The sequence below is a fragment of the Halichoeres trimaculatus genome, unplaced genomic scaffold (genome assembly GCF_033239565.1).
Source record: "Halichoeres trimaculatus isolate MK-OKI-2021-1 unplaced genomic scaffold, fHalTri1.1 fHalTri1_scaffold_8, whole genome shotgun sequence".
Taxonomy (NCBI): Eukaryota; Metazoa; Chordata; class Actinopteri; order Labriformes; family Labridae; genus Halichoeres; species Halichoeres trimaculatus.
This window is the reverse complement of record NW_027437186.1, coordinates 22,346,722-22,490,900: the sequence shown is the minus strand read 5'-3', so window position 1 is coordinate 22,490,900 and position 144,179 is coordinate 22,346,722. Positions and strand designations below refer to the sequence as shown.

At 40.0% G+C, this 144,179-nt stretch overlaps 4 protein-coding genes across 14 annotated transcripts in view; all 4 read right to left on the bottom strand.

Annotated features, from left to right (window-relative positions):
- grid1a (glutamate receptor, ionotropic, delta 1a) overlaps nucleotides 1-42,042 on the bottom strand; it is a 343,051-nt gene extending 301,009 nt beyond the window's left edge. For all 3 annotated transcript variants that reach the window (XM_074675675.1, XM_074675677.1, XM_074675678.1), the window contains exons 1-2: nucleotides 41,872-42,042; nucleotides 40,373-40,661 (exon numbers count right to left, since the gene is read on the bottom strand). The gene's annotated coding sequence lies outside the window, so the exon portion shown is untranslated. The remainder of the gene's footprint in view (nucleotides 1-40,372; nucleotides 40,662-41,871) is intronic.
- A 27,131-nt stretch (nucleotides 42,043-69,173) lies between these two features.
- Nucleotides 69,174-87,196, bottom strand: wapla (WAPL cohesin release factor a). The gene is made up of 20 exons (XM_074675936.1): nucleotides 86,898-87,196; nucleotides 85,806-86,213; nucleotides 84,935-85,631; nucleotides 82,145-82,452; nucleotides 81,858-81,988; nucleotides 80,468-80,563; nucleotides 79,734-79,895; nucleotides 78,951-79,087; nucleotides 77,981-78,092; nucleotides 76,500-76,730; nucleotides 76,006-76,117; nucleotides 75,734-75,831; nucleotides 75,399-75,475; nucleotides 74,719-74,894; nucleotides 74,451-74,566; nucleotides 74,112-74,348; nucleotides 72,920-73,136; nucleotides 71,954-72,042; nucleotides 71,772-71,867; nucleotides 69,174-70,880 (listed from the first exon to the last, which is right to left on the bottom strand). Exons 2-20 carry the CDS (start codon nucleotides 86,185-86,187, stop codon nucleotides 70,815-70,817), a joined length of 3,540 nt encoding a protein of 1,179 aa, XP_074532037.1. The 5' UTR covers nucleotides 86,188-86,213; nucleotides 86,898-87,196; the 3' UTR covers nucleotides 69,174-70,814.
- A 2,836-nt stretch (nucleotides 87,197-90,032) lies between these two features.
- On the bottom strand, nucleotides 90,033-120,878 carry LOC141794640 (serine protease HTRA1A-like). Of its 2 annotated transcripts, XM_074675020.1 has the most exons (9): nucleotides 120,199-120,872; nucleotides 110,960-111,059; nucleotides 110,200-110,404; nucleotides 96,963-97,157; nucleotides 96,846-96,878; nucleotides 96,643-96,757; nucleotides 96,060-96,117; nucleotides 94,222-94,317; nucleotides 90,035-91,234 (listed from the first exon to the last, which is right to left on the bottom strand). In XM_074675020.1, the coding sequence occupies exons 1-9, from the start codon at nucleotides 120,653-120,655 to the stop codon at nucleotides 91,066-91,068; spliced, it is 1,428 nt and encodes a 475-aa protein (XP_074531121.1). In that variant the 5' UTR covers nucleotides 120,656-120,872; the 3' UTR covers nucleotides 90,035-91,065. The 2 variants fall into 2 exon arrangements, with proteins under 2 accessions (XP_074531120.1, XP_074531121.1); XM_074675019.1 differs by having other exon boundaries at nucleotides 90,033-91,234; nucleotides 96,846-97,157; nucleotides 120,199-120,878.
- A 1,946-nt stretch (nucleotides 120,879-122,824) lies between these two features.
- LOC141794991 (pleckstrin homology domain-containing family A member 1-like) lies at nucleotides 122,825-143,605 on the bottom strand. Of its 8 annotated transcripts, none has more exons than XM_074675690.1 (14): nucleotides 143,481-143,605; nucleotides 138,434-138,653; nucleotides 137,497-137,553; nucleotides 137,326-137,371; nucleotides 134,466-134,563; nucleotides 132,987-133,118; nucleotides 132,055-132,195; nucleotides 131,432-131,500; nucleotides 130,797-130,861; nucleotides 130,615-130,678; nucleotides 130,411-130,500; nucleotides 128,436-128,509; nucleotides 127,574-127,648; nucleotides 124,771-125,136 (listed from the first exon to the last, which is right to left on the bottom strand). In XM_074675690.1, exons 2-14 carry the CDS (start codon nucleotides 138,572-138,574, stop codon nucleotides 124,905-124,907), a joined length of 1,284 nt encoding a protein of 427 aa, XP_074531791.1. In that variant the 5' UTR covers nucleotides 138,575-138,653; nucleotides 143,481-143,605; the 3' UTR covers nucleotides 124,771-124,904. The 8 variants fall into 8 exon arrangements, with proteins under 8 accessions (XP_074531793.1, XP_074531791.1, XP_074531792.1 ...); XM_074675691.1 differs by lacking the exon at nucleotides 143,481-143,605 and adding an exon at nucleotides 138,978-139,042; XM_074675695.1 differs by lacking the exon at nucleotides 124,771-125,136 and adding an exon at nucleotides 125,261-125,542.
- Between the last annotated feature and the right edge of the window lie 574 nt (nucleotides 143,606-144,179).

The window sequence follows — 144,179 nt, the reverse complement described above, 5'->3', positions numbered from 1 at the left end:
ACTGACTGAGTTTTGGACATCAAAATTTTACACATTAACCAAAATTTCTGTTTTTTTCATCAAGCCAAAGCCCCCTGCTGTCCTGGACTTGTCTTCAACGATAGCCTGCCTAAGAATACCAGGCAAATTATTTCCTTTTCTACTGAGTTGGCTTCTGAAATGGACCCATTTACATCCTCCAACTCACAATAAATGGATACAAGAGTTGCTACGGTGCATCTCATTAGAAAAGATTAGGTTCTCCCGGAAAGGCTGCACAGGAGAGTTCTAAAAAAACCTGGCAACCCTTTTTAGAATATGTAAAAACTTTAACTATCACCACTGAAACTGATGAGTAGCCCTCCCCTGTTTGTGTGTGTGTGTGTGTGTGTGTGTGTGTGTGTGTGTGTGTGTGTGTGTGTGTGTGTGTGTGTGTGTGTGTGTGTGTGTGTGTGGGGGGGGGGGGGGGGGGGGGGGGCTGTGCTTTACTTTTTTCTCAGTTACTGAGATTGTTATATTGCATTGTAATTGTTCATTATTATCTGTTCCAATTTATGTTATTGCTGTAAGTATAACTTGTAATCTTATTTATTTCATTGTAACTTTCTAGCAATAATTTGTTATCTATTGATTGGATCTATCTTTAGGTTTTTTCTCTTTTTTTCGTATTATTATTATTTATTTATTTATTTATTTAATTATTTATTTTTTTATTTTTTTTATTTTTCTACAAGAATGAAGTGGGTGGGTTGTAGTATATAATACAACACATCGATTTATTGGAATGTAACCTCTTCAAATTTTGCGCCAAATTGCTATAAAAAGATGATAGAGAAAAAAAAAAGATGCCACATGTAACAAATATTTTCAAAAAGGCAGCCATTACACATCACAGCCCTTTTGAAAAACAGATTAATGGGAAATCAATAAGAAGAAGAAGAAATTGTGGAGGTCTTTGACAGACCTGCGATTACTCCCTCGCTATTCCACTCTCACTTCTAGCAACACACAACTACCATCATCATTCCCAGACCTTGCAGAGGAGAGGGACAAGCTGGTTGGTCTTGCACTGCTGTCTTTGTGAGTTTGGTGTCTAGTGGTCTTAGCTTTCTTGTGAGCATGTCGGTTTGCGTGCGTGTCTGCGGGAGAGTTTCATTATCTCACTGCTGATCCCCTACAGTAGCCAGATAGCCTGATCTCAGCATCAGTCTCCCAAAGCGTTTAGGGGCACAGCACAGAGATTCCATATGGTATAAAGGCGCTGAGCTCAGGCAATCAGAGGAGAGAAATCCATCAAAGATGTGGCCATGCAGCCGTGTGCGGCTCACTGAGCCGATTTTTAGCCTCATAATGCTTTCTGAATCATCCTTCCATTAGTCCGCAGAGGTAAACACGGACAGAAGTACAAGGATGTAGAGTTGAGGGTTGGGAGGAGGGAGAAAAGTGACAAATGAAAAAGAAATCATTGATTTCTCCCTTTGAAGTGATCATTCAGTGTAGCAGAGCGTGTGTGGTGTTTTTAGAGCTTTTAAATGGTGTGACAACAAAAGAAAGACCCCTGGGGCGAGAGTCAAACAGTCAACGGCAAAGTCAATTATGTTGTGAATATTTCCTGTGCGAAGAAAAGAACCAAAACCTCATAAGATGTCTCTAAAATGTGTCTTTTTTTCCAAGCAGCAACCCTAATTAAACACAAGCATGACTTAGTGACAACACCAAGATGCCAAGTAGGGACACATTAACAGAGGCAGATACTTTCACAAGCCCCCATGCTGGCCTGTTACCATTTACAAGCTAGTTCAGCATTTTATGGTTCTATTTATTTAGATACTTTAGATCATTACATGCAATATTCTATACCTAATAAACTCAGGGCATAGCAGAGTCCTGGAGGCCATTCTACCGCTTTAGACATTAACCCTGAAAGCATTCATGATGGTTTTCTCATCATTTTTATTTTGAGTCAAGATGCATGTCATACATTTCTGTAAAGCTTTACAGGCCTTTAAAAATTAACTATTTGAGCTTTCACTGGAGATATAAAATGTCATGTGCAGCCCAATCAGCAAAAGTAGGTAGATTTGTGTTTTTTGCGATTTTCCAGATGGAGATTTTTATCTGTGTCTAGTTATGGAAAAACAACTCTTTAGAGATGATGAAATAAGTGCTGTCAGACCAAAAGATTAACTCTACATCCATTTAAAATTCCTTTTCCTCTTGTCAAGGCCATCCTGGCAGTAACAAATTGGGTACCAGGTGTCTTGTGGGCAGCAGACAGAACATGGAGGAGATAAGCACGGCCTCGCTTCCCTGCCAAAGGACACGGCAGATTATAAAAGAACTCATGCATATTCTGTAAGACCCAACGCTGCCTCTATCCTGAGAGACACGGTGGATGTATACAGATTTTTTTTTTTTTTCAGGTTAGGAGAAATCCAGACCACAACACACCACCAGCAGCACCACAATCACTGCTGCCAATTCCCACAGCCCTCGGCACGCTGTCATAATTTTAGATCTCATGGCTTTAAGGGCTGCGCAGTGAGAGCTGGTAATTGTTTTGCTGTTATAGAGCTATCATGCAAATAGATGAACAAACACACAAATAATTGTATGGAGTTTTCATGTAGTAATTAGCACGCCTGTCTACACATTTCACAGCGCGAACTCAAACCGTTCCTTCAAATACAGAAAAGACACAACTACATGCCATTGCCAGATGCTGCTAATTACAACTCTTATAGAGTCTCCTATGGGAACTATGAAACTTAAACACTTTATAAATAAGATATATATTACCATGTAACCAATTATTTTTCATGGTGGTGTTTTCTTACTGTAATATATTTTCTGCAGTTTTGCAGTTTATAATCTATTTTCTTCCTGTATCAAAATCCCCTCTTTGATGATTGCACTATATACTTTATACTGCAGGTATTGATTGTGGCAATATACTGTTAAGTAACCACTCCAAAAAAGCAGAATATGTTGCGAGTTGTACATGAGGCTGATTTTACATTATCTATTTTAGAACGACAAGCAAACAGTTTCTAAAAGAAACAAAGGGGAAAATATACTTAAGGCTGATTAAAATATAATATACATGATTATTGGAGGAGAAAATATTTAGGCTCTAAGCCTGCTCGCTCAACTGTGATTATGATTACAATGCATCCTGAGGGCAACACAAATTTGCACACTAAATTATAAAGCAATCCAGTTCAAAGTAGTCCAGAGCTTTAATTAAATGTACAAGTTTTACCCATTAAAGCTCAAGAAGAAACATTAGGAAAAAATCAAAGACACTGGAATACATCTGGAAATCATGAGTGTCTGTTCAAAGTTTCAAGGCTATCCATCCAAGACTTTTAGAGACACTTCATTTAGTGTCAATTCAGTTTGTTAAATGATTCAAAATCATAAGAGATGAAACTAAAAAAAAAGGAATGTTTCAATAAAACACAAATACCTGGTCAGCTTACCACACAACTGTGACAACTCAATCCTACAGCTACTGATCTAGATGCACACATACTGATGTGCACAATCCCCATATGATATGATTTGTTTTGAGTAATTTGATATTTCTGTGGTTAACTGTCTTATCTTAAGTGGGTTAGAAACGCTCAAATAGGCAACACGCTCTTACCGTTTGAGTAACTGCTGCGTCATGACCCCTCTAATAGAGCAGACCATCTGCTATGCACACTCCCAATCATCCAACAGCAATCACTTTTAATGTTAGTGAAGCGAAACAATCGATACACGTGAATCCATTTAGTATTGACTTCCACGACCAACTCATTGATCAATTCCTCAAAGGATATTGAACATGCATGCAGAAAATATGAAAAGTTTACTTGAACATACCTCCTCATCAGCACAGCTGTAGGTAACTAGTTATAAAGTAATATACTGGAGTACATAGATAACCTTTTGCTGTAACAAGTGATGTGACTCCTGCGATTGAAGTGATCTGGTTAACTTATAAATCAATTACAGAAAAAAATACTGAATTTTTTCTTTTTCCCTCCCACTTCATAGTTTTCCCTCTTCTAACCCAAGCCCACAACAAAAAATTGTTAAATTTTTAACAGATGTTATAAATATTGGCAATCCCACACAAGGAGAATTTCATCCCTTTTGTGTGAAGTACAACAAAGCCAACATAACACATGATACACCAGCAGATTGTATTCACCCACAGGCAGTCCCCACTCTCAAACTGGAAGTTTCTCTTAATCTTTAACATCTACAATAAACAAAGATGGTGGATGACGGGATTGTTCCAGGCTAACGCCTGTCCTCGTCAGTTTGATCAGGGTGCATTTTACAGTACATGTTGTATGGAAACTTGTGTTGTTGAACAATAATAAATTATCACGTTTGTCCTCCATTTTTGATGTCCACTTAACTTAATGCTATATGTTTAGCATTGTTTCTATGTGTGCCTTTGTGGTGCATACGTTCTCGGTTTGTCTGTTTCTTGACTGGATGTCATTTCTTTCTACTGCTCAGATTTTCTTGACACCTCAGATTATCTATCGAGGTAATCCTTCAAAGCACCGAAAAAATAAAGCTCATAGAAACAGCTGTTTTTGGTTTTTTATCTTAAAGGGAGTTCCAGGCCCAAAATCGGACAAATTTTTCTCAAACCATGAAGACATGAAGTCAAATAGTAATTACTGAGGTTTTGCTCTCTGCCACACGTACACACACTCCCATTTTTTAGGATATGTGTCTTACCTGAAATTACATTTGGGTTTACCTATGCTCTGCAGTACCACAGTTGAATGTATGCCATTAAAGAAAGAAGGATTGTTATCAGTACAGGAAGAGGACTGACATTCCCAAGTGCATAATATTAATCTATTTAAACCTGACCTGCTTTATCAGACCCAGTTGTACAATTAGAATGTAATGAAGTAACAGGAGGTGGCAAAGAAGGTGTGCAGGGCTCAACTAACATAAAAACTAAAAACTCTTTCTGGATATATCGAGATGCTATATCTGAGATTTTAAACCACTTTAGAAGTAGAGTCATAAAAAAAGATAGTTCAAAGTTGGATTAAAATCGATTTCTAAAACAGGACAGAAAGAGAGGGAGGAAAATCAACTCTTAAAACTCGGTTAACATGGTCTCATGGTGCTCTTTTAAGTCCAAAGATGAATGCTGAGATTTAGAACGAGGGGGTTTGGACTCTGACTGCACACAATTCAGCGTACAGCAACACAACCAGCAAAGTATCTCGATTACAGAGGGCAACAGAAGAGGAGGTCAGTGGATTTTACAGATGCAGTGAGAGGAGAGGTCAAGCAAGAGTGAATACATTCCCTCATGGTGACAGTATGAGAGAAAAACAACTCCTTAGGACTTACATAACCCGCTCTGAATTCTGACACCCTGCTGATAAAAGCTGTTTCTACGAGCTAAAATGATGGAAAACAACCTTTGAACATGCTGGAAATCCTGTACATACTTCACGCTGGGAAAACAGAGGCAGCAGAGGATGCACTGGCTGACAAGCTAGTCTCCCCAGAGCCTCCATGTTTTTCAGAATGTCTCTGCAGAGAACAGGGATTCAACTGATCCTCAGCAGTTCATGACATGCTTGCTTGAATGTCAGACGTGCGAAGCACAGTCAGTGGACGAAATATGTGGCGTTTTCCCCACCATTTCACTTCAACCATGTGTGGACTGATGTGCAGCTTGGGAGTTGAGATTTAAGATCAGGAGCCAAAGATCGGACTTATCACTACATATTTAAATTTATACATTCTTGATATATAAAAGCAATAAAATGGAACCCTTGCAGGATAGACATCAGTACTGTGACATACTATCAGAGCATATTTAACTATGCCACATCATACTGTGAATTATAGTACAGATCTACTCTCAAAGCATCTTGAAGTGACTGACTCTATAGACAGTACTTAAGATCAAAGGAGCCAGTGCTTTATGATACAGCTCTTAAAACATAGAATATGCTTTATTGGTTACATTTATAATTAATTTCTTGATTACAAATTAATTAGTAAACACTCTCTTGAAATTTTGACTTTGATAACTGAGAGGTAGATAACCGCTGGCTGAAATAGAAAATGTTGCCAGGGAGAGGAACGCTTGAGTAGACATTAAGCCTGCTGCCAATGCAACCCTGGATAGGCAAAGATGGACTGATGGACAAATGGATAAATAAGTATTGGACAACTGGGTGGATGGAGAAATGGGTACTTGAAAAATGATGGATGGATGGATGGATGGATGGATGGATGGATGGATGGATGGATGGATGGATGGATGGATGGATGGATGGATAAATGGGTATAGAAGAAATTGATGGACAGATAGAAGCATACTGGAATAAAGATTGATGGATGATTGGTTGAATGGATAAATGAATACTGGAGAAATGGATGATGAATGAATAAGTGGATTGATGGATGTATTAATGTATAATGGAGAAATGGATAACCAGAGAAATAGGTATTTTAAAAGTGAATAGATGGAGAAATGGGTAATGGAAAAATGAAGGGTGGACAGATCGATGGGAAAATCAATGTATGGATTGTCAAATGGGTGTTGAAGAAATGGATGGATAAAAGGGTACTGGAGAAATGAATTGGCAGATTGGGAAAGAGGTATCGGCAAGAATGATGGATGAATTGATGAATGGGTACTGGATTTGTGGTAATGAATCTTGAACCAACTCAATGAATGAAATAAGGGAAAAATCTGAGGACCCCCATTAGAGTCTCTATTTTGATACTATTATGACAACACATGCCTCTGGGAGTGATGGCTGACTTTTCAGGCCTTTTGGTCGACATTCTGTTTTTTTGAGCCTTGTTTTGTTAATGGTTCCACTTGCACCCAAAAATGGAGGCAGTGTAGAGAGATTTCATCTTAAAACTAGTGCCTCAGAAAGAATTTTGTTTAAAAACAGGAACTAAAGCTTATACGATGACCTTCAGTGAATTGTGATCTTTCCCAGTTGACAGTTTTCCTACAAACAGCCAAAAGTGCTAGATCATTGCTGATACCAAATTCTACTCCATTCATTGCTGATAATTTATAAAAGTGAGGTTTATCTCCAACGCAAAGAGTAATATTAATGAGAGAAGTTTTGTGGCTACAAAAGTTAGTCATTAAAGACACTCAGAGTATTGAAGCCAGAAATAAATTCTTCAGGGGACCCCTCTGTCACAAACACAATTACAGATTGTTCTGTGAGAACTTGTATCACTAGCTAAGAATAAGAAATCTGTCACTACAAGTGACTAAAGTAGAGAAAGACTCTTTGATGTAGAGTATAATTTATACATATGGTTTCCCAGTAGTGTTTAATTCTCTTAAGACGGGTCAGAGACACAGCTGAGGTCAACCATGCTCTGTAAACTGCAAACATGAATGCGTGTGTGTGTGGGTGTTTGAGCGTGTGCCTAGCTATCTCTGCCATGCAGCCCTGCACCCTCAACTGGCTGAGTTGACACACTTACTCTGCCACCTGCATAAGTAACAGACAACTTATTCCGGCTTTATGGTCATTTAACTGCATAGAAGACATTTTTGTGTTTAAGAAAAAAAAAAGAACACATCTTGTCACTTGTTGTTAATCAGAGTCAGATAGATTCCCTGTTGGGAATGCAAGATTCTTTTCAACCCTGCTTGGAGCCCCATGGTTCTGAAGAAAAAGAAGAGCCTCATGGTCTCAGAGGACTTAAACCCGAGACAGACAACCATTCATTCTCATTCACACCTTCAGGCAATTCTTGGTTCTGTAGATGGAAACTGGAATAGAAGCCCACGCAGCGAGAAAGAGAGTTGACACAAAAGCCCCATACAACCGCCATGTGCAAACTTACAACCTATTGATACAAGGCAAGGCAGCTAACCAGCTCAGGACGAAAATCCTGACATAGCAAAGAGATCCTTCAACAGCCAGTGTCGGCCAATGAACACAAGGCATCTTTTCTTCTTTGCCCTTGTCAAGCTGTTAAGCTCTCAAGATGGACAAGGATCTTTGGGGTGGAGATGCTTCAAAGGGGGTTGTTTTAGCGAAACATTTTTTTTTTTCCAATGAACTGACTATTTATAGAAAATGATTCCAAGGTAAGCAGTGGAAAACAGCTCTGCTCTTTGAAGCAGCCATCAAAGTACCAGAGCAGAAATGAGGCTGTCACTGGAAGAATTAATCCAGCCTTAAAGAGAACGGCCCTGAGTTAGTATTATACTGCTGTATCTCTACCAGATTCAAAATGAATGTTTTTCAAACAATGTTAACCTGAGTCCACCTAGAGTTTCCATCCTTTATTTCATACATTCTTTTTCATTATCAAAGGCCTGGGCATTATATTATCCACAATGCACCCCTGCTGTCAACAATTTAGTCAAAGATTTGATTGTGTTAATTGAAAAAAATGAGATTGTGCATATGTGTTAGTAATGAGATTATAACAGAAGCTGGGTGCTAGTCAAGTGCTATAGTAAGCCATGACAGTATGCCAGCATACAGAATAGCATGGCACTGAAAGTAATTCAGCTAAATGGAACCCAGCCACCGTTCATTTGATTATTCTTAACTTTAGCTTTTCCTCCTGTGACATGTGAAAACGTGTTCTTTGAAAGAGCAAGTAGTAAAGATGAAGAGAGCAGTCAGTGCTAATGAAGTGATGCAAGCGTGACTTCAGAGCTCAGAACAGAGCAGTGGATTTTCTGGTCAGTAGCAATTAAGTGGGTAGTTTGCGCTTCATGGGGTGGGGGGTATGTGGTAAGTATGTGGCTCACAAACTGTCATCTTGCCTTGGCCTGCCTTTTGCTAAGATAACAGGTAAATGGAAGGTCACACATAGCCAGCATTGTAGTGGCAGGCTTCAAACAACTATCAAACAAAAAGAAAAATAACACAGGCTTAGTGTTGTGCTACAGTGTGGAGGTCATTCATGACGCTATCAAGCTACCATTGTCCTTTGAAGTTAGCTTAACAAACTTATAAAAGCATTTTTTAGTTCTCTGAATTAAAATGCTTTCTTGTGACAAACCTATTTGAAAAAAAATTAGTTATTCAAGTTTTTTGGGGAAGGTTGACCAAGCAAAGGGGTAAGCACAAACCATCTGGTAAAAGTAAAAGGGGCTCTCCCTTTAAAGGTATAATTGGTAGTTTGATTGAGATACACTTTTTTTTATACTGGTTAAAATGATCCATATGTCCCGATGGAAAGCAATACATGATGTGTTCTTAAATGAGAGCGAATAATACCAGCTATGTACAGCAGGAGAAAACCCAGGAAAACATCAGCCAATCACATCAATTAGGATCCAATCTGTTAGACCAATCAAATCCACCCTGCTGTTTTGCCCTCAGTAGAAAAATGGCAGATAAACTACCCATACCCCGATTACTGGTAACCACTCCTCCGGCTAATCATAGCAAGAAAAGAAAGATGAAGGCTTTCTTTCTTTTTCTGTTCCCCTGCCTCTAACTACTGCCCCTCTCGCTCCACCTCGGGCCTGTCCCCTCTGACCCGGTGAGGTACTTGGCTCTGGGCTGTAGTCTGGATCAGAGTCTAATAAACTCTCACCACAGGGGCTCTGACAAGCAAAACAAAATGTGATATTTAGTAAGTCCTAAAGAAAATGTACATGCACTATTTGTATTATAGCTTTACTCCTGATATCGTGTCACAGGTAAAAGTAGATAATGCAAGCATTACAGTTGTGAGTACTAACAAAAGTCACGTTTGTTTTGTTTTTTTTAGCTTTATTTTTTAATGTTTTGGTGTTTCCTTACCTCTAGATGAGACATGACTAGACATAGTGCAAAACATAAAATGATGTGCTGAGTCCATTTTTCAGTCATTCACAATCATAGTACCCAATCAGCAGCACTTGTGCATGTGAGTGGGGGCGTTGCTTTGGAGGAGCTCCAAGAAGGGGGGGGGGGGGGGGGGGGGCTAGGCAGAGCCCTGATGAGATGCTACATTCAAATGTGTTAGTTTTTCAGGACTGCCAACCCTGCCTTTAAGTCTGCAGAGGGCCAGCAGAGATGGCTTGCCTTACTCAGGTCCTGACAGGGAAACAGTTACCATCTGAGGACCATTATAGATGATTAAGATAGAAGAATAATGGCAAATACTGCAAACAATTAAAAAATATCAACCCAGCCACCAAACCATCCAGTCAATGGGATGGGTTTTACAACCAACAACCTCAATGACAGGTGAGGTACAGGGGTTAAAAAAGCACCATTTCTACTAGGCAGTACAGTTTAGATCAGTACAGTTTGCTATGGGTTGGCTTGGATAAGACTGGTCCTGTTTGCATTTCGACAAACAACTGTGCCCCCAGTGGTAGGCAGTGTGTAAGGCAGATGCTGCATCAGTTAAACGATAGCATGACACCATAGCAGCACAACATAATGTAATTAATCCAACAAAGAAGTAGAATGCAACACAATAAACAAAAAGCATCTATGGAAGACAGCAATTTGCCTTCTTTGTGACTGGCATGTTGCTCATGGTTACTAAGCACAATCAAGTGTTGTTTCAGAGAACAATGTGTGCCACTGAGAGAAATGCAGCGACTGTCACACGGTAAGTGACTATTCTTTAAACCAGTCAACAGTCTGCAGTGTAGTAGCTCCACCTCTTCGGATAGGATCACAACGGTCAAGTCTGGCACCCCAAAATGTGGAACCGCTTGTTTCGGTTTTTGGGGATCCGTCCCAGGATTAGTCAGTGGAAACGCCATACAATGCATGCCATGCCAAGACAAACCGAACCGTTAGGTGGAAATGTGGCTAAAGACTTTTTCAGTCAAGACAAGGGCTCTACTGACTTTCTTCAATAAAAGCAATGCTTTCTTTATTTAGTATTATGATATATTAAATATTAGTAAAGGGACATTCACCCGAGAAAAGATATACCATTAACAGGGTAAAAAATCTTGTTTGGTAATTGTACTAAAGAAATGGTCTACAGTTGTGAAATAAATATAAGGAAATTATTGGATAAGACTGCAGGCTGTTTAAACATCTTGTTAACACAGTTACATAAGATTTCAGTGAGGTCACTCTGAGGTTTGCCTAAACCGTGACATCACCAGTTGGTGACCTTTCTTTAAACAGCAATTTTAGAAAATGACATAAAGATTTGATGCATAGCAGCAGTGGAGGAGTCCTGAAGAATGCCAGCTGGAAGCTGATTGAAGCACTTAAGGGTGCATTCACACAAGCAGCCCCACTTTTCTGAGAAATAATTATCCTTCCTCTCCGGTCCCATGCTGGTCTTCATACACAACTCTCCGGACCCAACTGCGCAAGGGCATGAGTGTCCTTACTCTGTAATAAAACACTGGCATGGCTTTAATTATGACAATGAGAGTCATCAAATTAAATTTAAATGTGTAAATTAACCGTTTAAATTGTTCATATGATTGTAAACAAAGAAACCATATTAGTGCCATGAGAGAAAGAAGAAGATAGACGCTCGCCAGTGTTGCATCATCAGGTCTTTCAGTGCATCCTTGTGAGAGTGTGCTGGAATGAAGAAATTAAAATCTATATATTTTTAAGCGGAGCAACATGGTTATTATCAAACATGTTTTCTATTGATTTTCAAAGCCACCATTCATGTAAAACTACCGCAAAGCAGGGGGAGGATATAAAGCCGGAAAAAATGAACACCCTCTATCTAATTGGTATTGAAAACTTTTTTTTTGTACTAAATAAGGTAGATGATCATCTTTTACCATTTTGAAAGCATTCAATCAAAATAAATGTTGATATCCGGTTATGCTCCTTTCATTTTATGGTCTCTGTACCTGCAGTTTACTGTATATATAAAGACTCATATATGTGCATGTGGATGCTGATGTACCTTGGCATGTCCCTCAGAGGCAAAGAAGGAAGGTGCTGGCCTTCTATCACATTTTTTATTATCCTTGAAAAAAGGACTCAGAGGCATTCACTAATGCCTTTACTGTTAGCAAATGCATAATGGCTCCCCTATGGGCAAGTTCTATACAGTTCCAATAATTGAATATACTATATGGCTGCACATGAATTACCAACAGGTTGCATTCATTTATAATGTCTGTAAAGTGTGAAATTCCTACCCCCACCCACAGTCAGGATTTTTCACACCCCTCTCCTTTTTATCAGTTAATGTTGGCTGCTATTCAGAGCCGTGACGAGACATCCTCGCCGGTGAATTTACAACGCTTAATTACACACAAAAACATGTGGTGTCCGTTAGGTTTGTGTCACCCTGGCAATCTAAAGTGCCAAAGCTACCAGATTGAAAGGCTTGAGCATGCTTATTGCATGACTCTCTGGAAGAGAGGTCATTACTGTAGAGAGAACAAATATCCTGTCCGTGTGAGAGGTTGTTTATCTGATCATGTGCTCACATGCCATTTTAACGACCCATATGTGTCACCAAGGATTGATGATTCAAAAATCAAACAATCTCGGACTCGCTGGTATTGCCAGGAGGTACTAATGTATGTAACAAGTGAATAGAAACCACATTTTTTATCAAACCGTAGTAAAAATAATGTGTTGGCGAAGTCTGTGTTAAAAAGAAGATGTAGTAAACTTATTTTTGGTCTCCTGCTGTGAGGTTGAGGGCTAAAAGTTGTGCAGTCAAAATACATGAAGTGAAAAATTATGTGTTCCTTCATCTCGTTTTCATGAGGCGGATCAAAATGCGATCAAACATTGAGCAATAAAGTTGGAACCTTTGAAGGAAGGTCCTTCATAGGAGATAAAAATATACATATAGATGTGCGTGTGTGTGTGTGTGTGTGTGTGTGTGTGTGTGTGTGTGTGTGTGTGTGTGTGTGTGTGTGTGTGTGTGTGTGTGTGTATGTGCAAGAGAGAGAGAGAGAGAGAGAGAGAGAGAGAGAGGGGGACAGATATAGAAAGAGGGAGAGCAAGAGAACTGTTCTTCTTAAAAGCATTGCCTGAGGCTTTTCACACTACAAAGTCCATCCTCAGATCAAATACGATGGGTTAGGTCTTTGGCAGTCAGGGAAATTGTGCACACAACTCTCCTACACAAGATGTTGTGCCATGTAGCTGCTCTAAATATACAGTTAGTAATTGTACTTCAAACAGTTAAAGACGTTCAAGAAATAAGACACAACCCTCCTGATAAATTACATTAACATCTATTGAGTTTCAGCTGTTAACTTCAAAGAAAGTCTCAAAATGTGGATTTCAGTCTTACTTTCAATAACAAGCACCCGAAACAGGAGAAAGTAAGCCATTTAGCGTTACCATAGCCTGTTTAGGAGCCTCTGCAGACCTATTCAGTTAAAGGATGTGGACAAGCTCAGGCTCACACAAAGAACATCAAAGGGCCCTACAATACTGCTACAATACTGATATTAAAAAAATGGTTCACGGTTTTTCTAAAGAATATCTTTAACATCAAAAAAGAGCACTTTTAGGGCTCAGATGAAATTACAATAAAAGGAGGAAGCGTTGAGAAGCCAGAAGAAAGAGAACCAAGAGAGAGAAAATGCAGAGGAACTGTAGAGAATTAGAAAGATTAGCAGAACGAGGGAGTTTGGGAATGGGCGCTTTTCCCATGTTCCATGGGACATGGGATAAAGAGAACACATGTCGAGGATGCATCTACAGTATTCAAAGGATACGACTGGTAATGTTCTCCTTTGGTTTCACTGTCAGTGTAGCTCATGAAAATGATTTAAATTCACTTTCCGGTAACCTTCTGTTGGCATTTTCACCCAGCCCAGTCCTGTAACACCGCCAAAGCTCATACTGTTGCTATTTGTGGGTGCTTTACTCTTCTTCGATGGGTATGTCTCTTTGACTCTGCCTCTTGTTTTAACTTCTCTCTTTAATTTCTGATATGTTTTTCCACTGCTTGTCTCCCACGTTTTGATGGCACCTGGTCAGCCTTTAACCACCTACCTTGAGATTTTTACTCAATGAGAAGTTAGAGTAATGCTTGAAATATCTGGGGATAGAAGAAATAAACGCTAGTATTACTGAATTTACATCAGGTTATTACTGGTTATACAACAAGGACAAGGGCTGTGCAAAAATAAGGTTTTTGATAATAAAGTCATAATCCTAAGAGAGTTAAATATAATATCAAGGGATATAAGTCTTTGACTAAAGGCTATGGCTAATTATATAAATGCTGAAACATGGTATAGGAGGATATCAGAACATCAGCCAGCTTCCTGGACTTCACAAGTTCACATTGTTAGCCTGTGTGTGCTGTTTTAAAGGGACAGTGGGAAAAGCAGCCTGCAGCTGCACAGATCTAAATAAGGAATGTGAAGCATCTTGGGACATGGTATCAGATACCAGTGTTGGATAAGGGAGGTTGTAGAGTTCAGGAAGCAGGACTGCAGAACGGTAAACCAGGATGTGGGGGACTTACATGCTGGTCATCCTGCTACTTCAGGTAAGACAAACAAATGTTTTTAAACTTAACTGATAAACAAGACACAACAATGACAAGTGACTTTTCAGAGGAAAGTTGCAGGAAGTGTCAAGGTAAAAAAGAAAAAAAGATTAATAGTGTAGTTTCAAGAACATTTTATATACTTTAATATGAATTGCATCTAAATGAATTGTTCAAAAATACAATTCAGTCATGATGACAGCCAAGCTGACAGAGTGCAACTGCTGTTCAACCTCAGCCATTAAATTTCAATTCAGGAGGTGATCTTCTCCCTCAATTTAGGGTAGGAGGCAGGCAGATGTTTACATATTTAGACAGAATTATGACATTTGAAATTTCATATAAATTATCTGTAGCCTGTAATTAAAACTTTAAAACTAAAATGTTATTAAGTAGGATCTTATTCTCTTAACATGACAACTTTTTCTTGGCTTTAATTCTGTAAAATTACAAATTTCTTTTGTCTTTTAATCTCATTACATTGTTAATTTTGACTCATGTCATACGTTAAAACTTTTTTCTCAAAAGTTATTTTTCTTTATCGTGGCCCTGATCCTCTGACATAACGTGAAAACATCCCAATGTAGTGATTTCAACCTGCTACAAAACTTTGTAAACTAATCCAAGTTGATTTCATGAATATTGAATAAATCTTTCTGATAAGCAGGGCTGAAAAAAACTGCTTCTACCAATGTGATACTTATTATGAACCTTTAATATATCTACTCTACAGCAAACCATGCCTCTGACCCATTGTGTTGTCCAGTTATTATGCTGACATTTGTCGTCATGTTCTTCTAATTCCTAGAAATGAGATGTGTTTTTCCCTTTCAGAATACGGGACTGCTGCACTGAGGCATCAGCTGAATTGACTTATTAAAAACACATGATGAAAATGTTCATGAATTAAGTTTCTCAATTTAACACAGTAATATCTCTGCCTTGTGCAGGTACGCAGAGCCTTGGTTGTTCTGACCTTTGATTGTTTCTCTCTAATGGGGGTCTATTGAATGGATTGAACTCTCTTAAGCAGCCTCCACAACAACCTCCGCAGTGATGTAGGAAAAAAGGAGTGCACTAAATTACTGACGCATGCATTCAAAAAGGCTAGTATAATCTGAGAACATTGGAATTAATTACTGCCACAAAGCTTGCTGCTGCTCACTGGACCTAATTTACATCCAGACCAGATGGACGCAGTGTGTTTTTAATGTGTGTGTGTTTTCATGGTAACCTGATGAATGTTGTATTATGGGAAAAAGAAAAGTCATTACGAGAGCTTCATCCATATGGGTTTAATGGCCTATTGTAAGCTTAGCTGCAGGTCAGCATTCTAAAAATTATACTGAGAGAGCCTCTTTCTAAATCCATGATGTGTTCTGCAGACTGTCACACAACAGTTTAAATGCACAGATAAATATTTTAGATTATTACCCCGCTGGACCACGTGAGGACTAATATCTTATTGACTTTCTGTTTGGGCTGATATGTAGCCGCCAATAAACAACATTTGATGAGATGGTGAATTCTCGTGTATGTAATCTAACGGTCTTTTTATCAGTGACACAAGCACATTTTTTCAAATATAAAGCATGCACAAATTAAGTTTTCTTAGAGGCAAAAAAATAAAATAATCGAACACCATTTATGTGTTGGACTCAAGCACGTGAGTTTGATAAGTTAACTCATTTCAGCATAATGAGTCTTGAAGAGACATATCACAAGTGAAGTACGGAGGATGTAGTAGTTATCTGTGTGTGTGTGTGTGTGTGTGTGTGTGTGTGTGTGTGTGTGTGTGTGTGTGTGTGTGTGTGTGTGTGTGTGTGTGTGTGTGTGTTTGTGTGTGTTTGTGTGAATGTGTGTGTGTGTGTGTGTGTGTGTGTGTGTGTGTGTGTGTGTGTCTCAAAGGATAAAAAAAAAACCTCTTTTTTGATCCAGATCTATTTCAGTCTGAACTTGCACATATCTGAAGTCATCCACGTATCATCTCTGCTCCACTTTCTGTTTAAAAACATGTTAAAAATAGCTCTGCCAACAACTGACTGCCACAGTAATCAAGGCGCTATAAATAGCTAATCAAGAATCATCTATAAATATACCCTGGCACGCAAACTGTTTAACTTGGCGCAGGTCATTTGTGAAGGAAAATTAAAAGTAACAGCTACATGACAGACTTCATGTTTCAGATTACTATTTTAATGTGAGCTAGGAAGAAAATAAACAACAGGAATGGTTTGCTACATGACGCTGTTTCCTGGTAGTGAGCTTTGTAACATGTCTGTGACAATTACATCAAAGAAGGAGCTTGCTCCAAAGGTGTAAGTTTTAATTCACCTGACCCATGTAAAGACAAAGATTTTTCTAAATCATTTTCAGAAGAGCTTCAAATTGAACACTAAGCACCGAATGTTTTTTGCAGAAACAACTTAGAGACCAATACAGGACAAGAAGTAATGTGAGGAACAATATGATTACTGATGGTCATGCTTTTTCACCAAGAGAAATATAACTAAAAACTACAAAAAAAAAAAAAAATCATAATAATTTTTGGTGTGTTATTAGGTATCTGGCATCATCAGTAGAATTATTTTTGGAACTTAACCAGATCTGGATTGCTTGCAAATGACATCTAAGAAACATTTTTTGAACTAACCCTGTTTTTAAGTCATACTGTACCAGAGGTATTTTGGAGAACAGGGTGCAGACCCTGAGTGTGTGCAGTACAGCTCTGGAACCCAAAGGAAAATTATTATTTAATGCAACTTTCTTGCAAACAGTTGCCATCTCATGGTGTTCACCAGCTGGCTGCCAACTGTGTCTGTTTGCCATTTGGTGCTGAGGGGGAATTTTGCTGCCTGCTGCAGTCAAAAATGATATTATGAGAGTGGCAAGACTGAAAATGAGCATAAAAATGACTTAGCTGCACAGCTAAGCACCTGCTGTGAAGCTATATCCCATGAGAAGCGCTTATGTCTTTACACTGTTATTCTATACAGTTATAGAATAAGTTGTGTCTTTTACACCGTTATTTTATACATAATTATTATGAATACATTAATTTTAATCACTCTAAATGCAGAGAATGTTAATAGTTGTTAACTGTCTCAGTGCAACATTTTGCACAAGTTCCTCTTTCAATGTCCACATACTGAGGTGGCCAAAATTATTAAACAACTGGAAGATCCTAAAAATTTGAACTTTTAGAGCATGACCGTAATCATGCAGATAGTTGCTCTGGGAAAAATAAATATCCAATGATTTGAGTCCTACTGTTATCTACTTTTGACTTTGATATTTGTTTTGTCCACTTTTTGCAGCAGTAACAGCAGCATGTCTCTAGCATGGTGTCAATGTGTTTTCTGAAAACTTTAACAGTGATGTCACTTGTCTGTTTCTGTAACGGAAAATGAAGACACAAAAAAAATAAGCACATCAGCTATCGCAGCCATATTGGAAGTGGCAAGGGCTTTGCGTACAGCTATAGGGAGCCTGTTGGTCACGTGACCCTGAGCTGTGCCTCTGATTGGACAAGCTTGCTATCCTAATATCCTCTGAACAGCCAAGTTAGAAAAACAATTCCCCCCTACAGTGTGTGCCGATAGTTAAGTTGCCACTTGGTAAGTACACCACTGTGAAACTGAAGTTTAAGAAAAAGAAAAAACTCAAACAAGAGCTTTCAAAGTATATGCATGAGTTTGCAGATTTTCATCCCTGTAGGCATGAAATAACCGTCATATATTGTGTCTGAGCTATGTGTTTCTTACACCCACCATTACACAAGGCTGCAGCTCTGGTTAAATGCTACTGCTATGATGCTACAATGCATTCAACACCCTGATGTAAACTGATACAGATGACAGTATCTTACTGTGCAATGCAGTTTTGATTGAGTATGTTGATAGAAAAAATGGAGCGTTAAGTTGGATGTAGGGCTGTGTCTGGTTAAAAATATATACAACTACTTCACTGAAGCAATGTGCAGACACAACTGCAAGGAGGGCTGAAGCCTGGTTGTGCCAGCTTGGCTAATGACAACCTTATTCAGCAAACCATTTTGACATCATTTACCTGCAGACTGTTATCCTGTGTTAAATTAATCATGCTCATTTTTCACTGTTTGAGTGTTTTCTTAGTTATTTCTAGTTATTTCTAGTTATATCTGTTTATTGTTAGAGTATATAGCTTATGTACGTGTGCTTTGCTAATAATATACAAATGTGCTTATTCTAGTAGTATATAGTGTTGGACACTCAATGGAAGGTTAAAAGCTCCTGGGAGGCTATAGATCAGTGTTTCCCAAACTTTTTTCAGGTGACCCGCTTTTTGGGGGGGAACAAGCCGCGGCTACCCAATCCAAAATGTGTCCAATCTGTAAACCAATTGACAAAATAACTGTGCAAAGAATTTTAAAAAAAGGGTTCTTTAAGTTTTTGAATACTAACTCGGTGAGTTAGTAACAAGCCGCGGCTACCCAATCCAAAATGTGTCCAATCTGTAAACCAATTGACAAAATAACTGTGGGGGAACAAGCCGCGGCTACCCAATCCAAAATGTGTCCAATCTGTAAACCAATTGACAAAATAACTGTGCAAAGAATTTAAAAAAAAGGGTTCTTTAAGTTTTTGAATACTAACTCGGTGACCTATAAAAAAATCTCTGGGTTAGGAACCAGACTTTGGGAATGACTGCTACAGATCACTCAGTATAAGATTAAGAGGTGACCTCAATTGAAGGTAATGCTTTTGTCAAATAATAAAAAGAAGTAATTGTGTTTAATTCTAAAAACTTAACTCAGGAATTTGCTTTTCTAGAGTTTAGATATATGTTTCTTTTGAAAGAGTTAGGATAAATGAATAGAGGACGGGGAGACTTGGCTTTAACAGTTTCTCTGCAGATGGTAACACGTGGAGGGAGCTGGATAAACTGGCAAGGAATTCGGGTCTTGGACTGCCTGGACAACCAATAACGAAGAGCAGCCACCCAAAGAGACTCATACCACCCTTGGCCAACCATTGTACCCCAGATAAACATCGGGTTCGAGGGACATGTAGGGGTGTCAGGCTTTGTGAACCGACCCAGCACATGATGTTGTGTGGGACACGCAACAGAACTCAGAGACTCTGTAACTGCACATTATTGACTTATTGTTAGTAAATTTAAATTTATCTGTGAACCAGGATGCTTCCTGCTCATCCTAAATTTTAAGGTATTGTCATTTCCATCATTCAGGACTTATACTTCCATTTACATGCAGCCTTCAGAAAAGCAGACACTCTTGTTCTTTTGCTTACTTTTTGTGAAAGATGATTCTTAAAAAATATATTTCTAATTTGCCAGGACTTATGAATTTTTTATCAAAATTCAACGTTGATTGGAGTTATCAATCTTATATTACAAAGAGTCCTCTCCATCTCTTCAAGACCCTCACTGCCACAGTCAGAGCAATGTTGTGAAGTGTAATGACGGCTGCCAGGCTATGCATATGTTCCCCTTTTGTATCCCCTTTGCATGATAAAAAGCCTGACGGAAGACCTGGCTTAGACCGAACCTCCCCAGAGGACAACCAGCTTATTGAGCCCCTCCCGCTCATGTAATATATCTGCTTAGGTGATATTTATTACAGCTATAACTAAAGAAAGAAGCCACAGCCAATAACCTTCATCCCCCCCCTTTGTCCAACAAAGAGGACCCATTAGCTATTCTCCTCTGTTCTGTGCTTACAGTATATCCTCCTGAACTGGGCTACATTGTTTAACTGCCAGTTATTTCATTTGGTCGCATTACTGAGAACAGCAGTCTCACAGTAATATAAATTGCCACTCTGTGCCTGTTAGTCTTATTGGACAAAATGCAGAAGGTTATTAGGAAGTATGACTTACAGCGTAGAAATAATTGATCTTTGTAGCCTCTGTGCCAAGGGACATTTCTTTAAATTGTCAACGCCTCCGTGCAGGATTGCAAGTTTTGAAGGTAACTGTGTGCTGGTATTCAAAAACAAGCATCAGCTGACTGTTTTTGCTTCCTAAATGTGATTTATTGAAAGGAAATTAGAACATATTAAGTCATCTATAATGCAACAAATAAAAAAAGGCCAGCAGCTTGTTTAACCCCCCTGTGGTAGTATAGGAAACACTGTATGAGACCCCCCCCCACCAAATCAAAGTAGCAGCTGCAGCCACTTGCAGTCTCTGCATCCAGCTTTAGCACAAGCATTCAGGGAGGAAAAATATTGCATTCAGTCCATGGCTAAGATGAACATGATTACATCACTATGGTTTGTTTAGTGAAGTCTCCAGGCCAGGACCCAGCTGTACATCCACTGTAAATCTCAAGTTCAAAGGGACACTCCTTTGAGGACAGCAAGGTTCAGATTTTGTTGGTTTGAAAGAGGAGCCATCTAAAGTTAAACAACATTCCCTTAAAGGTGGTGGTCTAAGACACTGATCTCCGACAAGTTTAATGCAGTTTCAAGTAGCTGTGGCAACACTCACACAGAGGATCGTGTAACCTCAATGAACCACGGACAGCTGAAGACTGCAATGACTTTTAATAATTAAGTCAACACATTTGCCAAGAACCTCATGTGACTCAGTGGCTTTCTGACGACCCTTAGAGCCTCAGATTTTGTCTCAGCTCTGTCTACTGGTCTGTTTAAAACTAAAGAAGCTGTTTGAAGGAGAGGTAAAATATTGTAGCAAAAGACATTATCCAGGTTGACGTTATAGACCTTGTCGGGGTATTGAACACTGATCACTGTTGGCCGTAACCACACAAAAACAACAATCCTGGCTCTGTGGATCTCCCAGACGAATGCGTCCAACAACTCAGAGTAAAGAAAAACAAACAACACAAGTTTCAATCCCTCTACCCAACATAACACAAGTTACCCCCTTCCAATTAGAAAACTCCAACCCTGCACAGCCCACAAATATTGGCTGCTGAACTGTCCATCACAACTTGTGTCTTGTAAATCTCGAGCACACAGTAGCTCATCTTAACAGCAACACAACCCATTATCTAACATTAACAACCCATCCAGTCCGGTACATCATCTTTATGAGTTTTACTGAGACCAGCTAACATTTTGGATCAAGCTTTGCATTGCATGTTAAAATTATCTTATAGCATCCTGAAATTTAACCTATAAATGTTGCAAGAAGGTGAAATCCTATGTCACATATTAACACAAGAGCCACAAAGTTAGTGGGCACATTTATTTGAAGCTAAAACACTAAAGTTTTGGAAAAGTCAGTCTGTTGGTTGGACAGTGACTTAACTTGTCAAACAGATCTCAATATGTGCAAGCTAATGGCTTTTCCACTGGATATCTTCATGTACAAAGCGGAGTACCACAGGGCTCAGTCTTGGGACCATAGGCCCAAATCCCGGGGGGGACGCAGGGGTCATGTCCCCCCCTTCCATAAAGTTGTCCCCCCTAAAAAATCCGGTTGTAATTAATTTTCTAATAGTAACGTTTTCTTTTTCAATGGTGTAATACAAGGCATGCTACTTAAAACACAAAGATTGACAAGTTTAACTATTGAAAGATCACACACACACCCCTCCCCGCGCAATCCTCGCAGTGGTTTGATCCAATCTATTTCTCCCGGCACGGATACTGCAGCCGCGCACACACGCACACAAATAAACGCATACAGACAGAGCGGAGGGTCGCGGTCAAGTAAGTAGCTTTCACTGAAAGACTTATCAATCATATCTTCACTTGTTAAACAGACACACAGAGAAAATGAAAAGCAAATGTCAACTTCTTTGTCCGAAGTCTGACAGTATGCTTTAAAAAAAAAAAAGACACTGATTAAGCTTTCCATCCGATGTGGTGCGCGCACACAGACACAGACTACAGAGCGCCAAGGATCGCGATTAAGTGCATTAAAACACTTAATCGCTACTGATGATGCAAAGATGGCTGTGACAGATAAGACAGACAGGTGACATGCTGACATCCTCATCCTCTCATTTATGACACAAATATTAAAACTATTTAGGATGAGATAGAGGCATCTCTAGTGAGATTTATGAATTCATAGATGAAGCCATTATTTATTAAAGTCTTATTATGTTCTATTCTAGATTTATTGATTTAAAAATAAAGTAGTTATGACTTTGACTTAGATCTTGAATGGATCCAGTTTCTAATTCCATTCTGACTGTTAATTTTCACCCCTTATTGTCCTCCAATTAAAATCAACACTTTTTTCATTAATTTGGATATAAAATACTAATTATTGAGTTCATAGTGTCGCTGCCACATTCATGCCAAAACATTTTTTCATGAACTAAAGGAAAATTAAATCTAGGCTGATTATCCATATTTGGGACTAGTCACTGTTTAATATCACAATATAAAACAACACAGCAAAAATTATAGCATTTATTTTTATGTCCCCCCCCTAGGAATCAGTCTCTGAAATTTTACTGTTTATTGTCCCCCCCAACAATGAAATGGGATTTTCGCCCCTGCTTGGGACCGCTTTTATTTTCCCTGTACATTAACAGTTTCTGTTACAATGTTCCCACTTCTAATTTTCATTTATATGCATATGATATTGTTCTGTATTGCTCAGCCCCTACGCAGAATCAAGCCCTTTGCCTTCTGCAGGAGGCCTTTGATATTGTACAAGACAACCTGAGGGAGCTAAAGCTGGTTTTGAATTCAGACAAAACTAAGCTGATGATGTTCACAAACTCAAAAAAAAGCGGTTGCAGAACCTCCCATCTATCGTCACAGCTCAGGGTCATGTGATTGAGTCTGTCTTCCTATAAATACCTCGGTTTTGTGATTGATGACTGTCTTTTAAGCTTCATATTGAGCAGCTTGTAATGAAGCTAAGACTATGGCTGGATTTTTACTTCAGAAATAAGTCTTGTTTTTCTTTTGAGGCAAAAAAAAGTGTCTTGTTGCTGCTACTTTCTTGCCACTGATTGATTATGGTGATGTTCTATATCTGCAAGCCTCTTCTCAGTGCCTTAAATCATTGGATATTGTGAATCATGGAGTTTTAAGGTTCATAACAAATCTTAAAGCTCTAACTCACCATTGTACTCTGTATGAGCGAGTTGGATGGTCCTCTTTGACCATTCGGAGATTGAATCATTGGCACATCCTGATTTATAAGGCTATACTTGGACTACTGCCGTCATACTTGAATAACTCTATTCATGTAAGAACTTCAGGTTGTTACAGCCTTCGTTCTGTGACTCAGTCACAAAATCTGCTTTTACTCTCTGTACCCAAAGTTTGTCTTAAAATGGGTAAAAGAGGTTTCCGATGCGCTGCACCTGTAGACTGGAATCTGCTTCAAGAAAAACTGTGCCTTGGAGAGCTGGTCTCTTTAAATCTTTTTGAATTCAGATTAAAGGCTTTAGAAGAGGATGAAACAGGTTGTAGATGCTTTGACTGATAAACTTGCTGCTCTGTGACTTTGAATTAACTGCTTGGAATGTCTGTATCTATATCTGTGTCTGTTTTTATGTTTGCACCCTTGTAAAGGGATGGTTTAAATGATGGCCTATACAGTCATAAAATGGCCAAATCCTAAAATCACGAGAGCTGGACAGGGGGATGCTGATTTTAGTACCAAAGGTACTGTCTTCTTGCAGATTGTACCAGTATTTCTCAAATATAATGAGGTGCTAATAACAAATACATTTTCTTTTTTTATTTTGTGTGAAATAGCTTTCATGGCACTTTGTTCATAGTTTTTTTGTTCATTTTTTACCGTGATGATTAGGTGAGGAAAAACTTCTCCATTTACGGTGATCTTAAAAATTACAAACTGGCTGTTGAGTTGTTTCATTGTCATGCATCAGCTGACCTGACAAAGACACAGTGCAAAAGCAGTGGATTATTTTCTCAGATGTCTGCAGCCATGACTCAAATCTTGGCATCTGAAGACCCTTTAAGAAGTAATCCAAAAAACAAGAAAATGATCCTGCAATTAGATTAAGAAAGTCAAAACTTTCAATGAGGATATGATTTGGTTCTCAGTTGGAAAGAAATTTCAGAAACCCACCTGAGACCTGTGGGCAGACAGAGACTGAATGAGAATTTCTTAAGACTAATCCCTGAAGGTCTGCGTGCTCTTTCCCACACCTCTTTTTTCAGCTTTTAAATAAACATTACTGGAAAAAGATCCTGTATTGAAGCTGGTTATTTTTAGATTAGACAAAAGTGTGTTCAGAAGTGCAGGTAAATGAAAGTGTGAGTGGAATAAGCATACAGCTGGACAGCCATGCTTCTCCCCGTCAAACCCCACTGCACACACTGCCCTTGGCCTTTTAAGCAGATGCTTTAAATCCAGAGTAATACTGCTATAGCTTATCTCCTATTCAATATGTGTGTTGTCTACACAAACATATATATGATATGTGTTTCTGTGCATACAGGGAACTGTGTACATATGTTTGTGATTGAATGCACATAATACAATGTGTGTGTGGGTGCTGTACATCTGTCTGTACACATGTGAATAACTGATGCATTTACCTGATGTACTGAGGCATTATTTATTCATATTTATTCATGCATAAACTTGTGAGTGCATCACCTTCTTCGATGTGTTCCTGTATATCTCCTGTGAGCTTATGTTTCTTCTGCTATAGGTGCTGAAAGTATCTCTCACAGGACAAAGTTAATTGTAATAAGTCATTCAGTCTTATAACCCATTCTAACCCTTCGCTTCATTCTCGGCACAGGTGAGATGGAGAGAAATGGTCATAATTGCCTGTTTTTATGTTTGTACATTGGACCATTTCCGATAGTAGCCCAATGGTAGAAAGCTGCTGCATTTGCATGAGGACTTGATTACATGTATATGTCATCTACATATCCCAAATGGGATGGCAGGTATGAAAGCAACACCCAATAACGTAGATTTACATTGACGTGTAACGTGGGTATGTATGCACAGATGTGTATCTGGAAAGGCCTCCAGGTTGTGTACTTTAAGTCCTAACTATGTTTGTGAGGACCAGACGTTAAAACAAAGGTAAATCAGAGCCTTCAAAGTGAGGACAGTTTCATTTTGATCTGCTGTTAATCAAAATATTTTTTGTCATTATTAACAGATCTGTACTTTTAGATGTACTTCAGCCTCAATCCCATTTTAGATAGGTTGATATATTGTGTAAAATGCTACAAAATATTTTTACTGTTTGCAGGTTACTTAAAACCTTATATTTGACTGAAAATAAAACAATCACAACAAATCAAATTTCATTTTAAATGACTATCTTAAGTATCGACACCACTGTGATAAAAAAAAAGAATGCATATTTTTGAGTTTGGCCTACAAACACTTATCCTTGAAATCCAGCCTGAATCCACCTCTCTTCTGAGATCAGACTACTCATGATTCTTTGAGATTCAGCTTTTCTGTTCCTACTGGAAAAATGTGAACATGCACTGTAAGTTCCAACCTGATAAAAGAAATCAGGACTGGAGTGCTTACTCTAAGAGATTATGTAATCCTTTTTTATATCTTTTCAAATAATCTGTTGTCAAAGTTTGACCCAGCTTTATTTGAGGGGCATCATTTTGGCTAAGTGGCTAGATGGTACGCACCATGAAAAGAAGCTGTGGTTGTTTGAGGGTTTAGACTCCAGCTTTCATTCACCACGCTTTCTCACAGTTTCCAGATGTTCTATCTCTCAGCAAAAGGCATAAAGCACAAAAATTATCCTTGGGTTCAGAGGTTGAGTTTAGCTCATTGTTTGAGACCAAGTACAAAGAAACATCAAAATGAAAGCTTTAGTGTGTGTGTGAGTGTGTGAGTGTGAGTGTGGGCCGGGGGGTTAATGTTTGAACATGTTTACTCCATATGTGTGATGTATGGGAACTTCTGTGCATTATTGTGGTGTTTATGTCAAGCATAAAACATCATGTGGAGGGTTTATAGTGTGCTGGATATGAAGTGCTTTCATATGTCAGAGGTATGAAGGCAATTAGTAGTCCATCAAAAAGGGAGTGATGGTCCTGAACAACATACCAAGGGTTAAGGGTGTGTATTTGGTGCCTGCAGTATCTCACACTATAATCACATTGGTGAAAAGGTGAGCGGTAATCAGTTCCTTTACACTGTCTGCATCAAAGTGCTCCCCTTATGACTCTGCCGGTGGGTGTCACATGGGACTTAAGTTGTTTTGTAACCTTTTTCTTTTAATCAGTGCGAATGCCACCTCTCTGCCCTGATGAGGTTAAAACTGTCAAACACTTTCTTGTGCTCTTTGTCTCTGTCTCCCCCCTAAGGCCAGTCATTATGCCCATTTTGTCGCTCGTCTTCTCTGGCCCACTGCGTCCCCGAGTCCCAGTCACAAATTGCTTTAAAAAACACCAAAGAAAGAGGAATGATGAAAACTGTGGCCTGAAGTATTTTATTCAGGGTTTTGATAACAACACAAGGGATGATTATTAACATCATCATCACTCCTGTTCAGAGACGAGGTCTTCAAAAGCAAGAGCGCGACATGGGGATTTGACAAAAGAGGTGCCAAGGGGCTAAAGTTCTACTGAATAAAACAGTGAAGGGGAAGTGAAGTCAGTGTGTGTTCACATGTGGGAGATCTAGGGCTAACTGTGTTTTCCCTTACATATTCCCTGCAAAGTGCAATATAGAAACTCTGGAGGTGCCTCAGGAACTGTGTGTCACAGTTGGTTCCTAAAGGTGTGTTAGGATTGTTGTTGTTTGTCTGGTCCTGTAGACTTTGACCGGTCTCTGTGGTGCAGCAACCTGGTACAGAATTTTAAAGACAAAGTTGGGCTTGTGCAACAAGGTGGGATCCAGGGATGACCCTTAACAATGACCACTGGGCTTACACATAGCCCCTGCTGGATGCTAGGAAAGTTTTGGGGCCCTGTTGTTTGGTAACTCAAAATGTTTTGTGTTGCACGCTGTGAAGGACTACATAATAGCAGCTTTGCTACCATTGCATCTGCAGACACAACAAGGCTTTGAGCAAAGTGCTTATTGAAGCATGCTAATGTGCTCTTAATGAAAGAGCAAACAAGCTGATGTTAAGCACTTTCACATATTCACATATTCACTGTGGCCTTTGTATGTTAAAATCTACTGAGCACATAAAGTAAAAATGAAAAAGCAATAGATAAAGAGTAACAGGTAAGCATAAATATGTGCATTTATTTCACTAAAGGATTGTCACCCCCTCCTATTTTCCCTTTTTTTTTTAATTCTCTTTATCTTTTTTTAACTGTCATTATTGTAGGGCGAAAATTCCTGCCCACTGAGTCCAACAGTCGAAGCTGTTGCACTCATCATGACCCCAGACTGAAGCTCAAGTAATTGTCTACGGTCTTGATGCTTGAATGCTATACAACCCAGATGTAAACAAGCACAGAAGACAGCATCTCATTGTGCTATGTGGATTGGGGGTTATTTTAGCCATAAGATACAGATGAAGCTGTAGGCTGATATATCAATGTTAAACCTTAGGAATAGGTAAACTATATCTCAAAGGTGGCGCTAGCTCTGCTAACCGTAGCCACACAAACAAATCTGACAGTTTCTGTATGTCAGAATAATGAATCCAACAAGCTATGATACAAAAATGGTTTCAAACAAAGGTACATCTCATGTGGCCAGCCGAAGCCTCAGAACTGTTAAGTCCATAAGGATGTAATTCTATTGTAAGCTGGAACAATTACATTTTTTGAGGCCACCTGAATGGACAAAAACATCTTTGTTGATGCAACACATGCCATGCTGTGCCCTGGTTATGATCTGGCAATAAATTAAGAGTCCGGAAACGGTGCACAGGCTCTGGTTCTTTGGGTCTAGCTGCTGTGATGTCAGGTAGAAATACAGTTATCCATTAGCTGTGTGTGTCTGGGGACAGATCTCATTTTTTATGGATCTAGTGAAGAAGGTTAATTCCAGACACAAGTTGGTGGTGTTTCATTAACAGAAGTTAAAGATGGAACATTGTGCTAATTTGCTGACTTCAAAATATCAAGAGAGCAATATCAAACTGAGTCACAGCTAAAAAAGAACAGAACAGTACCTAAAATATAAATCAGTCTTATTGCTGGTGTTTTTTCTCCCTTTGTAGTTCTTAGAGAGACTTCAGTTTTAATCGAAGTGTCTTTGTATATTCAAAGCTCAAGTGAGAAGGTTTTAGGTGTGTATCAAACAGATTTGTAAAAATATCTTCAGCTCTATTTTTAAACCAGCTTTACATCCTCGGATATCTTTTTACTCCATCATGTCGGTCTCCCACAGCTTCGCTTACACACACTGATGACCTGTTTTTAAGTTGAATCCCCTCCATTTCCAGCTTGAATATGTGATACACGAAAACATCAGTGCAACATTTTTTTTTTCACATCTTGTGGTTTCAGTACAAGGTAAAAGACTTTCCACATGCAGTTAAAGGGAAAAACAAAAGCTCCGCTATAATTGTATCAACCCACATTAGTATGCACTGCTTCTCCGCTAAGGTACTCTGCTCACCTGCTTGGAATTGCTGTTCCAGGATGCTGATGAAACAGCATGGTCCTTACACTGGTGTGCCTTAGGCTGGCTAAAATAATAGACCACTCTAAAATATGCAGTTTTATCAGGATTATTCATATTAAGCAAAGGAGTCAGATCTGTTGCTCTTTAGATGAGTGTTAATATATTTTTCCCACTGTTCTGGCTTGAATTATTCCTCTTGAGTCTGTTTATAAAACACTGCTGCATGTCTGATTCCGTTGTGTGAATCCTTACAAAATACGAGTGTTTACTGAATACTAAAGCAGGTATAAAATATTCATAGTATGGCCTCTGAACAAGAAGACACAAGCTGTGGGTAAAAATCTGACCCTTTGCAGACTGTTGTCCTAATTTGTACAAATATTACTCAGAAATCATAATATTTTCATGATCTTCCATGGGCAACTGTTTTCTACTTTTAAAGGAATAGTTCATAAAAAACTACATCATTAAGATTAAATGGTTTATGAATGCTTTTATCCCTGTAGCCATCATGTTTTCCTGGTACAGACACTTGTGTAATTAAATTAGCACAGCCAAATACTTGTATTAAAATGCACCACCACACTGTCCTTATTTACATAATTAGAAGACACAAGCAGGGCCCTCATCTGATCTTCCTGTAACTGCATTAAGAAGCTGGTACAACTGTTTGATTGGGATGGTGGGGCACACTTTCAAACATTCACTGAGGGTTTATGTCTTATTCATTGCACAGCAGGAGAGTTGTAAACACTCATTCAGCTTTCAGGTCAAGTAACTACTGGGGTTTTCATTGAGATCATTGTTGCAAGAGAACAGAAGCAAGCAAAGGTGACAAAGTGCTGAGATTCTGAACGAGAGGCACTTAACTCCTGGGATTTCTGTTGCCAAATACGACTATGAAGATGATGAAGGAGATAATTGAATTTTATCAAAGCACAAAATCCACAATTTACCTCCAATGACTGAAGCCAAAAGAGCTGTCAATGTAAATCAACAATTTTGTTTATAGTCTGTCTTCGTGTGTCAGCCCTGTGATTGACTGGCAACCAGTCCAGAGTGTACCCCGCCTCTCACCCAATGACAGCTGGGATAGGCTCCATCCACCCACGACCCTGAACAGGATAAGCAGTTCAGAAAATGAATGAATTAATTAATAATGAATACTGTTTATAACTACTTAAATTGACAGTCTGAAAGAAAGTTGAACTGATGAGGTGAATTCAAAGAAAAACTTTTAAGTTATTTTTTGGGGTAAAATAGAAAGATGACTGCCACCGGTTTGAAGCATCGTGTCAAATCTGCAACAGTCAGTTTTAAATTAACTCCATGGTTCTTTTTCCCTAAACCAAGAGATAGCATCTACAATAAGAAAGGTATATTTGCCACACACTCATAATAATGGCACATGGGAAATAAAGAACCAGGAAGGTTCAAGTGTGGTGTCAGGTTAGCATGCTAATCAGGATCTAAATTATTTGGATTTTTTACAATCCTCTCTAATCTCAAGGGCTGAGCAATCAAAAAAGATTTCAAGGAACATGCCCGATCTCAATCCTCAACCTTGTAGCAGAGGCAAAAGAGCAGGGCTGCTTCTTGTCAATGAGTTGCATGGTCTTTGTAGCCTATTGTAGGCCTTTGTAGCCTACAAGGCCTCCGGAGAGGAGTAGGAGTCAAAGGGCAGACCCAGAAAGAGAATCAAAAGTGCTCATTACCAATGCCAAAAGGAGCAGTAACTGGCTGAAAGAAAGGATGCTGTCTGGGCTGCCAAATCGCCATCTGAGGACTGACTATGAGGCACACATCTAGATCTAATCTGTCTGCAGGGGGCACAACTGACAAATCAGGTTCAAAAGATGTAAAAGTAGTTGCAATTGGTAGTCATCCCGTAAAACGATTCAATTGCAGTTCAAACATGGAGTCGGTCTAAGATTGTTGCTGAGTCTGACACCTCCCCAGGTTGTGTCAGGTCAAACTACAGGAGGAAATTTAAAACTCTACATGTTGAAGTTAGTTATACTTATGAAACAATTATCAGTAACCCTCAGGCATGAGAAATGAGACTGATGAGGAAGGTCTGAGTGTCCATGTAGGTCTAGCTTCAGACGTATCAGAAACTGAAAAAGCTTCCTAAAAAATCAACATCTTCACAGCCTGATACAAAAACTGTTTCCTCATTTGAGTAGCTAAATTTCTCAGTTGACACACATTGGTAAGTGAGTAAGTCAGTAAGCTGTTTGACATTGGCAGAGAAGATTTGGCAATTTTTTGATGGCTTTAGCCAGATACTGACCTCAGCTGCTCACCCAACAAACGCATGGTCCTTAGAGATGTGACTGGGGATGGGTACCTTTCACATTTGAAACGATACGGTACCTGGCAATCGGTACCCGTACTCAACAGTACCAATTTTCAGTACTTTTTGTGTTTATGTGCAAAAAACATCAATTTTTTTAAATGATAAAATAAAGAAATTTTTCAATTTAACATATTTATTCTTCAATATATAACCTTGCAATGCTGTGTTCATGTCCAGCATGGAAAATTACCTACTCTTCCACTTCCTCACAGTCACAAGGATGCCTTTAGGTACCTAAACAAAGTACCTTTTTGAATGTGATTCCATACTCTATACTTTTGACAGAATTTGGTCGGTACCTCTAAAAGTACCTAATTTGGTATCCATCCCTAGATGTCACAACATTTCGAAGAGTATGAAACGGACTTTCCAGTGGTTTAAGACAACTGGGGGAAATTGAGAAACAATTTACAAAAGGTGAAAGGAAGCATCTTTAAAAGTGTATGTAGAAGTTCAAAGCAAATGCAAAGACTGAAACAGCTACCCTGATGCTTCTACATCAAGGCCTGATTTGATTTGATTATATTAATATTCACCTGCACTAAATCATTGGACCACAGCACCACTGTTCTCATCCACCTTCACTAGCAAAACCAGTATATCCTATACAAAAACCTCCTCACCTACAAAGCTCTCCATAACCTAGCCTCCACTTACCTCTGTGACCCTCTTCAGGAATACACTCCCTCCCACACCCTCTGCTCAACCTCTGCTGTACTACTTACAATCCCCACTTCACGCCTCACCACCATGGGTGCCCGAGCCTTCAGCTGCTCAGCACCCAGACTTTGGAACTGCCTCCTCCCACACATAAAACAGTCAAACTCCATCAAATTATTCAAGTCCCAACACAAAAGTTATCTATTAAAATGGCTTACATCCTTTAACTGAACTCTGTGCACCTCTCTTGTTTTTATGCTGATGATTTGTTTTAATGACGTTTTCCAATGATTTTATCTTTTGTTGTAAGGTGACCTTGGGTGTCGTGAAAGGGACCTCTAAATAAAATGGATTATTATTACTGATACACTCCTGGAAGTCAGGGAAGCAAAATCTATTGCTGAAATTTTAACTTTTTGTAAGATCTTTCACTCTGATTTGGCTCTTCATACCAGCTGTTTTTCCTTAGATGTATTTACACATACACAAAACTTGTAAATGTTCTGTGGAGTGTGCATTTTGAACCCCAAACAGATTGAATTCTGAGCTCTACTTTATTGAGGTGACATCAACGCTGCACCAACATGTCTGACAATCTACCCTAACTTGTGAACAAGACCTGAGGAACTCAAACTTCTTCCCTTTGATTTTGAAAGCAGAGTTAAATTAAATCTGTGCTTAGGCAGAGAGAGTCTGTGAACAAAAGGAAGCTTTAGACTAAAGTGCGTCAGAAGTAAAATCTAAAATAACTACAAATGAACACGCACCTTGCTCACAAATAGGCTTACGTGAACAAAAACAAAGACATTCTCCCGAGCTCCATTAATGATCCTCTGAAGCCGCTCTTGATCCCTGACCTCTCTTTGAAACCAGAGGTGGATTCTCTTATTTATTTATTTATTTATATTTTTTCCCATGTCAACCCCGGATCACGAAAGCACACCCCTTCACATGGTTATGTAAAAGCTCTGTGTTTGAGCGCATTTCAGACACACACTGCTTATTTCATTACCCCACCTGCAGGAGGGAGAGGAGAGGGGGTCCTGAGGGGAATCACTTTCATCCTGAACCACTCACACTCACCATCCACACCTCCCCTCGCGACTTGGTTCACAGATGTTTCTCTCTCTTAAAAAGAAGAAAAATAGAGCAATTCACACACATCTCCTTTTTGTCCCTCTCCCTCTTGTTAGTCTCTTGATGACGTTGAACGTGAGCTGGATCTATATTTAGTCAAGCGATGCACTGTGATCCAATCTTGCCTGCATGCTTTGTTAATACAGATTCTGGCTCCAGTGTAAGAGCCCGCCTGGGGATGGCTTCCTAGATTTAGTTTGGCCCTCACCTAATCTTCTCCTCTGCGCTGTTGCTCTGTTTCTTCCCATCTCATCATTTTCGCTCTACTTCTCCTCATCTCTCCCTCTCTTTTTTCATGTCCATCTATCTCTCACTATCTTCCTCTTTCTGTGTGAGTGTGAGTTTTTCTCAGAATCATCCAGCATAGGAGGAGGAGGAGGAAAAGTGTGGCAGGACTGTGCGATTATTCACCCAGGCAAAGGCAGAGAGGCTTTTTTCCACTTACTCACTCACCTACTCAGCCCACGGCCAGTTTGCCTATCTGTGATGAAATTCATCAACACACACACACACACACACACACACACACTGACACATGATTCTCCTCAGAGAGAGTGAGAAACCACCAATGGCAACTGTGTTAGAAATGGCTTCAGAACAGAAAGTTCCTTTACACCAAGTTCAGTGGAAGTTTTGCCGTTACCTATCGATGCACAAATTCCCTCACCGATTGCACAGTGAAAGCAGGATTTTTATATCTGTGCTTTGACCAGTTAGATCACTTAAAATAAGTGTTTGTATTTTGTTTTATTTGAGCTAAATCGTTTTTTTATATCCCAACAGGAAATTACAAACTCAACTGATATCATGCTAATTGCGCAGAAAATGAGCACAAGAGGCAAGCGCTAGACCATTGGGATGGTCCAAGGCAGCCTGCAGTCTGAATTAATTGTGTCCTGGCATTTGGGGCCTGAGGAAGCAGGAGCAGGAGCAGGAGAGGAGGGATAATCCCTCTTGGTGTGGCCCAGAGCTCTGCTGGAGTTTTTAAGATCTTGTGATTAGGCTGTGAGGTCGAGCTACTCAGCTAAAATCTCCTCTGAATTCTGAGGAAGCGCTGAAGGCATGTTCTTCACCGCATCAGAAGAGAAGGAGGAGGAGGATAAGGGAGCTGCTGTTTTTTTAGGATGCAGGCTCAGATTCAGCTGGCCAGTAGACAAAAGATAAGAGGACTGCAAGGTCCTTTGATTTGAATCCAGGTTCTCATTGTGAGACTTGTGATTGAAGCAGGGCAGATTCCTTTAAACACAGCGGTAAGAGTTATTTTCCTCTGACTCAGCTACGTCTCCGAAAGCCTTTGTTTCACTTCTTATGAAGCAACTCAAGTGTTTCACTTTGCCCCTTATTTCCAGTGCTGTCTGTTGTGATAATTTCTGTAATCACAAACAAGCTATAACTGCAGCTATAGAAAAAAACAGCCATCCTTACTGCAGTACTCAAATTTGTAGTACGACTCACATCCAGAGAAAATAACAAGCTTAAAATGAAGATTCCCTTTAAATTCATACTGCAGGGAAGAAAAATGCCCAAGGCTGAATTTCTACCTAAGGCACTGCATTATTCATGTGATAGTCTGCTGTGGGTTTTGGTAAACAGCTTGAAATATACCCCCCCACCCCCCACCCTGATAGATAAGGTATAAAAATCCAACCTGATTCACCTACACCTATGCCTATAGCTGCCCTTTGAATAAAGAAAACAGCCAGTGTTAGAGGCAGACCATCATGTGTAAAAGCATGTTTACACAGCCTGAACGCACAGGCATGAAAATCAATAACAACAACAACAAACCATGTTTCTGCCCACAGTACAGCAGAGACTATTGTGTGTCGGGGAGAAATACACTGAGTTTAGAGCCCCAAGATGAAGATGGATAAGACTTATTTTGGAAGCCTAACACACAAACTTAACACAATGCAGTGCTGTCAACAGAGCTTGTGAAAAAAAAAAATATTGATCACTTTTACAAAATAAATCATGGACATTTTTGACAAATCTGTGTTTTTGGTTTCTCAGAAATTCATAGATTAAGACCTTCTTTCAGAACAGTTTTCCATCTTGAATGTGAGCTCAACCCTATACACAACTGCAATCAATACACCAATATATAATACAGAGAGGTGTTCATATCTATTATTTACCACATAGTATTTCGCCCAGATGATGTTGCCATACACGACATGTCACGATAACAAAATCTGAACTTCAATATAATGAAAGACAATCAAATATATTGCACCCAAAATTTAAACTCCTGTGCAGTTTTGTGTATATTTAAATGCAGCTAGGGGGAAAAAAGCTGGTATGAAAAATAAATACAGGGAAAAGACTTGCTCTCCAACCTGTACATTTTGTCAGTGCAGAGCACATTTTTCAGTATTGATATATTGAAAGGCAAATTAAACATGGTTTTGCAAACAATTACGCACTGACCTTCTCAAATTTAATTCTTCCTCTGAAGTATTATTTATAAACTAAATTAAGTGACTGTAGGGCAGACGAACAGTGTATTGGGTATTTTAGCACCTTTAGTCATCTCACCTTGCTGTGAAGCACATAGCCAACAGTTCACAGTCAAGACCAACGGAGAGGAACTGGAGGATAAAACTGTCTGTTCTGTTTTAAGTCTTTTTGTTATAGGCATGAGCATACGTCTTCACAAAATGCTAACTGAGAATTATCTTTGTCAGTGAATTATCGGTGACACAGTTGCAGGAATGTGGAGCAGAAGTATTCATGGCAGAGTGCAGTTGTAGACAAACAAGTACAACTTTTTAGTGCTTTTGACTCTATGCATCATGGAGCTCATCCCAAAACCAAGCAGCAACCTCCGGTCTAAGAATATGAGACAATGCGGAAGTGCTAAAATCTGTTGTTTCTCGAGTGTCTGCTTGAGTCTGGCTCCAAACGTGCCGGAAGTCATATACACACCAAGCCAAAAAAGCAGTTATCAAAGCAGAAATTTACCTGCTTACAGCCTGGTTCAAAAAACGTCTCCTGTCTGAGTCGTTAATTTTACTATCAGCACCCACGGTACAGGGGTAAAATTTTTCTAACTTGGCAGTTCAGAGGCTTTTAAGATCACAAGCTTGCCCAATCAGAGGCACAGCTGGGGGTCACATGACCGACAGGCGCCCTATAGCTGTACACAAAGTCCTTGCTATTACTAATATAGCCGCAAGCCAATGTGCTTCGTTTTCCATTTCAGAAACAGACAGGTGACGTCGGGGTGCATCTTTGGATTCTTGTGTTTCTTATCCTCAACCTCAAAATGCACCTTTGGACATGTTTTGTTATTAGTTGTTTTATTTCTCTTTTATTTTATGTTTTATAACTTAATTTTTTTATATTTCATTATATATTTTGTATACTATTTAAGTTTTTGCTTGTTTCACGTTATTTCCTTGTTAATTGTTAAGCTCCAATACACCAATTTAAGTTAAAGTCAAATTCTAAAATATTTATCTTATCTACATCTTACACCCATCCACTGACAAAGGCTGACCCATAGCTTCAGTTAAATGCCTCAAAATTGTGATAAAGTAAATCATCCCAATCAGATACAACCAATTAAATTGAACAAAATCAAGGACAACAGACTATGAGAAATTCATATGATCTTACTGATCATCTTGTAATCTAAGATCTACATCCTTCTGCTAAGAGTAATAACCATGTGATTTCTTCTCTTTTTCGTGACCAAACCACAACACTTGCATATAGAAGCACAAACTCTATTTTCAGTTATGGTAGATCTGCATCTATGACATGAATCTAAGCTGCTTTAATCCACCACTCCCTCTGAGACGCAGCTCCAGAAGCTGCACCGCTAAAGTGCCTCCAGCGCAGCAGTTAAGTCCTCTTCCGGGGATCCTTTAATTGCATCACTTGGCAATCACAACACACTCCCTCCCCTCCGGGAAGTCGACTGTTCCTCTCCATTTATGTCAATCAAGTCTGCTGTGGTTAACCTCTGTCACCTGTCACTCATCTGATTGAATGCTGCGAGCAGTGAGGGATGCAGACGGGAGATCTTGTGCCTGCCAGCGGAAAAGAATTTCAATTATGATTTTTAATTATTTGCTGGATTATCAGTAGTATACTGTCAGCTTGTGGCGTTTATGTTGGTGATGGGAGAACTAATACCCAACTGATGTAGAACATGATTTACATTTGCGTCCACAGTTCATGCGCACAAGGTTAAGTCAACCTTGCCACAATGGATGCATTACGACTTGAGAGGGTTTAGTGTCATCTAGAGGTTGTGACCAACTGATCACTCCTCTGTCCTCCCACACTTTCCACATCTGGATTGGCTGCTGTGAAACTTGATTAAATGTATGTATTGAAGCACACTTTAAGCCAGTAGCTGTTTAAAAAATAGTTCACAGCCGCATATTTAAATTCATGTTGGGCCTCAATTGCTAATAGGGTTACTAACTTCCCTGCATGCCAGTGTAATCCTATATTTAAACTGAACTGATCCAACTCATAAGAGACAGTTCTTGTGGATATTACTTCTTTGTAACCACAAGATTACAACTCACTCATCCCAGATCCAATCTGACACGGTCCATCATGCAATGATCCCAGTGGCACCTGTCATTCTATCACAGCCTCCTTCATGTTCATTTGATACACCTACAGCATCAAAAGTGTCAAGTCTTCCGAGCCATGTTTGAGTGGTTTGGTAAATGTGGACAAACCAGTGAAAAGGAAAAGCTCTTGTTACTGCAGCAAGTAATAGGGATCAAAAAGACACAATGTTAAGCCAATCAGCAGTGGCTCAACAAAAGCTTTCTGCACTTCATGCTGTCAGGTGTGTTGTCAAAAGTCCCCAAAGGTAAGTATGACCCAACAAAGCAAGCTGCCACAGAGAGTCACAGGAAGGCCAGGTTCACAAAGGGTGCAAACAATAATGGCACATTTTATGTGACAAAAGACTACTTGAAGCTGTCAAGGGCAGCAAGACATATCCATGGAGAAGTTGGTGAACTTGGTGAGTCATGCCTCTCTTTTGGGTTTAAATCCAAATTTTGTTTTTATTTTCATTGTCAGGTTTCAACCTGTGATAAGTGGAGTCAAGGGGCTGCCAGAAGTCAACATGGGGGTCGCAGGAGGTCCCAGTTAAAGATGAAAGCATTCATTTCCACTTGAATGATGTTATTTCATTACAGTTACAATATGACACTTTCAGACATAATTTCATTCACTTTCTGTTAACAGAATGTCTGAAAGTGCTCTCACTTGAAGGGCTTTTGTGTAAATTGTCAGTAGAGGGCCCCTTTTGAGGTTTATTGAAACAAACTTCCTAAAAAAATGTTTTTCTCAAATCTACAGATAAAAGACATTCATGCATTATTCTCACACCACTGTGGCACTGAGCCCTCAACAAAATATTCTGTCTTTATTCTGTATTTGGAAGTAGGCAACCCTGCTGAGGCGCCAGTATTGCCCCATCGTGGTTAAGTTTGTAAGTAACATGAGTCAAATTATGATAGAATTTCACTGCAGTGTCTTTGTGGACTCAAGATGGAAGCAGCTGGAATTTGGGTTTTCCATTCTGAGGTTAAGTTGCAAAAACAGAAGTAGCATGCACATCCTAGTCCTGCAGCACTGGATGCTGGACAGAGGAAACAGACATGAACAGAATTAGGGAAGCTGCACACAAGAGGCTGATCCAGTTATGTCATGAAAATTATCACCACATTTGCCAATAGCTTTTTTATATTTCTTGTTTTAGGTATTTGTCTGAAGCACTTGAAGGGCTGTTAAGTATAAAATGTCCTGCCTCAGTCAATTGTAGAAAACGGCGATAAAAAGTCAAGCATGAATCCTAACAGACCAACCTCCTGGTGTGAAATATTGCACTTTGCTTCCCTCTTACATTCTTGTTCTCAGTACGTACTTCTGGACTTCAGGACTCATATTATTTCCTCAGAAATAATGAATCTTTAAAGGTTTTCGATTCATATAGAATTATTCAAATGTTATCACGTGCTACAGGATAAAGGTCAAGGGGAGTCTGCTTCACAAACTGTTCCCAACATCCAGAAAGAAACATGAAACCCCAACACTGATTCATTAAGAGTTAGCTTTGCTGATGTTATATCAAAATCTGAATGCTAAAACAGCACATGTGGAATTTCATGACTGACTTCATCAAAAAAAAAAGTTGGTCTCAAACTCAAGTATAACTCAGTCAAGTCAAAGAAGTTTCTGATCAAGAAGTCCCTTGGTTGAGAACTACCACAAGAGATAATGATGTGTCATTAACCGTCATGTCATAACATGTCACATAACCTCTAACTAAATTCTTTCTTTAAAAAAGTCAGTTTGAAAATAATGAGTGTCTATCCACATTTGGAAGCACCCAATCTGCTCTCCCATTCTTAAACTCTCCAACTCAGGCATCTGTCCTCCCTTGTACTCATCTGATTTTACCCACTTCCAACTGTTGCTAGGAAACAGTGCACGCTCACATGTGCATATTAAGTTTGAAATCAAAACAATATTCAGGGTGCAATGATTCGTCTCGTCGATTAGGCCTCAAAGAACAGTTCTGTTGAAACACACCTGAAAGGCAAATCATTTCCCTGAGCCAGAAACTTTGATAGGATTACTTAGAATTAAACCAGCATGCACAACACTACTTTATTACTTCGGAGAATAATAAAATCACTCTAATGTTTTATTTAGTGATAGATTAGATGTGCTGAGCCACAATCATCAGGCCAATCAGTCTACTGTTCTCCTTACATGACCCACAAACCCACGATTGAACCACTCACAATAAATATTCTGCTTTGTAACCAACACCTACGGGGGATTTCTAATTAGGTAAGGAAACAGCACAACGCTTCGAGTAGAAGGCGGGACAAGAGGGGGGACGCAGGAGGAAGTGTGGAGGAGTGGGCTGGCTGGGGAATGTAGAGAGAGGAAGTGAAGAACAGAGGAGAGGCGGGAAGACGGAAGGAAAAAACAGCGGAAGATGACAGAAAGACTGGGAACTCATAAATTAATGATAACGCAACAGCAACTGGAGACAGTCATTGGAAAAGCATGCAGACCTGGAGTCAGAGATATGAAGAGCAGAGTGAAAGACTGCAGAAATTTATGGAGATTTGTACATGGACAGAGATTTGCAAGAAAATAAGATTGGATGGAGAAATTTGCACATAAAAAGGCCAACAATGAAAGTGGATTGAGGGAATGACAAAGGGGAATAAAGGCCCTCACACAGGCTTCTTAGACATGATCAGAGAAGGCAGGGCAGCCTTCCAGCCACCTTATGCCTACGTACCTGCCTGTCAGCCTGCCAGGACTGCATATCCCACGGATGATGTTCCACGGGGGGCCAGGCTCTGTGCCGACACATTCCAACACAGAGCTCCTTTGAGTGGGCATGAGACGATGGTTATGTGGCCAGGGAATGGCCCGGGTCAGCCAGAGCTGCAGAGCTAATACGTGCCTAGACTTTTACCACAAAGCCCCTCAGGCCCTGCAGTCAATGAGCCCAGAGATTGCTGTGCCGCTTTCACTTTGGGAGCCTGGGATCTGGGAAAGTGCACAGAGGGGTGAAGCCAAAAGTCCTGGAATGAGAAGTAAAACAAACGGACGTTTAAGCAGAAGATACAGCTGGCTGCTTCCACGTCTCGCTAGCCTCTGATGTGTATTCAACATTAGCAGCAACACAACACAGAACCTGGGAAACACACTGCATCTTCTCTCCTGTCATCCGTGGCTGAAATTTCATTTTAAATACAAGGCTGAAACCAGAGGGATTTTGAGGATTTTTCTCTGTTTGCTCCTATTTGCAAATCTCACAAACAGTGCAGGCTTCCCTGAATCATACTTGCAAATGATACATTGGAGTATAGGAAAGCTGGTTCACAGGGGTGCGTGGAAGTAAGCAAGAACCACGTAACCAATCAAATCAAAAGCAATGTTGAAGGGAATACCCCATTGAGGAAAACACTGCAGTAAGCTTAGTTGGGGTGTTTAAGACACTCCCTCCAAGACTGTGGGGCCATCCAACTGACAGATGAAGATGTGCAACATGTGGGCTTTTTGCAAAAACCTGCATGAAACACCTTGAGGATGAAGGCAGACAGCCAAAATTAAGACCTGTCTTCACAAACTTTGGCAAGATAATTTAGATTATAGCATCTTGTTTGGCTTTGGATTAGATTTGTTTCAGATAAGAAACACCTCAACTGAGACAAGATAAGGAGACAAGATTTCTGTCATTAACATGTTCTCTTAATGTGTGTGTTTCTCAAGCTTTTTTTTTTTTTTTTAAATGTTAAATTTGAATACAAAGAAGTAGATGGGGTCTCATTTCATTCACGTTTCACTTTTCCCCAATCAAAAAAAAGAAACTGATCAAATTTACTCAAGCTGGCTGTATTTTGAGTGTTGTTTACAGCATATTTTATTAAAAAAAAAGATGCATGGCACTTGAAACCTACTTTGCAAGTAGAAGTATGTTGTGGGGATTTCTGAAGTTAAGCCAAATGAATTTAAATGAGAGGAGAAATCTGAGGTAAATTAAGAACTTTAAAGATTAATAACAGGACTGTTCTACAATCTGATCATTAAAATCTTTTTAAACACGACACAGGGGCTTTTACTTCATTTAAGCTGAGCTCCACTCAGCCAGGATGATTAAAGACACCTGTGTAAACACTTTCTTCTGCTCCTTTCTGTCTGCTGCTGGGCTCACTCATTTGTATTTGTCTTGTTAGAGGTACAAAAAAAAAGGCAGTCCTAAAAGAGCTTTGAACAAATTGCTGGACTCACCTCTTTGTGGTCTTGACACAATGTTTTCAAACTGTTAGTATACTCTTTGGTTTAAAATCTTTTAGTTTAGTATTGATGTGGTTAAAATCTCACTGCAGAAACAGGTGATACAAGCAAAGTTATATTCCATGTGGTGGTTTACTGAGTTGACTGGACTTGTCTGAATCAATCAACAAGCCCACAATGCAGTGCTCTCTTAAAGGAACGGAAGCCCACTGACTGAAAATCAGAGTAACACCATAGCTTTTAAGTTCACAGAAACAATAAACAGTACAACACAAAGTTGAAGTCCCTAAATCAGAATCAGAATACTTTATTAACCCCTGAGGAGAAATTACATTTCTGTTACATCCCATCCAAAACATAGAAAGCCTGATATGCCAACTCAGCCTAACTTTGCATCAACCTACACCCAGGCAAAGAGGTTTTCCTCTTCTTTGAGGTTTATTGGTGGTTGGCAAACAAAGAATTGGTGTTTTCTGCCACCAACTGATATGATGTGGTATAATGTGTAGGGGACTGGGGACACATGTAACTTATTTTTACATTTTTGTCTCCAACTCTGAGCTCTTTCTACCAAGTGTCTTCTAAGTGCAGTACAAACTGGCTTGAAGTATCAGCTAATAAATGGCCTAATAAATGCCAATGCAACACAAACAGGAAATTCATGGTTTAATCTCAAAAACAAGGACTGACATATTACAAACGACCCCATAGTTTAGGTCAGTTGTTATGTGCCTTGCAGTAAATATAACATGAAGAAATAAGGACCATGACCAAGAATTAAGGACTTAAAATCTTAAGAAAAAAAAATTAGAACATAATTGCTGATTTTTTGCACAGCAAAACCTCAGCAAAGGACACCAAATGTATCATATTTGATACATGAGTTTAAAGACCTCCATCTCATAAAATATTTCCATGAAAATCTGGTAAAAAAAAATTTTGGAAAAATATATATATATTCAACACCCTTGAGGATTATCATTCTACCACAGGCAGCTGAAGTTGTGTTTTGGCCCTTTTCAAGATTGCTCTCTTGAAATTATCCACACACGTGCTAATTGCTGGTTTTCAAGAAGTCAAGGTGAAAAAGCTTAATGGGCCCACAGATTCACTTACCTTGTTTTTTAGATTTGTTACAACTTACCGGGAGCAAGTTTGTTACAATCACGCGTTGGGGTGAGCCAGGTTGTTTTACAGCAACAGCTAAAACGTGTCCACAAACAATCTGAAAGAAAGAAAACAAACCAGACACATAATCAACAGGATGTATGTTTGATGAGTTCAACTACAAAACAGGCTGTGTAATTTGAGAAAAAAAGGAATTTAAAAAAAAAAGTAAAAAAAAAAAAAAAGAAAAAATGTCTTACATCAAAATTATGTCTCCCTTCACAAATTTAGCAGTGTCTACTGCAGGGCACTACTTCTTCACTTGTAGACTAAGAACTTAACTGTGCATGTTCAGAGTGAACCAGGTGTTTCCTCACTTGTTTCCCTGCTTAATTTTACACTACTAATTAAACCAAATTTCCTATGACTTCAGTGAAACCGTCATCCTTTTCTTTCATCTTCCCATTACTTTTGCCATCTTTCTGCGTCTCCATGTTCTCCCTGGAAACACAACTGTAATACCATCATGTGGATTCTGTACTATTTGTGGATGTTGTGTTTGCTGTCTGAATGATAGTCTTAATCTAAAAAAATGACTGTTTTTAATTGTTTCGTTTCCTCAATCCACTGTATCGCTAGTAACAGGCAAAGAGGTGGAACCATAGACACTAACTCACACACCTGCACAGTAACTCAGTCACACTTCTCATGCTTTTTCAACTTGATAAAATCAGAACAGATGTTTAACAGAAAATTCAACTGTTGTACGGTTAAGAAAGGGGTAAGTTTTTTTTTTGTTTGTTTGTTTGTTTTTTTAAATTAAATAATTAATCTATTCATTTTTGGGGGGAGGGGACACCAGGATCTCAAAAGAAAGTTAGCTAATAAAATAATCAGGGTATTTATTTTCCGATATGTCCTGTAAGTCTAATCAGCAGTATTTGATTCTCATTAGACATGAGGACAAAGAGATTTTAACTTTCTGTAAAAGTGAAAGTTTTAGTCAAAGTAAGAAATAAAGACTGAAGGAGGAGAAGCCATACAGCAGTGTTAGAAGATGGGATCAATGGTGCTATTCCAATAAACAGTTCACATAGATAATTGATGTTTTTATTAATATTAAATTAAATTTCAGATGTTTTTTTCACAGCTTAATACCCATTGGTCTTTTGAATTTTTCAGTTGCAATTACACAAGACATCCTGTTATTCATTTAGAGACAACAGATTTTAATGGCAAAGAGACAGGTGCTTGTGTTTAACTATGCACTGACTCTCTGTATTCTCAGGATCAAAGATTCCCTCATGTCCAGGTCAATTTTATGATAGATTCATCAGATGGTGTTGGTGTGTTTGAATGAACATCGTAACATTTCTTGATCACTGCATTCCCCCTGAAACCTGACTCCCTGCTCCAACTGCCCTCACCTCAATTAAGTCTGAGTTTACTGCAGGGTGGAAATTATCATCCCTGCATCTGAGGCAACAACATGAAAGATGACTCCATTGGCTGTTGGATTTCTTCGTCTTCTGCAAGCACAATATATTTCGGAAGACCCTGTGAGGTTGGGTGCTATTTTGGTCTCGGTGCAGGATGGCTTCAGGTGAGGCCCAGACTGAGTCTGTGTGTGATCAGCATACTGAGTGGCAGCAAGGCCAATAAAGCAGAAGGAGGGGGGGTGGGGGGGGGCAAGGAGGTGGGATGAAAAGAAAAACTAATGACGGGCTGAAAATTAAATAAAATATGAGAGAAGAAAAGGCAGGCAGCCAAAAATTACAGTCTCACAAAGTTAACAATCCATCCTGGTGAGTGTGTTAACTCTGAACTGAGGCTCTGTAAACCCATCAAAACTAAATACACAAAATTGTTTCCACACGAGAGAAGACACAACGGGACATTTGTTTATCAGCCAGTCTGAATGATGAACTACTGGAGGAGAGTAAGTACTCTACCATACTAAGGAAACTAGCCAGTCATGATGAATCCCTTCATTAAAGGAGAATTAATAAAAAATAATTTCAACAAGTCATGATTAATTATGTCTCATCTGCCATTTAGCAGCTGATTAAGAACTTACTGATAAAGAGATGAAAAAAACAGTCACTGTATTGGTTCAGAGTTCTCCAGAAGAGACATTTTTATTGATGTTGTTTGCTGATAAGCATTATTTAGGATTTTTTGTCATTCAGTGCAGAAAAATATGATGAAATAAAATATCAAAAGTGCACATTTGCAATATGATCAGAATGAATAGTGAATAAAGTAGAAAGCATGGAGCGTTAGGGGGTTAGACACAGCAGTTTATGAACTTAGTAAGGTAAGCCAATTTTTAAGGTATTTATGTAAAGAGGTAGAAGCCAAAATGGAGCCAAAAGCACTGTGATCATTATACTTAGCATTCAGGCCAGAAAAAACAACAGTAATGTTTCCAGCAGCTCTCAGCACTTAGCAGCCAGTGAGCAGCAGAAAATCTATGCTATGAGGAGGATCTGTTTTAATTGGACTGCCTTGCCACCTTCTGGCCCGGAGCCTCACGTGCTGTGTCTTAAAGATGTGACTTTTAATCAGGTATGTGTTTGTTTTGGAACAAGTTGTCTTTGTTCAAAACAACTTTTTACCAGCTGTGACGAGGTAAGGTATTTATCAGTACACTTGCGTAGCGCTGTTGTATGAAACATGACAACAAGCAAGCGTTGTGAGTTAATACCATACATCGGTAGCGGGCTATGTGTAGTGCTTCTAGCAGCCCAGTGCTATGAAGCATCTGTAGGCTAACCTGGCAACAAGCAAACAGCCAGTTTGTAGTCATCGACATTCATCACCACTGACAGCCTGGTGCTGAGAGACATGTCAGTAATGGGTAATGTTTGTACCAAGAAGAGCTATTGTAACCTTACTCTTCATTTTATTAATAGACTCTTAAGTTTGAACAGACCACTGCAGAATAACTGCTGCAAACTTTTCACTGCTCCTTTAACAAATTTTATAACGCTTTCATTGCACAGTTAATGGAGGTGAATTATCAGCCCCCAGTGTGGACAAAATATTAAAACTATGAAAGCTTTGTTTTGGTTTTATTTAAAGTATTTAATATACTAATAGTTTTACATCGTGTAAGAAACAAAGGAAGGAGGACCCATGAACAGACATTAGATGATTACATATAAAGAAGCCGAAAACAAGAAAACCACTAAAAAGCACAAGAAAACTAAATCCAAACACAAAGACTCATGGGAAGCATAGAAACACTGGAGGCACAAAAACACAACCCAACACACAAAAGAGGTAAAACTGAATAAATACACACTGAGTAACATGCAACAGGTGCAGCCACAGGACACAGGTGAGAATATTGAAATGTGATCAAAATGCAGGGACACACAAGGGGAAAACTAAGGTCGACTCGCGGGGCAAGAACTACAAAACAAAACATGAAACATCAAAGACTTCACTTTGACACAAGTGGGAGTACACACAGGACTAACAAAACAAAGACTGTACAGACAAAACAATCTAATATGAAGACTCACAGGACGCCAATCTGACCAGAAAGATTTGCAATCCTTTGAAATAGAATAGAATAGAATAGAATAGAATAGAATAGAATGAACTTGATTAATCCCCAAAGGGAAATTCAGAGTCACAGCAGCAATCTGGGAAAGTGTATAGGTGTAAAGAAAGAAAGAAAGTGTCACCTTTTTATTATAATACTGTAACAAATCATTTTATTATCTATTTCACTGTACAACTTTGCCCTGCAACTTTCATACTTATATTTTAAAACCTGTTTCAATATATTTTAACCCCATTTTTTGCCATTTTATTTCACATTTTCCTTGAACCAAAATGCTTTCTTTCAAATGATATTTGTTTTTATTTAATGTGTTATGATGACCTTTTCAGTGATTATTTGTGCGTCTATGTGAAGCACTTTGAATTGCTTCATTGCCAAAATGTGCTATATAAATAAACGTGCCTTGCTTATAAGGCAAAAAACAAGAATACATAAATGGAATGATATGATAAATGTCAACTAGAAAAAATGTCCATCAGAGACGACACCTTGGCCATAATTCCCACTTCCACAGGGTCCAGAACTGAGCTGGACTTCTTCACCAGTTTGTTCAGTCTCATGGCTAAAATACACCGGATGCTTCTGCAGTGCATCTCTTTTCTATTACAGCAAACTGATCAAATGGGTTTCATTCAAATCAATGTGTCAACTTGCACTGTTCTGTTCTGTTCTGTTGCAATAGGACGACAAACAGACACAATGAGTGGAGCCAGACCAGGAGTCAAAAGGTTTGAGATTTTACAGCTCAACATGAATAACGAGAGGCTCATCGATGTAGTGGGAAGCATGGGAACTTCTCAGTCTGTGACTCCAGCTGTCTGTCAGCCATGCAGCTTGTCAGAGTGAACATGCAGCCAGTGTGAGATGACAAACGCAGTAAAGACGCAGCACGATGGAGTCGCACTGCAGACGTATCTGGTGTATTTGAGGCGTCATGCTCCTGTTTCCTGTCTGCTCACAGAAGGTTAAATCCTTCCAATGTGGCATTGGTGTCTGGTGTTGGCTTCGTTAGCCATGTCCTGCGAATACAATGATACAACGCTTCCTTCTGGTTCTCCCTCTGGTGCTGGGTTAGCTGAGCTAGCCTGTCCATCGTATTGGAAATAGATTTTATATTCCCTTTAACAGAAGATGGAAGGTCCAGTTGATGCTCACACTGCAGCACAAGCACATCGTTAGCACTTCCCCTCAGCTTGCAGAGAACATTGGACCAAGCACCTGTTGGCTTGGTATGCTACAGGCTGCAAACAGCTATTCTAATGTGAAAACACTGCAGCTATGGTTACACAAAGGATCTCCAGACACACACAGGAATTAAAAAAAAAAAAAAGTAAAAACACCACTTCAAACACAACCTGTTTGTCATAAAAAAGTAATGACAGGCTCCACATACAAATATGACCAAAAAAGATAAGAGGGAAAGAAAAGGAGACAAAAGAAAAACTGCCATTAAACTGCCACTCGAGTGATGCTTAGCAACAGAAAAAAAAGTCTCATTCTGCATCCTGGTTTTGTAATGGCAGAAGTTCAGTCATTATAAATACATATTCGTGTGCTTTATTCTTCTCCTGCCCTTTTCAAGTATGTCATCAGGCTGCCACCTCTTTCATTTCCTTTAGCCACTCACTTGATCACCTGCATACAAACCTGCACCCACTTCCTCCACCAGTATGGATTTATATTGTGTGTGTTGCTGTAGTGATGCTGCTCTCCATCCACCTACTTATTAATTAGTCTTTGGTGTTTCTGCTCTTTAAAGGTATGTCTGCTTTGTGCCTGGTGTTAAAATTAGAATTTAACATCTTGAATTGTCCAAGCATTATTAACCAGGCTCTTTGCAAGTGCTGGGTTCTTTTCAACACTTGAAATATTCTTTTATTAAAGCTCTTGGCATCAAGACGTGATAACAGTCACTAACTTTAAGAGAAGATGATAATATACTTCTACCTGCTTGCAGTTCTTTAAAGCACTGTCGCATCACAGCTTCATTTTCATGTCGGTTCAGGCTCACGGCCTGAAAATAAAAACAGCTTTGAAGAAAACAGCATGGGGTCTTTCAAACAAGTCTGGCCTTAACATTACTGAAAAGAGAAACCTCTATAAACCCCAACTTTGAAAACTTCATTGCACACCCTCCACTGCAAAAATCTGAAATCTTATCAAGTGTTTTTGTCTTGTTTTAAGTAAAAATTGTCTTGTTCTACTCAATATGAGCCACTTTTAACTTATCAATCCAGAAAAATGTCTTGTTTCAAGTTGTCAGAGTACAAAAATTAGGTTTTAATTGCTTGTAACCAGTAAAAAAATCTGCTAATGGAACAAGAAAAAATTGCTTGAAAATTTCCTCGAGACTAGAATAATGTCTCAATACAAGTAACTGTTCCATCGGCAGATTTTTTTTACTGGTTATGAGCAATTCATACCTCATTTTTGTCCTTAAATAACTTTAGACAAGACATTTTTTTTGGATTGGTCAAGTGAATTTGGCTGATATTGAGTCTAAAAAGGAATTTTCTACTGAAAGTAAGACAAAAACACTTGATAAGATTTTAGTTTTTGCAGCGTCTCCAGTACATTTTGTTTCAGAGTGAGGTCAATCTGTACTAATGATATTAAATTTACTGGGATGATCCGAACATTCCTGTGGCAGCCCAATGAAAGTAGCTGTCTAAGTAAAAATTTCACACAGAGAAGTGTAAACTCTATTTCTACTGTTGATCCTAAACAGTAGTCTCATCTCTTAGCCCAATTTTTACATTATCATTTCCAAAACGCTTTTTCTCCTCCAACTGCAACAAGGCCTCTTAAATCTGATTCCCTGGTTACAAGTGTTGCACAGCAAATACACCAGATGCATCGACGGTCTGACTCCGCTCCACTGCATGTTGACTGCATGCTCTCTCATCTGTCAATTCACACCGGCTGCGTGTTCAGTCGACATGATGCAGAACTGCCAGACAGCTGGAGTCAAGAGACCGAGGAGGTTCTGCTCCTCCCACCCCATCAATAAGTCTCTCTTCATTCATTTCATTTTGGGCTGTGAAACCTCTAACCTGTTGACTCCTGGCCTGGCTGTGCAACTTCCTGTCCTACACACACATTTTATTAAATATGCTTTTAGTAGAGATTTTTGCTGAGCCTGTTTAAATCATAAAAATGCTGCTTTCATTTTATTTTTAACTTTTTCTTTGACAGAATCATGGGCAATGTCTTAAATCCTTCATCTTGTGTTGTTTTAATTGTTCTAATCTGTTGTCATTTTTATTTTAGAGATTTTTTTTTCCTTTCCTTTATCTGGTAGTGGTTCTTAGCCAATAATATTTTTCTATATTTTTCCTTGCATGTCTCTTATCTCTCTTTGAACTTCTCTCTTTTTTTCTTTCGCTGGTTATGTTTTTTATGGAAAGCACTTTGTAAGACTGTTTTTGAAGAGTGCTATATAAAAAAGAGTTTTTTTTCATCTTCTGCTTCTTCTTCTTCTTCTTCTTCTTATTATTATTATTATTATTATTATTATTCATTTCCTATACCACTTATCCTGTTCAGGGTCGCGGGTGGCTGGAGACTATCCCAGCTGTCATTGGACGAGAGGCAGGGTACACCCTGGACTGGTTGCCAATCAATCTCAGGGCTGACATATAGAAACAGACAACCATTACCCACACACTCACACCTAGGGACATTTAGAGTGACCAATTAACCCGGTGAGCATGTTTTTGGACTGTGGGAGGAAGCCGGAGTAGCCGGAGAGAACCCATGCCTGCACGGGGAAAACATGCAAACTCCACACAGAGTTATTATTATTATTAATAATAATAATAATTAATAATAATAATAATAATAATAATAATAATAATAATACCACATTTCCATGAGTCCACAGCCTAATTGGGCCATCTTAGTCACAAAAAATGTGAACAAGCCCCTGCCATACAGTTAAGTGCATTGGTCAACTGTATTGCTCTAATTGTGAGTCACAGTGCGGTTCTGCGTGGAATTGTCATCAATGTGCCAGCAGCCTGGACAGCCTGAAATTAGATGCTGAATCCCACCAGGAGGCCAGACCGGTGATTCCCGGTGGCACATGGTCCCTTAGCTGATTGCTGCATGAGCAGAAGCTCTGATGGAGAAGGTAATTAAAAGAGATGAGAGCATTAATAGTGCATGAAGCAGTGTGTGTGTGTGTGTGTGTGTGTGTGTGTGTGTGTGTGTGTGTGTGTGCGTGCGTGCGTGCAGGGAGCAGGTTGAAATAATTGCATACATACATAAAAACGGCTTCAGAACCTTCAAAGCCGGCTTACATAAAAATATTTACAAACCACACACATGCTCAACAGGTCAGAAGGGTTCAGCCAGATGAACATGTGGGATTGTTCACATTTATGCCCACCACTGTTGCTGCTTCCATGGCTACCACAAATAACAGACGAGACAAGCAGAATACAAAGTGCAAGAAAACACAGAGGAGACGGGCACAGAGAGGGGACCTGCATCAATGGAGAGACATGCACATGCAAATGTACATTCTCCAGGTGACACTAGGCCAAATGTGTATGTAAAAAATCAAGTGTCTGCAGCCAATTTCTCTGTCAAATATATTTCATGTATTCCTGTTTCAGCAGCACAAATCAACAGTGTGTCTGTGCTGTCAGTGTGAGCAAAAACAGAATATGAAAAGAGGCTGGAAGCACTGCAGAGGGAGAATGAATCAGAATGGGTGAGGGAGTCAGAAACAAAAGAAAAGGTAGAGGAAGAGAAACAGAGGAGAGTTATGAGTCTTGAAAAAGTGGGTATATTCCCCCCCCTAGTGCATAATTAGCTCTCAAGGACACTCTTTTTCTTTGTCCAGGTGCAGCTCCGCCTGGACAGGTGAGGGGAATCGAAGCAGAGATGCAGAAACTCTAAGTGAACTTTGCAAACTCTACCAGACTCCCTTAATGCACGCAGGAGCTGAGGGAGAGTACGTTATTGTTCTGGATTTACCATGCAAATGTTTTTAGTCATGCATGGATTCAGAACAACAAAGCCACTTTAACACCAGCAACCTCAGTTTAATGTGTTTTCATGGCCGGCGGACTCCCCCCAGACTCTTAAGAAGCTACGGTAGACTGGTTGTAAGAAATGATTATGTCAGCCTGTGTTGATCAATAATAGAAAGACAATGAAAGACACACGGACAGGTCTGACTACACAAGTAGAAAACACAACTGGCTCAGCATTCAACATTGAGCATATTCATACATATTCACATTTTCCTCCATATGACCCCCTGACTTACCAAAAGTTTGTTTCCCTCTCATGCTTTTTCTACAGATGAGATCTGGATGTTGAGTGGAATTACTGATCATTTACTTTGCCTATCGTGGAAGCTGCTTCTCATTTCATATTTACATGCTCAATGCATAGTCATGCTCCCCAGGGCTGTTTTCTGCAAATAGAGATGCATCACTGGAGCAGAGCAACTTCAAATATACAAGCCTGGTGTTTTCTATAAGGTCAAAAGAAAGCATGATTGGTATTCTTTCTTTGTACCCAACCCTATTTTCATGTTAATTTGTCTGACATCTTTTATAAAAGAGGCTGTTCAAGGTGGAATTTCTGCACCTCAACTTTATGTAGAATGTAAAATGACAGAATAGAAGAGGGCTGTTGTCCCCATCGCTGAGCTGGAATCAGAGGTGGAAGTTGCCGTGGATGTCTTAAGCCCTTTCAGTCAATGATGTCAAACTTTCATAAAAACACACTCCTGATGGAGCTCTCAACAACATCCAGGTGGGGTGGATATTATCAGGAGGATACTATGTGAGTCACACCAGGGTAGGAAGACAAAGCGATGTGGTAATGGGGTGGAATGGCTTGGATCAGACTCACATACCAACTCAAAGAAACAACACACACAGGTATCTAAAGGTGTAAGAACGCATGTAAACACATCACTCTCAAGACTAAGGACTTAACATAACACTGCTGCTCCTTCTCCTTTAGTTATTCATCACTCTGCTCTTAAACTGCAAAGCAGCGAGCAGAAACAAATGTGTTCCAGCCCTCAGCATCTATCAGCTTTTGAAAACACATTTTTTTCCCACCTGCAGCTGTGCATTAGAAAAACACTGTGATATGTTTTGTGAGTGTGAACACTTCATTTTTCAAATGTTTTGGGTTGACTGGGCCTTCTATGATCATTAATCGCTGTACGGTGGCCTACAAGCCAACAGGCAGAAAGGTCACTTCCAAAGCATCCGTCTGGATCAGAGTAAGCCAGGTTTTAAACCACAGTGGATGCATGCCATTATGGATGGGAATGTCAGTGTGTCGGTCAGTCCAACTCTTCTGTCTACATTGAAATATTCTACAAAATTGTGATTGATTACTTTGAATTCTGGTATAAACATTCACCACTGAGGGTGTTTCCTGATGGCTGTGGATCCTGTGACTTTTTATCTCTCTTGGTTTGTCTCACTTTAATATGAGGATCACATTTGTGGATTTGAGAAAAGACTATTAAATGGATAGCAATGAAATTTATCCCCTAGAGGAGGAATTGTAATAACTTTTCATTGAGCGCCATCATCGAGTCATAATTTCAATTTGTCCAACTCTGTGATTTACGACCTTACACCTCACAATAATAATGATGTTGCCATTAGCAGGGCTGTTCCTTTATTTATTGCTTGTTCCCAAATAATAGCATGCTTACACCAGTGTTGTACTTCTTGAGTCCTGGACTGAGGCACAGGTCCTTGTTAAGTCCTGATATTTTTTGGGTCATAACTTGTCTGTGACTGAAGTATCAAATGCATTCCATCACGGAAGATGTACATAACTTACATTAGACTGTTTTAAAGTTGTAGTTAGGCTGTTGTAGAATGAGACCCTGAGAGTTCAATCGGTGCAAAGGCTCAAAGGAGCACTCAGGTGCATAAACGATCATGGCTCAGTAGTAAAGTCGGTCATCTGGCAAATGGAGGTCAGGAGTTGGATTCCAGGTCAAGCCAAAAAAATTCTAAAACCAGTTTTTCATGAATTGGAGTGTATTTAGGGTAACTGTTATTTTTTTCAGCACTGGCTTGATCTGAGACTCAGATTCAGGTGGGGACTCAACCTGAGCTCCACTGAGATTCTTCTTTGGTGTCTTCAGGGCTGTTTACACAACAACACAATGGTATTGTTGTATTTTACCTGCTCGATTACATGGAGCTGACCTTAGAGGTCCCATATTGTGCAAAAATCACTTTGTTAAGTCTTTTAGTGAAATTTGTAGGTCTTTGGCTTTCCTCCCAGCCCACAAAATGTGATATTTAATGACAAAACCTGTACTTAGTAGTGCTTGTGAATAAAAAATCCTGACCTAAAACGAGCTGATTGGATTTGGGGGATTTGCCGACGTCAGCCATTCCCTTTTTTGACCAATCAGGAGAAAGTCTAACCTGATTGGTCCACCAGAGCAGATACCCCCAAACCCCCTCCCCGCCCACTCTCCTGAGAATGCCAAAGTTAAAGAGCCATCACTGCTCTGTTTTTGGCTGTAAACAGCCACATAGTTCCATGTACAAGCTTCCCATCTCGGAAGAAGACAAGACTGAGTGACTAGAGTTCATTTATCAAGGAAATGTGCCAGCTACACTCAATAAAACTGTATATGTGTGTGCTAGTCACTTCACGGCCAACTGCTTTCTAACTTTGGACAGTACAACAGAGGGCTAGCGAATAGACTGGTCCTGAATCCAGGCTCATTAGTCCGGCAATAAACCTCAGACCCTGGAAATGTGAGTATTTTAAATGCTGTGTGCTGTGGAGCAGATGTAAGAGCTTTTCCTAAGTGTTCCCCCTGTCTCTGTGTTAGCTTCAGGATGCTAACTTTAGCTGCAGTTAGCTGGTTGCTGTAGCCTGTAATGCTACGGTAAACGAGCTTTGCCGTTTTCTAAACATTGTGCACTCAGAGCTCGTGGCCCTGCTCTCAGTGACGTGGAAGAGCGGGGCGGTATCAGCAGTGGCTCATTTACATATGAAGGTCATGCCCACTAAATCAGAGCGTTCTGAACAGAGGAGCTATGAGAGCCTGGAAACAATGCTGCTGTGCTTGATTTATTGGCTTTTTGGACCAAAACATGTTACAACCATTTCATGAAGACATCGATGATTCATATAAAACTGCAGAAAAGGAGCATGATATGGGACCTTTAAATGAAAACTTTTGAAAAAGGTCTCCAGATGAGATTTTTTTCTGGAAAGCCACAGCCACCAATACCTTGAAAGCAGTAAGCTGGAATTCTCAGTGGAAATTCAGATGTCACGCTCCACTTTCTGCTAACAACACTACCAATGTCACAATGCTTGTTACGATCATGCTGCTCAATCTGCTGAATCTGCTGACTGCCTTTCAACAAATTGACCTGCTGTACCACTTCTACAATTAGCATTCCCCAATACACCAGATGGCAACTTCAACTCTACTTGGGTGGAGATTTTATTGACAGTTATAGTGCCAACTACAGGCCTGGCATGCTTACTACAGCGTTTTCAGTTCCTCAGCATTTCCGTGTAAATACATATTTTTTTCACTGCGTTTTTTGACCTTTGGGGTGAAATGTTGTGTAAATGGGGCCTTATACTTGAGCTTCAAGGATTCAGACTTGAGATTTGGTGACTTATCTGCAGCACTGGCTAATACAGTAAACCAAGCAACAGTTTTGAACAACAACCCTGAAGGACATCTGCATGTTGATTCTGTTTCTTTGAACAAATTAGCATACCAACAATAAGCATTTTGTTCACAGTGCTGCTTTTCCAGCTGTGAGTCCTCTGCAGAATTTCAGCTGGGTGTGATATTACATTTCTTTTATTACTCTGGCTTGTAAGAAAGCCCAAACAATTGTAAGTACACAACTATCTGAAGTTCTGTGCTGTTCCTAAACTTGGTGTCCATTTTTGACTGCTTGATGGAGGAATAAAGACCACAAAACCATTGAGTGTTACCATGAATAGAAGACTGCTGGGTCCAGTTAAGTGTGATCAGAACAGTCAGCAAACTGGAAATATAATTCAAAGCATGTACTTTCAGTTATCAAAAAATTATTTGTGTCTATTTTTCCATCATCCATCATGTCTCTCATTTCTCATCTTTCCATTTGCTTTGTCCTCTATCACCACAAACAATAAAATACATATGTAAAGAAAACCATGTTACTAGATTTAAATGTGCTTTACTTTTATCTGTATTCTTTCCGACAATTTGTATTTTCCTGATTGAAGTCCTACAGTACAAAAAAAAAAAAACTTGAAGCACTTTCAGAAGGTGTTTTCGCAATGTTTTCAGACTAAGTTTGAAAAAGAAAGTAATACAGGTAGCATAAAACATAATGAAAGCAAGATGGTGTTATATATTTGTTCCAATATGAAATACTCAACCACTGGCTGTCTTATTGTCAGCATTGTGCTCTATAGGGTGCTGCTGCTGGAAAGAAACCTTGTATTTCTGCTTCTGTTGTGATCTGTTATGTACAGTCTGTGACAGATTCCTCCCTGGATTGTTTTTGACAGCTAGGACAAAGTAGAGTTTAAAAGAAAACTGTTTTCAAGTGATACTAAAACTTGATGATTATGTTGCTTTTGTTTATTTTTTTTCTACTGAAACACTACATAGGAGTGGGTTCCCTTCCAAGGGGGCTTCTATTTTACACCATCATGTTATGGAAAAACCAGCATGGGACACTCGTGGTTTTAAAGCTCATTCCACTGTGCAAAGTTGTCAAATGAACAAAGTTTCTGACACGCTTGACATTCATCTGACCAGTTGGGAGGGGCAGGTAAAGCCTCTTCTGCATGGCACATGGGGAAAATGGAACCAAAGTTGGGACTTAGTTCAAAATCAGGGGTGGAGTAAAGGAGAGATTTGAAAAAAAAAAAAAAACAGAATCTACCTCCCTTTACACAGTATGCCTAGCCTGACTCATCTTTAGGATTCCAGTCAAATAAAAATTCATGAAGCTGCTATCTTTTGACAGATTTGTAGTCACAATAGTGTTAGCTATGGCCTATTGTGTACTAAATGGAAGCCCTTGCAGATGCAGTATTCTGAAGTGTTGCTGTCAAGTTGACATTCTGAGGAAAATTCACTTGCAGCTTCCATCACTTTGAATTAGTGTGTCTGCAAGGAGCAGACAGTGTCTTATTTCTCTGCTTCCTGCTGACTTGGCAGTAAAAAGTTGCCATGGCTAAACAAAGGAAATGAATCACAACCCATGCTGACATTTTAAAACAAGTTTAAACCCCATAAATGAGGGGACAAGTTGACAAAGGTCCAAAGGCACCTGTATAGGGACACCATACATTTCCAGCCTATGGTCAAAAGTGTATATCTGTTACCTGATGATAGTCCAGAACAGTAAAAAAATGTTTGATATGGTTGGGTTCTTACCTGATTTTTTGTAGGTCTGCTCATATGGGGAGTCAGTGAACAGAGGCAGAAAAATCCACTGATGGCAAATCACTGAAGGGTTGGATTTACAATCAGTGATCACTTGTAATGTCTGTTTTGATATGAAAAAATAAAACCAAGGGGCAAATCCACAAAAACAGAAGCTAAATTTAGACAAACTGCAAGAAAATCAAGGCTTGGGAGAATCTGGAGATGTGGGGAATCAGTTTTACACACAGATCAAACTAACTACAGTCAAGACAGGTGTGTAGGAAAAACAAGCAGGTCATTATAAACCACCACCTGCGATATCCGTCCAGTTATTCTAGTTTCCTGCTTCAAAACCCAAATCCAGCTGCACTCTTCATCTGTGAACTTTGATGAATTGATGAGATTCATTTTTTTGTCTTTGAGGCTTGTTGATTCCACGAGAGAGGGAAAATCTTGAATCTTTTAATTTTAGCCTTGAGGAAAGCCAGTCCTGTTTACAAATTTGAATTACAGCTGCTCAATTAAATCAAATAAACATGAAGTACTCTTATTGAAAAGGGATCTGTGTTATAATTTTGATGGAGGAGTGGTTCTGTTGGGAACTGCAAAATCAGGTAACATCGCTGAGCAGAAGAACAGAGCATGCCTGGAGGGTGTTTTATCCCCCTCACTTCATTCAGGCTCTGGTGAACACCCTAATATTTAACTTTATACATATTCCTGTGTTAATTTTTAAAAGAACTTTAAAAAAATCATGACAGCTTCCGACTGAGTCAGGGTTATCAAAAATCTGCAGGGCATTTTGATTTGGTGATGAATGCAAAAGAATGAAAGGTGTATAACCCAAAGCGGAGCATGAACGAGTAAATCTTATCAAAATGTCATGAGGCTAGAAGTTGTATCCGGTACTAGTGGGAGCATAGCTACACTTTGGGACATACTGGCCTCTAAATTTTCCAAATGAACTTTTAACTCTCTCATGGGGAATAAAGTGTGAGTGTATATGTGTCGTCAGCTTAACGAAAAATCCCAAACAGCGCCCAAACAGACAACAGTTTCCCCGAGTAAGAGCTCTGAGCAGGTTAGCTCAGTGTGAAGAAAAGCCTACGCAGTGAAGCAATGAATCCATTCAGGCAAAATAAAAATGCAAAGCATTTTCCACTTAGCGACAGAGGAGACAAAACACTCCCAGATCGATGCTTTCTTTTGTTAGAGGCATAACCACAAACTTTTCCTCACCCTCAGGGGCTTAACTGTTTTTATTTTACTCTCTGACAATGAAAAAGTTTCTTTACCTTTCTTCCTTATTCCCAGCTCTTTCTTTCTCGAACCTCTACTTTTCTGCAGCCAACAAGGTGTCTCGAGAGGATTGGTGTCCTCCTGCCAACAAGGACTAGATTTACCCATATTTTCATTCCTCTTTCTGTTATTTTCACAACACACAAACATATTTCAGGCTACTTATCAATTCAGTTTCGGTCTACAATATCAATCAGTCAATAATTAGCTTTCTATGTAGGCATCGCTAACAACCATTATAACTTATTTAAGCAATGTATCTAAGATAAAGTATTACACTTACAAAATAGCCGGTGTCCTACTTCAAAATGCCATTTCACTTTATCCATACATACTTTTTGTAAATTGATTCATCATACTATTATATCTTTTATTACTGGTCTTGTATCGGGACAGCTGGAGTAAAACAGTAACATGTAGAGGGAGATGGGGATGACATGCACCAGATTTTTTTTTCTTTTACCAGGCTTTGATACAGCCCTGATACTTAATATTCTACGTGACAAGGATCTTGGTGTGTTTCTTCTAGCATGTTTCCCCGTGTGCTCCCAAAAAGCACAACAGCCTTGCCGCAGGGAAAGATTAATATTAATTCCCTTAGAATTACTCAGAAATTCAATTATGCAGGATAATGCAAATACTGAGTCTTGCAGGTCATATTTACTGCCAACATACTCAGAACAGACAAAAGAGGATCAGCAAACTTACGCTGCATGTCCTGACTCAGCAATTTTGGGTTCCTGTCTCTGCCGTTGAAATATCGGAGTCTCAGCATTGAGTGGATTCTGTTTCTGCTAATTTAGTCTATAATGGGACCAAAACTTTGCCCTAGAATGCATCTTTACTGTCAAAGGCACTTTTTTGCGGGGTCATCTCTTGGTGCTGCAGTGAAAGCCTTGCTGAACGCCAGCCGCAAGGGAAGTATCACAGGGACCATTAGATAGGGAAAAAAAGGAGGTCTTCACATTTCGTTTAGAGGGCTGTGCTGCTGATGTTTTCGTTTTGCTTTCCCAAAGCCACGGGGGTCTCTGCTTGTTGTGCCTGCATGCCTGCAAATGCTTCACACTGGCAGTTAATCACTAGGATCTCCAGCGACAAGACCTAACTGGCAAAGTGTGAAAAATATGTATTTAAGAACCGAGGAGTAACATGGCAGGAAAGAAAGGTGGGGAGACAGACATCCAGAGTTATGTAAGAGAGAAATGCTGAAGAGAGACTGTTATTGTCATCAAAAGGAACTCTCTAATGGTGTAAATTGTGGATACAGCAGACAGATTTCCCGTCATTTATTGTAATATTTACATTTGGTTGTCAATTTAAGCTTTATGAACAGAGATATTTCCAGTCCTCAGAAATGAATTTGGCAACTGACAAGATGTTAGCGGGTTTCACAGACAATTAACACATCATTATTTAACAGTACACAGGCGCTAAAACAACAACAAAAAACTGTTCAGAGAGCCGTAGGCGCTGAATTAGCACCCTGCTAAGACACATTGTCTTTATCCCACACTAACAACAATCAATCAGAAATTCACTGCTACCTGAAATAAATTAACTTTCATGGGCTGCTGCTAACCACAACCTCCAGCTGTACACTGAAGGAAGACCGGTAATATTAAGCAACATGACATGAGCAGGAGTGACTGAGTACTGTTGCTGTTCATCACATCATAATGTTTGAAGAGTTTTCCATGGCTTCAGGTTTTGATTATTTTGGTGACGTTTCTGGCTTTGATCAAAATTAGAAAATTGATCACAGCTTAAAATCATATCAGCAATGTTGAACTTTTCAAGCAGCTTTGCCCAATAAGTGCTGTATGTTTGGTCATAGAGTTAAAAAAAAAAAAAAAAAAGTTGCAGCAGCTGCCTGGAAGGGGCAGAGGTTTGTCAAGCCCAAGATTTTCAAGCTTTATTCCATCTCCCAACAATATCCATTAATATCAAAATTTTTAGTTTAAACCAGTTGCAAGCAGGGTTTGACATTAACTTTTTTGCTCACCAGCCACTGTGGCCAGTGGTATCCCTGAGTTACTAGCCACTCAGTATTTTAACTGGCCACAATTTGTTGTTGGATAATTATGTTCAATATGATTAAAGCCGATGATGACATGCTAAAGTTTACTTAAAAGATTTACAGCCTCTTTAAATGTATGACCCCTATGCACACTCAAAACAAGACTACATCAATGTTAAAATCCACAGGTCCTTATTCAGGTATTCAGCTCTGATAAAGTTGTGTGTAACATTGTGCTCCTTTCATATGAAAATATGCAGTCTATTAAGACATAGTAGTTAAAATAGTAGTTTGTTATTGCTTATAATAAAATGGTAAAGGGGATTAATTGAACTGATAAAAACTCAGCAAGACACACTGTCTGCTTAAATATTTATTAACGATTGTAATCAGAAAATCATTTCTTTTTTTATGAGAATGACAATTAAGGAGAGGTAAATTAAATTTCTTCAGAGCTTTCATCATCAGAGTCATCTTTTTGCTTGTCTCTCTGCTCCATGTTTGAGATAAAATTCAACCCGCCAAAGTGGCCAGTGGGACCGGCGGTGTTACCAGCCACTGCCGAAATCCACCAGCATTTGGCCGGTTAGCCGGTGTTAATGTCAAGCCCTGGTGGCAATACAATAAACAATGCATCATGGTTGCAGCACTGGTTTTTCTGCCAGTTGCTGTTTCAAACATTCCAATGCTCTTTAGTTCAAAGTTTAGATCATGTTTGTTTATACATGTGTCAGTCAATCTCAGTACGCAGCTGTTTTTTTTAGCTAGCCACACTTATCATGCTGACAAGCCCTGCTGGGTAACATAAGAAAGGGCATCTGTCAAAGTGAAAGGGAAGTCAGACTTTTCCAAAGAGCTACTAGAAAGTCATGTCATCCTTCGAAGAGCACCAGGAAAGAAACATGCTGCGTTGTGCACACACTGCAAGTGTACATTTTTAGTTGACAGGCCAAGACACAAAGCCATAGTAAAAAAAGCAAATTGTATAGTAAAACACAAATGGTGAGCCGGCATGTATGATGCATGTAGCAGTATTGTGTCCTGCTGTTTGCTGGAGGCTAATGCCTGTAACAAGCAGCTCATATGGACAGCTCAGCAGGGAATCACCACAAAAGCTGTCATTTAATGTTGAGTACAGTGGAAAAAAAGTGGTGACGACCATTTAACATGAGCCCATATTAAAGCTTAGGCAACATCATGGTATCAAGAATTTTTTGGTCTTCTGGGGCACTTTTAATGGCGTTGGAAGTTTGATAAATCAACCGTACCATAAGCTCATACATCAAACTCTGACACTCATAGCAGCCTATACAACTGTAAGATTTGACATTTCTGGGAGGGAAACAAGTCTAATAGATTACTGAAACTCTGTAGAGTTAATTAAAAACTGTAAAAGCATTTAAAGGACGCCTATCAGCAAAGGCTAAGTTTACTAACCTGTAAACTCACAGTACTGTAAGTGATAGAGCTAAAGGACTTTTTTTTTTTTTACTTGTGACAGCAGCTATGCTAACCTTATGCTATTTCTAGCTATTTACTTTAGCTCAGTTTTAACTTCTTAGCTAACAAACATCCTGACGCTAGATCTCATCTGCTTTTGACTTTCTTTACACAAATACCTTGAAATCTTAAAATTAAAAGGTCAGAGCAGACTTACACACACACACACACACACACACACACACACACACACACACACACACACACACATAAAAATAAAAAGTAATCACAGGTTAGCTCTAGCAAATTCTAGGGCTGACTAGGTTTTGTGATGTACCTCACAGATAACACCCTTTTGAGTTTATACATAGGGTAGCCCTAAAAGGTCATAACTTGACGATGACATTTTTTTCTCTCCAGTCCATCGAGATAAGTTAATTTCACTTATTTTCACAAGATCTTAAATTATTTTTCACAAGAAAACATAGCTCCTTTACTTGAGATAAAGAGATCATCATCTAGCAATCTAAAAATCAAATCAGTAAGTTGATCACTATCTTTTGTAGGAAAATTACGCATTGAGCTGCTTTTCTGCTGCTGCCTGCATGGCTGAGGTAAGTGAATCATGTTTCTGTTTCTTTGTGCTACTTCATGAAAAGCACAAAAAGAGATCTTTGACCTTTGAAAAAAATCTAAAAATGAGATAATTTTACCCATTATATTTAGCAAACAAGAATTGTATTCTTGGGTTAAAGAGAATAATAAGTTGAGAGAACTGAAATTTATATGGTATCTCAAGAAAACAGGAAATAACATTTATTCAATCTTGGCCTTTAAGGGCTTCCGTAGTTACAGTTAGGACTGTAGAGTAAATAGAATAAATGTATGACCAAGTTCAAAAGTTTTAAGTGTATGCAAAGGTCAATCTTCCAGCATTGTCTTCAAAATGGTTTGTGTCATAGATGAAGGTTTTTGACTATGACATACAGTTAAAAGGGATTTAATATTCTGGTCTCTTTACGATGGGTTTAATGAAACAAAAATGTCATAGTCCCTCAGCTTTACAGGAGGGCAGTTCTACAAGCTATGAGAGAATTCATCTTTGAATTCTTATTTGTCCCTGGAGAAAAATTATCTGCGCATAAGAACACCTGGAACTGTGCTGCACTGTATTATCTGCCATCTACTGTGAGAATGGATGTGTTTCAGTGGTTTAACCAGGCAGGATAAATTAAAGTAGGCTACAGGAGAGCACCACGCTGGGCCAGCAAGATACCTCTGAGATAAAGATGTGCGATAAGGTACACTGAAGCAGTCTGATCAAAATAGAGGGAGCAAGGAAACTTTGTCTCCATGCCTCCATGATAACCTTAAAATTAAAGACAGAAAGAGCAAAACATTATTAACTCGGGCTTAAGTGTGAAAATGTTCTGCATGCACAGCTTGGAAAGGTTAGACCTGGTAATAGCGTACACAGCTGGAGGTTTTTTTTTTTTTACACATTTTCCAAATTGATATTATGATATTCCTTTTGTTGAAAACATTCCTCCATATCCCTCCCTTGATCTTATGATCTCAAGGCCAATGCATGCTCACACTCTCACACACAGATGCTCTGAATGAGCAAGTGTCCCTGAGCTCCCCATAACATTCTCACAACCCAACCCACACACTGCTTCCTCCGACACCAAGAAGCCGCACAGTCAGTGATGAGAGTAAAAAATAGAAAACAGAAAAGGGAATTCAAACAGAGAATACTATGAAGATACATTAATTTGTGTGTGTGTGTGTGTGTGTGTGTGTGTGTGTGTGTGTGTGTGTGTGTGTGTGTGTGTGTGTGTGTGTGTGTTTTTCTCACGGGTGTATGGGGGATTGTAAATGTATGTTGTGCATATGTCCAGAATTAGATGTGGGCCAATGATTTGTGCTTTGCATCCAAATGAAACAATCTCCTTGCAGTCGACCCATGAGTGTCCACTCGGGAACCACTAGAAAAGAAACTGAAAGACGTCTGTTTTTAAACAAACCCTCCTCTGATGCCTTAACATACACTCACACTCACACTCACACATTGAATCCCACACAGTGCTTCTGGCCCCCATGAGCACACACAGATGGACAGACATAAACACACACATGCAAACAGAAACCCTGCCGACCCCAAACAACACTAATCCGCCTCCACCCTGCCGCGACAGACAGAGAGGAGGCTGCCTGAGCCTGGAGGTGGAGGATAGCACAAGGCAGTAGGCAGGGCTGAGTAGTACTACTGCTCTTCTTTGCTCTGCTTGTCATCTGGCTCGCCCATGGACAAAGCCCATCCGTTGGAGTGCAGGTCACGCACACCCAACAACACAGATGGGCCGTGAGTATTCCTGCCCTGCCACTCAATGATTCAAGAGGTTAGATTTAAGCTGCACCCTCACATGTGAGCAGAGAAGGATGTGTTCTGTTACAGCTCGGGAATATTCTCACATCTTGCTCCAATGCCCGTATAAGTGCTGCTGTGCCTGTATTCACTGCTTTCACTACAATAGTGTCAGCAGGCCTGTTTGTATGTTTCATCTGCTTGGCTGCCTGTGTGTACACCTGCAAATGTGTTTGTGTGTGAGAGAGCAAACAAGACACAGGGGAAAGTACCCATTTGGGCTGCAGAGCTCAGTATGCTGTGGCAGCAGAATGGGGCAGCGCTGGTGGACAAACAGTTTGAATAAATCTTTTGTGGTAAAAGCAAAATAATCTAAAGCTTGTACACAAATCAGAGGCCGTCGGCTCTTTTAGCGCTCAGAAGTGTGGTCAAGTGCAAAGTTGCTCTTTTGGTTAACTGAGTGATGATCACTGCTGGTTTGAGGTTCCTCTGCAGTTTCAAGATAATACATTCAGTTCAGCTTCAGAGTTTACACTCTGACTTAATCTGTTCTGAGGTAAGAATTTGGGAGCAGGAGTTAAAGCAGAAAGCGTTTGTTCCTGGGCTGAACAGAAAGCTGTAAAGTTCAATTACAGAAAGAGTTGTTTAGTCCAGGTCAAAACTACTGGTGCTTTAGTACAACTATGTCTCCAGGCAGCTTATATTTTATAACAAGACAGCATTTCCACTTAACACACTCTGACTCTACATTTTAATGGCCTCTAAACCAAGACACTCTTAACACTCCAAACATAAAACAAAGTTTGCCAAACTTGATCAAGTCTGACAGCTACAATTTTGTATACACTGTTAACGCATTTATACTTCTTGACGGTCTCTGTCTCAGAGTGCACTTTGACTTTATTTTAGGGAGTCTGTTTTCCTTTCTCTCTATGATCAGAAGACTTTGATGAAAGCGCACAAGGCTTGTCTCTCTGTCATGGCTTATTTGAAAGCTACAACACACGGGTTACAAAGATACACTTTCAATACAAAACAGGGCCTTGAAATTTATCATCTAATAGTAAGCACCAGAACTGGGTCATAACACCCCACCTCCCGCAACTTGACCACTGAGCAAAATGCGAGCTTGGATTACACATTTTTAATCAGTAGTGTTAATATCAATTTCCTTGCAAGATTTACAGCAATATTCAGTTTGAGCTTTAAAGCTACTGTGAGGGATTCTCAATTTGTGGCAGTGATGGATCTTTGCTACGGAAGCCTTTAAAGGTCATGTCAAACACTTATTATTTGGGGCTGTGTTTACTGATTCAGTATGAATAATAAATGCATTGAGATTTCATCTTTGAACAAAGTTTTTCAACTCTGGGAAATCACTTTCACTATATCGCAGTCACAATATTAATTTCTGTCTTTCCTCTAAGTAACCAAAAAATGGTGTTGTGTTTTTTGACACTTGGATGTCGTAATTGTATTTTAGCTGTTTGAAAACCGATATGTGGTCTAATATGTCTGATTTAACAGTTTCAAACTTTATTTCTATACCCTCCTTAAAAATGCAACCACACATTAAGTCAGTAAGTTTAGATCATAGACTGTATAAAACATGGACGTAGTCTTTGCGACGTCACTCGTCTGTTTCTGAAGCAGAAAATGAAGCACATCGGCCATAGCGGCCATATTGGTAGTGGCAAATGCTTCACCTGCAGCCGTAGGGGGCCTGTCAGTCACGTGACCCTCAGCTGTGCCTCTTATTGGGGGAGCTTGCGATCATAATATCCTCTGAACGGCCAGGTTAGGAAAAAATGTGTGCTGATAGTAAAATTAGCGACTCAGACAGGAGACATTTTTTGAACCAGGCTGTAAATAGGTTAATTTCTGCTTTGAAAATTGCTTTTTTTTGGCTTGGTGTACATGTGACTTCTGGTACTTCCGGAGCCAGCCTCAAGCGAACACACGAGAAACAGCAGATTTTAGCACTTCCGCATTGTCTGTTATTCTCAGACCGGAGGTTGCTGCTTGGTTTAGATGCATTTAGCAGCCCAACTAAGGTCATAGTTAGATTGTAAAGTCACAGCAGGGGGTCTAGTCTCATCTGTGTTACATGCAGTAAAGAGAAACAGACTTCTAGCCGAAAACATCTCACTTGGCTAATGTGTCCATTTTTTGATAAATGAAACTGTGTGTGTATCAAACTAGTTTCAGTTCACCTGAAGAGGAATCAACATTTTAACAATGGCTGGGAAGATGGAAACAGTAGCTCTTTATATTTCTTACATATTATGCATGTTAATTATATTACATGGTGTTCATTGTGATGGAGCGTAGCAACCCTATTTTTTTATGCCTGTCTACTTCCTCTTCCGGGTGAAATGTATTCACACTGAACAACACAACATACTGAAACCTGTCAAATCCAACCCTAGTCCAATGGCCATCACATTGTTTACATGTCAATCAAATCTTGCCTAGTGTATTATCAGTTTGACTAAGCTGATAAAGTGCATCTCAATAGTCTGATCCTGTGCTGACTAAGCTAAGCGGGATCTTGTTTCCTGTATTTCTGGACTCACTGTGATTAACTGCAACATCCATCAGCTCCAATATAACATAACGAGCTCAGAGTCGAGAAAATGCAAGTGGACAACATAACTTAACTTGAAAAAGACGATCTAAGGATCATACAGACCACATTGCTCTCATTAGTTATGGAAGAGTGTTCCAGGGCGACGCAGACACAATGACACAGAATTATGTCGTGCTCAAGACCGTCAGCTACTACAGCACAGAGTTAACGACATCCAATAACCCTCCCTGTGGAACACTTTCCCATCATTACGCAGGATGTGAGTGTACAGCCTCTTTTCCAGTGATAGCAAGTGATGTTTTCCAAATATCTTGATTCAGTGGCGGATGATCTTTACACTCACCTCAGAGGTGCAAGAACACAAAAGGTTGAAATAATGTTAGCTTGGGAAATATGAGCATTGTGTCTTGATCTGTTGAAACCAACAATCCAACTTTGTGATCTTTTTTGATGATATGTAAAAAGAATAGATCAAAATGCAGGGAATACAACCCATATTTTGTGTCTGCTTCAGGCTCCCATACAAGACAATTATAAATATAGTTTTCTGATGCAAAAAATAGAAAAGCAAAGCTCTGAAGAGTTTTTCTGTGAAGAGTAGGTCTAAATGTATCTGTTCTAGTTGCATACATTCTCCAGATGATAAAGAAAAAAAAAACTGATATCAGCCCCCACATACACACACACACACACACAGGACATGCAGTGGTATGAATCAAACACCTCCTAAAGCTCAGATTTTTTTTCACATAAGTGTCATGAAAGCACTCAGACCAGTGCGGGATATAAAGATGAATGCTGGTCCACATGTTCCCGCACACAGGGGGTAAAGTGTTTCTTTCTTTAGGCCGCGTGATATAATTTAACTACATAAGGCTATTGATGGTCAGCAAGCAATGATCGAGTCTCTTCATAAATGTTTCACTACCCTCAGGAGCTACGTGTGCGTGAGAGGGATGAGGGCGTTTATCTCTCCAAAGACAGCAGAGTTCTTACAGCTCGAGGGGAAATCAGTAGGCAACACCACTGATGAGAAGATACTTGTGTGTGCAAGTACACAAAAATAAGTGTGGGTGTGCACACTTCTCTTGAGCAGCACAGGCTGTGCGGTCAGGGGCTGAGTACTCACACCACCTAGTGGCATCCAGACCCTATAAAAGAAGAAAAACACTACACAGGAGGCTTACCTACAGGCTAATCAAGCATTCAGCCTGCAACACAAATATCAAAGTTTTTCCTTTTTTTTTTTTTTTTTTTGATTAAAGTGAATGCAGACCACAACAAGCTATGAGTGAGTACCAGCATGTTCACATTGGAAGAGGGAACTCTGAAAAAAAAACAAATAATTCAAGCCAGGAAGATGGATGCATCCAGAGATGAAAGCATGAATGTTGGGAAGCTGTAAAATTCAGTTGCAGTCCTCCACCCTGGGGCCGTGCTGCCTCACTGAGAGGTTTCTTGACTGACACGTGGGGAAACGTTAATCTGCTATGCTCTGCATCCTTTCCCCCCTCCACTCTCCCTCCCTCTCTCTCTTTCTCTAAGTGCAGGACATCCCATCAATCTTGTTAACATATAGGAAACACTGCGGATTTTCCTTCTGCCTCTTGTTTACTCTGCTTCTTGCAACTGATCGCAAGCGAGGCAGAAAGGTTTAAAAAGAAAGGGGGTCTCTCACTCTCTCATTCACTCCCATCAATGACAATGAGTCGTGTTTACTGAAGGATAAAAGGTAGAGGTGGCTGCCAATGACACACAATTTAACCACATATTTGTATGCTTATGAGATTTAACATGAAGACAAAATCCCATGTCACTTTTGGCTGTTTGCTAAACTTATTATCCTGTGCCGTCTGGTATCCCACATTCAAAACCAGCATTGGTCCCCACTTGTATCACAGTTGACACAGCTGTCGCCTGCATGGAATCCACATTAACAGAAAGCGTTTCACTGCATTTCCCCAGACTCCCTGAGCTATTTGTAAGTTTGACTCTTTTCTAGCAAGTGCAACCAGAATCTTTTGTTTCCATTATGCAGCAGTCAGTCAGGCTGAGGGGCCGTGTCCACAAGCTGTCACCACTGAGTGCTGTTAAGTATACCGGCCACGCTTTGGACACTAACTCCATCCCTGCCAGTTTGTCTAAGAGGGGGAGGAGACAGACAGACACACACACACACACACACACACACACCTCAACACCTACACACTTTTAGAGTTGCCTCTTATGCCAGGAATACAAAGTTTAGCATCCTGCAGCTGCTTTAAACATGAATATAAAAGGAGAACGTAACATCTCCTCTGTATAGAAAAGCTTTTGCCTCCCAAAGCTCTGAATGCATAAAAACAGTTCCACTTAAAAGAGTGTGAATAAAAGAAACAACTGAATGCTTTGTGTTCAAAAAGAGAAAAACACACAGGGAGTGTACTCAAAGTAGCAATTTTTTTGTCTTTTTCAGTTACAACTATTTACATGTAACCAAAGACAGTGTCCTTGAAACGGGTACAAACTTTTTTTTTTCACTCTTCCGGCAATTTCATCAAATGACAACTCAGAAATATTGTATAAAATAAAAATATCAGCTCCAGGGAAAAAAGTAGTCTAAGCATTTTCCATTAACGGCTATGTACAGGAGTATATACAGTCTAAAATACCATTCAGAGCAGAAATTTTGCAAAGTAATTAACAGTAAACATAGTTGCAGTCTTGTTCACTGCAGCCCTACAAACCAGATAAAAACTAATCTGCTTATACAGGTATGGCTGTCGTTCAAATCAGTGAGCGTACATGTGAGCGGTACAAGGCGGAGGCATCTTTCCAGGTAGAAATGACACTAAAAGGAATAAATAAAAGGGAGCTTAATGTGTGAGGTCCTATACAGACACAACATGATACTATCAGAGGATAAATATGACGCTACATGTGGCTGGACATATATGAACCATCAGAAAAAGGTTAAAATCAGTGATGGCTGATCAATGCTGCACATTTTGGAGATGGAATAGGAAGTTAGCCAATTATTTTACATATATGTTCTACGTCCAGCCACTGAGCTAAGTCATATGAGATATATTTGAAGGACAACTGGATAAAAGACTTATTTTGAAATACAAAAAAATTAAATTAAATACATTAAAAAACTTCGATAAAAAATTCAAAAGGAAGCACACCATTATTTTGTAGTAATTCATCACATCCGTAATACATGAGGTTACTTTCATTTCATACTGATGAAGATTTAAATAATCTAAACTAAAAAAAATGACCAAATAAAAAATGAATGAAAGGGAATCCATGATTTATGCTAGTTTACAAAATTATGTCACATAATGAACGTCTAATTGAAGTCTGCATCTTGGATTTCTCTTTAAGTCATTCATAATTCATATGAAAAAAAAAAATGCCCCAAGGAATAAAAAACTATCTAAAAACATGAAAGACCGCCTTGTCATCTTGGATTTACCTAAAATCATTGGGCACAGTGAGAACATTAAATCAAAAATTTAAAATGCTCTCTTTCCCTTGAAACATTCAAGCCAACTGCAAACATGTAAGTGAGAACAGATGAAAGCATTCAAAATCATTCCACGCAAGTTTACTCATAGACATCTTTCTAACACCCATGAAGATGATCGTTTGTCATGCTTATCCATGATTCACCCTTGGCTTTGACGATTAAAATGTGATGATCCCTAAAATCTGAACTGGAAGGTTCACTCTCCAGCTGAGTGAGCAGGAACAGGAGCAGACTCAGATTCCTGTCACCATCAAACTTTCAAGGACGTTTCAGGAACAGCTTTCAGTCCACGTTGATGTTTGACATTCTACTGGTTGTTTTGAACTCAAGCTGGGCCTCTGCCTGATTCCCAGGTACCTGAGGACAGATCTGGATCTGACTCTGAATGTGGCGTGAGTTGAGTTAAACTGAGGGAATCTGCATGTACATGAGCTACTTGGGCTTTGGTTCAGGCTGTGCTCCGAAGAGGTGCCTCTGAGTGATCACAGCATTGGGTGATCAGGTGAAGTTATGGGAATGCTGTTGAGTCTCCGATGATCCCTCCTGTCTTATTAAGGGTTGGGCATTAGGAGTAGCCTGGGATCCCTTTGATGTGCAGAGTGTGAGTGGGCTGTCTGTTAAAGGTGCTCAAGGTAGTCGATGACCCGTGAGATGGACTTCTGTCCTGTGGTGCCCATTGCACACTGTGTGAAGAGTAAACAGAGAAACAGGAGCGTGAGGGTGCGAACATGTTCTGCTTCCACTGCGAGACACAAACCGCACTGATTTCTGAGCTTCTGTTCTCTTGAAAAGACAATATTTTTGAAACAGATGGTTCAAGTCTTTACTTCTGATGGGATGAGTCACATTCAGAGCTTTTTCAAACTGCACATCTGTGACTGTAATTCTTCACGTCAATATTAATGCCTGACTTATTTTTAAACAACCATTTATTTGAGTGCCTCATTTTTGCTGTTCACACACAGCTTTGTCTGGATTCATTAATACAATTTTATTGATCCCAGTGCAGTTTCCTGTCAAAGTTAGAGGCTCTGGGAGTGATTGTGAGCTGTCTGAGAAGCTGTTGAGAGGTGTTTCAAATGAGCAACGATCAGAGAGTCTTACATTTATTCCACCTAATTAAACACTCCACATAATGTTAAAGAAATAAGCAGAAAAGCTTCTATTTCTTCAAAATAACAGTATTTACTCTTGAAGAAGCTGAATGAGGCTGCTAACACTGCAATTATGCCAGAAACAAAAAGGATATCTGATGTTTCACAGATTCACCAGCCTGTAAAAAAATCTTTTTATTTAATCCAGGCTTAAACACCTCAGAAAACTGTTTTTGCTCAAAGGATCCAATTAAAAGGTCTTTGAGTTACTTCAGTGCAGATTGCTTGAAGCTAAAGATCACATTGATATTTTCAGAGCTTCATAAAAAAAACCTTCTGTAAGTAGTCTCAGTGTTTTCAGTTACAAAAACAGAAGGCGTACGTATGGCCATTTAGATGATCACTGCAGCGTTTCGTTCTATTAAAGCATACAGCGCTACTTTCTTCTGTCATGTGGACAGCTTGCCTGATCCTACTCACCGTGAGGTTCATGAAACTCAAGAACTTCTTCAGCATTTCTGTCATGATGGAGAAATCCCCTTTAGGTAGATTCTCTCTCACAGTAGTCACATTTGTCTGCAGCGGACAGAAAGGTGTTAGGCAACAATGCAAGCATAAAAAATAATCTGCAATCCTATTGTGTGTATGTCTAAAATTCTCACCTGGCTGCCCTGGCAGAGGCAGCCCAGCAGCAGAGCGGTGTAGGAGGCAACAATACTGTCCTCCATATGCTTGCCTGCGTGCTGCAGAGCTGCAGGAAACACAAGGGAGAAGAGGGAAGAAAGAGTGAAGATACAAACACACACACAAGGCTTCTTTTTCTTCTGGAGGAGAGGGTCGCATTCTCATGCTCCAAATTGCTGAATAGAATCTGAATAGAATTCTGTAGCTGTAATTCACTGCTAAGTTACTCAAAAAGCTGCACAGTGGTTAATACATTCAGTGAAATTTTCTAATAGTGCCAATAAGTCCCAGCTGCTTTATTGTTCGCATTGGAGGCTCTGCTGCAAGGACAAAGAGGAAAGATAAAAAACAGTCTGAAAAACAAAAGCTTTGCACGGATGATTTTAAAGTGCATTCATCTTTTACCTCATCCATTATTGTGTTTAAAAAGTACAGCTGAATCATAAAAAACAAAATCAAGCATAACTGGTGTAGTGGTTGGAATGTGCCTGCCCACTTTCCCATGAAGTGCTAAAATGCATAGATTTTGCAGCAGAAACCTAGTAGATGGGAGAGAAAGTTTAAGTTTGTCAGGTAGATTTAGGATATCAGGGTTTAAGGCACAATCAACTCTTATTCCTGGGAGAACTGAAGTGTGTCGACAGTTTGTCAAATGCAGTTCAAGAGATGTCAGGGGAAGCAGTAAAGGTAGACAAAATGAGGATAAGAGCATTTCTTTTCTTTTCATATCCATATTTGTGTTGTCCATATAAGGAAAAGCGTACGTTGTGGGTATAAAAGGCTGACAGCCGACAAAACATTCTGATGCTTTATTCCAGAGTTTTGTTTTTTTTTGCAAGATTCTGCAAATTTACCCACATTTGTCTCAACTGTGGTTTTAACCAAAGCTAAAAACAGCTCTCCTTTAAACCCACACAAACACAACTTCAAACACACACGTCTACCTTTATTTAGATCCAACTCTTCATCCTCCTCCTCTTTCTTCTCGCTCTCTTTATTCCCTGTTTGGCTGTCGTTGGGTTCGGCTGCCACCCACTGGATCTCTCCTGACGTCTCCTGCCACTCGCCGCTTTGGTCCAGCGCTGGCTTCGGTGCCTCACTGATGAGGTCGTCAGTCTTTGCCTCGGCCAGGATGGCGGCACGCTCTCTTTCAAGGAAGAGCTGGAATTTAGAGAAGAGATAAAAAAAGGTTTGTGAGCTCCAAACACAAACTCAAGAGATCTGAATAATTCAAAGGCAACAAGAGAACAGCAGTTAGCCAAGATATTTCTTTACAGCAAGGTCACAAAGGAACAAATTCTGTGCCAAAACATCTTAAAGATGCCTCTAAGTATCAAATGGGAAAGGTAATTTTAAAGTTAATCACCACTTTGCTGTCAAAAGTTCCTTTCAAGCTTTCACAAAACTTTGTGCAAATGAGTCTGATGGGCAAGGACTTTGGTGAGAGTAATGCTATTAATGAGAAATAACATTGATGATAACAGTTATATCTTAAAAACCGAACCCACAAGTGACCATGCATCGATTCACAACCGTTAATTACCTTAATATGCTACCTCAGATGGTTGTGTTTGCTTAAAAGGCACCGCAGGTAACACCTCAGGGTGGTGATTTTGGGTGTGTAGCATAGAGAGGCAATTTTAATTGATGATAAGGCAAAATGGCTTCATCTTTATTCATAAGTGTTCAGGGCCTGAGTTTTGGTGCCTGTGCCTGGCATAAAATATTTGATTTAGATTTTATTTTGACACAAATCAAATGAAACCAGACCAGTTAGGACCAAATAAGTTTCAAGTTGTATTTGAGCTTTTCACTGAGCGCCTTCTATGCCCTGAATTGCCCCCTATATTTTACAGGTGAGAATTCCTCTCCTGTCTCCAAACATGAAACAAAATCAAGGCCCTGATGTACCAAAGAGGTGTTACAGCGATCGCCTTTGGAAAATGGGTGAAACACTGGTTCATCTGTTCATAAAATAAAGTTCTTTGAACAGAACAAAACATTGATTTTTCCCCATGAGTGCTCCAAAAGTAACTTCAAAAGAAGTCACAGAAGAATACCCCGTAGCCAGGACAAAGAAAAAAAATAACCTAACAGCTAAAATATTCAAGAATGAGTCACAGCACTATTCCCAACCTTCACCAGAGCAGCCAGTGCACCACTGGATTTAGGCTTGTCATCCGCGTCTCCCTGAGTTTCAGCTGTGCTCGACAATGCTGACGCGGCTTCTGCTGCTGTGTCTGCTTGTGTCGGGTCAGCAGTCTGCATCAGGCTGTCTTCCAGACAGGTGTCTTCAGTGACGAACTCCATGTCCACCAGACAGTGTCGGTTTCTGGAGCTGTACTCCACTAGGTTAATAAGCAGACCGAGACCCTGGTGTGCACAACAGAATACATGAGTAAGACACATAAAACTGTCAAGGACAGAGACAGGACATGTTGGTAAAATGCCTTGTTTTGTTATTGAGAGTCTTACCAGTACTCTGACATCGAAGCGTTGCTCCTGGGGGATGTAGCGTGGAACTCGAAGAACGCAGTTCAAAGCTGTTACTATTAGTTGTTCCTGTTCACCTGTCTTTGTGCTTCCCCACTCTGCAGACAAACATGAAATCATTGATACTTTTTCTGCTGAGGACTGAAAAACTGCACTTAATAGTGAATTCACAAAGCTTAGTGCAATGTTGCAATGTAAGCAACATCACACAACTGTGCTTTGTTCCTATGCATGATGTCAACAAGAATACCGTTATCATGTGTGAGGTTCAGCAGCACTCCTATCACAGCCCTCATACAATCCTCCACCGCTTTGCCCACGTTACTGAAGCTGCAGTGAGGCAGCGCGGCACTCGACGACGACAGAGAGCTGTTGTTTAGCGCCCTGCTGTACCGCTGGATCATATCCTCACAGTACCGCAGAGCTCTGATGGTGGGAAAAAAACAAAATAATCAGAGAAATTATTGAGCAAAGTCAGATGTTAGGAGCAGCTCACAGACAAAAAGCAACGGGGTGACAGAGAAAAAGAAGGACGTGAACATTAATATCTAGAGGAGATTTAAAAACACAGATTAACCGTAGACACGACCCAGACAGCTAACTCGTGTCCAGCAATACCGAAACATTAATCCAACTTAATCCACAGTTTAGTAATCTTTACTGGCTCCAATGCTGACACATATGCTGAACAGGACACTAATCATGTTTTTCTTCAGTACCTATGATTAATTTATTTGTGTAAAGGCAAAATATATCCATAAAAAAAACTTGTATATACTAAATAAATTGACCCTGGTTTTCTTATAGTTTATCATTTACACACTTGAAAAGCTGTGCAGAAACAAGCAACAAAGCAGACTGTTAATAGCAGTCAGTGTCTCAATGAGTCTGTCCTGTCAATAATAGCTCCCAGCTGTATGAGCTGCTCACCTGGCAGAGGAGACAATGAGTTGTGAGTCTTTGTAGGCGATCAAGTAACCCTGGTTTTCTGGGTTCTGCACTGTCACCTGACAGCAGAAAATGAAAGAGAAGTAAAATCAATACAGAGGAAAGAGCGATGAAAAGCTCAAAAAGTGGTAAAGGAAGAGGAAATGAGAGGTAAGACCTCAGAGTTTTGATCAGTCACATGTTAAATGTTTTTTTTTAAATTACAGACAGTTTTGATGAAATTCACAGCTCTCTGCACGGATCTACTTTTTTACTTAAATTTCTCCTGTTCCCCACTTTGGTGAAAGAGACAATTAAGCTCTAAGAGCAGTACTTACACTTTCGAGCACTCTCAGACACCTCTCAGCTCCCCATAAAGAGGCCACAAGGTTCTCCTTGTCATCTTCTTGGCTCAGGTTCTGCACGCACTCTTTAACTGTAGTAAAATAACACAAACACAGTATTGATTATACACCCAGGATGGCTACATGAAAGCAAACTGCACTGACACTTGAACCTAGAAAAACGATCTTTGTGTGTACAGATATATATAGTCTTGCAAACCGCCTACTTGATTGACACCTGTGCATTCTGCGTCCCACACACGTACCTTTGTCTACGATGTGGTCCAAACCTCCCAATAGCCGCAGTTCTTCTTTGAACCAATCCCCTGCTCTCTTTGAGGTGAGAGAGAGCAGAGTCTCCATGGCAAGGTGGCCCGTCTATAACAGGAAAAACAAACAAAAATGTACAACATGCATAAATCTCACTGGTTAACTTCGAATTCTGTGTGTAATTACAGGTGTAAGTGGTTGTGATATCACATCATCCAGACTGTCTGTCCATATTAAAAGGCTGAATATAAACCTTAAAAATGAACGATTTAAACATTGCTCAACGATCTGATCTTTCATATTTGTTCAGTTTTAAAACAGGAACAAGAAAGAGAATGAGTGAGGGGTCCCTTTACAAAATTAAGGCTTTTAACTTGGAGAAAAAAAAAACTGTTTCAGAATAAAAATGTATAAAACACTTCTGAGAGGGTCTAAAGGAGCCAGATGAGGGAGTGTAACATGTTTGTTTGGTCATTTCAGAAATACTGACTGTGATGTTCTCCAGGTCCAGGTGTTTGTTGTGCACCGTCTCACACAGCTTCCTGATCTTCTCTTTGACCTTCTCCACCTCCTTCGCTGTGAGCTGGTCCTGGTGGGCACAGAAGTCCTGGTCCAGCTCGAGCAGCTTGATCATGAGCTCCAGGCAGGCCCTGTCCAGATCCATATTAAGACGGTCCCGGCTCAGAATGTACATCAGGGCAGCTGTGCACAGAGCAAGGTTCTGAAAAAGAGAACAAAGATCAGATTTTACGATGAGTTGTGGGTGGTGAGGAGCACAGAAAGGTGAGCTGTGTGGTCAGCCATGTCGAAAGCTGTGGAGCAGTGAGGAAATCTCCTATGCATGTTTGATGCAGTATTTCCAAAGTGAGCAAAGATAGCTGTGAGAGTAAAAAAGAGTTTCTTGTTTTTGTACTAGGGAAAGTTCTCACTGAAGATACAGCATAGTAAAAAAGTTGTTAGAACATGGCTGAAACTTTTCTCAACATTCATCTTTAAATAATTATTTGACAACATATGAAATATCCACAAATACTGTTTCTGTACATTGGATATTTTAAACAAAGAAACGAAGAAAATTGATCAGGACTATTTCACATGGTGAATCACGTGCATATGCTTCCACTTCCGCTTTGATTCTGTGACCCACTTTTGATGTCTACGTGGGATCACCCTGCACTCAAATGTTTGTGCTGCACAAACAAGCTTAGGACACAAGCTGAGGCTGACCACACACCTGGAAACCTGCTTTAGGGCCTTTTTTCCTCCACCATCCATGACTGCAGAGGTGTGACCTGACTCAAAGCTTGTGGTCACCAATCATTTGTCCAAATAATCCTCAAGTGTGTGTCAATACGACTCCTATCTGTCAGAGCCTCCCCAACCAGAGACTGTAAATATCAAACATGTTTGATATTTACAATTCCAGGAAAGAAACCTGCAGTAATCAATTAGAGAAGCTGACTGGGGCGCGACACCAACTGGATGTTGGATCTCTTTACAGCCGTGTGTGGACCCAAATAAAAACGGAGTCAAGTGAAATTTTGAAAATTAGGGAATATTTTGTGGAATTTTTCACTTACTCTAAGTTTTGGCCATATAACAAAAGCTGCCAGCTGACAACTCTTGTCTCTCAATGTGTGCATTTATCATCTTAAGTCAACTCATGCAAGTGTTCTGAGTGATCACATGTCAGTTAAATCTTAAGGTGTTGTGTTTCTGGTTAGCTTATGATGTTACACTTCAGTTTGAGCTTTCTTTAAATACAACATTTCCCATTGTTTTCAATGTGGATAAGATCAAAGTGTTGTCCATTATGTGGCCAGGCTTAGTCAAAAAAAATAACACAAAAAAAGACTTTGGTCAAAATTTAAGAACTTCACCAAAACAAATGCCATTCAAGAAAGAGAGACTGAAAAAGTAGAGCAGACAAGTATTGCTCATAAAAGAAGAAGGATAAGGAGATGTACTTACTGGGTGTTGTGGGGCATCACTGAGCATTTTGAAGACCTGCGCAACTTTCCCTCTGGCCCTCAGGTGCATCCTAAAACCAGGCATGGCACAGCGAGTGGCCAGGCTGATTATACTGCCACAGAAATAAAGGAGGAATAGCAGTTATGATGGGTCTCATATTTCATTTCAGTCACTACATTCTTTTGCTGAAGCTAAGATGAGTGAGATTGAATGTGGCCTTCTCTAGGATCAGTATCACTATTTGTTATTTCTTTTTCCAATATGTTCTGTTTTGAATTTTTCTGCCATTTCTCCTTCTTCCCTCTTTCTTCTTTTTTCAAGTAAAAACATCTTCAGAAAAGAAGGCTGGATTCTCTGAAACTTTTCTGAAGTTGAGGCTGTCTCTCCTGAGTGGATTCAATTTTCACAACGGAATGACTTTATGCTCCGTGAGACCACAGAAAAACAGGCTTCATCGTGACTCACCCCAACAGAAGACGGTTATAAAAGTGAGATGCATGCACAGAAGAAGTCAAAGCAAAAAAAAAGGGAAGGGGAGTAACTGTCTCTATAGTACTCATTTTGTCCTAATACGAATAAAACATAAATAAAAGCACAAGAGAGCACTGCAGGAGTCTTCACTCAGAGGATTCACACACACTGAATGAAAACCTGTTTCTTCTTGATACATTCACTCAACCTCTTGCTGCTTTATGTGGGGATTGTAGTCATTATTTTATGCTGTTCAATAAAGGATCTTTGCACAAACGTCAAAGTTTTGATTGTTTAAAGCTGAGTCCACTTATTGCTGTACTTTCAAGCTTAAAAAAATGACACTCAAGTAAGGTGGCAGGTCCTCGTAACATTCAATCAGCTCAGGATGACACTTGCTACAAACAAGTATCATCAACAAGCCACTAAAAACTAAATCTTTAAGCTGCCTTCCACTGGTGTCGACACGATGATGTTTTAAGTGTGTTTTCCCACTTACCTAAGGCATCTTGTGTTGAGTGGCTGACTGCTCTTCAGCCCCGTCTCCAGGTACTCAAAATCATCTGTGAACTCCTGATTTTCTCCAAACTCCACCACATCATTGAAGTGCTTCACATGCTGCACCACGGTGTACAGCTGGTGGAAGAGGAAGGGGGTTAATTACAGTTAATTGGGAAGCTGTGCATCTGTCCAGAGACTCCAATCAGCTCACACACGCCCAGTGAGAACGAGCGCTCATTGTTCAAACTCCTCTCTGTTGGTTCCATTAGCGGCAATAGCTGACTGTGCTAATACCCTTCATCAATAAAGGCCCAGCATGGGGAATTGGGGCCTGATCAGCTGTTGACTTGGTGTGTTTACCAGTACCAAAAGTCATGCTGTGTGTGCTCCCAGCACGACACAGGAGGGTTAAAGATAACACAACTGTGTAGAAACAGCTTTGCTGAAGCCATTTTACCTCAGGAGCTCTGTGGCTAATAGGCTGATGTGGGGCTAGAAGTCCCATTTGTAAATGACACAAGCAGTATGGGAGCTTAATGGCAACAGCAACCTTTTCCTTTTCTACCTCCAACCCACACCGGGGTTCATGTTCTCGAAGGAGAACCTGATATGTTACAAACAAATGTTATTCCTTTATTGCTGAAGCTCATAAAAAGACACTTTCTTTGGATGAATAAGAGAGATTACCTTGTAGCAGCATGCAAATAAACACACTAAGCTACTAAAAGCAGTCCCTCCTTTCCCTTGTTTGCCTGTCTAAAAACATCAGCTCCAGACTCACCTCTTTGTGCTCCTTTCTGCATTTCAGAGCAGTGACAATATCCTGGTTAAGTCGCGTGGGGATGGTCTCTGACTTTATGACTTTGGGCGGCGGTGGAGGGGCTTTGAACAAGCCGTCATCTTTATGGGAGTTGCTGTCCTTGCTGCTGCTCGATAAAATCGCCTGAGGAAGAAAAGAAGCGGAGAAACACGACTCATACCAAAGTTACAAAATCTGTGTAATGACATGTCTGCAAGATTTTTCACAGCTGAACAGTCTGTTAAGCACACAAGTCCTTTAAGTGTTGTTAACAGATGTCAGGCAAGGTAGTCCAAAGTTAAAAACCTCTGAAACCCCAGTTGCCAGACGCTGATTAGTTTGTCTGAACGAACATTAATTTCCACAGGGGGAGTTCAACACTAAATGTAAAAGTAAACACAGGTTTATTCGTCAGGAAAAGAACTCCATGTTTACAGAGAGAGACTAATTAGAGCGGTTAAACAAAACTGTTGACTACTTAGAGACCAAGAAGCAACATTTCCCAAATGTATACCAGTTTAGGTGAATTTGGCATCCAGTAAATAAAGAGTATTTCCTCTTTGTATTGGCTCAACATAATATTCTGTTAGATGGTTTGTATGTGTTGAACAAACTCATTTCACCCTTTAATGTTCTTACTTGTCATGAGCTTTTAACATTTTTTGGATATAAGCTACACACACATAAAAAAATAACTATAAGGAGCAACATCTTACCGGAGCAGTTTGAGATCGAGATAGTGGAGGAACAGGAACCTCTTCTGGTTCAGGTTGATTCCAGTGGCGTGCGTTGTACACAGCTTTAGCAGGGGACTGGAGGAAGGCATGGTATTATACCAAGTATGAATAAGAGGTTAGTATTCCATAAACATTCTCGCCTTTAAAGAAGACATTAATCTTCATTTGCCATTTAAGCAAATTGCAAAATCTATAGTCAGTGGAATAAAACAACTGAATACAAATAGTGCAAACTGTGATCATCAAGTTAAACTGAAGGAACAGCCGCCGCAGCGGGGAGCACAACAGACCCCAAGCAGCAACAGAACATTTCCTCGATACGACACATTCTGCTTCTACTTTTTGTATCACAAAGGACAATTTGCAGAGTGTGTTGATGATGTAAAAACAGTAAACACACGGAATTATGAAGACAGAGCACAAACAACCCAAAGCCACAGCACAACAGGATGAGGAAAAACAGGACAAATGTGAAGGTTCTTAAGATACCACGAATCAAAGCAAAGTCAACGTGATAAATAAGAGACTGAACAACAGTTGTGTGGGGTAAGGGTTCAAATCAGGTCTACTGAGAGGTTGCTGTCTTTGCTTAAGTCAGCAACAGCTGATCGGGGCAAGAGAGGCTTATAGGAGAAAATAAAACTGACAACTGTTGTTTGACTTTGGTATGCAGCAACTATATTACATATTGTATTTAATATCTGATTTATACTTATCTTGCATTTTATTTAATAACTTATATTCCCCATTGCTCAGTATTATTATTTCAACCAATTTTTTTCCTACTAAATCTTTTTTTTCTTACATTATTGAATTTAACTTTGTAATCAAACATCTATAATAAAGAGTGAGGTCTCTCTAACGCTCTGATTCTACCTAGGATTCAATCCATGACTTATAGATTTGATTTACACCTTAGTAATGGTCACATCCAGGCTACGAGCCTCAGCCTCCTTATACTTAGCCTTGGATGCTATTGTCTGGCCTAGCAAATAATTGATCCACAGGGTTGCAAGTTTACACTCGAGTTACTGCCTTAGTCTAATCAATAGTCAGCCCCTCAGCTGAGATTAGTAGACAGTTAGCTGGCTTCTGGAAGGACAGACCACGTACAGACATCAACCTATACAGCCTTACAAGTATAACTGGAAATCCAGATAATCTAACTTTACACTGTGGAATTAACTATGTGACATAAATGTAGAGTTTGCTGAAGCTGTTTTTCCAACCCTCCTTGATCAATGGTCTCCTCTCCTGCATCAATTTTGCATATCTTTGGACAGGCAGGGAATTGTGTCATGTAAACGTTTGTGAAAAACCTGAAATATCAAACCTGACTGGGACAATTGTCAGCAGCACGCTTCATTACCTTTTTAGGTCCACTGAAGATCTTCTTCAATCCACTGCCACCGTCCTTGGACTTTTCCCCTGGTTTCCCAGAACGCACTTTTTGCCCCTCGGTACCGCCAGGACTGGAGTCATCAGAGAAATCGAATGCGTCTGGCAGAGGAAACAGAATGTTGGCTGCAAGGCACTAGCACTGAACTGAAAGTCTTTCAACAGTTTCATCTCTCACAAACTTTGATAAAGATCACTTTTTATGTAACTGAAGTGCTAACTCCAGTAAAAAGTCTTTGCTTAGGATCAGTTCATCACCTGTATTACTGCTGGCCTGGCTGTCCTGAGAGTCGCTGGTATGAGGGCTGTCTGCACCCGAGCTTAGCGCTGCTAAGGCTGTGGCCGCCTTCTTTGCTTTTTTCTCTTTGGCCTGAGAGCTCTCATCGTCACTGTCACTCTCACTTAGGTCATCAAAGCCAAAGTACTTGATCTTGTAGCTACTCTTGCCGGCCATGCCGCTCTCTGGGCCCTCCTTGCCTCCCTGGTCCTCTTTATCCTCAAAGCCAAAAAACTCAAGCTTGGTCTCAGTCTTGGTCTTCTTGGCCTTAGCCTGGGTGGGTCTGAACCTGAAAAAAAAAACATGGGGAGTAGATATGTTTTCATTTGTTTCACATCCAATTAAAACAAGCCTCTAACGACGCAAAGTTTCCGTCTTGAGATCACTGAGTGAAACGCTGTTACTGAATCAGAGCACATGCCATCAGACTTCCAACTGTGAAGTTATGAATCTTATTTATCTTGTGTTGTTTTTGTTGTTGCCATTTGTCTCTGTCCACCTCTCTTTTCTCTCTCTCTCTCTCTCTCTCTCTCTCTCTCTCTAAGGATTCAAAGGTTTGTACTGTCAGTTCTCTATAAATGCCAGGACAGAGAAAAAACAAACTAATGTTCCTCTCTACTGAAAGTACAGATAAAAATGTAAGTTAAAAAAGTAAGCACAAGAAAAATATGGAAACTTAAATATGAAAGAAAATATAAAAGGACACAAGAAATCAACCTAAATACACAGTGCAGGCAGTGCAGTGTCTTGACAGCCTAAGATATAAGATCTACATGGACAGCAGTGCAAATGATTTGTAAGGTGCAGCCCAACACAGCTGCAGCAGATGGCTGCTTAACAGTAGTCTGGTTGTGCTCAAGGTTTCTGCCTGTTAAAAAGTCACTTGCTTAATGGTGCAAAGTGTTCTGCTCATGGTGGATCAATGTTTACTCCTGGTAAATGACAGAAGAAAGAGCACCATCTTGACCTTTTTGAAAAGTGTGAGCTAAAACTTGTTACTAACGTGTGCAATACAAATAAAAATCATTTCTAAAACTAGGCTAAATTAATATTTACCAAGTAAATTATAGTAACCTTTACATTCAAAAAATTACTATGTGCAATTATATATGTTATTATGTTGGTTTAATCTAATTTGTATCATTTATCAGCTGCATTTTATTCATTTTTGTTTGAATAATGCTGAAACTCACTTTACTTTACTGGCAGAAGCCTATAAGCTGATTCAGAATCAAACTTTGTTCTGAACGCAAAGTAAAAGTTGCATTTACTGAACTTTGTTTCCCAAATTTCTACACACCTCAGCCCATCCCCGCTGTTTAGTAAAGCTACAGCTTTCAAGTTATACCCAGGATGCCTCTGAATTGTTTCAGAACCGTAAACTCAGTTTAACAGCGAACACACGAAACCATGAAACCAGAGTTTTCCAAAACCTCACTTTGGCCAGAGTTTTCAGAAAACATCATTTTAAGTGACGTAAAGCTGTGGTTTCGTGTGGACGACAGGCGTTATTGACCCGGCTACGTGTGGACATGTCCTAACACTTGTCACCGTGAGTGAAGAGGTAACACAGTGGATATGAAACCTTGCTTTACTGCATCTCACCTCTATCTGTACATGCCCCCTACATACAGAAAAAAAACAGGGTTTGTTTAAGCTGAAGAACTTCTATTTAACTTGTGAAAGTACACAAGACGTATTTTAGAAAAGTGCAGAAAACATATGAGTAAACAAAGTTGCAAAAAAATGTTTACCTACTATAATCTTGTGTACAGTAATTTACTTGCTAACTTTTAGTAAATACTTGCAATAGAGGGCAGGTTATTCAGTAGATTTAACAAAGAAATATTACGGCAAGAAACTGACAATTAAGAACATTACATAGGTTTTAAGCCATGTAGTACCAATCACAAGTTGATATAACTCATTTTATTTATTGAATCCAAATTATTTTTATTGAGATATTTAGAAGGTCAGCCTCAATTTCACCCATAAAATTAGTATATATAAATGTGAATCATCAATATATTAAATAAATAGATATCAATTTCAGCCAGATAATATAGATTAATATCACCTAATTTATTAGTAAATATAAACCAATTTATTTCATTAAACCAATAGTTTTAAATCAAAGCTGGAGTAATTTAAATCAATTTAATTATATTAAGTGTCACTTTGTTGCTTTAATTTAAGTAGAAATTTTCTGAGTGTGCTACAACGTTCTTTGACAGCAAAAGAACTGACCCCAAGCACATATTCAATTGCAACTATACTCAAGTGGCAAATTGTTTTCTATATGGCAGTGTCACTCTCCATTGACGTCTGAACCTTTATTTCAAAAAGGTCTTTTAGCACTACAGGTTCTGAGAACACTTAACAACCACTTCTATCTGAGACTAAACGCTACAGCAATACATTCTAATATAACCTTAATGACAGGCTTTCAGCTTCAGTATGAGCCCTATACCTATAATTCAGTGTTCATTTCACTCCCCAGGTTTCGAAAAATATATACATGTATCTCTTTAAGCATATACATGGAGCTCTGAGTGAAGCAGAAGACTAGTTGGTGAAAGCAATACTATAATTAAGTAGGTGGATGAGCACCCAGTTATGTGAGTTTTCATTCCTTATGGCATGCATACTTCAATGTGCATGCATTGGATCAACAGTTGAAAGCTTATACAAAGTAAGCCACTTGTCACAAAACTTACAAATAGCATCAAGATCTTTTCAAAGTTATAACAAACATGGTTACTATGTGTTACCTGGTAGGTTTAGGTGGTGGTGCATCAGTCTTCTTCTTCATCTGACCTGCTTCTCCCAGGTCAGCAGGGACAGCTGGAGTCACCAAATCATCAATACTCCGCTCTATTGAATCCTGAATGGTGACGTTACAAACAGACAAGCACGAAGGGTGCAGAACTGTATAGTCCCGTACCCTCCCACCGCCCCTGCCTGCAGGCTTGGCGGCTGGTTTAGTATTGGCAGAAGTACTACTTGTACTAGCAGAAAGGACACTGTTGGGTTTAACTTGGGCACTCGTCGTTTCTGTGGGCTGGGTGCTGTTGCTTCCAGTTGCGTCAGATGATGTTTTGGTGGATCTGTTGGGCCGCTGGTATTTCTTACAATTTGAGGCCCTTAGGGTAAACGGGGAAGGGGGGATGTTGTCCACTGGTTCTGGTGGAGGCTCTTGCTCAGCATTTTTCATCTCTTCTGACTGCAGTCCATCATGTGAAGAGGAGGTCTGGAAGTCTCTGCTACCACTTGGTGCATCAGTGGCCATCTTGAGGATAGTGTCTCTATTAGTAGAGCTGGAAATGGAACTCTGAGACACTGAGAAGTCCTGATCATCAGAGCGGGCTGTGTTTGACAAAGAGGCTTTGCATGCAGGGTTTTGGTTGCTAACGGATGTACTCTTGACCCAGGGCTGGTTATTTTTTAAAATCTGCACTTGAGTTGAAGCTGTGAATGAAGAAAAATATTTCAGTAAAAAAGAGCAGTTGCAACAAAAAACTAGTAAACCATCAATAAAACACAAGGGTAGATCAAACTAATTGAATGAAAGCTGAACTATGAATGATGAAAAACTGTTTAACAACAGATAATGGTGATGCACAGTAAGTATTGATCACTTACTTGTGAGCATAGATGCTGAACTGACAGATCCCTGTGAGGATGTTACAACTGTCCGAATGCCCTGCACTGCAGTCTTCTTTGTCACATCGCCCTCTGTGACTTCTGCCTGAGCCAAGCTGTGAGAGGTCTCAGTCTTGGAGTCATCATCACTGTCAAATCCAAATGGGTCTTCTTCACTGTCACTGTCTTCAAGCCTTGGCCTCTTGGCCAAATCAGACACATCAGGTTTTAACAGAGGCCTTTTGGCCCCCAGCTGTGCCTTGTAGGTGGTCTCCCCCCATTTGGTCGTCAGAGTGGGCTTTTTATTGGAGAAAACCTCTTCAAATTTGGAGTTAGCCTCCCCTCCTTTACGGTTGTACGTTTTACCAAATCTGGATGTCATGATGGCTGCTTTATTTTACATATTCCCTGTCAAAAGAGGCAGACAGCTCAACATCAAACGCACTTCATTCAACATACACGTCATTTGAACATATGTCACACAGTGTACAATTCTATTGCAGCGAGAGCTCAAGAGTAGCTGTTAAACGTGTACGACAAGTTATTGTAAAATTAAATGTGACGCAGCAAAACAGATGACCCGTTCTGGTTGATCAAGTCAAGTCAGCGGGTCAATTAACCTGGTGTTAGCACTCAAATCCAGTGTCAACTACTGGTTAATAGCACGAGAAATTAGCACAGCTACCTTACTAGCCGCAGCTGCTATGATTTTAAAAAAGCTGGTGACCGTATGTGATCAATACGTTACTAAAGGGTAGCGATATGTGTTAAGTGAGGTAAAATAATGGCTAGAAAACCTAGCTTTACGTCATACTGTTAGAAACTTAACAAAACTACGTCGGTTTATTTAAGGTAGGCCTGCTGCAGCTGCTTGTAAAGTTACTTAAAAGTTAGCAGTTAGCTGTTAGCTTCAACATTGCTAAACTGGGCTAACGTTAGTCCTATGTTTACATTTTACATCCGACTGCATTGAATGTTGATTTATTTTTATTATTTAAAAGTGCAAACTAAGTTATTCAACATATAAAAATCACCAGATTAAGAAATGTTTAAATTCGTACTGAGATTAATAGACCCGAAAAACACAGTTACCTTTCTACTCCAGCATCTAGCTAAACGTCCGCTTGTTTTCAAGCCAGCCGGCTAGGCCTGATCTCCCACTCGCGCACAAATTAAGCGGGTAAAGTCCGTTAAGCGTTGCAGTAACAGCTCTAGAAACACGCCTCTAACCCGAATACACATCCAGAATAATTGTCAACACCGAAAAAATGCGACCGAATAGCTTTTGTAGCTACAGTCGCCAAATACAGTGGATAATCCGGACTTTTAGCATTCTGTAGTGCTACTGGCGGGCATTAAAATATCCCCTCCCTCCTCGTTCCTAGCCAAGACCCCCATGTAGTCCGCTCCGAGAAGGGAAATAGCCAATCACTGAAGGGAAGGTTTAACGGCACCATTAGATCATGTCAGCAAACAGTCCTCTGATTGGTGTAAAACTTAAACCACAATACACGATAGGGGGCGCTGGAGGACTTTATAACTCGATTTAAACTTGAAGACGTGCCAAAGAGAACGGCCATACAGTCTACGAGAACGGCGCAGTCACGGTCGTGCCTTTCGATACTCTACTGCACATTATTTGTTGCCGAATTGAACTTTGTTCTAAATAGACAATAAGCAGTTGGAATATGTTTTCTTTGAGTTTCCTCTTTGTCTTTGAGTAAAATACATAACATGAGCAAACTATAAGGCAATTTCGTTCAAATAGTCATCTAAAGTCGATCTAAACCCCAAAAAACAGTCTCTGGGAACAAGTGTTAAAGTAATGCAGGGGTAACATGATTTTCATGATTTTGGAAGTTTTTTTATCCACATGTTAATCTCTATTTGCCTACACTGTATCAAAGAAATACCTGAGTTCTCCCTAAAACCATGGGCCCAAAAGTTAATAAAGATTCAGAAAAGTCTGTCAGAGTAAAATACACTGATTGCCTTGAGTTATTTCAGCTTTTATTTTTTATGGGTGTTGCTTCATCAAGAGATGGTGTTTTTCATGTACTTCAAATTGCTCTACAAAAAAGTAGCAACTTTAAATTCACCCTTTTTTGTAGACTCATTAAGATACAAGAAAATGTATCATATAAAATCAACAAGACATTAAGTTTTAAACAGACTTAGTTTGACTGGAGTGGGCTCACTGAACTTAGTGCTCAAACACCTGCTGCAGCGTGGAAACAGAACTCATACAGATCATCAACACTCATTCTGGTCCAGGGCGCAGATGGTGTCAAATAAATGAATAGTGTGTTATGTTCATCCCTGGGTCTGCAGTGTAAAGAGGTCCAGATTGTGTGAGCACTTATGTGGCTGTGACTCAGCCTTATCAGACATCATAACATCTACTTGAAAGTATGGAAGTGATTTCAAAGATGGGGCATGTAGTCACTCTTTTGATGACAGATGTGTCTAAATCAGGAACAGAAGGTTTAGATATTTTTTATCCTCTGTTTCCTCAATCCAATCCAAGGTATACAAAGTAAGTTGTGCTTTTAAGATCTATGTTTTGAATTATGTCATGTGCAAACATGTCACCCGTGTATAAATTGGTACCATTAAATCAACAGCGAACACCTGATTGTTTTAGTTCTTCAAATTATAAATACTCTTTTTTTCTCAATCATGTATTTCAAATATGTTAGAGCATGTGTATGGAGCAGAAACAAAGAGGAGCACAAAACAAATTAGTTACGTGTTTCAGTTTTTTGGCATCTGGACATATTTGAGCTGACCAAGTGTGTGTCACTACACATCAAGGCGCAAAGATGATGAGGTAATATGGCCAGGTCATACATGACTGATGGTTTGGAGCTCAGTTTTGGCAGTCCAGCAGTTATTTCATCATTAACGGGCCAATGGTACAGCTGGGTCTAGTTCTATGCATGCTGTGATCTCTTTGAATGCAATACAGTATTGGAATAAATGAGTCACCCATTTGTGCCACTGCCAAGTGAAACATAAACACTTAACTCTAAGTGTCACATCTGTACAAAGTACTGCAGCACTGCAGGGAGAATTAAGATGAGAGAGACTGCAACACTGGTGCAAAACCATGAGATGGCAGCAACACTTGCTATCACCCACAAGTTTGATTCTATAGTGAAAAGTAATATACATCTGGTCTTTGACCCCAAATCTGTGAACTGGGTATGTGATAAATAAAGGGGAGAATGGTTTCATTACAAAGATACCCATATGATGATGTGGTATTATGGTGCATGCCTTGGGGCAATTTGACATCATTTGAAGGCATCTGTTTGTTATAAAGTTAGCATATAGTTTATGAGAATGGAAAAAGCGTGTTGAGAAGAATAAACTTCAACTGGTTTTTGAAGGCATGGTCTGAAATTGAATGTACAAACTTGTCTGAATGTTAAAGTATCTTTGTAGTGCTGTTAAAAGTTAATTTAATGTTGCTATTGTTGGCAAAACATAACACAACCTTTTGTGGAATGAATGTGGTTTACGGTATGCAAAAAAACCCTCTTTCTGCTGTTTTCTTTGCTTCCACTCATGGAGTGAAAGTTTTCCATCCTCAACTTTTTTTGTAAATTCTGAAACTGGTTATATTTTGTGGTGGCTCACTTAGTTCTCATGGGATCTGCTTCATTATCTTTATCCAAAATTGATGTGGTACACAGAGATCTCTACCAAAACACTGAGTGTACTCATGCGAGGCCCTCGTCTGTGACCAATGCATCATGGGTCGAATCTCTGCTTGGCTTGCACTCCTATTTCTGAGGTCAGCCTGCAGATCCCCTGGCCCAACAATCACACCAGACCACTATCAAGCCCATATGAAGGCAATAAAAACAAATCCAAACCAGATCTCCATTTGTGTGTGTGTGTGTGTGTGTGTGTGTGTGTGTGTGTGTGTGTGTGTGTGTGTGTGTGTGTGTGTGTGTGTGTGTGTGTGTGTGTGTGTGGTGTGTGTGTGTGTGTGTGTGTGTGTGTGTGTGTGTGTGTGTGTGTGTGTGTGTGTGTGTGTGTGTAGATGAGCAATGGTTAAGCAAATCCTAAATGCACAAAGAAAGCATGGTAATGTCAACCTTGGAGCAATCTATCTGAAACTGTGTTTTTCTTTGTGTCTGACTACAAGTTTTTGAAAAATGATACAAGTTTAAAGGGAAAGAGCCCAAACAAAAGAATGTAAACTTTATTTTCTTCTTAGCATACATCACATGATACAAATAAACACTCTACAGTACTTTTAAAAAGGAGTTTATAAAACAATTATACAAACCAAATTTGCTCAGCATGTCTTTAAAATGCTCAGACTTTGCAGTGAAAGGCCTGATTGAACCAAAGTTCATAAAAAAAGACAAAAACAAGAGTAAGTTGTTAAAATTAAGATGCCTATATCCAATTCTTTCAGCTAGTTTGTAAACACACAGTAGCTGAAATGTTCAAAGGGTTAAAGACAAAAAGTGAAGTTAGGAGGATAAAGTACAACACTGCCTTAGGGGCAACTTTTGGCATTGCTAAGGATGCCAAAAATACTTACAGGCAGAAATTATCTCCATTGTGTTAACATAAGATCTTAATTTTTTTTCTTACTCATGAGAACACAGTATTCCACCATTGGTAGGGGGGTCCCATCTTTACTTTAATCAGAGATCAGGGCTGCCATACAGTCCTGCATACATGACCTCTTGACGTCTTTCACATTTGGTTTAAATGGACAGCAATTCAAGGCTGAACATGGTGGGGGAGATAACATTCAATTGAGTCACCTTAACACTGCTGATTAAATCGTCAGACCCATCTGCCATCTTGAAGTTCAAACCAGGTATGATCAAATAACCCAAACAATAATTCTTGAAATATCAGTCTTCTCTGTTCTCAGGGAAACTATAAAAACATTTTCTTGGTATAAATTACTTTGTTATCTGAAAAATGTTCTGTCTGTGTTCTTGAGATAACAAACTTAATCAACCCCTCCACATGCCAAAATAAGCGTTGTTATTTCAAGATTATAAAACACTTAACTTGTGATCTCAAGATTACGGCATAAAAAAATCACTGCTATGTTGGCCATTCTCAGCTTCCATACATTCAAGACAAAGCCTTTACTGGATTTGTGGCATCACTGGCCTCTGGCCACAGGAAGAGGGCATGTCAGTGAAAGCCCACACCCTGAAATTTAAGGTCCACTGGTAATGAGTAAAAACTAGCTCCAGCCCCTGTCATATCATATGGAGGGTCAAGGGTCGATCTCCACTGGAACAACTGTTAGGATAGCGTCTTCATTTCCACGGCGCACAACTACTCTCAAGGTGTCAGCAGTCTTGATGGTGGTACTGACATCAGTTGCTGTTGAGATCCTCTGGCCATTTATTGAGATGATGACATCATGCTCTTTGAGTCCAGCACTTGAGGAGAGAAGAAGAGAGGATAAATTGAGAGATTAAATTGTAAGTGCACGTGGATAATAGGAGAAAAAGAAACATTGCAGCATTTTTAGTTTGTTTTTCTATTTCAGACCTGCTTTTCTATTAGTGGGATTTGATATTCTTGCTGAACACGGTTTATGGAAGTAACAGTGGGCAGCAAAATAGAAGTGCTACTGCTCTATGTGAGATTTAAGATCCTGGCTGTGCACCATCAAATTCATAGACTTTCTAAAATATGGATGTGGTCTCAGTGAAGTCACTTCCTGGTTTCTAAAGAGGTGTTATGAAGCCAAGACATGGGTCTCTCTATATTGGAAATGCTGATTTTGACTTACTATAAGCTTATCACAAAAACTAATAGAGTAGTGAATTTGGGGAATGGAATAGCCTAGCAACCTGGCAGACGGCTTAAACATGCTTACATGTTAGTAAATTTTGCGGCACCTCTAATTGTGTGTAACTTTTCAAGACTTAAGATTTAAATGGATAAGAGGGGAAGAATCCATCCTTGGGCAGTTATTAAAGAGGTAAAAGTTGTTTATTCATTTGTTTATTCTTTATTTATTTTTAATGGCTCTAAACATATTTAACTTTGCTGTAGATATCTGGATTTTAGTATGGGCTTGAACAGGGTTTCCTAAAATTTTGTTGCTGTGTTCTTAATTTTTCAACACTGGGTTTAACTTGCTACAGACATTAGACAAAGCTGAGTTGTCTATACAGATGGCTTTATTTGCATTTTATTCACCAGCTCCTTTTACTTTCACCAACTTCCACCCTCAAACTAACAACAAAAAAACAAAACAAAAGAACAATAATGAATGCAAAATTCACAAATAAATTGATGAATGATCCACAAAAAAGGGCATAAAACACACACTTTGCTGGCCGTGGTTATCCCTGAGGGAATGACGATAAAAGTGAGAAACAAAACAAAGATGGGCTCCTAAAAGAGCCAGAACAGAAAACCCAAAGCGCATGTTTCCCAACCTGGTGTCTTGTTAAACTCAATACTGATAAAAAAAAATTAAAAAAAGAAAGAAATAAAGAAAAGTTTTATGTAATTAAAGCAAAACAAAAAAGTAGCAAATACAAATAGATAAAATGACAAACAATAATTTTGCCGGCTAAACTGAAGGTTAACACTTACACAAACCTTGCACTGGCTTTTACCATCTTCATTATACTATAAACCCTTTAATAAGTACAATAATTCTACAAAAAAAAACCCAAAAATTAAAATAAAGGGCCAGTTTTGTTTTGCGTCTTTGTTGCTTATACAGTATGCCAAGTTAAACTTAAAGCATGGTTGCAATCTGTTCTGTAATCATCTAGAAAAAAATCCCATTAAAAAGAAGTAATCATACCCAAAGGGCATTAATCTTGTATTTAGGGTTTTCCCACACTCCTATTGTTCTTCCACTGTGATTAAAAACCTCATTTATTTATTCCCCTTGGTCCACCACCACTCCCTTTCTGCAACAGTTCTTGTCAAAGATACAACTGACTTCCACAGTTGGGTGAAGTTAACTAACAGCTACTCTGTTTTTTTTTTTTTTTAATGAGATGATTGTCTCTTTTCTTCAAATTAAATTTTATATTTATGACCCATTAGCCAAGTTAACACACTTAGTTAGACCCGGAGGACTTACAGAGATGCTTAAACCCAGGTATGGGAATCAGAGACACTGACACATTTGTTTTGGTCATTTTTACAAGACTCACATGGGAGGAAAAAATGCTGTGCTTGCTTTACCTTCCAGTGATAAAATGTGGCCGTTTTTCCTCATTATAAGGTGTTGCTAAAATTTCCACTTGAGATTTCAGGAGAAGTAAATAAAACAGCAGGTTGATTTTCTGGCCCACAGATGCAGTGCATTACTCACACAAAAACATAAAGTAAACATAAGTCATGTGCTTCTAGACTAGCACATCTGACTTGGCCAGGTTTGTTTACAGGTCTGTTGGCAAAAAATTCAGCCAGTGTAACATCTGTTATAAGAGATCTAATGATAGAATAAACATGAGAGCACAGCAAGGTGTCAGCGCTAAGCTTGTAAAAATCTATTAAATAAAAGTAGTAAACCTGAAATCACACACAGGCAGTGATATCAAACACTGACTCTCACCACAGCTGTTTAATCACACCCACATGTGAGTGCAGACCAACAAACCTTCACTTGCACCAATTAATGCAACTGCAGCAAAGTGTGAGCCCCTCATTACGCTAAGCTGCTCCAATAGAGGGCCTGAAGATTCTCTGCAGCCGAGTCAAGATTGCCAGAATTAAGTTTGAAATAAACATAAAAGGAATGAGATTAAAGGCTTCAGGAAAGAAGAAACAGAAAACAGAAGAAAACCACAGAAATGCTATGCAAAACAGCAGAGTTATTAAGCAACAAGTAAACTCTGACAAAGCCTCATAGGGGCCGCTGCTCTAGGCTGGGTGAGCTGGTGCAGGAAAACCACAGCGCAGCTCGTAACCTCCCAGCATGAGGTTTGAAGGAAATAGCTGACCTCAGCGTCTCCCAAGCCCCCACTCTGCTGGAGCTGTGGTGGTGGATTATTGGAGTGGGCTGGATTGTGGGAGGAGGGGGATATTTTAGAGGGCCAGGAACTCCAGGCACGCTGGAGTGGGCCATGAATTAACTTTCTGTATGGAGACAGTTTGTGTAGGAGGTTTTCTGAGTGTTTTTTGAGGTGCACAACTGACAGCTAAAGGTGGGAAATAAAATAAAGGAAATGAAATATACTATTTGCACTGTGAGATTGAAGCAGAGGCTGCATGCGGAGTGATGATTGTCTTGTGAGAATAAGGCACATGTGTGGAGCTCAAAGCGCCAAAGGCAATATCCCAAAGCTGAGAAAGAGTCTGGGATTCTGCTCCAAACCATGAAGTCACAACTAAGTAAGTCTGAGCTGAGTTTACACTTTGAAAGCCATATGTGCAGAAATATTTTCCTTACATTGCAGCTGGGGTTTTTGCGATGACCTCCATAACATAAGCTCCAGAGGTGATGTCAGGGAAGTCATGGTGTCGAGTCTTCAGCTCCTTGGCTAGCCTGCCAAGAAAAAGAAAAATAGAAAAGTGTGGTAGTCTGAGTATGCTAAAGGAAATCTCACAACGAATTAGTTATTGTCACTCTTGTGTAGCCAGCAGTGACTGATAAAGATTTTCAACCAAGGCTTCCTGTCCTGACTTCCTCTCTTCCTCTCCTGTGCTGTGCCGTGTTTTACAGTTCAGTGAGCAAGTCAAGAGGCAATGATGTATTCAGTCTGAAAGTGACAGAACATTCATCTTTTCAGATCTGACTGAAACTAGATGTATTCATTTCTTGGTTCATCATTTCACCCAGAGGATCATCCTGTTCTTGTGTTTGTTTTATTATTTGGGGGTCTCAGTTTCACTGTAAATAGACATTTTTACAGATTTGCTTGATTTGCTTGTGGGAAATAGGCCTTTCAGGTATGTTGTCAAATTATACCATATACACCTGGCTTTTGAGATCTTTCACTGGAGCACCCCAGTCATTCTTGAGGGGAAGTCTCAGTTTAAATGTAAATCCTGAGTTACACAAAGGCTTCACTCTTACTAACTTTGGCGGTATGAACTTGATTAAAGAAATTGTTTTGCTTGCTGCGAACTCTAAAATAACAGGTTTTCATGGGAAATTTGAGAAACGATAATGTGTTCAGATTATTCATTCATTCATTTTCTATACAGCTTATCCTGTTCAGGGTCACGGGTGGCTGGAGCCTATCCCAGCTGTCATTGGGTGAGACACGGGGTTCACCCTGGACTGGTTGCCAGTCAATTGCAAGGCTGACACAGAGACAGACAACCATTCACTCACAAACTCACACCTAGGGACAATTTAGAGTGCTCATTTAACCTGGTGAGTATGTTTTTGGACTGTGGGAGGGAGCCGGAGAACCCAGAGAGAACCCACGCATGCACGGAGAGAACATGCAAACTCCACACAGAAAGGCCCACTGGCCGAGGTGGGGATTTGAACAGGTGACCTTCTTCCTGTGAGGCTGCAGCGCTAACCAATGCGCCACCATGCAGCCCATGTTCAGATTATGTCTGACATAATATTCATCTTTATGGATTTGTTGGTGAAAAAGATGCAATCATTTCTTGATTCATGCCATTGCAAGGGAAAGCATCACATTACTTTTTGGGTAGACTGAGGAGGGGCTCATAGTTTTTCTGTAAATCGTAGGTTACACAGAGGCTTAACTCTAACTAATGTCAGCAGTAAGAAATCAGAAGAGAAACTGATTTGCTACAGTACATACATATTAAATGGTTGTAATGTGTAATGATCAAATGTAACATCAAACGCATCCTAGAATATCATAAAAAGTAACGCTATAATTGTTTGGTTTGTATGATCTCCGTTGCAGTACAGCCCTATTAAATTTTGGTAGGAGTCTCAGTTTTACAGTAAATAGTAAGTTACACAGAGGCTTTATCTTGACTGACTTTAGTGGTATGAACCTGACAGAGAAACCAATTTCCTTATTGATTATCTTAATAAAAAGCTTGTGAAGGACACTTTTATACAGATTAATCACTGATGAAACAGTTCTGATTAGAGTTGCTGCGTCCTTATGATGCATTTTGTCCTGCATACTTCAATAACTGGTAATACACAACTGGTCAATCACTACTTCAAAGCATGAAACAACTTAGACACCAGAAATCTTTTCATTTTAATGAGTGTTTGCTGAATCTGTGAAGAGACTTCTGTGGGTGAAGTTTTACTATTCCTCTACAAAAAAGAAGTGTGCAACTTACGCTGGAGTAAGAGTCATCATCCTCACACCAATATACTTCTTCTTGGCAGCTCCTCTCCCTGGAGATGAACCAGATCACAAAAGAAGAAAAAAAAAATCAATCTTCCACATGTGGCAATAAAAATTTTGGTAGTCTTGTTTTTGTAGTTGTGTCATCATATAAATAAATTAAATCAGGCAGTCATGTTGCCAGTCATAAAATACACACATGTTCGTTGTTCCATCACACCTCCCAGGGCAAAAGGTGAAAAGCAGTAAAATGAAATGAAAAACCTGGCGCACTCTGGCATTTACTTCTCTATTACTTTCATGCTGTGTCATTTTTGTGTTGGGTAATGCTGGGCAACAATTCATAAAGTCAGAAATGTTGTAAATGTATCTAATGGGAGCACACAGAGATGAGAAATAACCACCACAGGAACAGTTAAATCCTGAATCATGAAGCCTTTTTTGAATAAACAGATAGATACCGGTCCAACTGATACAGCCAATTTTGTGAATGTGCCTGACACGGCTTTGTCTTGGTGGCTGAAGGGACACAATAAAGAGAACATATTGTGAGTCTTGTCAGTAAGAGCTCATACCTCGAGACTGTCTGTCATAGGACTCTGCCAGGAACTCGCGGATTTTGTCTGAGGGTATGGCAAAGGAGATGCCAGCTGTCACTTTTAGGGTGTTGATTCCAATCACCTCGCCATCCTAAAACAGCAAACCTCAGCTTAGTGTCTCATATCGACAGAAATTGTTTCAGACATGAACTAAAAAAACTAATTAAAAGAGTGCCTACCAGATTGACTAAAGGTCCTCCTGAGTTGCCGTACTGCCAAACAAAAAAAAAAAGTTCCTTGTTAGTTTTAGTATAAACAAAGTGTATGCACAATAAACAGCTTCCTCTTTTTCTTACATTGATGATGGCATCAGTCTGAATATAATCCATATCTGAGTTTCTGAGGCCCAGCTCTCTGCCCCCTCGCTGAGTGGTGCTGACGATTCCTGTGGTAACTGTGTTCTGGAGTGAAAATGGGCTTCCAATGGCAACAACAAACTCTCCCGGTCTCAGGTCTGAAGATCTGCCCAGCAACAGGACAGGAAGCGTGGTCTGCAAGATAGAAATGCAGGCGAGTGTGTTCAGGATGCTAAGATCCAAAGAAAGATCTGTGATGCTTAGCAGTAAACAGGACAGATATCTAAAATGAACAATCAAGGATGGTACCCAGTTTTTAAACAAATAGTCTTTATTGAGCCTCATGCTGCAGTTCAGGTAAGAAGTTTATTTAATGCACACCATCACAGAGAGCAGTGTATTTTTCAACTCTGCAGGGGTATGAAGACAAAAAAACACATTTAGCTTTTGCTGCAATTCCTCTCCTGAGTTTTGAGTTCTTGTCATAATCATGTGGTTTATGAGCGGACAGCAGGAAAATAATTACAGCAAAACCACAAGTCTTCTTAACACACAGCCTACTCAGTCCTCCCACACAAAAACAACGACTCCTTTTCCACTTCATTTATGCCAGACAATTTAAAATGCAAATAATCAGGATCAAAGGTCTATTTCTTGGACAGACACAGAGCCCAGCTGACAAATCATTCCTAATGGCAAGTACGTGCCAGCACACCACAGATGCTGGAAAATGGTCTGATATGTGGTAAATAATGACTACCTTAAGCTCTGGTTAGCTATGTTACACTGGGCAGTGGAAAGCAGGCTACTGTGTGCTCGTCTAAGCAGACAGACAGAGAGGATATATTTATCCATCCACAGTGACAGTTTCCTTCTTCATATGAAATCATTTCTGTCAGGCAGCCTGCAGTAAAAGCCCACGCGCCACCACATCACGTTTGAATGATCCTCCTACAGTATGTTACTGTTTTGACTGCCCAGAGTTATAAATAGGAGAAAGGGGAAGCTACAAATGAAGGGAGACAGCAACACAAGTTGGAAAGCTTAGACAAAAGAATTCATTTTAGACTTGCACAGACGCATCAAACTAATGACATCATTCGCCTACATGGAAGATGAAATCTTGTGATTTATGCATTTGCTTTTAAGACGTAGGAATCATCAATACTTTTACATTAATCAATCACTAATGTCAGTGACTTAAGTTTTATGGTAAACATGTGGACATCAGACATTATGCCAATATATTATGCCCAGTTTGACCCAGAGGAGTTCTCTAAATTCAAGTAAGAAAAGAAAAGAAAAGACATTTAAAAACATATGAAGACTTAAATCTGTTATTTTTTGTTAAAAAGATCAGCAACACTTAAAAACTTGCTTTTCTTCTTAAAGGCTGATGAATACATCTATGACGAAAATAACACAAAAACAAAACAGGCTTTCTGATGGTATTGGTAAATGCTGAAAAAAATCTGATCAATGTGTACACTTATACCAAAATGAGTGTTAAGGTTGGAAATTCTCTACATAAATCAGATTATGCTACAGACTTGATCCAGTCTAAAGTGAGCTTTAGCCTTATGTGAGGGCTATTTTCTCTGTCAGTCAGTCATTGCTGCTAGTGAAATAACTAGCGACAAGTAACTCGTACAATCTCACCTAAAATGAAATGAACAAATTAATTGCTTTACAGTTTTAGTTTTTTCAAACCACATCAGGCCGTCTTAGGCCATATTAAACTTTGGATTTAACTTTGGTGGTATCTGCAGAGTTCAGGGAAGAAGCAAAGTTGTTGTTCAATCAACTCACACTACAGATTGCACTGACTGCATCTTTTGAAGACAAGGTTCATCACATCTTTACACCAGTGTCCTCATAATACGGTAGATGCCAAGGGTGGATCTCTGGATCATTCTTTCTGGTTTTTCCCTATACAGTGCAACTTTTAGATCTCTGTCTTCAAATGTGCCTCTGAAGCCAATTCCAAAGACCACAAAAAAGTAGAGTGAGAAAAAACAGAAATATCCCTTTATAAATATCAGAATATTTGCTCACCAAAGCTAAGCTTTTCTATCATTGGATAAAGAACACAAAAATATAATTAAAAAACATAAAAACCATCAAACAATAAACAAATAAAGAAATAAATCCAGTACCAATAACAGTATGGGCCTACCTTGAGTCTAAAGCCTCACGCTACAAGAATCTCTGCCCAATTTGACCCCAATTCGGACCAATCAATGGACAAACCTTGTCCGGGACCAAGGTTGTTCCAAGGAGGTTAGGCCCAGATTATCTTCTAGTATGAGTGGGTGGCAGATAAACCTTAAGCCCCAAACGCATTTGATATTTGTCGGGATGATTATGCTGCTCATTTTGGTTAAGGAAGACCATAACCAATCACAGAGAGCTGCCTACGAGGGACTGGAAATGATCAAAAGTTATCACAGATGCAAATTGTGACCATGAGGGAGCAGCGTGTTGAGTGCATTGAACAGTGTAGATGGAGGACAAGACCACAAATGTCTATATTGTTTTTCCAACCACATCTTCATCCAGATGTGTTTAGTCTTCGTTCTCTTTTTCTTACAGGAAATAATAGCTCCAGCCAGCAGCATGACACTAGTCTCCATTTTTTGTGCTTTTGTTTACATTTACTTCCTCTATCTGGTGTAACAATCTTCATGAAATCCTGTAGTGTGTGCTGGGCATTATTTTGTAAAATGTGTGGTGTGTGGTGTGTGCATGTTTAAGATTTGAGAGAGGATAATCTCTGAAGATTCTCCTTATGCATGTGATATGACCCAATTTCAGCATCTTTTAAGATTTTTAAAATCCTGTCGTGTGTCAGGCTTGAAATGTGGAATCACTTATTAATGAGAATGCTCATCCAAGCAAACACGAAAAACAACCCTAAGTGCATTAAGCCTGCAAAATGTCAGCAATTGGTGGACATCCATGACTTATATATATATTTTTTGTAATGGTATGGGGGGACAATCTGTAACATCTGACACTCAGGACTAGTCTTAGACTTGAAATCTGGAAATAAGAAACCAAACATCTCTAGTCCTTGGCATGTTTGTTGTAAATGATCTTGAACCTTTGAGGTGAAGTTATTATTAGAAGATAATAAGAGCCAGTTACTGAGGGAACCTTTTAATATTACATCCAACCAAACCTCATCTGTTCACACACAGATACACAAACACAAACAAACACAACCGTCACACTCTGTGTACCTGATTCCTGTGGGCTTGTTCAACATAGCAGGGATGTTAACATGACACATACACACACAAGCTGCAGGAGTGTGTACTTAAACTTGGAAACAGTCTGGCATGTGCAAACACGCACAAACAAACACCTGACACAGGAGTAGTAGTGTGTGTAATCACCACCCTCCGTCAGCTCCCTTAGCTCCCCTTCCCCCGTCACACTCCATGTAAGATAAGAGTATAACCAGATGGAGGGAGGAAGCAGGAGAAACACACACTGCAGAGAGAGAGGGGACGTCAGGTGGATGTGAGTCACTGCCAGCACATTCAGGACTCAGCTGGACACTACTAACTGTTAGTGATACTGGTGCTGCCATGGTGATTGTTGCTCTCAGGTGGAAAACCGGTACCTCCAAAATGTCCTCTGTATGTCACAACCCATCCCACACAAAGTCACAGTGCATTCAGAAAAATCTCATACAAAGGGTGCAAAATGCATCAGTAGGGTGACAACATCCCAGCAGCACAGCGAGAAGGCAGAACAAACACTGGACACACACATTTCAAAGCTTACATATCACTTACTAATCGTGCCTACTCAGCAATCTGGAACCACTCGTGGAAAATCCTCCCGCCATGTGAGTCTGCCTCTCCTGGTCCTGACCACCCAAGTGACTCATCCTGCTATTTCAGACGAAGGCTACGCTCTCTGGCGCTTCACCCAAAGACACTATGGCCACTCTTAAAGGAAAGAGGCATGGTGGACAAGGGGAACAACAAACACCACAAACCACAGGAAGGGAGTCTGACATTAAGAGACAAATGAGTCAAGCTCTGTTTTGTTTAGTATTACATGGATGTTTGAAGCTCAGGGATGACCAAGAAAAGACTAGGTTTGGTTTGCGACCAGAGTGAGCATTAGTTTGGAAATATCAACAAGGTCAAAGCGGACACCACTTATTTTCTGAAAATGAAAGCCTATCATTTAGACTTTGAACTTGAGATGCTGCAGAATTCCTTCACCAAACTCTCAAAGGAATCTGTGTTCTGCCAAGTTTGATTAGAGAAAGACATCAGATTAAAAAGGGGAGGACTTCTTTTTTTTGACCAAAGAAGCATCTCAGAGACATGCTGTGGGAAATACCAGACTTTTTTTTTTCGCCCATTTATCGCCACTTATCCGAGTCCTGATCCGGCCTCCTGCACCCAGACAGATTTTGTCACGGTGAGTTCAAGGACACTGTGACGAGGGGACAAAGGGCAGATAAGACTTGAAAAATGGTTGCAGAGTTACCATAGAGATGTGTCATTGTTATTGTTATAGCCATGGTCTTTCAGTGGCTCATTTCACAGCCATTAGACTAACTGCTGTTTTACAACTGGAGGTCCAGGTGCAAACTTTAACTCCAGTTGAGCCCAGATAGTTTAACAGTTTCTAGGGCACTTACTTATGCACTTGGAGGTTTCCTGGTTATGGACCCTCACCAAGTTAAGTCTGTAAACTGAATCCACACACCTGGCACTGTTTAACTATACAGCCAGACCTCTTCAAAACACACACAATCACATTAACCTGAACTGAATATAAACCCCACTGCAGCAACTTAAGCACTCCTGTAACTCAAGTACAGGCAACTTCAAAGCACCGAACATATTCACTTACAACACCTACTTTGCTTAATTCATAACTACACTTGTGCTCAGAGTTTAACAGATGATGTCTGATGCTTTGCCTTTGGGTGCTGTGCAGACGCTGATAAAAACGAGGCAGGATCCGGCATGCACCACATAACACCCAGACAGATCACAAGATCAAGACACAGAGGGGGCACTGAGTGTGTCTGCAGTGTGTAAGTGGCTCATTTAAGTGAACATGAATGCATATTTGTGGACTCAAGGAATAAAAGGAGGGGTGAATACTTCTGTGTTGTAAAAATGACTGAAGTACATGTTCAAAAAACCATGTGAGGTACTGTAGGTCTCGTGGAATTCCTTTCACTGTAATTAACATGTTCAAGTCACACTGGTTAAAACGTATCCTCGCTGACACCAGTACGGAAACCACCATGGTTTCCATATGTTGTTGGTGAGGCTTTCAGTCTTCAGAATAAGAGCAAACATGTGTGCGAGCACTGCATGTATGTTCTGCTCTGTTTAGTTTTGCATGAGACACGAGGGCGTCTCGGCTCTGGCTACAGACACCACAAAACTCTGGACTACACACATCACAATGATGGGAGGAGATGAAGTCTCAAAGATGAACTAGACCGCTCTTTAACCTTGACTTATGGGTCAAACTTGTATTTATGGTTTTGGACAACTTTAAGCGGTACCTTGAAAGACACATCTTACCTGGTAAATGGCGAGATACACACTCTGCCGTTGACTTAGAACGGGAATGTAAACATTGACACAGTGTCTGGGTAAAGTAGTAAGAGTAAATCCTATGGATTTTATACTAATTCCTTTAGGTTTTTATATGTCTAGGCCTGTTAATTGTAGTCTAGACTATTCTTTATATGACTGGGGGAGAACACTGGAACCTCCTAAACTCATTGAACAACCAGAGACTTACAGCCTTGTCTGTTGTGCTCACACAATGTGGCACTTTCCTGAAGCCCACAATATGTTGATGAAGCCTTAAATAAATGACTTTGTGAACAGCAGAAGCCACACCTGGCCTAAGGGTTAAATCCTGCTTCAATCAAATATTTTTAAAAAATACTAAACTAAAACTATTCTAGTTTGTAGAGGTTTTGATTTTTTCTCTTTATTCATGGGATAATGCTCAGAGTGGCCAAACCTTTCAAAAAGGACATTTATGAAATAGGAAGGCAACATCCACATCTACTAACATTTTACGCAGAAGGAAACACTGTAGACCTTTTATAGGAGTAGAGTTGGAAAACTGTATATGGTGAAATTTAAAATAAAAAAATGTGCAGGAAACATGTCTATTTGTGGAATGTCACAGAGAACCATAGAAATGCTTTAAAGAGGGGGGTATGGTTTTTTTTTTTTTTTAAGGTTTTATACTGTCCCTCTGGGTTCCATGTAGTAGCTTTCCATAATTTACAGCTCAAAAATAACTATTTTTATTCTACAAAACCCTTTGCTTTAGCCTCTGTCAGAAACCCTTTGTTTTAGCTGCTGCCTCTTTAAGGTTCGCTGCTCCACAAACTACTTTCTGGTTGGCCAGCCCTCTGACCACCTGAACAGGGGCAGAGTTATGGGCAAATCTTGGTGTTTGAGGCCCATGCCTCCAACTTGTCATGAACTTGTTAGGAGACTTGTTTGCTGTGACCTCATCATTTTAGCAAGTCTCATCATGGTCTTGAGCAGTGGTGATTGCTCTAAGACTGTAAAGGAATCTCAGCTTCCCCTAAGATGTCCCCATAAAAGTGGTGATATGTACTGCTGTGTGTACATTTCATTGATAAAATATGCGCTTGAATTCCATCATCTTTTGTTCAAAATCAGCTACCTATCACAGGTAACTGGCTCCACCTCCTTCTCATTCATCCCTGCAGTGTCTCAGCGCTTTAACACAGTCGGACGCTGAGCGTCTTCTGACTTCAGCGGGGAAGCGTAGAGTTAGTTGTTCCACTGTGGAAACTGGACGGTCATTGGATAAACGCTGGGCTTTGTCCCGCCCATTGGACGCTTAGCATCTCTAGGGGTCTATGAGGCAGTGGGCTGGCCTGGACGCTGGGCTTCTGCATGATGATTGGATGATCTGTCTGAGGCTGAATCCCTTTTTGATTGACAGTGAAATGAGCCAGTCAGCGATCTTGAAGTATAACCCTCCACCTGAGCATCTTCTGAGTTCTACATTCAGTTGTTCTGGACTGAACCGGAGGCTTTATCGATCCCCAGCAAGTTTACCTTTCTTAAAAGCGACGAGTGTTGTGTTTTAAGATTCTCTCTCTTTTCACCAATAAGTAGCTACAGCTGTGGAGCTTCTCCCCCAGTCACTCACACTTACAGCCTGTCATAGTCTCATGTGATAGCTCCAGCTGCTAGCAAGCTGGCACAGAGGGTAGAATTTAGGTTTAAATAAATAAACAAATTTATGATGTAGGCCAGAAAAAAATGAGCCACCCCTCCTTGACTGACCAGCAGCCGCCACTGGTCTTGTGCAATGTTAAGAAACCAACTCCAAAGCAAATGAGCAATTCAAAGATTCAGGGATCGCTTAAACAGAAGAATACGCAGCAGTTTGAAAATCTGCTTATGTTTAGTATGAATACCCAGCATTAAAACTTTATATTCATGTTTAAAACGTGGGAGAGCAGAATACCTCCTCTTTAACCATTCAGATCTACAGGACTTCTTAAGAGGGCTTTATGGTCAAATGTGCCCTAAGAGGAAGATTTAAAAACGTGTTCAACCCCAATTTGGGCAAATTTATCTCAACAACAGGCATGTGCTTCATCTATTGTGTAACATCCACAGATGCATCATGGGCTGGTGTCTATTGAGTAATCTGGCTCTGATGAGTGACTGTATCTGTGGTTGATTTCAAACTATACCATCATGTTTCATAAGCACCCAATGTGACGTCAATGATCGGAAAGTCCGAGCAGTTTGGGGCTTTGCGGCTGCCCGTCCAGTGGGCTTAGAAAACAACCACACAGCCAAAAAGTAGGCCAAGACAAAGTGCACGGAGACCCAGCAGGGCAAAATAAAGTGTGTGTATGTGTGTACTTTTCTTGGCCCTTTTCCCAGCAGACAGTATCCTTAAGCATGGGAACCATTTTGGTTCCAGAGACAAGACATGAAGGAGAGAGGTGGGGTGAGGAGGATGTGATTCATTTCCCCTTCTCCTGTCCCTGAAGGACGACATGCAGTGTATTTCCACTAGCAATGGAGTGTGTCCTCCATGTCCCTGCAGTCCCCTTCTTCAGCTCTTTCACTCACACACAGACACACACAGACACACACAGACACACACAGACACACACACACACACACACACACACACACACACACACACACACACACACACACACACACACACACACACACACACACACACACACACACACAAACTTCTTCATTTGAACTACTGATTGTAAGTTTGTGTTTCTCCATCAGTGCTCTTCATCTGAGGAAATGCTCCCATCTCCTACTTCCTGGAGAATCATTTACACAGGGATCCTGATACACAGATAAATACAAAAACACGTGGCTGCATCAAGGCACATTCCTCCTTTTCCTTTCTGCACATAAACAGAGAAACATACACACAGTCCAATTACAGTCCTTGCAGTCCAAAAAGGAGAGGGCACACTTCCCGGAGAGACTGGTTTTGAGACTCAAAATACTAGGTGATGGGTAATGGAGAGACAAACAGTGACATTGTTTCAGGAGACATTATTGGAGACATGAGACCTGTTTTCCCTAACAGCTCATGACTCAAAAAGCTGACCTTAGCACAAACAATATAGAAATGTCTCCTGAAATGGATCTCATTGAAATTCATCTTTAAACTGCACCAAGCAGATCCCATCATCTACTCATCAGATAACCAGCTTCAAACCATAATTGCCATAATATAGCTGTATAATCCAATTCCTCTGCCGTCTGCTTTCTTTTCTTCTTACATTTGCAGAATGATCAACTGCCACTCATCATTTTCATACGTGTGATCACTGCAGCGTAACTACAACGTAGCATCACCAAAGAAGTATAATCCAGATTTCATTCCTCCTTTTGTCCTTTAGGTAAATCTGTGAGCATCTGGTTAACTCTTACGGGAGCCCTGGCAACACTTCATTCAAGTTTAAAGTTCTAATTTCTGCAACTGAAGTCAAATGTCAGCATGTCTACTTTACTTTACTTTCTACATCTTTGACAGCCACATCGCCTGGTGAAACAGCCAAAGCTAGCTGGCAATAATAAAATGTAAAACGGTTGCAGTCAACGTCAGCAGTCCAGAAGCAGCCACAGATAATCACTAAACAATTTAACCAGTTTATGAGTGAGAAAGTTTAAGTTTTCCCTGAGCTGTCCTCCTCTTTCTCGCCAGTTTCTCTGAGAAATTGGGGTTTTATTGGTCGCAAGGCCCAGTCGATTCCCTGGGCTGTGGTCTAGCTCCCAGCTCTGGGGAATACATTAGTCCGTCTATAGCAGCTGGAACTTCAGAAGGGAAATGGGTAAAAGTGCTGTACTCACTTGTTCCTGTGAGGAGACCAAGGGGGAAAGAGAAAGGAGCAAGGAGAGAAAAAAGAGGCAACAATGTGGTCATGGCCTGGAAAATGTATCCTTATGTCTGGAGGACTGTGAGTTAATGGGTTAATGAGTGCTCTGTGTGATGTGGCAACAGCACAATAAAGATGGAACTCATTGTGCTTTTGATTTTAAAGGCCTTTCATTAACCTCGCTTACTCAGAACTTGGACACGTCATGTTCTCTTGGAAATGCATGCATTAAACTGGATCCATAAAGATTTACCTGGAAAGAACAACTCTGACTTTGAAGCTTGCTGGATATAAATCAATATGATGTATTTAATCATAATGATTTATACTGACCCCCACAGACTTGGAAGTGCTGTTTTGGAATGAATTCAAAATACTAAAATGCACTGTGCAGGGATCTTTCCATGTCAATCCAGACATTTTATGGCATGGCCTTTGCAGACATTAACCTTGGGTTATTTATACCACAAATGCAGCTGAATACAGAGAACCTGATGTTGTGCTGGACCAAAAGTTATCAAGTGCCTCACAGTGTGTCATGTAGTGAACAAGCCGGTTTAAGATGTTCTGCCAGTGGTTACAATGTGTTAAAAAGCCCTTTACAGTGCACTTTTATAGAAGCAAACATGATGCAGGGCCCTCTTGGGTCCACTTGGAGAGGAAAACCTGCGATGCAAGAAGCCATAGAGGTTCCCCCTCCAGCAGAGAGATTGCTATGCGGCACCTTTAAGGGCAGCCCTCAAGCGGAGAAATGAGATCCAATGACCCCTTTGGTGCCCGTCTATCAATGGTTCCATTTCAGATCCCCTCTGAGGAACTTTGATTGGTTTGTAACAACAAAAATTGATGACTCTGTCTTGCTAACAAAGTCAAATGCAACTCGCACTTTGTCCATAGAGGGTGGCAAAATCTACACAAACTGAAGTCACATAATTACTCTCTGTCAGTTAACAGTCCTCCAACTTTTGTATTTCTCTATTTGATGTACTCTTATTGTAATATTTTTCACTTTATACTTTCTTGTTTGCTACTGTAAATCTGTAATTTTATCTATCATGGGACGAATTAAGGAATATCTGATCCTATGACACCGATCATAGCCGCTCCGGTAAAAGCTATGTCCAAACTCATTTGCTTTGAGAGAGTTTAAACAGGAACTGGACTCAAATTGCAAAGTGCTTGAGAGCACTTTATAGTCGGTTCCTTTGGTGATCCATCCTGTAATACAGGAGGGACATTTCAAAGCTGGAATGTGGAGTTGTTCTTCTTCATGGACTGATATTAAGTGCCCTCTCACTTCCACTTTGTATGACTTTTCCCTTTCAAATGTCATCTGCTTGCCTTCTTATTATAAGTCAATCATCCTGTAATTTTCTCCCATATCATTTTCACCACACGCACACGCACACACACACACACACACACACACACACACACACACACACACACACACACACACACACACACACACACACACACACACACACACACACACAAACCAGATACTCTCCCTCATAATTCCACTTTCATATAAATCATGTTGCCTCCCTCAGTGACCTCAGGTCTTAATCTCTGACTCACAGTCTTAGTGAGCAGCTTTAACTTCATACAATGACAGTCACTCTTTATCATAACAAATTTGCACATGGTGCTGAATGTGTTTTCTATCAGGATGGCACCCCAAATACATCTGGCTGTCATTCGATTACAATTACCCTTCTTTATTACAACCACCTGTTGTTTACCAGCCAGTAAAGCCAGGGTGTCATGCAGAGGAATGCTACATATATATTTACAGGGAAAGGGGAGCGAAAATATTTCTGCGTGCACAGTGGACCAGAAGGACTTATTTTCAGGCTTCTATGGAGATTTCTTATCTATAAACTTTGGTTTAAGAAAAAGGCTGTACATGCTGAGTTTGCAATACAACAAACACAGGCTGTCATCGACATACAGAGCAGCTCTTATCATTGCATGAGCAAAAACAAAGCCACTGTCACTTCTCTTTTCCATATTCTTGCCTCACATTGTCAGTCAAACAAAACCTGAATCTTTCAGCCTCTTTTGGAAGCCGCAGGGCTTTATAATACACCTTGTGTAGCTGTCATGAGCATCTATTCAGCTCTGTTACCCAGCCATGAGAGTGAGCTCCGTAATGCACTCTGCCCCGCTATGACTTTCAGTCAATAGGCCCTGGATGTCTGCCATGCATTCCTCTACATAACTGCAGGGAGTGATAATCACATAACGCCCAGCAGACAGAGAAATAAACACAGACAGAAAGACAGGGATGAGGAGAGGAGAGGACAAGAGAGGAACTATGACATGCACAGTTAGGAGTACATAGTTCTTCCTCTTTCTTTCAAACGTCAACACCACCCTGAAACAGGCCACAGGTAAGTCTCTGTGAGAGCTCTCATGGAATATCCATCAGATGTTTTCACAGCCTGATGTGTTGAACACCAACAGGCTCATGACACTCTGCCAGCCAGCTGTCTTTTTTAAGACCCATTTGACAGCACCTGCAATCTTACTTTACTTTACAAGCACTTTGAATAATCCCCCAGATTTAGAAACACGTTCAGGAGAGTTTCAAAACAGCAGGTGAATGTTTTGATCGTTTCGCAGTAGTTTGGAGCCCAAACGGTTCAGATTGGCTTAAGACTTGGCTTATTTGGTATTTTCCTTCTGTTTCTTCAAACATAAAAAAGACAAAGATAAAGAGCTGTTCTCTAGAGACAGCACTGTAACAAAAAAAGACCCTTAAAACCAATCAGAGATGTAACTATTACAATAAACAACTCTGCTAGACATTGATGAAAAAAAATTCACTCTATTTTATGACAACCAATTCTCTTTTGTGAATTTCTACCAGTGAAGTGCTGAATTTTTAACATTCAATGGTATTCCGTAAATGTAATTTTGCTTCTTTGACACAATAAAATGGAAGGTCAAAGTTTTTGTCCATTCGTGTCTATTTTTTGACCAGCCATAGGGTAATGGATGTCTTTGATTTCTCTGAAAAGTAAAGAAAACTTCATCCCTCTGTGACCCAGTTTATTTGGCTTTACCATGATACTCAAAGTAAAACATGAACAATAAAAAGAAGTGACATTTTGAGAAGAATTTTTTTTTTCACAAAGTTAGACTACTATGTCTCTAGGCGCTATTTAACAATGAAACTTTGTTTTAGATCATTTAAGTACATAATTTGCCAAAGTACAAAGAAAAATATTTTTTTTTAGTTTTGGGATACAATGGGATATTCACTTATTAATTTCTTGCATTTAATATCTGGTTGTTGCTATCTTTTTTTCCAGTCATGTGACTAAGAGTCAGGAAGTGAAGTATATTGTATTGAAGTTTGCCTTTGTTGTTCTCAATAAATAAATGCAGCACAGCATCATGACTCAACGCTTGATACATTATCATTTTCACATTATCAATGTCTGTACTCTAACCCTGAAATCTTAAGCCAGAGTGGCTAGCCTAGCCTGACATAAAGAGAAAAGTGGAGACAAAGAACCAGTATTGTTCTGGTTAATTTACGTGTGCTTTAAACCCATTGACAATGTAATAAATCACAATTTTTCTGTCTCTGTTGTGTTTCGCTGTGTTTTCTTGGTAACCAAAAACCACAGAGACTTGTGTTGCATTTCTGCTACACTTAGCTTATCACTTCCTTGCTCTGACTTCATGTTAGCTAACAAAAACAAGAGAGGTACACTTCACTCAATCTTGGCTAGGAGGTGAACAACAACATTGACTTAATGTCAGATTACCTTCACGCCATTAGAGACAAACTGACTGACTTACTGGTGCATCGATCTTGATGAGCGCTATGTCCGATTTCTCATCCACGTCTTTGATTTTGGCATCATAAGAGCCCCCGCTCTTGAGCTCCACTTTCACCCTGTGCTTGTTGGCCACAACATGAGCATTGGTCACAATCTGGCCGTCTTCTGACACAACAAAGCCAGAACCACTAGCCACCGCCACCTCCCGTTTGGAATAGGTCATCCTGTGGAGGGAAAGAAGAGAATGGAAGGTGCTGTTTATTTCTATTTCTATTTGAAGGCCTCTTCTCCCACATAAACACCCTGGGGAGACACTGAATCTGTGATGCATGATGTAATAACAGTGTAAGGCAAGAAAATGAAGAAGACTGAAGCATGAAAGTAAAGGAGATAATGCTTAAAAAGAAGACCTGTTAGTATACAGAGGTGAGTCTGGGGAGATTAAGATCACTTTAAAATGGTACGAAGATAAACAAACAGACCCCATAGTGTTCATATAGAAAATGGTGAGGATGAAATGTGGATAACAGTGAACGGCAGACATTACTAGGTCTCCTTAAAAGCTGAAGTGGCAGACAGAATAGAGGCGACAGTCGATGAAGGATGTGAAGCAAAGATAAAAGAAGTGAAAAGCTGCAGAGATTAAAAGATGAGAAGAAAAGATGTTGAAAGACTCAAGTAGAGCGTGCGGTGCCCTGCTGACTAGTGTGGTCTGGTTAAGTACACAGGTGGGCTGTAAAGAGGAGACACACACATATGCACAGGTGCACGAGCCTTACTTGCGGAAGAGTTCAATGTGAACCACGGACGGAGCAATTTTCTCCACCACATCAGCGATGAAGTTATATTTGTGTCTTGGGCTGTCTGGGTTGTCCTGAGCTGGAATTTCAACACACAAACAAACACACGGGCAACATGTCAGGCAAGTAAAAACAGACAAAAGATGCCTTGAAATATAGCATGATGTAAGAGCTGTGTGAAAATAGAAAACCAGCTCATCGACACAACACAGAGAGGAAAAGAAAAGATGACAGATCATCTGTGGTTCAGGCTGTCCGGGGCGAGACCCACACACGCTACCCATAAACACTTACTCATTCTGAACCTTTAACTTTGGCTATAAACATTTCAAATAAATTCTTAACCTTTAGCCTTATCTCACCTTATGGTTGATTGTATTCACAGGTTACCCACAAGACCAAACTGATCCTCCCAGCACAATAACTCTCTCATGTGCACTGTCAGACACCAAGTGTGAAGACAGCCAAGTTCCCTGAATCATTCCACCATTCATGCAGTGTTGGGCAAGTCAGGAAACGTTGACTGATTTACCTGGTAATTAAGCTGTGTTCATTCAGAACAGTTTAACCAAAGCTATGAATCAAACTCCCCAGACCTTTCCATCCCTCTATTCATAAACTGTAATTTTGCCACGTACATAAGAACCACCTCATCTCACACAAACAGTTTTCAGATGAAACTTTATCCTGGGGTAGAGAGTTTTGTGAAAGTCAAAGGTACCGAAAAGCTCCAGGATATCATTAACGGCAGTGAAGGGTAGAGGAAAGATTTTCTGCTGTAGGTGCAGTTAAGCTAACACAAGCATGGAATGAGCACCATCTTAATGTACCAAATACCTCTAAATTATATAGTATGAAACATTTTTTTACCGTAGGGGGAAAAATCCCTACTGATATGTGAGACCGCTGGATTACACAGCTCAGCTCAACTGTGAGATATCTACTCCTTTCCCTTCCTATCTATCTATCTATCTATCTATCTATCTATCTATCTATCTATCTATCTATCTATCTATCTATCTATCTATCTATCTATCTATCTATCTATCTATCTATCTATATAAAGCTATTCTGTTGCTAGGCGCTGCCCAATTAGCTGCCTGTTGCAGCAGCTCTCTCGTCTTTGTCCGTTTCTTGTAATTTTTTTTTCGTCTCTTTTTCGTAATCTTTGTATTTGGAGTGGATCATTACTTTGTATGGTTCATTGTCGGTCACGGACACCAAACTTTTTGTGGCTTCAGCGATATTTTTTACTACTTTTCTCCTGTGTTTGTCTGGAGATCTTACATGTAACCATGGCTGCATTGTTTACATGTGAAATTAGCTGTTAGCAGCCTGTAGCATGTCAGTGCTAACTAGTGTAGGGCTTGATGGTTTCCCTCGAGGTGAGGTGGACGTGCTGGTTCTTGGGTGTGAGCTGGGAGGTGACGACGTGGACCTGTCCTTCCATCCATCGTTGTTGGGAAAGTGGGATCTATCTACGGTGGGATGGACGAGCTAGCCATGCTAGCCCAGCGGCAGAGGGGCTGCCGGAGGGCAGAGTGGCATCGTGCAGTTCACGGGTGTGGCTGACAGAGCTGACATCGGACGCCAGCGCCACATTGGAGGAGCTTCGCCTGCTGTGGGCAGACAGGATCCACGAGACAGAGACTGAATAGACTGCTGGGGAGGCTCAGTCCTGGACCCTGTGGAGGTGGAGACTGGCTGGGCTGGAGAGTGTTGGACGGGCTGTCATCATTTATTTTCTTATGGACCTTTTTGCACTTTCAATACACTTTCTTACTTTTGTTTTCTTAAATGCTGCTGTGACTCCTGAATTTCCCCTCGGGGATAAATAAAGTATTTTCTATTTCTATTTCTATCTATCTATCTATCTATCTATCTATCTATCTATCTATCTATCTATCTATCTATCTATCTATCTATCTATCTATCTATCTATCTATCCATCCATCCATCCATCCATCCATCCATCCATCCATCCATCCATCCATCCATCCATCTATCTATCTATCTATCTATCTATCTATCTATCTATCTATCTATCTATCTATCTATCTATCTATCAACACTTTTTGGGGTTAGCATGCTATCATAAGCTAAATTGTGCTAAATACAAGTTACAATGAGGTATTTCATGGGGATTTCATCTCCTTTTGTGACAACATCACAATTAAAGAAAAAAATATCACTTAAACTACACATGTGAAACTCTGGGCACCATAAATGTTTGTCCTACATTGTCATTACATGCAAAGAGTATAAAGCTAGTAGCACTTTAACTAAAACAGCTAACAGTGCCAGATTTCACAAACATTTCTTGATAGACTGTACAAAGATGCTTTATCAGCTGAATATACTGTGTCTATACACTCATTAATTCCATCCATCAGTTGAAGAACTAACGTCACCTTGTCCAACTTACTAGCATTGCCATCCGTGGTGTTAGCTGAACAAAGTTAGTCCTCCTCCTTAAACTTTAATACATTATTTCTTGAACTTCAAACCAGAGTACCTTCTGGAAAATCTTTACATAAGGTTCTCATGGAAAAGTTGCCATTATTATCCCAACACTAGCTTTAAACTCGAGGGGTTTGTGGTCAGCTCTGATAGGATTAGAGTTACAGAGAGCTGGCACAGTATCCAGGACGTGTGTTGTTTTTGGAGTCAAACTGGCTGTCAGTCAGTCTCTTCAGCTTCAGCATTTTATGAATAGTGCTGCCCTCTCCCACACAAATTTACTTTGGTGATATAAAATGTGACACAGGTGATGACAGTTGGCTTAAAGACTGAGTGGTGATGATTTATGAGATATAGTCAATCATGAATCATATATGCTAAACTCAGTTACTTTAAAAGAGCCTTGGCAGGCCATTTTTACTTGATTTATACTCTTTGACACATTATTTCTCTGTTGAGCATCATAAGCTTCTACTGTTACTGAAGTAGACTCGAGACCAACATGTTGAGAGGAAGTTGTAACAATGTGACTAACTCGCACAGTGGTCAGCAAGTAGTCCTTGGCTTCACTAACACTGCTGTTACGCTCTTCGCCGAAATGTGCGTTATTACACTGTTATTATAATGTTGTTACACTTTCATTACTCAAAAAGAGTAATAACCACAGTAATGGCTGCGTTACGTAGACACTACTATCAAGGCTGTTATGTTACGGATTAAAGAAACCAATTAGATTAATGGGAAAAATGTTTCGTATTCTCTGGAGAGGATTTGGAGAGAGTCCCATGTATTGCCTTGGAGGAATAGGAACAAAAAATGATTGTTGTTGCCCATCAGTGCAGTTTTACTGATTAACATTTAGGCAGAGAACTACCAGTTTCTTGTAACAAGTTTAAAATTCTGTCTCATATCAGGCAAGATAAATAATTGAGCTCAGAGAAAATGTTTCAAAGTGGGTCACTTCAAACTGGGAAAGAAGAAAAAGAAAAATGAAAAATGAAAATATGTGTAGTATATAAAAGCAGTAAATTCAAAAGGTTTGCACCAGCTATAAACAGGTTTTAGTTGTGGTTTATTGTGTATGTGTATTATTTCCCATGTACATCTATTATCACCGTCAAAGATTAATAGGCACATGGTGGAAAGCAGTGGGTATCTGGATCACTAGTGTGTATTATTCTTATACAGAGATTATGGTAGAGAAAGAAAACGCATGCATATTGACTGTAGACTTTTTATGCAACTACAGATCTATGGAGTCGCTGCAGTGCATGATACCCTGTCAGAGTTTAAATGGTGATGGATTGATTTTGGCTGCTGTGACTCCAAAAACAACCCTCACTAAAGACGATTAAATTCACAATAACCAGATGTCAAAGATTATTTCCAGACCTAAATCAAGCACTCAAAGACAAGAAACCAGTCAAACATAAACTTTACAAGAGGGTGTATATAAAAGCACTTTTTTGTCCATGTCTTTCTTTTTGCGTACACATACTCAAAGACCTTCTATCCTCTTTACTCTGTATACTCATTACCCCCTCCCCTCACTGCACACTGACCTTCACCACAAGAGTTCCCGCTCAAGGGCTCAGCTTCTTTTCTTTTTCAATTTTCCCATACATAGTACCCGCTGTTTTATTGGCGCCTGTAGTCGGAAGCTGCTTTTTCTTTTTTCCTCTGGACTGGGGATGTGAATACAGTAAGTTTAGCTTTTCTTCCACATGTCCTGACTCTCATTAGCACACAATGCCAGCATTAACATTCTGTCGGGCAAATTGAAGTTTTTAAGAACCGTGCCAATGCTAAACATGTGAGGGCAGGATTGTCCATGGTTTGGTTTCATTTTTCAGGCAAGATATCAATAATTTCGATGTCATGGCAATAAAATTTCAGCTTATGACTCATCTAGTTTCACAAGGCTTATATCATCGAGTCAAGAAGATAAACTGTTTGGCTTGTGCTTCTGTTTATAATGTTGCCAACACCCACTGTGCAACTATGACAGTAATTCCAGCCAACCAAACTTTCCATTTCAAATGTTGTCCTATTTTGATTGAAGTTCAACCAGAAAACTTTCCATTTGGGACTTAACTCGTGTTGGAAAGACACACTCGCACATGCAGGCTCAATCGGGCACTTCCACAGCATGGAAAGTGAACCAAATCCAAACCATTTCCTTTTTTTCTTTTGTTGTCATAAAAATAAACTGGGTTCAGGGTAAGAATAAGTAAGAGGACGATAAAAATATGCATACAACCTTCTTTATGCTTTGATTTTAACAGAGAAAATTATTTAACTTATTAACTGGAGAGACAAGAGACTCAGAATAAGAATTATTTTTTAAAAGGGTAATAGAAATGTGATTCACAGACAAATCTCTGCAGTGCAAGATACAATTGAAAATAGTGATCAACAACAATAATTTATAGTAAATAGGATAATAATTATATGAATAATACAGAAATAATATTTTGGGGGGCATCTTTGCCTTTATTTGACAGGACAGCTAAGATAAGTTACGATTAGATTAGTTAGTTGGCTAACTTGCAAGCAGAGAAGCTGAATAATCAATTACCCTTGGGCACTAGGTTATACTGTAAACATAGACTGTAGAATGCTAAAGTGTATTTGCTATGACATCACTTATTGTTATTATTTTTTTCTGATGCCAGAGTTTTGAAGACTATGAACTAAAGGTGCCCACCTTTCACTCTAGTCAGCTATGCTCTTACATGGGAAAACCTTTAAATTTCAATAATCTAGAAATAATCAGTTAAAAAGAACACCCCAAGTTTATTGTGTGCCAATGCAGATATTCAGACACTGTGATGGAGTGACTCTGTCAACAGCAGCTGTTGGTGTGCTCACACACAGACAGACGCACTCATGTATTCACTTTTTGTTTGTTACTGCACGGATAAGACACATCAAACTTAGTTTTACTCTTTTCCTGTTGCAAGTGCTACCTGGGGTGCACACCTGGGCAGCGCTGCTTTATTTTTTCCACACACATAGATTTATATGTTCTCATGTACCCTATTTAATAAAAAGGGGGTACGTTTGTTTCAAGTTGAGTGTCATGTCATAATTATTTACTTATTTACTTATAAACTCAAAAAAATGTACACAGAAAATTTACAGGAGGAAATTGATAAAGAATTGGTTTCGATGAATTTCGATGATGAATCTAATGGTTAACATATGTTTAATATTTTGGTCTATGACTGTAACCCCCCAACTAGAGGCTTCAACACACAGGTGTACAAACCAACTGATGATGATGAAGACTCAGATAGTATGTGGGATGACTGGACCTCTTGACAGACAGTTCTCTCTTTTGAAAACAAATGTAACTGTAACTGAAAAGAGGAGAAGTGAAAAGTGGAGAGTAGGGGAAGCCTTGCCAGCAACCACCTTGGTAGCCTCAGAATGGGGTGTGTGGGCTACCATGATGTCTTCATGGTGAAGTTGATATTCAAATTAGTTCTCATCATTTAAAGAGAGGGTTAATCTGTAATCTCAACGATCCTGATAGGACCTGTCTGAGATATCTCCAGACAAAATCATCTTTGATTATAGTAAGACTAGCTTTGTTGTCTTAAGCCATCAGAGAATGAAGTGAGACCAGTTTTTAGCTCAAAAAAATAATCTATTAATGAATGTTTTATGATTTAGAGAAAAAAAATTGCAAGGATTTATGTGGCAGTGCAGTTTAAGTGATTTATCTTGGCCCAACACTGACTCACTGCAGAAAGAAGCCAAGAGAGCTGGGGGGCAGGGTGTGGGGGTAGGGTGTGCTTGGAAATCACATTAGGTTTGCTCACTTGTGATTTGATGAAGGATGTATAAAACTTGTTTCTTAGAAATTAAAGGAAAGAAGAGGCTCCAATTGAGAGAAGGAAATGTGTTTCAAATGCTTAGGTCTGAGCAAGAGAATCACAGGCGTCATGGACAGGACAGAATAGATGAGGAAACCAGACAGACAAACCAGACAGACAAACAAGACAGACGTGTGGACACAGCCGAGGAGACAAAGTATGGATAAAACATAAAAAAAGGAAAGACAATCATTTAAAATCATGAGTGGCTCAGACCAGTCAGGGAAGAATGTGCGCACTCAGCACATATCAGTAGCCAGTGTCACAGAGTGCATTCTGCAGCCACAGCTAACACAGGCAGAGGGAGCAACACAGTGACTCAGCAAGTACAAAAAAACATGGGCCTTTATACCTTTGAGCAGATCATCTTAGAACTTAAGCCTGAGTAAAAGAGCAGAAAACTGGCATTCCCTGACCAGCCACCAGGGGCTGGCACCAAAGGTGAGCCAATTTTCATTCAACCCCATGTTAGAGGGAACAGCTCGACAGCAGACATTAACAAGTTAAAAGCCTGGTGCAAAGGAGGATTTTGGTGTTTCAAGCTAATGCCTTGTGAATGTACTCTTTTTTTTTTCTCATACTAAGGCTCAAAATTAAAGATTTCGGAGGATGGCTAAATTGAGGGACATGTAAAGCTGCTGATGTCTGGCACCTCCCCTATTAATTCCAAGTACCAATTTGGCACTTTGAGTGTTCTGGTGTTATTTTTTGTGTTTGGCTCTGTGATACACATGTAGAACCTGTTGCACTTTGTATCTTACAAGTGTTAACCCAAGGAGAAGCCCAGTGAAAAATTATTCAGATTTTGGGTTGTCTGCTTTGTATTTTTTCAATTACGCCAGTTTGCTGCAGTCTAAAAACTTTCTTGATCTCTTTCAGTTTTAAAAAGATGGCTGTGACCCCCACTGGTGCCATGATGGTGACTCGGAACTAAATCATAAGGGGCGATTGTATCTTATTTAGAAAGCTCCAACTCTTATTTATATATGTAACATTAAAGGTGATAAAATGAAACATTTTTTGTTCATATCCATATGGGGAACTTGATTGCATGACTGCCCTCCATTCCTCATCCTTTATTCTTGTCCCTGTACCTCCACTTTTATCATAACATTGCTTAAAACATACTGCTAAAAAATGGGTCACTTTAAAAAAACATGACCCCTTGGTCATGAAAATATTTGACCTAATTTTCCATGCCAAAACATAGAACTTGCATATTCAACGTCCTTACCATCCAGACTTGAATGACATCATGCAAAGTGTACTTGGGTATGTTTTCTTAGCATGGGGCCAAGAAGAGGGGAAGTTAAAGGAGCTCAGATGGCGTTTGCAGCATTGACTGGACCTATTCAGTTTAGTACTGATTACATGTCATGTCAGAGATGTTGAAGTGATGCTACTGATGAAAGCTTTGACAGAGGCTGGTCTAACTCACCAAATGAAATATGACTTTTAATCACAGCTTTGGATCCCTTCTCTTGTTGCCTTGACAAATTAATGACACTCACCAGAACTGTCCCATCTTTCAGACATGTTACCTGCCTGGATGACTTAACCATTTAAGTTGCTTACACGACTGACAAACAAATGTGGCAGTACAGTCTCACTGCTATGATGCCCACACAGTTTTTGATCTCTTTGCGAACCTCTCCGGAAAAGTACAGGTTACTAATTTTGACTTTTCCTCGTGTGTCTCCTGCCTGTCTTCAACAGAGAAGGAATTATGGCTTTGAATCAGCGCCAGGCATTCCTTCATGTGACTAGTGAGTGTGATTTATGAGCCACAACAGACACACAGAGACATAGAGAGAGATAGACACAAAGAGGAAGTTTCCGAGCTTTGAGGTAAGTTATAGGTCTTTGAGGTGACAGGTGTTGAAGCTCTTCATTCAGGAGTCTTTAAAATGCACACGTGGTGCACGATTCAGATGGACATATGTAAAACACATGCACCACAAACTGGAGAATGATACAATGTCTTTACCACCTGTGGTCTCAGATGTGTGCAAGTGTTTTTGAAACAGACCATCCCTTGATTTTAAAACATATATTTTCTACATGTAGCAGTAATGATGATGAATGACTTTGGTTAAACTGAACAGGAGGGAGAAATGATGTCAGTTTATTATGTCGCTCCACTGATTAGACTGAAATACTTTTCCCATGACTCTCTGATAGAGTACAGATCCATTCTGAAATGCACACATGCACCAATCACTACAAATACATCACCTCAGTGCTGGTCAATATCAGCTTATATTTCACTACTATCAGGCTTTAAAAATAGCTCTCACTTCAGACAGCATGAACTAGCATGAACTGCACTGTATCAAAACAATCAAGCGGATTTGAACCATGTGACTGCAGGTAATGCATGCCAGAAAAAATCCATCAAGCTTTACATCAGAGCTCATGACTTCATTCAACCCGGCAGAAGTCAGAAATAGTTTCTTGATCCAGGCTAATTGTAATGTAGGAACAAGAGGGAAACAAACGTAAATAGTGCCACTTGTTATACAGGACACATGAGGATTGTGTGCCAGTGAGTGCAGCTGTAAACTGTGATATCTACGCCTTGATCAAACCACAATCATCCAGTGAGGGGTCGATGAGAAAGTGAAGAAATTACACACTCGAAAGACAATTGGCAGATTTACAGTCAGCATGCAGCGACTGAGCGGAATACTGTTGACAAAATTCAGATTCATGTTACAAGAATATGTTAAATTATTGCAGCAAGTACATCTCACTGTGGTTTCACTACAGTTTAACTGAGGTGGAAGTTTTCAAAATACAGCATAACTATTGTAGTCCTAACCCTCCTATCAACAACGCTGTTTTTTCTTGATCCCAATGTCACCACCACCACCTTACCTTTCCCGCAGGCTCCCCGCTGAATGAACAGCACAGGTGGCTGCTGCAGCTTCTGCGCGCGGCGGCTCACCCTCTTCAGCTCGCAGATATTCCGGTACGACACCCCATCGCTCCCACAAACCGGGTCGGTGGCTTTGCACACGCAAGTCCCAGTCTTGCTTCTCCTCCTTACCGTCACGGTGTACGCCACCCCACCGGGCACCGAGCACTCCAGCCCCTCTCCGCACACCGGGTCCCCAAGCTTGCCGCTGCCGCCGCACGCTTCATTCTCCCCGGACGCGCACACCAAGCAGCAGTGACAGGCGTCGAGGGCTTGTCCCGCCGGGCAGTCCGTTTTCACCCTGGGACACATAGATTTGTCACACCGTGCGGGACATCCGATAACATACCGGCTGGTGATTTGCGCATCCGATGGCACAGACGCAAAGGCTACAATTACGCACAGTGACCAAAACATGATCCGAAACAAAGATACAGAAAGTTAAGTAGAAAGTTTCAAAGAGGTTCAGCAGTGCGCTCTCTGCTTGCAGTTCTATGGGATGAGAGAGCTCAGGAGTGCAGAGGGGGGAGTCACTTCAGCTGGAGAGGCATTTAACAGAAACTCCACTGAGCAACCAATTACGGGCCTTCACGTTTCTGCTGGCCCCGTTTTGCAGAAGCAGCTCACTCTCTAGAGAAAATAACAACACGCCTGTTGATTGGCGCTTCGCGTAACGTACTGTAAAACGCCGCGTGTTAATTAATGGACCGAGTTTTCAGTAAAGCTGTGCCATACAATTAGAGAAGTAGCCGAGCTGTGCGTGAATTCGTTTTCCTCTGCCTTCTGGGAATTGGGGTTGAGAAGTTCAAGTGCATCACAGCCTGGCAGTATTAGGCTGACATTGGCACTGACCCTGATTATATTATATACAAACAAATGAAAACAGAGGATTAAAACCCTGTGGTGCTGCCCAGATGTTTTATAGGCTGCAAAGCCATGCACACATCCTGCAGGACTATTTCCAGCTCGTTTTTTTATCCCCCGTTATGAATTAGTCACGCCTGGCATTCACGCAACCCCTTATGGCTATTTAGGAAAATCAGCAGAGAGAAATAAATAAAATGCAGGGTAGATTGCGGGATTTGTGGAGTTAATAAAGCGTTTTCAAACAGTCAAATTAGCCCTAATTGGAAAATTGCAAGAGAACTTCATCTATCCATTTATTATGATGCTATCCCAGCTCTGTGGGTTATAAGCACCCATCTGGCAGGGAAATAAACAGCATCTAATGAGGATATCCAAATGGCAACAATCATTCTTTTTCAAGATGTATCGAATTATTATTATTAATTGGGGAATCTAATTTTCTCTAAAAAGTTGAGAATAAATTAATTTCTTGTTAAAATGTGACAAATTTCCTGTAGTCAGAGACCAAGTTTTGGTGGAAAACAGATCTCAGTTAGGTTAAGATGTCTGTGGCAGGCTGTAAAAGATCCCAGTAAACATTGAGGCAATAAATCAGTCTCATAAACCTCCTCAGTACACTGTGATTGATTATGGGTGAAACAGGGTTCCATTAATGGGTCTTGGTTTATATGAGGTGGCTGGATGTTTGGGCATAAAGGGATGTGGCCTTCTGTGGTGAGCCTGAGATCTGGGTAACACAGCTTCTATTTCCAAAAAGGCAACTGGAAATAGAGGCTAGCAAGTTATAGGACCACACTGCACAGGAATCAGTGAGACGTAGACTTGTAGCCCTGGAATTCAAGGTAGGCTATTTGTCTTTGGTGAAATGAGAGGGTGGACTCATTTCTGAACCAAGAAATGTGAGCACCATATCATTTTCCGGTGAGACAGTACAGCTCTCTCAGACACATTACATGGAAACACTCTGGGATCACAAGGACTTGGACGGGAATGAGTGGGAAAATGTGCAGATGAAAACAACCTCATCCATGAGGAACCAAAGATGGACGGCCGTTGAGGTCTGTGTGATCTCTGGTTTGCTCCAGTCTGGAGTGAAGTCTTGGCTGTGACCGAGGCCCTCCACAGTCCAAATACAGATCACATGAAGCCACAGCAAAGCTTTGTATCGTCCAATGAGGAGCTGAGATGGAGTATGCGAAGAGGGAAGATGGAGCAAAACGTGACACCCACTTCCGATTCACACACTTAGTGTTCAGAAAATAACCTGTAAGAAGTCACCAGTGTTAAAAGGGGAAAGTTACTTAAACGTATAACCGTTTTAGGGTACCAGAGCCCTACTGTAATTAACAAGAAATATAGAGCATTTTTTTAAACTTAAGTATTTTTTTTTAATTAAAAGTTAAAAACAAACAAAAAACTAAGAATTAAATTCAACATACTTTTTGAAATGATCCAAAACTTTATCAGTATTTAATTTTGTTGTTAACTCATTCAATAGTTTTACTATTGATACTTAAACTTGGACAAATTTTGCCTATCCATACCTTCTAGTCCTCAGTATATCAATGGAACAAAACCACAGTGAAGTTTCTTCCTTCACCACAAGAGGGCACTAGGAGACTTAATGAGTAGCTTGAGGACACTACCAATGTCAGCATTTAAAGGTCAGCACTGGCTCTTCAGAAGAGACGTTCTTTGAAGTCACTTAAAGAGCCTGAGCAAATTTTCAGTGTTTAATTCTTTCAAGTTCAACCACATAATAAATAACAACATTTCAAACCGATTACACCCAACAACAACAACAACAACAAAAAAAACATTAGAAGGGACAGCGAGAAGTTGTTGGACTGAAATAAAATAATAAAACATACACTTAAAAAGGATTAGTGTGTATTATTAAGCAGAGAAAGCTTGAAATAAAACTATGAGGCTGGGTAGCACAGGTAGAGGAAGTATGAACAGGAGACATCTGAAAGCATATAAAAAATAAATCAGCTCTATTCTGAACACACAGAGCGACTGCAGATAAAAAACAAAACAAAACAGAAGGATGATCTGAGGAACCACTCAAATGTCACCATGCTACAGTAAAGTCTGAACTTGAACTGATATTTTTAAACCACAGACCAAAACATCTGCACAGTGTTAGCAGCACCAACCACCTTTTCATTGAGAGCTGCAGGTTTAGTTCTATCAGTCTGTTGAGCTTATCTGGAACTGACCCAGCCCTGTTACTGAAGTTGTTATTACCATGAATATCAAAATGTACACAAGTGAACTGTTCCCGATCACTGAGTCCATGTGGTCTGGTGTGTAGAAATGTGGCAGGTAGAGCGTCTGATCCAGGTTGTGAAGTGATGCATGTTCTGTGATAGCTCTTAAAACAGTTTGAAACTTCTTTAAAGTACCCTTACTTTACCACTAAAGGAGCAAGATATGATTAAAATCTTTATTTCTTTAAAGCTACATTACTTTAGCTTGTGGTCATAAATGGTTAAAACAGCCATTAACGTAAAATTGGATTATAGGGCATACTTTCAATACATTTTTTAATCTAAAATGTGAGCTGTGCCTGAAACTCCAGTGTGACCGATATGCCAGCAAAAAATGCTGAGAGGTTTTTCATCACTGTGTTTTATCCTAAGGATGGCTTACAAAAGAGAAAGCAGTCGCTTTGTAGTGCAAAGCATGCTGGACACACAGCAAGGCAGACCACGCTAAGAGTGCCACTTTCAACAGCTTTTCTCCCTTATTTGGCCATAATCATACATCTAAAGAAAATTATGGTAAACTATAAGTAAATAAACACTGTGAAGTTATGATATTATTTAAAATACTCCTTGAATTTGTTTAACACATGACAGGCAGATGGATTGTGCAAGTCTCCACAAATTGGTTGTGGGTGGTGGATCAGTAATGGTGAAAACGGATCGTTTCAGGGAGAGCTACACAGCTGCATAGAAACTGCATATTGCTGAACATAAAGGTTTTTTGGGGGGTTTAAACCTTTGTGATTTAAACACCATATTTTAGGGTAACTGGCCAAGTGAAACTGGTTCTGCAGATAAGGTCATACAAAAATATTTTTATGTTGTACAACTAATCCTTGATCACTGTTTTGAATTCTCATTTAAATTAATGGGGTGATTTCATCCCAGGGTAAGCTTGACCAGAATACGTTGCACTGCCTAACTACTGCAGGGTTAGCACGTGTGTGAATGGATCACACAGTTTAAATTAGTAGGTTAGAGTAGTGACATAAATACAGCCCTCGTTCCAAACACTATTTCCAGTCATAGAGGAATAACTCCTGCTAGGGCTCCCTTATTTTCTTGGCACACAGTCATTTACTTTCCCACAAACACCATTAAAGATACTGTTTAAGGTTAAAATAAAGCTCTGCCATTAGTTAGGGACAAGTAAAGGAAAGTTTGTAGTTCTGTTGGGAAATAAATACACAAATGTACACGTGGCGGCAGGTGTACCAGTGTGGGTGAAGACAGTCGTCTTTGGCACACAAGTGCAGAACCGTGGTTTCTCTGACACACTGACGAAAGAGCTCCACACCAGTTTGTGGCATTTTACACAATATTCTGCCAACAGCTTTGGTTTCAAACACACCTGTCAAGCATCATCCAGATGTGCAAGTCCTAACACCCAGTTCAGACCTCACTCACAGGCAAGTCAGCGTCGTCCAGGTTTAGAGGAGGTTCAGGCATGTGGGGCTCAAAGCTGCTCCGCCGACGCCACGGTGACCCCTCCTCAGAGATACTGATGATGGCTGCAGGTGAATCGTGGCTCACTTTGCCAGGCGCGTCTCCTGCAGGGACAGGCGAGCTGGCGTGTGGTTGTGACTGGGCCGCGGCAGCAGGCTCATGAAGTGCTCGCTGTCCCACGCCAGGCTGCGGGCGTGTGCCGCACGTGACAGCAGCGCCCCACTCTGGGTAGCATGGTGGCATGGCAGATATGGGCGAGCGAGGGATGGGGGGACCCGAGGGGCTGCGGTAGAAAGTGGGACGGCTGCCGTGCTCCTGCAGAAGAGAAAGGAGATGGACAGAAAAAAGAAGGAGGAAGACAAGACCAGTAAATGTTAGCATGAAAATTGAAACCTCAGTATCTGTAATTTGAGAAGCAAGCAAAAAGTGAGTTACAGACTTGAATTTAGCACCAGCATGTGGGGCCTGATGAAGCTTTAGCAGAGTTGGTGCTGAAGGTGCTGAAGCATTGAAAGAGAGTGGAGATGGTTGTGGTAGTAGCAGTAGAAGCAGTAGTGGTAGTAGAAGTAGTAGAGGAGGTAACAGGAGGAGTGGTAGTGGTGTCAGCAGGTTTTAGTTTCGATAGTCTTGACAGGTTGCAGTGGAGGAGCAGAGTTGTTTAGGAAGCAATGGCTGGTTGTGATTGGTTATTTCACTTCTTGTCATTGTCTGATTTCAATCTCTGAGGAAAAAAGAAATTAAAATTATAAAAGAATAAAAATGACGCCATGAGAGTCAGCCAATGAGCTGTTCAGAGTTTTGGTTAGAAAAACTTCAAAGACACATAAGTGCATCAATTAAACTGTCCTCAAGACACTACAGCAGCACTTTTCAAACAGGAGCAATATCCCATCAGGTAATGTACAAAGTTTGCCTTAAGAATTAAAAGATTCAACAATGACTTTTATATGAACATGTTTATAAATCCAAGAGGGAACTATACATGCACAACCCCAACACTGAAAAAGTTGGGATGCTGTGTAAAATGTTGATGAACAGATTTTGATGGTTTGCAAACCACTGAAACCCTTTAAAAAGAAAACAGTCCTGGTATGTGTGTATATATATATATATATATATATATATATATATATATATATATATATATATATATATATATATATATATATATATATATATATATATATATATATATATATATACATATATATATATATATATATATATATATATATATATATACTTTTTGAAACATAATAATTATGTACCTGTAAAGTTTCAGAGAATTTGAGAACTTTGTCATCTCATGGAACTGATCATTAAAGATTCATATAATTCAGAAAAATATGTATTCATTTTCTGAACCGCTTATCCTGTTCAGGGTTGCGGGTGGCTGGAGCCTATCCCAGCTGTTATTGGGCAAAGGAGGGGTAAACCCTGGACTGGTCGCCAGTCAATCAAAGGGCATTTTAATTTTGGAAAAACATCTGAACTAAAAGAACAAAGCCCACGCATCATTTATGAGTGCCAGTGACCACTCTTGACACAGATAGACTGAAGAGATGCAAAACTGTCCTGTCATCTAAAAAATCTGAAATTTTCATTATTGTTTAGAGTCCGGTCTTTGACTATGTTGATTTCAGTGATCCAAAAGCCAGCATGCATGATGTTATGGGGATGCATACTCGCCCAATGCATAAGTGCCTTACACATCTGGAAAGGCAGTATGAAGGCTGAAACATATGTGCAATTTTTGGAGCAGCTCATGCTTCCATCCAGATGATGATTTTTTTTTGTCAAGGCAGACTTCACATATTGCAGAAAGAGAACTTAAAACTACTCTCTGCATGCAGCATGGCTCTGCAGAGACAGAGTACTGAACTGGCCTGCAGTCTTGGCTGCCATATGTTTTCGGTCACCCACTGGGAACATATAGCTCAGCATGAACAGAAAAAGAGGAACCAGAACTGTTGAGCTACATTTCACCTTCAGAACTCAAGAAACAGTTCTTTTTGGTTCCCAAACATTAAGTCTGTTGTTAAAAGAACTTGTGCAACACAATGGTCACAAATGCCCTATTTCAGATTTTTTATATTCATTTTAGGACACAGTGTATACCGATTTATATTTCAGGGCAACATTCATGTAAATATGCCACAGTTAACTATGCGGCTAATGTTTAGGTCAGAACAGAGTTCACAACAACACAAGGAGATCAAATAAAGACAGACAGAGACAATACATCATATCAGAGAAATGAGACAATACACAACAAATTTGAAATTAACTTGATGAAAAAAAGCTTTTGTTGTCTTTGCATCATTTTAATCAAAGACACAATTTAAGTGATTTGCAAACCATCAATTTAGTTTTCCTTTCAACATTTTGCACAATGTTCAAACTGTTTATTATTGGGTTGTATCACAATGCGCTTCTTGTAGAATCCAAATGTCCAAACTTCAGTTTTAAGATACATCTTCAGTTTATGTTCAACACAAAAGGCCTGAAACGTACATGCAGATCAGAGCACTTCTAATATTTGCTATTTGTACATTTTACTAGATTGTTTTCTACTAAACATAATTAGCAAAACGCAAATCAATGCTGAATTGGTAAAACCAAAAGTTTGTGACTCTGGACTTTGGATTCAGCTGTAATGATTCCTAAGTTAATCACACAAAGGTAAAGAAGGCTTGAATGAAAAAGTATCTTTAAATATTTTGTGTATAAAGAAGAGAGAAAAAAAACATACAGGCAGCGAACAGGAGGGAGGAGGAGAGACAAGCAGGATGTCACACATCTAAGACAGGTACACAGCTGCAGCAGACTGCAGAGATAACAGAGCATGAAGGGAAGAGAAACACAAGGTGTGAAGGACACATGTACCCAGTAATACAGACAGAGATAGAAACAAGCTAAAGGTATGCAGAGCTACACTGGTCAGGATGGTCATGCAGTAAGCATAGTGCATCTGTGTGATTGTGCATGAATAGTTTCTATTTTTTCAGCTTATGTGATGTCAATAAGTGTGAGGACAGGTGAAAACTCTGCAGGTGAAGTTAAAAGGGAGAGGAAGGGGCACTGACTGCAGGTGTGTCTAACATTTCCATCAGTTTAGAATCACTCTACCTAAAAATGGAACTTTAAGCAGTTTCATGACTGTAGATGTGCTTGATTTTAGTTGCCATGCCTGTGGCGATAGTCATCACATGCTAGAGGAGCTAAATCAAGCACACCATTATTCGAAAAACTTTCAGAAACAAGTTTGTCATACAAAACTAACTGGGATCGCTTTCCACAGAATTAAATCAGTTTAAACTTTAGAGGTGAGGTTTTATTTACAAAAGAAAAAAAAAAGCAAAGGAAGAGGAGAAGTGGATGAAAAAAAGCAGCGAGGACAAGGGCGTGAAGAGAGGAGCATTTTTTGGGTTATCACAGCCATATCCAGGATGTGGTTGGTTCTTAGAAAATACAAAGAGGAGCATCAGATGTGCTTTCAGATCTGTTCCCCTCTCGTAATGTCGACAACGACAAAGGGTCAGCCAGTGAAAGGGAAAGTATTAAAAAAGGTGAACTTATAGTTTAAAGGGGGGATTTTAGACGAGCTGACATACGTGCTGCTGCACTCCCCGATTCGGGATGTATACCTCTGTATACAGGGGTTCGACAGCCGTCTGGCCTGCCGCATCTGCAACAACACAGTGCACAGCAGTATTAGAGCAGATGGGCCGTCAGCCCAGAGGGAGAGGAGGACGTGGAGAGAAAGTGACAAAGGATGGGGGAGAGTAGAGAGAGTGGAGAGGGAAAAGAGTTGAGAGAAAAACAAGCAGGAGAGAAAGAAATACACACTGTAGAGAAACAGACAGTGAAGAAGAGCTGAGGATGACTCCAGTGTAACGAGAGGGGCCAACGCTGTGTCAAGGCTATGCAGCTAGTTTGGTTCTCCAGTCTTACCAGTTTTCAATTCAGGTGGTGCACTCACATATCTGGTGGTCTTTGAGGGAACTCAGCCCATCACCGTGCAGTGGGTGATGACAGACTTGTTAAAAATTAGTGTGGATGTTGCACATGAACTGAAATCTTGCTCTTTCTCAAAGGAACCACAACAAAAGCTTTGTACATGTTTTTTGTTTCTCCATAACACTTTTTGGGTCTTGTTTCTTTGTGGGAAAAATAATGTATTTTTTTAATTAGTGCAGCAGAGCTTCAGTCTCTTTCTTTAAAAAGGAAAGTTGACCTGTGCTCTGGACACAAAATCACATAAATATGTTTCAATTCAGGAAAATGCCAACTCCCAGTTGTGAACAAAAAGGTCAGCACCTGAACAGGACAAGATGACAGGAGATGGGGTCAGTTAATTCATTTATAACCTGAAAATTTAGGAACTTTAGAGAAAGTTTTCAGGACTTGCTTGAGCCCAAGTAGCCACACCCCTGCTCCAATAGATTACAAAGTGAGGTTATCTTTCTGCATGGGAAAGATGAGGTGTGTCCCAAGACTACTGCTGCACGATTTGGGGAAAAGGTGCGATTTGCTATTAGGTGGACAATATTGCGATTGAGATTGTGCTTGCGATTTAATAAAAAAAGTTGTGTCATGATGAGTCTACAGACTTGCTTGGTTATCATGGAGAAAAATCTGAATTGCATGGGCTGACATTGCGATTGCGATTGCGATAACCTCTTTTGCGATTACGTAATTGCATGTGCTGACATTGCGATTGCGATTGCGATTGCGATAATCGTGCAGCCCTACCCAAGACGCATGGGCAGTGAATGAGTGTAATGGGTTTTTCCCTTCTCAATGCATCAGTGATGCAGGACACGCTCCTTCAAATTTTGATGAAATAAAAAAGAATAATAAAACAATGGTTGCGATCAAAGTTTTGAAAGTTGCTTTTGATTCATCCAGCTCAATTTTTAGTGCCTTTCCACCCTGTCTTCCTGGATTTTATGTCACTAGACAAGGAGTACCAGCTAGAAATAAAAAATCTTTGAAAACTATTGCTGAGAGGGTTGCTGGTTTCGCCCAGTCATTGAGGCCTGAACCCCACAACTGGGGCAACAGCTCTGGTCACTGCAATTGCTGAGTAAAGTCCTAGCCACGACTCTTTCTTGCACAACTTCTCTTACCCTCTGCTAAATATGGCAAAACGCTTCCCAACATTTTGCCAGAATAACTTGAAAAGTTGCCATTGGCTGTGACAAAAAATGCACAACAGCAAACATTGCAAACACTGGAAAATGGGACTTGTCATTGGGACTAAAAGGTGCAGAATTGAGCTAAAAATCAAGTCGTTTTGTTTGACTGTAAAACTACATTAAGAGCATTTGGGCCTAAGTGTTTATGAAGGTATCCCTGTGAGTTTACAGTACAAGAGATACCCTGAGTAATCTAAACAAGAACGTGTGAATGATACTAATCAATCTTGTGAGTAGACTTAGAGTTCATCCCCTACACCACTTGAGGTCTGTTGGTCAGTAAGAATCAAGTTCTGCACATGCAGGTGTTCACTGTGTTTGAAGAAGTAATTTGACCTGAAATCACATCATGGTGACACTGTGCTGTAATGCAGTGTGAGATACATACTGTGGCTGCAGACCTTCCTGGACCGCGCTGGGCCACAATGGCTCCTGAGACAGCCTTGATCCAGCTGTGCATCTCCTCTGGGCTGTCGGCCTTGGGGAGGCATAACAAAGAAGGATAAAGTAGAGACAAAATGAACTAAATCTGCTGAGTGATGTTATAAACCGACTTTTATGTATTGGAATGAGAAGCTCTTTCATGTCCTACCTGTATGTAAAATGTCCTGGATGTGGTGACGACTTCAAACAGATTGTCCCTCATCATAATGTCACTACAACCAAAGTGGAAAGAGGTTATATGCATCTCATCTGGACCTTTACATCGGTCAGATGAGATAAACACCATCTTCCTGAACAAAAGACAAGTTTTTGCTGCTACATGCTGAATACCTCTGTTTGCACTCCTGGACTTTGTGAACTTCTTTCAGTGGGATCATTCTCAGAGGCTCTTTCTCCTATGGGCAAGAAAAAATTATTATAACTAGATCACGGAAACAGCAAGAGTGAATAAAACCATATCTGAGAATTTAGCCTTATCAAGTATGTCGGCTCAAACAGGACTGCCATAGTAATTTTGTTGCATAAGACAATGGATCTACTAAAAGTAACAGACTGCAAACTAAACCCCTGATGGTTGTAACTTTCTTGACATGGCCATTTGATACAGGAGACACAGAGTCTGTGTCCTTGGGGCCTGTTGATAGTCAAATAGGCAGATAAAGCGGTCAAATAAGGGCAGAAGTGGACAAGGACAGGGTACGAGACGTGGAGTATTATACAGAGGACCGTGTGTGTGTGCGTGTGTGTGTGTGTGTAAGACAGACAAGGGGGAATAAGGCATGATAGCACATGTAGAGCGAAGGCACTAAATTCCACAGCCTGTAGATAAACATGCTGGAACTGGAGGCTTGTGTTTGCTGTGTCTGTGCGTCACTGTGGATCTAAGCCACAAGTATCATCAATAAAAACATTCCTCAAAAGTTTCACATAACTTAATTCGCAAAAACTTCATCAAAGCTGATTACCAGATCTGACTTGAAGTAACTCATGGAGTTTTCTTCCAGGAGGAAATACCGCCGTTTCCAGTTTCTCATCTAAGGAACAAAAAGAAAAGGTGGAAAGCCCTTTTAATTTCACTTATACATGGTGGTTGTATTTTTGCAGGCAAATTTTTAAAATGAAGTCTAGCCAACTCTTTTTAAAGGCCTCTAATCCTAACTTGGGTTTTTCAATAACCCTGATTGTTTTGAGTACTTAAATGCTCATATTCACTTTCTATTGTATACATTTTGTGCTAATATTGAGCCCAGAGTGCAAAAACACACATAGTTTATGCTCTGCTTCAGACACAGGACGGATCTTGTTTCACTCATCTTTTCTAATCAACTCTTTTTCTCCAATGTTCTTTATTTAGGTGCTTCTTCTGCATTTTTAATTTCTAAAGGTGACATTACAGGTCATGCAGTTTCAGCAAAAACATTTTGTTGTTCGGTTTCTTCTTTGCTATCAAGCCACCTATCATAGATGTCCCTGCATATCTTTTAGTGTTTCAAAACCAGCTGTACAGAAGAGCCTGTCTTAACCATTTCAGGAAGCAAGTCCAGAAAAAGTCGATCCCAGAGACCAAAGAGAGAGCAGAAGGACTCACCACAGCTCCCTGCTTGACACAGTAGCCTGATTTGATAACGGTGTGCTCCTGAGTTGGCCTGCCCAAGAAGTATGGCAGCTGGCTGTGGGAGCGATGCATCCCCTCTCGCTCTGCTCTGTCTGCAGCATCGCCCCCTTCCTGCTGGAGGGTGAAGAAAACAAAACATGACAGCTGTTTGTTCCAAAAACATAGAAATATGAAAAAATACGTTAAAAAATGAAACAAAAAAGCATATTTAGGTTGGTACAAATTTTATTTTCTAACTTTAATGGTCAAAAATACACTGGTAGGTTTTTTTATCTATTCTTTGTTTTTACCAAACTTGAACCATTGACACAACGGTTTATAAAATGTCTTGTCAAAACATTTTTCAAATATAATTTTGTTTTTACTGATTTTGGTGCTCTTTGGTTGACAAATGGGACCCTTAGGCTCCCACTGATCCTGTCCTGTACATACAAAAGTAGTTTTCTAAGGATAACTCTCTTTCTGCATTCATGTAAAAATCACACATATCACTCATTGTGTGTTTCTGGCTTGGGAAATCTAACTATAGGCTGCAGATGGGCATCAGTATTAACTCTAGTCTGTTTCATCACCAGTTAAGAAGTCCTCACAGAAGCTTTATCTAATGAAATCAAAAGAAAAGACACTGAACTGAAATAATCAACTTCAGAGAAAAATTGCAACATTCATAAATTTTGAAATCTGGAGCCTGTACAGTTTGAACCTCAGGCTAATCAATAATTAATGGGTGATTATACGACTAACTTTTTTTAAACATTTTGATCATTCTTGATCAGTCAATGAAAATGAATGACTGTTGGAGTTGTAATAAACATTCATATGGTAGCTGTTAGCCTTAGTTATGTACAACGGTATGATTTAATACATTGTTTTATAAATGACAGACAGTTCACAGTCATACTTACCTGTGTTTGGGTGACAATAGGGACTCCTCCAATGATCTCTGTCCTATAGGAGACTTGTTTCTTCAGCCCGACTAGATCTGGCAAAGTCTTCAGGTTCTCTGAATTCTGCTGTCCATCTGACAACTTTGGCACCTTACGATGAACACACACACACAAAAGAGGATTGATGAGTGTGAGGACAGTGGAGGAATTTAACTACAATAGAGCTTTTTACTTAAAGATGCTGTGAGGAGGATATGTTTTAATTGAACTGCTTCGCCACCTTGTGGCCCAGAGTCTCACGCACACTGTCGTTAATTACTCTTAGCAAGGCGTTTGTTTATTTTGGAATTAAAGAGATTGGATTGAAACAAATATTCTTTGTCCAAGACAACTTTTTACTGAAAACATAGTGCTGTTGTTTGAACATGACATTAAGCAAGCGTTGTTGTAGCCAGCTATATGTAGGCAGCCCGATGCTCTAACGTATCTGTAGGCTAAAGTGACAACAATTTAACACTGTCAGTTTGTAAGTAGTTTAGTAGCCATTTATATTTAGCGAAGCTAGCAGCCCAGTGCTCTAAGACATGTCCATAATGTGTAACATTAGTGAATCCTGGTTAGCTATGTCCTGCCAGTCATCTACCAAGCAGAGCTAACGTAACCTCACTCTTTATTTTATTGATAGACTCTCAAGTTTGAACAGACCACTGCAGAATAACTGCTGACTGTGGGTTGGAATGAACACTATCACAAACAGTTTAGCCCCTGTGTTAGCCTTTGGCTTGGGCTGTATCACTCTCCTGTTTAGCTTTCTTCTGCTCTTTTGTCCTCTTTCTGTCTGACAGTTAGGCTTGAGTGTCCACCATCACTTCAGTATTAATCACAGAAATTGTTTTAATCACAGAAACATACAGATCTCTCTTCCCACTACTAAACTTCTTCAGCCAGCATGGTGTTGTCACAGAGATCTAGATGTGCCACAAATCAGTCCAGTCCTGCTCGACCCGATCGGGAAGCCAAGAAGTAGAATTTTAAAACAACTTGGAACCTTAAATATTGGCACTGATAATCTCCTTTTAAAGTGTGGATTACAATCAGTCACGTATCTAGAAGGGAAACTTTTGCAAGATCACTTAGAAACTCTTCCCAGTCCCTTTAATGCACGTCTACAATAACAAGCTTTTAACACATTTAGCATCCATTCCCTGGCTGGATAGTTGCATAGAGAACAACAGAAACAGTCCTTTAGCCCAGCACTCAGTGCAACAATACAGCATCCTGTTAGTCACCCTCTGACTCACTCCTGTCTCCTTTCTTCTCAGTTCACTCACACATTTCTACATACAAGGAGGAAATAACGTTTCCCTGAGAGTTGAAGCATAAGCTAAAGAGAATAGAGGAGAACGTGAACAAGAGATGGACTGCATGCTGAGTCTACGTGTGAACTTCTGTGTGTAAACTCGTGTGTGTGTGTGTGTGTGTGTGTGTGTGTCTCACAGTGATCTTGGTGGCTTTATTGAGAGCGTTGACCCAGTCCACAAGATCCTGCTGGTCGTTGGCCTGCAGGAAGAACTTCCTCATCCCGGCATTGATGACTAATAGATGATTTAAAAAGGACAGCAGGAAAACATTAGAAAGGGAAAGTAAACCTCGACCTTCTCAATCACAGTCAGACTCCATCATCTGAATCACTTTTTGTTTATATGAATCACGGGCAATTAAGCAGCTCATGTACAAAAGATGTATTGTGTAGTGGGTGTTGAAATTTGCCCTTTCTTGTGGAGAGACGATGATGAGTGCCAGGAGAACAGATCCACTGCCACACTCTTCTCTGGGAGAACTGAGCACAGAGACTCTTCCCACACACTACCAGCAGCACCCTTCTCTTTGTGAGGATGTTGATGAACCAGCTGGATACAGCTGCTTCTGTCTGCCACCACCTACCCACTTCCAACCATGACAGAAACAAAAAGTAAAGCCCACAGCCACGAACTCTAGAGTATTCCTGGCATGTCGGAACATAATCAAAACCCAATTTCTCTTCACAAAGAAGTGTTTTGGGTCCAATGCTGATTAGCTATGGATCAGGCTTTAGAAGCTAGAAGACAACTCTCATTCTTATTCCTTCTAAACCATAAATCTCTTGATTTCACAGCTGAAACCATCCCTGTGTCTCATCTGTTTCCTTTTGACATCTCGTGAATAAATTAAACCAAAGATGGATTGGTAAATCTGGCGGGGATGAGCTGCACCCAGTACTCAAACTTTATGGCACAATGAGGATCTTTCTGTCTGTTTTGTATGTGAAGTCCCGCTTTAACACATGCTTTATTCTTCCCCACTTCTCAGTAAATAAATCTGTCTGGTTTAATTTGTGACCAGCAAAAGTTCATCAACCTTTAAATGTGCCCACTGAGCGTTCCACAAAGATAAATTGTTTTGCTAGAAGTGAAAATTCCTTGGTTGCTGCGATGAGAAGTCTGACAGGAAGTGTATCTGATCTGAGTCATAGTTACACATCATAAAACAATGTGTGCTGCAGAGAAATGCAGCCCAGAGCCAAAGTCCACATAGATACACTGCTTTCTGTCCTACACTATACACACAGGGCGCAACCTATATCTGTTATAAAATACTGCTATCAATTCCAAACAACAAAATGTCTTAAACGTGATGGCCAATGCTTGAAACTGAACCTTAAGCTTCTTGTGAAGTTGCTGGAAAGAGCAGCAAAAGGATTTGTGGATATCCGTTAAACATGTGGCACACACACAGCTGTTTAAAAATATCCTCTAACATCTTTCAGTCAGGTTCAGATTAGGATCCCGGCATCCTGTCTAAACCTCAACAAGGCGAATGTTGTGCACATGCAGCCACACACACACATGCACACTGAAGTCAACCCAGAAGTGTTTCCTGCTACAGAGCGGTTGGAAGAGGAGGAAAATGGTTGGAAAACACAACAAGGGATGGAGGTTTACTGTTAAGTGGCCTGATGATGGTGCATATTTATGCAACAATCTTACAACAGGGCTGCTGGCCAGATAGTTGAGGAATAAGAAAAATAGAAACTCCACCACAGGTTTTTGATAATGACTGCTTTTTCACTACCCAGTACTGACATCAACATCCTACCTTGATAAGAGGGCTGTGAAGGGATAAAAAAGTGCTTCGGTTTGTACTTTCACTGTTCAAAACACACCGAGCTCTGGATTTTTTTTTCCCAGCATGAACAAAGGTTTTCCAAATTTGAGATACTTTAATACTTTACACACCACATGCTTTGGTATAATACAACCTCAAACTGTAACAAAAAGCACTAAAGCTGATTTATAAAATACCTGATTTTCAACCAAAAGTAAGGAGGAATCACCGTGGAAGATCATTATAGAGACAAAAGTATACAAAGAGAAAGAAGTGAACAATCTTTATCTAAACCTCTATTTTTCGTGGTTATGATTTAAAAATTTTGTGCACATTATAACACCTCTGCACAAACAAACATGAGGCGCATGGTGTTGTTTTCCACTCAAGTTACACTTCTTCTTCCCTCGTGTGTGTCTCTGCTCTTGTTGTTGTGGCATTAAACGGTGTATTAATATTGTTTGATTTCTGCTGGTATCCTACCTGAACTTTGAAAGCAGGTATGGTGACGGCTCTAGTGTTATGGGGAAAATCATGAATATCTTATTATCTCAATTGTGAGATCTTGATCTTGTGATCACTCGTTGTTTGTCGTTTTTTACTTCTCTTTCTAGTTAACAAATTGAAGTGTCTTGGATTTCTTAAATGATTCAGAAACAAGTGTAGCAAACCAGTTCTTTTACAGCCTAACCAGGCTGTAAGTTTCACAAATTAAGTCCAGAAGAAGGTTTTCAAAGCCAAACCAAACAAGACCGTTTTGAGGGTGACAGCTACTCAATCAGCTAATCTGGGATTACTTGATTTTAAATCTAAATTAAAGTCATTTTTTGGTGTTTGCGAATTTTGGTCAAAGGCTTAACCACAAAGTCTGATCCTTTTTTGGACAGATATACAAATGTGACTCAACTCCACAGAGTGCCTTTAACTGAATGACTAACAGGAAAGACTACTACAAGTATAAGCAAAAGTCTGACTCTTCTTTAGTGTTTTATAAAAGGAATTATAAAAGCTGGATTCCTGAGAGACATTGACTCAGCTCAGTCAACAGGTGATCCTGAGGTTTGAAATTAAATACACGTCTTTTGTTAAGTTATATACAATAAAGAACAGTTGGATGCACCATACTACAGTGAATATGAATAGAGGAGCAGTGTGTGTAGAGAGGGTGAGTTTAAAATTCTTTGCATTATTGTGAAAATGCATGCTGTCTTACCAAAGCAGAACTCAGCTTTTGGCCTCAGCTTAGTGGCATCGCTGACCTGCAAAATGACATGACTCAAAAATTAGCTTCACACTACATCTAAACATTGTAAATAAACCTTATTTTCACATCATCTCATCCTGCTAGTGTTGAATAAGCTTCAGCTTTTATATTTCCTCTTACCTTAGAGATGTAGGTGAGCTTGAGGGAGCCAACACATTCTGCAACTGGAGGCAGATTCTGTAGCAGAAAGGTGAAATAATTACAGGAGAAGAAGGGGGAGACTAAAACACCCCTTGATAAGCCAAACAGGTGAGGTCAAGGCGTGCAAGGCAAGTCAATTCTACAGAGTACATTTTTGCCCATTCTGTACTCTGTGGTAGCTCATTTTGGAGCCTTTTTGAGCCTATGAAACCAGAGGATCCAGATTTAACTTCATTAAAATTTCAGCTTTCCAAACCTATAAAAAGAAAGGGACTCGCTAAATTATTCAGAATTTCTCCTGCACTACATGATCTATGAATACTTCATGTAACAGTGCACTTACAAATACAGCATCTCCAAACTGGTGTGATATGCAGAGCAAGAGGAGAAGCATGCTGTATAAACTGTGACACCCAAGGGTCTTAGGGTAGAAAATGACAACCACAGGGGTCACGGAAATATCAGTAACCAGATTACGGACTGATTGAGAATAAAATATGTGATCCAGATCCAGTATATGTGATCATCCCAGTTCTTTTAGAGTTTCAGACATTCTGTCCTAAGTTAAACTGATTAACACAAACAGCTAAAAAAGGACCGTTAACCTTCTCTTTTTCCAGGAGCGTGTCTTTTCTAAATGCTGTCAACTTCAATTACAGAATACCTTGCTAGGCTGTCTGGTGGTGGAAACACGTAGCCAAGGCCTTGCTTTGTGTTCAACATGAATGAAGCTAACTCAGCTCAAAGTGGCCTGTAGTTAGCCTGCACTTGCACAAGACTGGTCCTCCTCCACTAGCTAGTGTGCCGTTGCATGCAAATAGTGCAATTTTCTACTTGCTTCACATTTGCCATTGCAGCAACCAAGAGGATTTCCTTTCTCCAGAATTAAAGCTAAAGCATCTCTCTGTGGAATTACCTGTGGGTTGTCCATGAACCACACCAAGCTGCCCTGCTGTGTGTCCAGTATGAAGTACCGTCGCAGGAACTTGCCGCTGCTCTCATTCTCCTCTATGTCCAGGAAGCCGCAGATGCGGTTCTGTCGGTCCACGTAAGGCATCTTGCATCCGGGACATTCCCTGGCCTGCTGGGGCCGGGAGCAAAGAGAAGCGGGGTGCAAGCGGTACCGTGGAGAATTCCTAAAGCACAGGGAGAAAAGAGGTGGAAAGGGAGATGTGTGAAGAGCGAGGAGGTAGCAAATGAGGTGTTTCAGTTGTCTTTGTGGCGAGCACGTCCCATAAGCGCTTTTTGCTCTCTCTGAATCTACTGTATCCCTGCTCTTTCTACCACCTGGAGCTCACTAGACTACAGCCTGCCAAAAGATCATGTGACACAAACCACAACCCCGCCTTTATCCTTTTATATCAGCCTCACCCACTCTCTCTCCCTCTTTTTCTCCCTCAGAGTCCCTTTTTTTCCTTTTGTAACACACTGTCACTCTCTATCCCGCTTCCTCCACCCACCCTGGCTCTCTTTCGCTCCCTTTTCTTCTTTGCTTGCACTTCACTCCTCTCACACTGTCAGTACTATCTCCTCCCCGACTGCTCTCTCATCCGATTTGGCAAGCCCCTGGCCAGCCCCTTCTATCTCCTCCCTCTTTACACAGCAGAGAACCCACTTGAGATAGGTCAAAAAGAGACAAAAAAAAGCAAAGCGTCATCAAGCTCAGCCATGTTAGACACAAAGAAACAACACAAACGCCCCCAGGAGCTGGGACAGTATGTGCAATATTTAACCTACTGAAGTCTGACACCTGATTCAGATCTGTAGCTCGCTGAAATATGACATTCGGTGAGCTGCATGAATGCTAAAGAATTATTGTTAGCTTGAGCAGCCCTGTGTGTGTGTGTGTGTGTGTGTGTGTGTGTGTGTGTGTGTGTGTGTGTGTGTGTGTGTGTGTGTGTGTGTGTGTGTGTGTGTGTGTGTGTGTGTGTGAGTGTGTTTGTGTGTGTGTGAATGCACACATGTCAATATCAAACCCTGTGTGGGTGTTGCCATACAGTTGTAGTCGTATTAGCTTGCTGTGGCGGCTGTCTTTCTGGCTTGAACCTAAAATATGTGACTGAGATGAGCCTTTGGAAAGCACAAGACGCTCTTTCTCCACAACATTATGAGGACTGTGTGGGCAGACGGGGGCAAAGCAGGGACAAAAGGCCTGGTTGTTGTGCACGGATTCTGTGCTGAGAGCAACACAGTTAGTGCCTGCATCTATGCGAATCACCCCATTTGACACACAGGCCCCAGAAAGGAGCAGCACTGTCAGGGATGACTGTCTCCTCTGCACACAAACGATGGTTGTCATGTGAGGGTGAGAGACGTCTCTGTTGTGTTTAGTGATCCTGAAAATGAGGTCCTGTGCTCAAGTGTGCATGCATGCGTGCTCTTGGATTTAAGTAATGCAGACAAGATGCAAATGGTAATGCAAAATTTAAGTCCTGAGATGACGTAAAAATTAGAAAATTAAAAAGTGTGATTTCAAGACCATGCTGTGAGTTCCAGGACAGAGTCATGTCTGTTTATAATGCAGTTCCCACCAGTGGCCCAAAGATCATGGGCATCCAGTGTTGGTTTTCAGTCTTGTCCTGTTAATATGGACATTTCTCTGGATTCCATGAATCAATTGGTGATATTATGCTCTATAGGTAATGAAATCCCCAAAGTTTTTGAACTTTAAGCCTGAGGAATATGATTCTAAAACTGTCAAACTATTCACTCACACAGTGTCTTACAAAGTGGTCGGCCTCTCTGGTGTGCCATTAAAAAAAAAAAATCTTGCATTACACTACTTTTTTAGTTTTTTTGTTAGTTTGTTTTAGTCCCTGCCCCAACTTTCTTGGAAAGTTTTGCATCAGTTATAAAAATTAGCAAATACTTTAGTATGAAGAAATTAGACTTTTCACAGAGTTAATTCATATTTGCCTTATAGGGTCTTATTTGATCATTTTTGGTCATTTTTTATTTAATTTAATTACTTTTACTGGATATATTAAAAGTTTAAACATATTACAGCTGTAAACAAAAAAGAAAAATCACAGAACTGTAAATATTGCAATAAAAACACAAGTTTAAAAACGAGACTTTTTGGGTTAATCTTGAGAAATGTGTCTGCACTGTTTTCAATTAAATCTTTGGTTTAACCCTTGTGTGGTATTAGTATTGTTGTTACTTAGCCAGTGGTTATGGGTCTATTTATGGGATAGTGTATGAGAAAAAAAAAGTTTGGTTTTGGTTCCAAGACAAAAAGGGGAAAATGTACAGGAATGTAAGAGTAGATGTTGTTTGTTGAATTTTCAACAATGTTTCAACTTTCAAGCATGCACACACACCTTGTGCAGGAATAGGAGGGGCAGAAAACACTATCAGGAGGCCCAGAAAGGAGGAAGACAGAGTGGGGGTACACAGGACCTACACGTTAGCCCGGGTCCAGTGGACCCAAACACCCTGTATGTAATATAAATGCGTAGGGTGGGTGTATAGTATGTGGTCAGAGAAAATGAGTTTTGATTTATGTTCTTCACAGAAAATGAGCCAAAGCCAATGAATTTCAGGTTGACAAAAATAATTGTTTCATTTTTCTTTCGATGAAACAGGTCCCACAGACCCGAGTACCATGCAAGGGTTAAATGATTTATAAACAATTTAAAGCTCAAAATATTTCAATACAAATCTAGATTAGTGCAGAAAGAACTTGTCCTAAAACAAAACGAAAGGATGGGGTAAAGTAAAGTATTAAACAGAAAAGTTCACCACGTCATAGAATCCTACTTTAAGTGGGAACCTGATTCAGGAAAAAGTCTTTCCCTCTGTTTCTTTCTAGATTATGTGATTTGTAAAGGACCGTCATCTCTCTATGGAACTAGTTTGGTTTAGTGGCATTAAACTTCCATCAAACCACATTCCACTGCAAAGGGTGATTGTTGTTGTAACCGAAGGCAGCAGCAAGATAATTGACTGAAAAATATGTGTCTGTGACATCTTTGTTTCTCAGAGGCATTTTAAAGCCTAGCAGCAACAGGCCATATTGACAATGCTGAACACAACCTAGCTTTTTTAAGTTTGGATGAGGAAAAGAGGCAAGACAAAGCTCTTTGGTTTAATAACTTTGACAGTAATGAGTTATTAAAAAAGCAAACTCTCTACAGTGTGTGTCAATAGAGAAATGAGCCTGTCAAACACAAACCGACTCACCAAAAGACGCACAAGACAGAGATACAGCCCTTGAGCTGTCATATAGATGTAATACATTCCCATGCTCTTTCATTTCATTTTCTTTCATTTGTTGCTAGGTTTTGTCTTCTTCACACGTTAGCCAACAGGTCACACAAGAGGTCATAGAACAAGACCAAGGGCTAACTGGCTCAGCTAGAAATTTGGGTCAACATTTTTCTTTCCTGACAATAGACCACCACGGTCATCAAAAGCCACATAACACCTGGAAAACAAACAGTGGTGCACAAAACTTGCTGTTTTGGTTAGTACACACTTTACAGTACAACTTATTGAACTATTTTTTCATGTAAGCGGTGGTCCAAATTCAAGAAGCAAACATTCATGTCATTTCAGTTCAACTGGAAAAGAGTTGTTGCTGTCCCTTGAGCTCTTCAAGTGGCAAATACAACATGGCAGCCAGCTTGGCAGGCTTTGGCCTGTGAAATGCTTTAGCAAGGCAGAGTCTTTTTACAAAAGTTGCATGCTAGTGTTTCCAGAATGGGACACAATAAAGATACTCTGAAGGTGATGTTGAGCATACTGACCAGTGTTAATATGATGGTCTATCTTTTTCTTTCTTCATTTTGACTGCCATCAGAGTCTCAGATGTATGTTATGAGAAACATAACGACGTGATCGGTGGCCTGAACCATGATTTGCTGAAATACATGTAGGGAACACACAGCTCTAGAACTAGAAACATGGTGGGGGTAGTCTCAAAGTTGCTTGCTGACTTGAAAAAAATTGTGAAGGAGGTGTATGACGCAAAGAGAAAGGGGTGCCCTCTAAACTCCTGAAAGAGTAATCTCTTGAATAAAAATGGAGAAAACAGTGGTGTGTTTTGCACAGTTTGGCGGCAAAATTCAACCAAGGGGCTCCAACTTTCAAAGCACTAGACAGCTATCAAAAACAAGCAAATGAAGTGGAAAACAAAGGAATCAAGTGTGAGTTCAGGGTCAATATTTGTAGACATTAACGCCATCTTCTGTTACTTCCATATTGCTGAAATGCACTCATAATGATATGGTCAATTTCTCATCCTCTAAAAAAACATCACCAATATCAAGTATATATACTGAAACTTCAGTTGCATTTTCTACAGTTACTTTTTTCTATTACTCTATGAGGCATGGCATATTGTACCATACAAAATAAAAATGATAACATTTTCTGTTTAACTCTGTGAGAATATACAAAGGTGAGTTGTACACTGAAAGCACGTTTCATGACAATATTCAGTAACCCAGGAGGGCCACCCCAGCCGCATATGTCTGGACACGTCCCTGCTCAATAAACGATGAAGTAATTACCATAAATGTGATACGTGAAAGAGCTAGCTAATGGTTGCCATCGTCAGGCACGTAAAGTAAGCCGTTGAGTTAGCAACTTTGACGTCCCTGGAAAGAGGCCTGAAGTTAACAGGGAGACATTGCTCTTGTCAGCCTGCTGTTAGCTACTTCAAACCGCAGCGTTGGTCACACGTTTACAGAATATGTCGCATGGTATGAATAAACCACAATGAATCCGTCACACTTATTCTGTTGAATCTACGTTATCATGAGCTTATAATGACGAATTCTGTATTACTGTCTAAAAGTTTGGTCATGCACATTTCAGCGTTCAACGTTCACCTAAGCTAACGGCGGCTACACGACTTAGCATGCCTCCTGAAACATAACCACCAACTTTGGCTGAGCAAAGTCACATGTTCGTTTTTATCCGTAGCCACTTTTGAGCAACAGCCAGGCTCGGCTTACCCGTATCTTCCCTGATTAAACTGCTGCACACAGCGGTTGTTGAGCTCGGTGTCGTTGGGTCACTCCTCTGTGCCTCAGCCCATCTCCACTGATCCAGGATCGAGGAGCACCAGTGCTGCTGCTGGTGAGAGGGGAGCATAGCTCGTGCAAAAAGAAGAGGATCACTCTGTGGTTGAAAGAAAAAACGACTTTTTCAGAGTAGATACATGTTCTGTTTAGTTTATTCTCATAAATTATTTCCCCAGTGTTTGATGTGAATTGGCTTAAACATATGATGTAACTTTGTTTCCTGCTTCAATAGTTTGTGATATACTACCAGCAAAAAAATAGTGCAGGGCAAAGCTCATAAGATGAACATCTGTCACAACTTCACAGTTATTAGATGCAGTTCATACTGGTACATTCCATGCTCTTTGTTGAGCCAGCTTCATATCAACTGAAAAAAAGTATTATGCCCTCTGGTAAATAAACAGCCTCAATTAGTAGTTACTTAAAGATTTGAATAAAAATTGAATCAGCAAATATAAGACTCAACGTTGAAGGCCATGCCACTGTAGCTGTAATGAAAAAAAAGTTGTTAAAATAATCCCTGTTTTATCTGGTAAAGCAGTTAGGCCAAACAACCACATCTCTATAAATACATACCTAATAACCACAGCAATTATATTTGGTGTTGAAATGGTCAGTACAGTAGCTCAG

Excerpts from the sequence above, each read along its gene's own strand:
- LOC141794991 (XM_074675690.1), bottom strand. The coding sequence starts at position 138,574 with ATGCCTTACGTGGACCGACAGAACCGCATCTGCGGCTTCCTGGACATA. Across the intron at positions 137,554-138,433 it reads GGTTCATGGACAACCCACAG|AATCTGCCTCCAGTTGCAGA; the intron begins GTAATTCCACAG and ends TTTCTGCTACAG. Across the intron at positions 130,679-130,796 it reads GTCCAGGAGTGCAAACAGAG|TGACATTATGATGAGGGACA; the intron begins GTATTCAGCATG and ends CTTTGGTTGTAG.
- wapla (XM_074675936.1), bottom strand. The coding sequence starts at position 86,187 with ATGACATCCAGATTTGGTAAAACGTACAACCGTAAAGGAGGGGAGGCT. Across the intron at positions 79,896-80,467 it reads CTCGATCTCAAACTGCTCCG|GCGATTTTATCGAGCAGCAG; the intron begins GTAAGATGTTGC and ends TTTCTTCCTCAG. Across the intron at positions 75,832-76,005 it reads GGACCACATCGTAGACAAAG|TTAAAGAGTGCGTGCAGAAC; the intron begins GTACGTGTGTGG and ends ATTTTACTACAG.
- LOC141794640 (XM_074675019.1), bottom strand. The coding sequence starts at position 120,655 with ATGTTTTGGTCACTGTGCGTAATTGTAGCCTTTGCGTCTGTGCCATCG. Across the intron at positions 96,758-96,845 it reads GAGGACCTTTAGTCAATCTG|GATGGCGAGGTGATTGGAAT; the intron begins GTAGGCACTCTT and ends TTGCTGTTTTAG. Across the intron at positions 94,318-96,059 it reads ATGATGACTCTTACTCCAGC|GCTAGCCAAGGAGCTGAAGA; the intron begins GTAAGTTGCACA and ends TTTTCTTGGCAG.